Below are 105,019 nucleotides of genomic sequence, written 5' to 3' on the forward strand. Positions count from 1 at the left end.
TTGGTTGTGGTCGGGCAGGATTGTTGACGGGGGGGGGTGGGGTTTGGTTGTGGTCGGGCAGGATTGTTGACGGGGGAGAGGGGGGGGTTTGGTGTGGTCGGGCAGGATTCTTGACAGGGGGGGGGGGGTTTGGTTGTGGTCGGGCAGGATTGTTGACGGGGGGGGGGTGGGGTTTGGTTGTGGTCGGGCAGGATTGTTGGGGGGGGGGGGGGGGGGGCGGCTGCCTATTTAACAAAGTCAGGAAGCTGATAAGTTAGTTACATTCATATTGGTCTTTAAGAAGGTTGTCTCAGCTGTAGGTGAGTCTTCAACCTAAGAACTCTAGTGTTTAGCATTGCAATAGATTGTATTGATGAACATTTCTGTTGCAGGTTATTAAACATGGCGACTTCACTGCATCTCATCGGTGGAGACGGAGGCAGTTCATTTGAGTTCACTGGCCGTGACAATGGTGCCACCCTCAAGAAGATTGGAGTGGCAGTGGGCGGCTGGCAGATCAAAGCTGTGCGGGCAGAACTGACCGACGGGCGTGTGGAGACCTTTGGACAGGCACACACTTTCAGTGAGTTTACCTTCCAACTTGGCGAGCGCATCACCAAGCTGTCCCTGTGGGGGAATGGTGCCGGGACACGTCTGGGTGGCATCAGGTTCTGGACGAGTTCTGGACGCGAGTTCTTCGAGTACATGAATAGCTGGGGGCTGAAGACCGAGTACTCCATCGATGTGGGGTCTGGAGTCTGCCTGGGGTTGGTGGGGAGAGCTGGCGCAGACGTCGACTGTATGGGATTCCTCTTCATCAGTGCCATCAAGTCGTCTGTGCTATGCGACGTGACCTTTCGCAGCCTGGCCATGTACAAACCCCAGGTGAGTGCTGCTAAGTGTGGAAGACCTGAGTCAGAATATGGTAGGATAAGTGGGCCAACACATTTCACTTTACTTCACTTTCACTTAAGTGTTTCTTTATTAACTCTGAAAAGCCTATCACTACAAAAGCATGTTTAATACCTATATTTCATAGGGCAGATTACTCCTCAGATTACAGATTAGAGGTGGACTAGTAACTGTAGGCAGTTGACTGGGTGGGAGCTGAGAGGAGGGGTTGGTGCTGATCTACATTTTGAGTGTCATCATCAGCATAGCAATTGCTCGTTGGCCCACTTTGCGTTCCATAAAGGACAACTTCCTGTCCACCGTATAAACATTAGAATTTGATATGTGGTTGACAGTAATGTCTTGTTTAATTACATTAGTTCAATAAAATAGTGTCAGCACTATCCCCTGGGGATTATGAAGTGTAAATGTATTTATGAAGTATAAATGTTAGACTAAATAAGTTTATATTTTCTGTACAGGTTATTAAGTATTATTTTGTGTGTTGCCTGAACAATATGCATCTTTGTGTTTTTCTGTGTTTAATGTAGGTAAAAAAAGAATATCTAAAATCTGTGTCTTATCGAAACGACACTCCTGTGGATCAAGTGCAGAAATGTACGTACAGCAGATCTGTGACCAAGACTTCCACCTGGAGCACCACCAATAAGATTGAGTCCACCGTCAGCATGTCTGTTAAAGCAGGGATCCCGGACCTGGTGGAGGTGTCTGGTGGGTTTAGCGTGACCACGGGATCGCAGCAGTCCTCCTCAATGACCTCCTCTGAGACCATAACAGAATCAGATGAGATCAATATGACGGTCCCGGCAGGAAAGACCTTGCGCGGTGAGGTGTCAGTGGGACGAGCAGTCATCGACCTGGCCTACTCGGCCACAGTGAAAATCACATGCATGAATGGCAGCAAGCTGGTCTTCCCATCCACCGGCAACTACAATGGTGTGGCTTACAGTGGAGTGGATATAAAAACCACATATTCTTGATAAATGAATGTCGACACAATATGCATCAACATCTTACTGTGCAGTTTTAATATTGATTGCATAACATTGGTTTGATTGCTAATGCAGAGTCATGTGAATTGCTAAATAAATAAATCATCATGAACCTGCTTGTGTTTCAATGTCCATCCTTAGAGTTTGTAAAACAAAATATGTAAATGAGTCTGTCTAGTTCATCCCATTATAATAATAATAATAATAATAATACATTTTATTTAAAGCGCTTTTCTAAATACTCAAAGACACTGTACAATACATGATAAAAGCAGTAAAAACAACATCAAATGGTAAAAAATAAAGAAAACACTAAAAACATATTAGCTAAACATTAAAAGCAATTTTAAAAAGGTGAGTTTTTGTGAGAGATTTGAAATTTGAGAGGTCGGTGCAGTCGCGGATTTGTGTGGGGAGAGAGTTCCAGAGGGAGGGGGCAGCAACAGAGAAGGCTCTGTCGCCCCAGGTTCGGTGCTTGGTCCTAGGTGGTGGAGACAGGAGGTTTGCGTAAGGTGAACGGAGGCTACGGGATGGGTTGTGGCGGTGGAGCAGGTCAGTGAGGTAGGAAGGGGCCTGGTTATGGAGGGCTTTGTGTGTGAGGAGGAGGATTTTGAATTGAATGCGTTGTGGGACCGGGAGCCAGTGGAGGTTCTGGAGGACGGGGGTAATGTGTTCACGGGTGCAGGTGTGGGTGAGCAGATGAGCAGCAGAGTTTTGAATGTACTGGAGTTTATTTAAGGTTTTGGATGGTGTGCCGTAAAGGATGCTGTTGCAGTAGTCGAGTCTGGAGGTGATGAAGGCATGGATGAGGGTTTCTGCAGCGGAGAAAGAGAGTGATGGGCGGAGTCGGGCAATGTTTTTGAGGTGGAAAAAGGCAGTTCTGGTGATTTGTTTTATGTGGTGTTCGAAGGAGAGGTTATTGTCGAAGATGACTCAGGTTGCGACTGTGAAGGGATGGAGACAGGGTGGAGGTGTCGACAGTGAGGGAGAAGCTAGGAGTGGTATTTGTGATGGATTTGGGACCGATGATGATCATGTCAGTTTTGTCGCAGTTCAGTTTGAGGAAGTTGGTGTGCATCCAGGATTTAATGTCAGTGAGGCAGTTGGATAGAGTGGAGGGAGTGGCAGAGGTGATGGATTTGGTGGAGATGTAGAGCTGGACATCATCGGCGTAGCAGTGAAAGTTGAGACCATGGTGGCGGATGACGTTGCCAAGGGGAAGCAGGTAAAGTATGAAGAGGAGAGGACCAAGCACCGAGCCCTGGGGGACGCCTTGGGACAGTGGAGCGGTGGAGGAGGAGCAGTTGTTGATGTGAATGAACTGTTGTCTGTCGGTGAGATATGATTGGAGCCAGGAAAGGGCGGTGCCGGTGATGCTGAGGGACGATTCGAGGCGGGAGAGAAGAATGGTGTGGTTGATAGTGTCAAAAGCTGCAGTGAGGTCCAGGAGGATAAGGATGCTGAGGTGACCAGAGTCTGCGGAGAGGAGGATGTCGTTGGTGACTTTGATGAGGGCTGTTTCAGTACTATGTTGTGAACGGAAGCCGGATTGGAATGGTTCGAACAGGTCATTTGAGCAGAGGTGGGTTTTGAGTTGTTTGGCGACAGTGCATTCCAGTATTTTAGACAGAAAGGGGAGATTGGAAATGGGCCGAAAGTTTGACATAATGTCAGGGTCTAGTCCAGGTTTTTTGAGGATGGGGGTGACAGCAGCCAGTTTGAGTGAAGGGGGGATTGAGCCAGAGCTGAGAGAGGTGTTAATGATTTCTGTGATGAGTGTGGAGATAGCTGGTAGACAGTCCTTGATGAGGTGGGATGGGATGGGGTCCAGGACACATGTTGATGTTTTCATCCCTGTTAGGATTTTTGACAGCTCCCCTGACGACACAGGGAAGAACTGAGACAGGGGCTGAGAGGTGTAGGGGGGAGGAACAGATGGTGGAGTGGGAGTGCAGACAGTGGTGGCAGAAGAAGACAGGTTGTTGTAGATGGTGTCAATTTTGGTCTGAAAGAATGAAAGAAAGGAGTTGCATTTGTCGGTTGTGAATGAGTTGGTGATATTGTCACTGGGTTTGAGGAGTTTATTATCATTATTTAACGTTTCAGTTTAGTAAATGATAGTTTCAGTTCAACTATTCTATATGCTGTTAATTTAGTTGTCCAGTCCAACAGCCTGGAAAGAGAATTGTCGGCACGATGAAAGCGACTGTGTTACAGAGAACATCCCTATTCCAGGGTTGCCAACTTTGGGTTTTTGGCCGGAGTGAGACTCCATAGAATCGTATAATGCTTACATTATAACGGGGTTGTTGACGGGGGGTGGGGGGGGGTGGTAGATTGAGTGTTTGATTGCGGGCGAGATTGTTGGGGGCGGGGGGTAGTGCGGGATTACGAGCTGGCAGAGTTGTTGACGGGGGGGTTGTTTTTTTTGGCGTGACATTTCTTGCGTGTGCGTGAGATTGATGCTGAAAGCGTGAGTGTCACCCCAGATGCATGACAGTTGGCAAGCCTGCTCTCCCATCCCGCGGATCTCCAGCTTTGAGCAGCCCTTGGTTGGAAGCTTGCTCTTAAAGGGGCTGGACCAGTAGCGGCTCATTTCCAGAGCCTCTTGCCGTCGTACACGTCTCTCTCTTCCCCTCCAGCATCCGGGGCTGCAGGCCATTGAATGCCCAATTTAGCTAGACTGGGTAGCCCCACCCCCATCTGCCGGCGGTTGGAATTCGCCCTGCACATGGGGATGGCAAGGAGCATGTTCCATCTTCCTGTTTCCTATCCCGATCCGTTTGGCACCAATCACCAAGCTGGCTTTTTTCACCTGGCGCGCTATTGGCTGGTTAAACACGATGACGACAGAGAAGCGTCGCAAGCAGCTTTGTGTTTACATGTTTGTTTTAAATGATTTCAGGGGCAAGTTTTCTTTTTTTCTAAAAAAACAGCAGCGACGGCTGCATCAACGGGTAGCGGTTGCTCCACTTCGGTGGCCGCCATGTTGGATGTAAATTGTAAACACAAAGCTGCTTTCCACACACACACACACACACACACACACACACACACACACACACACACACACACACACACACACACACACACACACCTAACAGGTGACCTCAACAGTTTATGGAGGGTCAGATGAACCCTCAGACTTAGTGAGGCTATATCGTCACATTATACTAATATCAGGTCTCAAGGCCGCTCAACATATTTTAGTTTACAAATGTGTGATTTATTTTGTGTTTTTGAACGTGTTAATGTGGTAAGGTTTGTACATTTCCTCCATTCCCATTTTGTTGAAGCAGAACCTCGGCCACACAAACAAAATATAAAATATTAATTTACAAGATTGTATTTTATTTCAGTTCAAAACATTACATTTACATTTCTTCTTCCCAACGATCTCGGCAGATTCAAAACCACTCAGTTTCCAGATACATATAAGACCTATTTCTGCAAGCATCTGAAAATACTATCAGATAACTCAAGAGACATTAACAATGTGTTATATATACATTTTTTTGATTCCATGTAATAACTCAGATAATGTAAAAAAGCAACACTAATATGGAAAACGTGATACAGTAATTGTTTTGGCCTTGCATGAACATATTTACATCACATGTGAACATTTGGCCAAAGTGCTGCTTAGCCATCATAAAGCATTGTAAAGAAATACCCTTTTAATCCACAACAGTCATAGTGATCACATTCCATTGAGTCCAACAGGGTGCTGTAGTCCTCCACGGTGGGCCCCTGGGAGCCAGCTCTGGCCTGCTCTCCACAGCTGCCTGCTGGCACTCCCCCCTGGTACAGCCTGGAGATGATGGGCTTACACAGCTTCTCCAACTCCTTCAGCTGGTGTTGGTACTCCTCTTTCTCCGCTAGCTGGTTGCTCTCCAGCCAGAGGATGGCCTGCTCACACTTCTCCTCCACCTTCTTCCTGTCCTCCTCACTCACTCTGTCCTTCAGGTTGTCCTCCCACAGGCTGCTCTTCATGTTGAAGGCGTAAGACTCCAGGGCGTTCTTGGCCGCTATCTTCTCCCTCTGTTGCTCGTCTTCTACTTTGTATCGGTCTGCTTCCTGCACCATCCTCTCCATGTCTTCCTTGCTCAGGCGGCCCTTGTCGTTGGTGATGGTGATCTTGTTCTGTTTTCCCGTGCTCTTGTCCACAGCAGACACGTTCAGAATGCCGTCTGCGTCGACGTCGAAGGTGACCTCGATCTGAGGTACCCCTCTCGGAGAGGACGGGATTCCCGACAGCTTGAACTTGCCCCGCAGGTTGTTGTCCTTGGTCATGGCTCTCTCTCCTTCAAAGACCTGGACCAGGACCCCGGGCTGGTTGTCTGTGTAGGTAGTAGTAGTAGTAATTTATTTGTCCCCGTAGGGAAATTGAGTTGCAGCAGATCACTTGACATTTCATCTAAAAAAAACAACAACAACACAGATAAAAACAGCACAGTACAACTTTCACACAGATTAACACTCATCATCAGTGAGTCAGCTTTATATTTATCACAGCCTTAACCTGGTCAGACCAGCTGAGCAGGCTATGAGCTGACCAACACTAACAGTGACTATCGATTATTATTAAGGGATTTAATGGCCTGGGGCACAAAAGAAAATTTAGCTCTGTTTTTAATAAACAGAGGGGGGCGATATCGTCGCCCGGATGGAAGAGGGTTAAATGAGTGGGCAAGGGGGTGCCTTTGGTCACCTATAATATTCCTTGCCTTTTTCTCTATCCTATCTCTGTAGATGCCTTCCATACATGGCAAAGTAATGCGCAGCAATTTACTAGATATGGTTATAATTCCTCTAACCCTCTTTTTCTGTGCCTCTGTGGCATTGCCAAACCAGCAGGTAATACAAAAAGAAAGAATGCTTTCAATGAAGGAGCAATAGAACATTTGAAGCATTCTCCTTTCAACATTAAAGGACAGGAGTTTCTTTAGGTGGAACATTCTTTGTTGAGACTTGGTGCAGATTTGATCTGTCCACTTGTCCCACTTAAGCTTGCTGTCAAGCACAATCCCTAAATATTTAAACTCACAGACTTGTTGTATTGGCTTTCCATTAATTAAGGTTACTGTGTTGGGGGCTTCCTCTTTTCTAAAATCAACACACATTTCCTTGGTTTTAGATGGATTGAGGAGGAGGTTTGACTTTTCGCACCAGTTAACAAAATATTCAAGTACTGGGCCATGCTCCTTTTCCTCATCATGTAAAAGACTGACCAAGGCAGTATCATCCGCATACTTCATAAAGAATCTATTTTGAAAGATGCTAGAACATGAATTAGTATATAAATTAAATAAAAGAGGGGACAGAACACATCCCTGAGGGGAGCCAATGGAAGTGATCATTTTTTCAGAGAGTGATGTTCCTACTTTGACCTGCTGGATTCTACCACTAAGAAAATCCACAATCCAGGCAATCAGGCCAGCTTCAAGTGCAAATTCCGATGATAATACATTGGCTAAAGTTCTGGGCCTGATTGTATTAAAAGCGGATGAGAAATCCGCAAATAAAATCTTAACATGAGCCTTGGGCTTCTCAAGGTGACTATAAATTATGTGCAAAAGAGTCGCAATGGCGTCATCCACCCCTCTGGATGCTTGATAAGCGAATTGCAGGGGGTCTAAGAGATGCTGTGTGTTAGACAAAATAAATTTCTTTACAAGACGCTCAAAGCACTTCATTATAAGTGATGTCAGAGCAATAGGACGAAAGTCGCTAGGCTGACTAGGATTTGAGGTCTTTGGCACTGGAGTAATGACCGCAGTTTTCCAAAGAGCGGGGACAATTTCAGAGGTGATGGAGGACTTAAAAAGGCCTGTAAACACAGGTGCTAATTGGTCTGCACAATTTTTTAAGACATTACCACTAATATTGTCAGGACCTGGGCTTTTCCGCGTGTTACAGCCTCTGAAAAGCTGACGGACCTGAAATTCCTCAATTTTAATGTTTGATGGAGGAGGTGGGAGGGGGTTAACAGTAAAAACCTCATCTGCAGGCTCTAGACTCTCAAAACGGCAGAAGAAGGCATTTAGCTGGTTTGCCATCTCAATTCCCTCACTCCCATTTAGGGGGAGGGAGGGTTTCCCCCTACCCTTGTGTGGTATACTTGTCATCTTTTTAACTCCCTGCCAAGCCTCTCTGGAGTTACTGGAGGTCAGGGAGGCCTCTAACTTAAGTTTATAGTTGTGTTTGTCCAAGTACACCTGTCTCTTAATTTCTCTTTGTAGTTCCCTTCTTGTGTGCTCATCTTGGTTTCTATAGGCTTTCCTTTTCTGAATAATAAGCTTCTTTAATTTGCTGGTAAACCATGGCTTATCATTTGAATAAACTTTGAATGTCCTATTGGGCAACACAGAGTCCACACAAAAATTTATATAGCCAGACACTGCCTCAACCTGCTCATTAATGTCGGTTGTGTCAAAGACTTCCCATGAAGTACAATCAAAACAGCCCTGCAGTGCCATGGTGCTTTCATTGTCCCACACTTTAACAGTCTTGACCTGGGGCTTCTCCCTCTCAAGCAGCCTTCGGTAGGCAGGGCGGAGATAGACCACATTATGGTCTGATGTTCCAAGTGGAGGAAGTGGAGTTGCAGTGTATGCGTCCTTAACTGTTCCAAAACATAAATCCAGAGTCTTTTTCTTTCTGGTGTGACAGTCAACATATTGGTAATAAGTGCGCAGAGACTTTTTGACAGGGCAGTTATTAAAGTCTCCAAGGATAAACTTGGGCGCATCGGGGGAGAGTGCCTCAAGTTTTTGGGAAATATTAAAAATAATTCCAGTGGCTTTATTAAAATCAGCCTTCGGGTGTATGTACACCAGGGTAAAAAAGATCTGAGGAAACTCTCTTGGCAAATAATAGGGTCGGAGTGAAAGACACAGCAGACACAGCAGTTCAACAGGTGCTGAAGGTCTGAGTCTATAGTAAATAGTGTTGATTAAATGAGGGTCCTCTCTAGAGCCGTTTGTTCGTTCGACAAGACTTTCTCGCACTGATGTGATGTGATGTGGTCGGCTGATATTGAAACAAAAATATTACAGGAAAGGCAAAACTTATTTGAAACATTTTTAATGATCTCTTGGTTAACGTATTTCCATTCGTCCTAGTATTTTGATGTTTGTTTGTATGTATGTATGTATGTATGTATGTATGTATGTATGTATGTATGTATGTATGTATGTATGTATGTATGTATGTATGTATGTATGTATGTGTAACAGGAAGAGCGCTCACTGAAGTGGCACCGGTGGGTTGAATGTCTCTTCCCCGCCCCGCCCACTCCACTCCGTAAGTGGGAAATTAGCAGCGGTGCACCATAAATAGGGTGCAGGCTCCGCGGGAGACATTCACCTCTTCTGTCCGGAACCGCTTCATCGTGGCCTCTCGCCCCTCCTTCAACCTTCTGCACTGTTTGCCATCGGGTTACAGCCACGGTGGCGTGCTGCACTTCCTGGACTGTAATACCCGCCTCGTACTTTCTACCTCATCAATGTTGTAGCGTGCGTGTCTATCTCACATTCAGTATTCGGACGCGGTGGTCCTCTGTCTGGGTTCCGTCTCTCTCTCTCTCTCTCTCTTTCTCCGTCATACGGGTCTGTTGCAACTCATGCTGTTGCTGTTCTGTTCCCTTGTTGCTGTGCGGCCCGATCCCCTCGCTGGCGTGAGGCCGCATCTCCCCCTCTCGGCCGCTCGTCTAGGCTCGGCTGGCTGTCAGGTGGCTACTAGCCACCGCTAGCTGGAGGGCCGCTTGCTTGGGGGTTTCTAACCGGAGTGTCGGCGTGTGTGTGTGTGTGTGTGTGTGTGTTTGCGCGTTGATTGTAAATCAGTGTTGGTGGCTTTGTCGCTTGCTGGCTTCCTCCCCTGCTGGTGGCTGGATTTGTCCCCCTCTAGTGGTGTTAATTCCCTTTTTGCATGTGTGTACTGTGTTATTTTCTTTAGTTTGTTTAAGTTTAGTTTTAAGTTTTCCTTTTGTTTGGTTTGGAGTGAAAAGCATGTTTTGTTATTTCTACAGGGATTTATCATCCAGGAGGTAGGGCATTCATCTGGATAAGCAAAGGTAGCCTGACTCGTCATTTTGTATGTGAAAGTTGGATTGCGGGCGGACGGGATTATTGTGTGTTGGATTGCGGGCGGACGGGATTGTTGTGTTGGATTGTCTGTGCTATGCAACGTGACCTTTCGCAGCCTGGCCATGTACACACCCCAGGTGAGTGCTGCTATGCGTGGAAGACCTGAGTCAGAATATGGTAGGATAAGTGGGCCAACACATTTCACTTAACTTCACTTTCACTTAAGTGTTTCTTTATTAACTCTGAAAAGCAATTTAAATGGGATCATTTTCATGCATGAATAGCACCTTTTTTCTAGTAGGTTGTGTCCAGGACAGAACTTGACACGTATTTTGCCTCTTTCCTATCACTACAAAAGCATGTTTAATACCTATATTTCATAGGGCAGATTACTCTTATATATTATCAATCCAGTCCATGATAACCCCCAGGTTCCGCACTTGTGGTGATGGAGAGGTGGACTAGTAACTGTAGGCAGTTGACTGGGTGGGAGCTGAGAGGAGGGGTTGGTGCTGATGTACATTTGAGTGTCATCATCAGCATAGCAATTGGTCGTTGACCCACTTTGCGTTCCATAAAGGACAACTTCCTGTCCACTGTATAAACATAAACACCCCCCGTCCGTCCGTCGGTCAACAATCCTGCCCGACCGCAACCAAACACTCTCCCCTCCCCCCCCCCCCCCCCCCCCGTCAACAACTCCACCCGCGGTGGAGTTGCCGTTATCATTATCAAAACGACGCTACGCCGTCGTACCGAACACCATCTCCTGATACTCAAATGAGTAACTCACTAAAAAAAGTTATGTGCACCCCTGCTTATAATGGTAGCCTACATGTAAAGGTTTGTTTATGTTTGTTTTTAATACTGCCCATAAAAAATGATGATTAAGTCTTTTGTGAGGGTATAGAACAATTACTCTCTTAATTATCGAATAAATCAAAAACAATCAGAGCCGAATAAGTTGTGTATAATAGGCCTCATAGATTTAGTTGTTTGCTCTTTCCATGGCAAATCCTTGTGATGTCATGATATATGTTTGTTCATAGGATGATGGATCTATATCCGTTTTGGGGAAAGTTGGTCTTTCACTGGTGTTGTGTTGATGTGTTCCTGCCAGTAGTCTTTCACTTGGGACATACAGTACAGACAGCTCAGCCCCTAAAAGCTTGGAACTTAACCCCATGGTTGTCAGTTGACAACCGTTTGTATTTGGTTTGATTCCATAAAGATTTATAATTTAGGTTTAGTTAATTAGTCTGTAAAACTATCTATTGTTCATACCTTATACGTAAGATAGTGTTGATTAAATGAGAGTCCTCTCTAGAGCCGTTTGTTCGTTCTAGGCCAGTGGCTCTCAAACTTTTTATACCGCGTACCACCTCAGAAAATATTTGTCTCCCCAAGTACCATCATTAGGAACAATGTTATAAAATATAACAAACTACAGTAGCGTAGGCCTGCGGCCCGATTCTGCTACACACAGTTCACACCGGAGGCACATTTAGTCTTAAAGTATATATTATTTATTGTCCACTGTGGTCAGCTGTACAAAGTGGTAGCACTAGAACAGACACAGAGACACACACGCACACAAGTGAGAACATTAAGAATAACAACTGTGTACCAACAACCTGTTTGAAAATGTAAGGCTAAATACAGATAATATTGAAAGTTGGCCAGCCCGCTGATAACTGAACTTCCATAAGCCTCATGAGACGGGCGCGCCTGCCTCTGCAAACACAGTCCTGCGATGTCTACATATATGTAGTATACATACATGGAGGTCAGCTTCAGTCTCAGGTGTGGCTCAGCATCAATCCTGCTTCTGTATTTTGTTTTTATGATGGAAAGTGAAGACAAGACTTTCTCGCACTGATGTGATGTGATGTGGTCGGCTGATATTGAAACAAAAATATTACAGGAAAGGCAAAACTTATTTAAAACATTTTTAATGATCTCTTGGTTAACGTATTTCCATTCGTCTTAGTATTTTGATGTTTGTTTGTTTGAATGTATGTATGTATGTATGCAGTGTTTCCCACAGACCAGGTAGCAATGTGGGGGGGGGGGGGGGGAGGAGTTGGATTGCGGGCAGACGGGATTGTTGTGTTGGATTGCGGGTGGACGGGATTCTCACTTGTGTGCGTGTGTGTCTCTGTGTCTGTTCTAGTGCTACCACTTTGTACAGCTGACCACAGTGGACAATAAATAATATATACTTTAAGACTAAATGTGCCTCCGGCGTGAACTGTGTGTAGCAGAATAGGGCCGCAGGCCGCAGCAATTGAACGCTCATCCGAAGCAACGAGAGATCTAACGGGTACTTTTCTTTTTTTGGCGTGACATTTGTTGTGAGAGCGTGAGATATTTAATGTGAAGATAATGAAACCATTTATTTTATGGGACTATGCACTATAAATGTATTTAAACTAGTGGTGGGCCGTTATCGGCGTTAACGTGCTGCGTTAACGCGAGACTCTTATCGGGCGATAAAAAAAATATCACTGTTAATCTATTCTCAAAGTTGAACTAACCAGAAGCTGAGTGTTTAATAAAATATACTGTCCATAATCGCGCCATATGCTGGAGACAATGTAACAATGATAATAGAAACAACTTGGGTGAGCGATGACACGTTTTGGGTTGATCGTGACTGTTGGGAAAAACAGTCTGCCTAGTTACTTGACCAGATAAAAAATGAGACGGAGAGGTAATAAAGTCTATCAGCACGAGGGCCTCGGATTTATTGAGTAAAGTAGTAAACGTAATACTGATTCATAAAGCGTGAGAGATCGAATATTCTACGTCCCCTAACAGCGCTGAGGTCGTCCGGCGCTTCGCCTCCGAAGAGGTTCTGCCTCGGACGAGCTCCCGTGATTTGGTGCATGAGAAACTTATAGTATCTTTCATGGCCAGGTGTGTGTGCTAGACTTTGTGTGTGTTATCGAGGGTTCTCTTGTCCCTGAGCCTCCGAGTTGTTTTGTCTTTCTGTGTGATATGTGTGGCCGCGCCATCTAGCTGAGGCAGCCTAAGATTTCGCTTGGCCGGGTGTATGGGGAACCACGTGGGAGAAACGCTACTCATGCTTCGGACATGAGTATGCCATACACACCCCTCCTAGGGGGTGGCATCCACCCCGGCCTTACATTGCATACATCCCTTTGCCCAATGACACGGAGTGTCCTCCGTAGACTGATGGGGAGAGGGCTCGAGGGTCATCTTCACCCTCTTGAATGTGTGGTATGTTGTGTTTATTAGATTTGGGCCCAGGGTTGACTATATTCATAATGTAATGTCCGTTTAGGTTATTTTTGCCCATCATGACATCAGAGCGTCAAAATAATTGGTGTTGTTGTTGTAATAATCCAAATCGTCCTTCGAGCAGCCCGCCTTGGTACGGCGGTAGGCGGACGCGTACCAGCTCTCACCCGTCAACGCCGCCCCCACCGCCGCCCCGGCTGCCGCTGCTGCCGCGACGCGCACCGTGCCGTGGACCTGTAGCGAGAGCGCGTCCCGGCGCCGTTATATTTTCCCGCGTTTGAGTTTGTGATAGTAAGCGTGTAGTAAGTTATACTAGAGTTTGTGATGCATTTTGGAAACAGGAGATGAGCCCCTGGTCTAATGCGCCACCTGGCTTGAGAAACCCGTTCTCAAAGACTTACTTTTAGTCATTATTTAGGTAGCACACATATTATGAATGCCTTCGGCAGAATTCAAATGAGCCATTTTAATCTAGATTAGTGTGGTTGTGGTCGGGCAGGATTGTTGAGGGGGGGGGGGGGGGTGGGGTTTGGTTGTGGTCGGGCAGGATTCTTGACAGGGGGGGGGGTTTGGTTGTGGTCGGGCAGGATTGTTGACGGGGGGGGGTGGGGTTTGGTTGTGGTCGGGCAGGATTGTTGACGGGGGAGGGGGGGGGGTTTGGTGTGGTCGGGCAGGATTCTTGACAGGGGGGGGGGGGTTTGGTTGTGGTCGGGCAGGATTGTTGACGGGGGGGGGGTGGGGTTTGGTTGTGGTCGGGCAGGATTGTTGGGGGGGGGGGGGGGGGGCGGCTGCCTATTTAACAAAGTCAGGAAGCTGATAAGTTAGTTACATTCATATTGGTCTTTAAGAAGGTTGTCTCAGCTGTAGGTGAGTCTTCAACCTAAGAACTCTAGTGTTTAGCATTGCAATAGATTGTATTGATGAACATTTCTGTTGCAGGTTATTAAACATGGCGACTTCACTGCATCTCATCGGTGGAGACGGAGGCAGTTCATTTGAGTTCACTGGCCGTGACAATGGTGCCACCCTCAAGAAGATTGGAGTGGCAGTGGGCGGCTGGCAGATCAAAGCTGTGCGGGCAGAACTGACCGACGGGCGTGTGCAGACCTTTGGACAGGCACACACTTTCAGTGAGTTTACCTTCCAACTTGGCGAGCGCATCACCAAGCTGTCCCTGTGGGGGAATGGTGCCGGGACACGTCTGGGTGGCATCAGGTTCTGGACGAGTTCTGGACGCGAGTTCTTCGAGTACATGAATAGCTGGGGGCTGAAGACCGAGTACTCCATCGATGTGGGGTCTGGAGTCTGCCTGGGGTTGGTGGGGAGTGCTGGCGGAGACGTCGACTGTATGGGATTCCTCTTCATCAGTGCCATCAAGTCGTCTGTGCTATGCGACGTGACCTTTCGCAGCCTGGCCATGTACAAACCCCAGGTGAGTGCTGCTAAGTGTGGAAGACCTGAGTCAGAATATGGTAGGATAAGTGGGCCAACACATTTCACTTTACTTCACTTTCACTTAAGTGTTTCTTTATTAACTCTGAAAAGCCTATCACTACAAAAGCATGTTTAATACCTATATTTCATAGGGCAGATTACTCCTCAGATTACAGATTAGAGGTGGACTAGTAACTGTAGGCAGTTGACTGGGTGGGAGCTGAGAGGAGGGGTTGGTGCTGATCTACATTTTGAGTGTCATCATCAGCATAGCAATTGCTCGTTGGCCCACTTTGCGTTCCATAAAGGACAACTTCCTGTCCACCGTATAAACATTAGAATTTGATATGTGGTTGACAGTAATGTCTTGTTTAATTACATTAGTTCAATAAAATAGTGTCAGCACTATCCCCTGGGGATTATGAAGTGTAAATGTATTTATGAAGTATAAATGTTAGACTAAATAAGTTTATATTTTCTGTACAGGTTATTAAGTATTATTTTGTGTGTTGCCTGAACAATATGCATCTTTGTGTTTTTCTGTGTTTAATGTAGGTAAAAAAAGAATATCTAAAATCTGTGTCTTATCGAAACGACACTCCTGTGGATCAAGTGCAGAAATGTACGTACAGCAGATCTGTGACCAAGACTTCCACCTGGAGCACCACCAATAAGATTGAGTCCACCGTCAGCATGTCTGTTAAAGCAGGGATCCCGGACCTGGTGGAGGTGTCTGGTGGGTTTAGCGTGACCACGGGATCGCAGCAGTCCTCCTCAATGACCTCCTCTGAGACCATAACAGAATCAGATGAGATCAATATGACGGTCCCGGCAGGAAAGACCTTGCGCGGTGAGGTGTCAGTGGGACGAGCAGTCATCGACCTGGCCTACTCGGCCACAGTGAAAATCACATGCATGAATGGCAGCAAGCTGGTCTTCCCATCCACCGGCAACTACAATGGTGTGGCTTACAGTGGAGTGGATATAAAAACCACATATTCTTGATAAATGAATGTCGACACAATATGCATCAACATCTTACTGTGCAGTTTTAATATTGATTGCATAACATTGGTTTGATTGCTAATGCAGAGTCATGTGAATTGCTAAATAAATAAATCATCATGAACCTGCTTGTGTTTCAATGTCCATCCTTAGAGTTTGTAAAACAAAATATGTAAATGAGTCTGTCTAGTTCATCCCATTATAATAATAATAATAATAATAATACATTTTATTTAAAGCGCTTTTCTAAATACTCAAAGACACTGTACAATACATGATAAAAGCAGTAAAAACAACATCAAATGGTAAAAAATAAAGAAAACACTAAAAACATATTAGCTAAACATTAAAAGCAATTTTAAAAAGGTGAGTTTTTGTGAGAGATTTGAAATTTGAGAGGTCGGTGCAGTCGCGGATTTGTGTGGGGAGAGAGTTCCAGAGGGAGGGGGCAGCAACAGAGAAGGCTCTGTCGCCCCAGGTTCGGTGCTTGGTCCTAGGTGGTGGAGACAGGAGGTTTGCGTAAGGTGAACGGAGGCTACGGGATGGGTTGTGGCGGTGGAGCAGGTCAGTGAGGTAGGAAGGGGCCTGGTTATGGAGGGCTTTGTGTGTGAGGAGGAGGATTTTGAATTGAATGCGTTGTGGGACCGGGAGCCAGTGGAGGTTCTGGAGGACGGGGGTAATGTGTTCACGGGTGCAGGTGTGGGTGAGCAGATGAGCAGCAGAGTTTTGAATGTACTGGAGTTTATTTAAGGTTTTGGATGGTGTGCCGTAAAGGATGCTGTTGCAGTAGTCGAGTCTGGAGGTGATGAAGGCATGGATGAGGGTTTCTGCAGCGGAGAAAGAGAGTGATGGGCGGAGTCGGGCAATGTTTTTGAGGTGGAAAAAGGCAGTTCTGGTGATTTGTTTTATGTGGTGTTCGAAGGAGAGGTTATTGTCGAAGATGACTCAGGTTGCGACTGTGAAGGGATGGAGACAGGGTGGAGGTGTCGACAGTGAGGGAGAAGCTAGGAGTGGTATTTGTGATGGATTTGGGACCGATGATGATCATGTCAGTTTTGTCGCAGTTCAGTTTGAGGAAGTTGGTGTGCATCCAGGATTTAATGTCAGTGAGGCAGTTGGATAGAGTGGAGGGAGTGGCAGAGGTGATGGATTTGGTGGAGATGTAGAGCTGGACATCATCGGCGTAGCAGTGAAAGTTGAGACCATGGTGGCGGATGACGTTGCCAAGGGGAAGCAGGTAAAGTATGAAGAGGAGAGGACCAAGCACCGAGCCCTGGGGGACGCCTTGGGACAGTGGAGCGGTGGAGGAGGAGCAGTTGTTGATGTGAATGAACTGTTGTCTGTCGGTGAGATATGATTGGAGCCAGGAAAGGGCGGTGCCGGTGATGCTGAGGGACGATTCGAGGCGGGAGAGAAGAATGGTGTGGTTGATAGTGTCAAAAGCTGCAGTGAGGTCCAGGAGGATAAGGATGCTGAGGTGACCAGAGTCTGCGGAGAGGAGGATGTCGTTGGTGACTTTGATGAGGGCTGTTTCAGTACTATGTTGTGAACGGAAGCCGGATTGGAATGGTTCGAACAGGTCATTTGAGCAGAGGTGGGTTTTGAGTTGTTTGGCGACAGTGCATTCCAGTATTTTAGACAGAAAGGGGAGATTGGAAATGGGCCGAAAGTTTGACATAATGTCAGGGTCTAGTCCAGGTTTTTTGAGGATGGGGGTGACAGCAGCCAGTTTGAGTGAAGGGGGGATTGAGCCAGAGCTGAGAGAGGTGTTAATGATTTCTGTGATGAGTGTGGAGATAGCTGGTAGACAGTCCTTGATGAGGTGGGATGGGATGGGGTCCAGGACACATGTTGATGTTTTCATCCCTGTTAGGATTTTTGACAGCTCCCCTGACGACACAGGGAAGAACTGAGACAGGGGCTGAGAGGTGTAGGGGGGAGGAACAGATGGTGGAGTGGGAGTGCAGACAGTGGTGGCAGAAGAAGACAGGTTGTTGTAGATGGTGTCAATTTTGGTCTGAAAGAATGAAAGAAAGGAGTTGCATTTGTCGGTTGTGAATGAGTTGGTGATATTGTCACTGGGTTTGAGGAGTTTATTATCATTATTTAACGTTTCAGTTTAGTAAATGATAGTTTCAGTTCAACTATTCTATATGCTGTTAATTTAGTTGTCCAGTCCAACAGCCTGGAAAGAGAATTGTCGGCACGATGAAAGCGACTGTGTTACAGAGAACATCCCTATTCCAGGGTTGCCAACTTTGGGTTTTTGGCCGGAGTGAGACTCCATAGAATCGTATAATGCTTACATTATAACGGGGTTGTTGACGGGGGGTGGGGGGGGGTGGTAGATTGAGTGTTTGATTGCGGGCGAGATTGTTGGGGGCGGGGGGTAGTGCGGGATTACGAGCTGGCAGAGTTGTTGACGGGGGGGTTGTTTTTTTTGGCGTGACATTTCTTGCGTGTGCGTGAGATTGATGCTGAAAGCGTGAGTGTCACCCCAGATGCATGACAGTTGGCAAGCCTGCTCTCCCATCCCGCGGATCTCCAGCTTTGAGCAGCCCTTGGTTGGAAGCTTGCTCTTAAAGGGGCTGGACCAGTAGCGGCTCATTTCCAGAGCCTCTTGCCGTCGTACACGTCTCTCTCTTCCCCTCCAGCATCCGGGGCTGCAGGCCATTGAATGCCCAATTTAGCTAGACTGGGTAGCCCCACCCCCATCTGCCGGCGGTTGGAATTCGCCCTGCACATGGGGATGGCAAGGAGCATGTTCCATCTTCCTGTTTCCTATCCCGATCCGTTTGGCACCAATCACCAAGCTGGCTTTTTTCACCTGGCGCGCTATTGGCTGGTTAAACACGATGACGACAGAGAAGCGTCGCAAGCAGCTTTGTGTTTACATGTTTGTTTTAAATGATTTCAGGGGCAAGTTTTCTTTTTTTCTAAAAAAACAGCAGCGACGGCTGCATCAACGGGTAGCGGTTGCTCCACTTCGGTGGCCGCCATGTTGGATGTAAATTGTAAACACAAAGCTGCTTTCCACACACACACACACACACACACACACACACACACACACACACACACACACACACACACACACACACACACACACACACACACACCTAACAGGTGACCTCAACAGTTTATGGAGGGTCAGATGAACCCTCAGACTTAGTGAGGCTATATCGTCACATTATACTAATATCAGGTCTCAAGGCCGCTCAACATATTTTAGTTTACAAATGTGTGATTTATTTTGTGTTTTTGAACGTGTTAATGTGGTAAGGTTTGTACATTTCCTCCATTCCCATTTTGTTGAAGCAGAACCTCGGCCACACAAACAAAATATAAAATATTAATTTACAAGATTGTATTTTATTTCAGTTCAAAACATTACATTTACATTTCTTCTTCCCAACGATCTCGGCAGATTCAAAACCACTCAGTTTCCAGATACATATAAGACCTATTTCTGCAAGCATCTGAAAATACTATCAGATAACTCAAGAGACATTAACAATGTGTTATATATACATTTTTTTGATTCCATGTAATAACTCAGATAATGTAAAAAAGCAACACTAATATGGAAAACGTGATACAGTAATTGTTTTGGCCTTGCATGAACATATTTACATCACATGTGAACATTTGGCCAAAGTGCTGCTTAGCCATCATAAAGCATTGTAAAGAAATACCCTTTTAATCCACAACAGTCATAGTGATCACATTCCATTGAGTCCAACAGGGTGCTGTAGTCCTCCACGGTGGGCCCCTGGGAGCCAGCTCTGGCCTGCTCTCCACAGCTGCCTGCTGGCACTCCCCCCTGGTACAGCCTGGAGATGATGGGCTTACACAGCTTCTCCAACTCCTTCAGCTGGTGTTGGTACTCCTCTTTCTCCGCTAGCTGGTTGCTCTCCAGCCAGAGGATGGCCTGCTCACACTTCTCCTCCACCTTCTTCCTGTCCTCCTCACTCACTCTGTCCTTCAGGTTGTCCTCCCACAGGCTGCTCTTCATGTTGAAGGCGTAAGACTCCAGGGCGTTCTTGGCCGCTATCTTCTCCCTCTGTTGCTCGTCTTCTACTTTGTATCGGTCTGCTTCCTGCACCATCCTCTCCATGTCTTCCTTGCTCAGGCGGCCCTTGTCGTTGGTGATGGTGATCTTGTTCTGTTTTCCCGTGCTCTTGTCCACAGCAGACACGTTCAGAATGCCGTCTGCGTCGACGTCGAAGGTGACCTCGATCTGAGGTACCCCTCTCGGAGAGGACGGGATTCCCGACAGCTTGAACTTGCCCCGCAGGTTGTTGTCCTTGGTCATGGCTCTCTCTCCTTCAAAGACCTGGACCAGGACCCCGGGCTGGTTGTCTGTGTAGGTAGTAGTAGTAGTAATTTATTTGTCCCCGTAGGGAAATTGAGTTGCAGCAGATCACTTGACATTTCATCTAAAAAAAACAACAACAACACAGATAAAAACAGCACAGTACAACTTTCACACAGATTAACACTCATCATCAGTGAGTCAGCTTTATATTTATCACAGCCTTAACCTGGTCAGACCAGCTGAGCAGGCTATGAGCTGACCAACACTAACAGTGACTATCGATTATTATTAAGGGATTTAATGGCCTGGGGCACAAAAGAAAATTTAGCTCTGTTTTTAATAAACAGAGGGGGGCGATATCGTCGCCCGGATGGAAGAGGGTTAAATGAGTGGGCAAGGGGGTGCCTTTGGTCACCTATAATATTCCTTGCCTTTTTCTCTATCCTATCTCTGTAGATGCCTTCCATACATGGCAAAGTAATGCGCAGCAATTTACTAGATATGGTTATAATTCCTCTAACCCTCTTTTTCTGTGCCTCTGTGGCATTGCCAAACCAGCAGGTAATACAAAAAGAAAGAATGCTTTCAATGAAGGAGCAATAGAACATTTGAAGCATTCTCCTTTCAACATTAAAGGACAGGAGTTTCTTTAGGTGGAACATTCTTTGTTGAGACTTGGTGCAGATTTGATCTGTCCACTTGTCCCACTTAAGCTTGCTGTCAAGCACAATCCCTAAATATTTAAACTCACAGACTTGTTGTATTGGCTTTCCATTAATTAAGGTTACTGTGTTGGGGGCTTCCTCTTTTCTAAAATCAACACACATTTCCTTGGTTTTAGATGGATTGAGGAGGAGGTTTGACTTTTCGCACCAGTTAACAAAATATTCAAGTACTGGGCCATGCTCCTTTTCCTCATCATGTAAAAGACTGACCAAGGCAGTATCATCCGCATACTTCATAAAGAATCTATTTTGAAAGATGCTAGAACATGAATTAGTATATAAATTAAATAAAAGAGGGGACAGAACACATCCCTGAGGGGAGCCAATGGAAGTGATCATTTTTTCAGAGAGTGATGTTCCTACTTTGACCTGCTGGATTCTACCACTAAGAAAATCCACAATCCAGGCAATCAGGCCAGCTTCAAGTGCAAATTCCGATGATAATACATTGGCTAAAGTTCTGGGCCTGATTGTATTAAAAGCGGATGAGAAATCCGCAAATAAAATCTTAACATGAGCCTTGGGCTTCTCAAGGTGACTATAAATTATGTGCAAAAGAGTCGCAATGGCGTCATCCACCCCTCTGGATGCTTGATAAGCGAATTGCAGGGGGTCTAAGAGATGCTGTGTGTTAGACAAAATAAATTTCTTTACAAGACGCTCAAAGCACTTCATTATAAGTGATGTCAGAGCAATAGGACGAAAGTCGCTAGGCTGACTAGGATTTGAGGTCTTTGGCACTGGAGTAATGACCGCAGTTTTCCAAAGAGCGGGGACAATTTCAGAGGTGATGGAGGACTTAAAAAGGCCTGTAAACACAGGTGCTAATTGGTCTGCACAATTTTTTAAGACATTACCACTAATATTGTCAGGACCTGGGCTTTTCCGCGTGTTACAGCCTCTGAAAAGCTGACGGACCTGAAATTCCTCAATTTTAATGTTTGATGGAGGAGGTGGGAGGGGGTTAACAGTAAAAACCTCATCTGCAGGCTCTAGACTCTCAAAACGGCAGAAGAAGGCATTTAGCTGGTTTGCCATCTCAATTCCCTCACTCCCATTTAGGGGGAGGGAGGGTTTCCCCCTACCCTTGTGTGGTATACTTGTCATCTTTTTAACTCCCTGCCAAGCCTCTCTGGAGTTACTGGAGGTCAGGGAGGCCTCTAACTTAAGTTTATAGTTGTGTTTGTCCAAGTACACCTGTCTCTTAATTTCTCTTTGTAGTTCCCTTCTTGTGTGCTCATCTTGGTTTCTATAGGCTTTCCTTTTCTGAATAATAAGCTTCTTTAATTTGCTGGTAAACCATGGCTTATCATTTGAATAAACTTTGAATGTCCTATTGGGCAACACAGAGTCCACACAAAAATTTATATAGCCAGACACTGCCTCAACCTGCTCATTAATGTCGGTTGTGTCAAAGACTTCCCATGAAGTACAATCAAAACAGCCCTGCAGTGCCATGGTGCTTTCATTGTCCCACACTTTAACAGTCTTGACCTGGGGCTTCTCCCTCTCAAGCAGCCTTCGGTAGGCAGGGCGGAGATAGACCACATTATGGTCTGATGTTCCAAGTGGAGGAAGTGGAGTTGCAGTGTATGCGTCCTTAACTGTTCCAAAACATAAATCCAGAGTCTTTTTCTTTCTGGTGTGACAGTCAACATATTGGTAATAAGTGCGCAGAGACTTTTTGACAGGGCAGTTATTAAAGTCTCCAAGGATAAACTTGGGCGCATCGGGGGAGAGTGCCTCAAGTTTTTGGGAAATATTAAAAATAATTCCAGTGGCTTTATTAAAATCAGCCTTCGGGTGTATGTACACCAGGGTAAAAAAGATCTGAGGAAACTCTCTTGGCAAATAATAGGGTCGGAGTGAAAGACACAGCAGACACAGCAGTTCAACAGGTGCTGAAGGTCTGAGTCTATAGTAAATAGTGTTGATTAAATGAGGGTCCTCTCTAGAGCCGTTTGTTCGTTCGACAAGACTTTCTCGCACTGATGTGATGTGATGTGGTCGGCTGATATTGAAACAAAAATATTACAGGAAAGGCAAAACTTATTTGAAACATTTTTAATGATCTCTTGGTTAACGTATTTCCATTCGTCCTAGTATTTTGATGTTTGTTTGTATGTATGTATGTATGTATGTATGTATGTATGTATGTATGTATGTATGTATGTATGTATGTATGTATGTATGTATGTATGTATGTGTAACAGGAAGAGCGCTCACTGAAGTGGCACCGGTGGGTTGAATGTCTCTTCCCCGCCCCGCCCACTCCACTCCGTAAGTGGGAAATTAGCAGCGGTGCACCATAAATAGGGTGCAGGCTCCGCGGGAGACATTCACCTCTTCTGTCCGGAACCGCTTCATCGTGGCCTCTCGCCCCTCCTTCAACCTTCTGCACTGTTTGCCATCGGGTTACAGCCACGGTGGCGTGCTGCACTTCCTGGACTGTAATACCCGCCTCGTACTTTCTACCTCATCAATGTTGTAGCGTGCGTGTCTATCTCACATTCAGTATTCGGACGCGGTGGTCCTCTGTCTGGGTTCCGTCTCTCTCTCTCTCTCTCTCTTTCTCCGTCATACGGGTCTGTTGCAACTCATGCTGTTGCTGTTCTGTTCCCTTGTTGCTGTGCGGCCCGATCCCCTCGCTGGCGTGAGGCCGCATCTCCCCCACTCCGGCCGCTCGTCTAGGCTCGGCTGGCTGTCAGGTGGCTACTAGCCACCGCTAGCTGGAGGGCCGCTTGCTTGGGGGTTTCTAACCGGAGTGTCGGCGTGTGTGTGTGTGTGTGTGTGTTTGCGCGTTCTTGTGGTAGTGTTTGGGTGTTTGTCGTTGTTTTGTCAATTGTTTTGTTATTAACGCTTGATTGTAAATCAGTGTTGGTGGCTTTGTCGCTTGCTGGCTTCCTCCCCTGCTGGTGGCTGGATTTGTCCCCCTCTAGTGGTGTTAATTCCCTTTTTGCATGTGTGTAGGCCTACTGTGTTATTTTCTTTAGTTTGTTTAAGTTTAGTTTTAAGTTTTCCTTTTGTTTGGTTTGGAGTGATTGTTGTGTTGGATTGTCTGTGCTATGCGACGTGACCTTTCGCAGCCTGGCCATGTACACACCCCAGGTGAGTGCTGCTATGCGTGGAAGACCTGAGTCAGAATATGGTAGGATAAGTGGGCCAACACATTTCACTTAACTTCACTTTCACTTAAGTGTTTCTTTATTAACTCTGAAAAGCAATTTAAATGGGATCATTTTCATGCATGAATAGCACCTTTTTTCTAGTAGGTTGTGTCCAGGACAGAACTTGACACGTATTTTGCCTCTTTCCTATCACTACAAAAGCATGTTTAATACCTATATTTCATAGGGCAGATTACTCTTATATATTATCAATCCAGTCCATGATAACCCCCAGGTTCCGCACTTGTGGTGATGGAGAGGTGGACTAGTAACTGTAGGCAGTTGACTGGGTGGGAGCTGAGAGGAGGGGTTGGTGCTGATGTACATTTGAGTGTCATCATCAGCATAGCAATTGGTCGTTGACCCACTTTGCGTTCCATAAAGGACAACTTCCTGTCCACTGTATAAACATAAACACCCCCCGTCCGTCCGTCGGTCAACAATCCTGCCCGACCGCAACCAAACACTCTCCCCTCCCCCCCCCCCCCCCGTCAACAACTCCACCCGCGGTGGAGTCGCCGTTATCATTATCAAAACGACGCTACGCCGTCGTACCGAACACCATCTCCTGATACTCAAATGAGTAACTCACTAAAAAAAGTTATGTGCACCCCTGCTTATAATGGTAGCCTACATGTAAAGGTTTGTTTATGTTTGTTTTTAATACTGCCCATAAAAAATGATGATTAAGTCTTTTGTGAGGGTATAGAACAATTACTCTCTTAATTATCGAATAAATCAAAAACAATCAGAGCCTAATAAGTTGTGTATAATAGGCCTCATAGATTTAGTTGTTTGCTCTTTCCATGGCAAATCCTTGTGATGTCATGATATATGTTTGTTCATAGGATGATGGATCTATATCCGTTTTGGGGAAAGTTGGTCTTTCACTGGTGTTGTATTGATGTGTTCCTGCCAGTAGTCTTTCACTTGGGACATACAGTACAGACAGCTCAGCCCCTAAAAGCTTGGAACTTAACCCCATGGTTGTCAGTTGACAACCGTTTGTATCTGGTTTAATTCCATAAAGATTTATAATTACCTTATACGTAAGATAGTGTTGATTAAATGAGAGTCCTCTCTAGAGCCGTTTGTTCGTTCTAGGCCAGTGGCTCTCAAACTTTTTATACCGCGTACCACCTCAGAAAATATTTGTCTCCCCAAGTACCATCATTAGGAACAATGTTATAAAATATAACAAACTACAGTAGCGTAGGCCTGCGGCCCGATTCTGCTACACACAGTTCACACCGGAGGCACATTTAGTCTTAAAGTATATATTATTTATTGTCCACTGTGGTCAGCTGTACAAAGTGGTAGCACTAGAACAGACACAGAGACACACACGCACACAAGTGAGAACATTAAGAATAACAACTGTGTACCAACAACCTGTTTGAAAATGTAAGGCTAAATACAGATAATATTGAAAGTTGGCCAGCCCGCTGATAACTGAACTTCCATAAGCCTCATGAGACGGGCGCGCCTGCCTCTGCAAACACAGTCCTGCGATGTCTACATATATGTAGTATACATACATTGAGGTCAGCTTCAGTCTCAGGTGTGGCTCAGCATCAATCCTGCTTCTGTATTTTGTTTTTATGATGGAAAGTGAAGACAAGACTTTCTCGCACTGATGTGATGTGATGTGGTCGGCTGATATTGAAACAAAAATATTACAGGAAAGGCAAAACTTATTTAAAACATTTTTAATGATCTCTTGGTTAACGTATTTCCATTCGTCTTAGTATTTTGATGTTTGTTTGTTTGAATGTATGTATGTATGTATGCAGTGTTTCCCACAGACCAGGTAGCAATGTGGGGGGGGGGGGGGGGGGGGGAGGAGTTGGATTGCGGGCAGACGGGATTGTTGTGTTGGATTGCGGGTGGACGGGATTCTCACTTGTGTGCGTGTGTGTCTCTGTGTCTGTTCTAGTGCTACCACTTTGTACAGCTGACCACAGTGGACAATAAATAATATATACTTTAAGACTAAATGTGCCTCCGGTGTGAACTGTGTGTAGCAGAATAGGGCCGCAGGCCGCAGCAATTGAACGCTCATCCGAAGCAACGAGAGATCTAACGGGTACTTTTCTTTTTTTGGCGTGACATTTGTTGTGAGAGCGTGAGATATTTAATGTGAAGATAATGAAACCATTTATTTTATGGGACTATGCACTATAAATGTATTTAAACTAGTGGTGGGCCGTTATCAGCGTTAACGTGCTGCGTTAACACGAGACTCTTATCGGGCGATAAAAAAAATATCACTGTTAATCTATTCTCAAAGTTGAACTAACCAGAAGCTGAGTGTTTAATAAAATATACTGTCCATAATCGCGCCATATGCTGGAGACAATGTAGCAATGATAATAGAAACAACTTGGGTGAGCGATGACACGTTTTGGGTTGATCGTGACTGTTGGGAAAAACAGTCTGCCTAGTTACTTGACCAGATAAAAAATGAGACGGAGAGGTAATAAAGTCTATCAGCACGAGGGCCTCGGATTTATTGAGTAAAGTAGTAAACGTAATACTGATTCATAAAGCGTGAGAGATCGAATATTCTACGTCCCCTAACAGCGCTGAGGTCGTCCGGCGCTTCGCCTCCGAAGAGGTTCTGCCTCGGACGAGCTCCCGTGATTTGGTGCATGAGAAACTTATAGTATCTTTCATGGCCAGGTGTGTGTGCTAGACTTTGTGTGTGTTATCGAGGGTTCTCTTGTCCCTGAGCCTCCGGGTTGTGTTGTCTTTCTGTGTGATATGTGTGGCCGCGCCATCTAGCTGAGGCAGCCTAATATCTCGCTTGGCCGGGTGTATGGGGAACCACGTGGGAGAAACGCTACTCATGCTTCGGACATGAGTATGCCATACACACCCCTCCTAGGGGGTGGCATCCACCCCGGCCTTACATTGCATACATCCCTTTGCCCAATGACACGGAGTGTCCTCCGTAGACTGATGGGGAGAGGGCTCGAGGGTCATCTTCACCCTCTTGAATGTGTGGTATGTTGTGTTTATTAGATTTGGGCCCAGGGTTGACTATATTCATAATGTAATGTCCGTTTAGGTTATTTTTGCCCATCATGACATCAGAGCGTCAAAATAATTGGTGTTGTTGTTGTAATAATCCAAATCGTCCTTCGAGCAGCCCGCCTTGGTACGGCGGTAGGCGGACGCGTACCAGCTCTCACCCGTCAACGCCGCCCCCACCGCCGCCCCGGCTGCCGCTGCTGCCGCGACGCGCACCGTGCCGTGGACCTGTAGCGAGAGCGCGTCCCGGCGCCGTTATATTTTCCCGCGTTTGAGTTTGTGATAGTAAGCGTGTAGTAAGTTATACTAGAGTTTGTGATGCATTTTGGAAACAGGAGATGAGCCCCTGGTCTAATGCGCCACCTGGCTTGAGAAACCCGTTCTCAAAGACTTACTTTTAGTCATTATTTAGGTAGCACACATATTATGAATGCCTTCGGCAGAATTCAAATGAGCCATTTTAATCTAGATTAGTGTGGTTGTGGTCGGGCAGGATTGTTGAGGGGGGGGGGGGGGGTGGGGTTTGGTTGTGGTCGGGCAGGATTCTTGACAGGGGGGGGGGTTTGGTTGTGGTCGGGCAGGATTGTTGACGGGGGGGGGTGGGGTTTGGTTGTGGTCGGGCAGGATTGTTGACGGGGGAGGGGGGGGGGTTTGGTGTGGTCGGGCAGGATTCTTGACAGGGGGGGGGGGTTTGGTTGTGGTCGGGCAGGATTGTTGACGGGGGGGGGGTGGGGTTTGGTTGTGGTCGGGCAGGATTGTTGGGGGGGGGGGGGGGGGGCGGCTGCCTATTTAACAAAGTCAGGAAGCTGATAAGTTAGTTACATTCATATTGGTCTTTAAGAAGGTTGTCTCAGCTGTAGGTGAGTCTTCAACCTAAGAACTCTAGTGTTTAGCATTGCAATAGATTGTATTGATGAACATTTCTGTTGCAGGTTATTAAACATGGCGACTTCACTGCATCTCATCGGTGGAGACGGAGGCAGTTCATTTGAGTTCACTGGCCGTGACAATGGTGCCACCCTCAAGAAGATTGGAGTGGCAGTGGGCGGCTGGCAGATCAAAGCTGTGCGGGCAGAACTGACCGACGGGCGTGTGCAGACCTTTGGACAGGCACACACTTTCAGTGAGTTTACCTTCAAACTTGGCGAGCGCATCACCAAGCTGTCCCTGTGGGGGAATGGTGCCGGGACACGTCTGGGTGGCATCAGGTTCTGGACGAGTTCTGGACGCGAGTTCTTCGAGTACATGAATAGCTGGGGGCTGAAGACCGAGTACTCCATCGATGTGGGGTCTGGAGTCTGCCTGGGGTTGGTGGGGAGAGCTGGCGCAGACGTCGACTGTATGGGATTCCTCTTCATCAGTGCCATCAAGTCGTCTGTGCTATGCGACGTGACCTTTCGCAGCCTGGCCATGTACAAACCCCAGGTGAGTGCTGCTAAGTGTGGAAGACCTGAGTCAGAATATGGTAGGATAAGTGGGCCAACACATTTCACTTTACTTCACTTTCACTTAAGTGTTTCTTTATTAACTCTGAAAAGCCTATCACTACAAAAGCATGTTTAATACCTATATTTCATAGGGCAGATTACTCCTCAGATTACAGATTAGAGGTGGACTAGTAACTGTAGGCAGTTGACTGGGTGGGAGCTGAGAGGAGGGGTTGGTGCTGATCTACATTTTGAGTGTCATCATCAGCATAGCAATTGCTCGTTGGCCCACTTTGCGTTCCATAAAGGACAACTTCCTGTCCACCGTATAAACATTAGAATTTGATATGTGGTTGACAGTAATGTCTTGTTTAATTACATTAGTTCAATAAAATAGTGTCAGCACTATCCCCTGGGGATTATGAAGTGTAAATGTATTTATGAAGTATAAATGTTAGACTAAATAAGTTTATATTTTCTGTACAGGTTATTAAGTATTATTTTGTGTGTTGCCTGAACAATATGCATCTTTGTGTTTTTCTGTGTTTAATGTAGGTAAAAAAAGAATATCTAAAATCTGTGTCTTATCGAAACGACACTCCTGTGGATCAAGTGCAGAAATGTACGTACAGCAGATCTGTGACCAAGACTTCCACCTGGAGCACCACCAATAAGATTGAGTCCACCGTCAGCATGTCTGTTAAAGCAGGGATCCCGGACCTGGTGGAGGTGTCTGGTGGGTTTAGCGTGACCGCGGGATCGGAGCAGTCCTCCTCAATGACCTCCTCTGAGACCATAACAGAATCAGATGAGATCAATATGACGGTCCCGGCAGGAAAGACCTTGCGCGGTGAGGTGTCAGTGGGACGAGCAGTCATCGACCTGGCCTACTCGGCCACAGTGAAAATCACATGCATGAATGGCAGCAAGCTGGTCTTCCCATCCACCGGCAACTACAATGGTGTGGCTTACAGTGGAGTGGATATAAAAACCACATATTCTTGATAAATGAATGTCGACACAATATGCATCAACATCTTACTGTGCAGTTTTAATATTGATTGCATAACATTGGTTTGATTGCTAATGCAGAGTCATGTGAATTGCTAAATAAATAAATCATCATGAACCTGCTTGTGTTTCAATGTCCATCCTTAGAGTTTGTAAAACAAAATATGTAAATGAGTCTGTCTAGTTCATCCCATTATAATAATAATAATAATAATACATTTTATTTAAAGCGCTTTTCTAAATACTCAAAGACACTGTACAATACATGATAAAAGCAGTAAAAACAACATCAAATGGTAAAAAATAAAGAAAACACTAAAAACATATTAGCTAAACATTAAAAGCAATTTTAAAAAGGTGAGTTTTTGTGAGAGATTTGAAATTTGAGAGGTCGGTGCAGTCGCGGATTTGTGTGGGGAGAGAGTTCCAGAGGGAGGGGGCAGCAACAGAGAAGGCTCTGTCGCCCCAGGTTCGGTGCTTGGTCCTAGGTGGTGGAGACAGGAGGTTTGCGTAAGGTGAACGGAGGCTACGGGATGGGTTGTGGCGGTGGAGCAGGTCAGTGAGGTAGGAAGGGGCCTGGTTATGGAGGGCTTTGTGTGTGAGGAGGAGGATTTTGAATTGAATGCGTTGTGGGACCGGGAGCCAGTGGAGGTTCTGGAGGACGGGGGTAATGTGTTCACGGGTGCAGGTGTGGGTGAGCAGACGAGCAGCAGAGTTTTGAATGTACTGGAGTTTATTTAAGGTTTTGGATGGTGTGCCGTAAAGGATGCTGTTGCAGTAGTCGAGTCTGGAGGTGATGAAGGCATGGATGAGGGTTTCTGCAGCGGAGAAAGAGAGTGATGGGCGGAGTCGGGCAATGTTTTTGAGGTGGAAAAAGGCAGTTCTGGTGATTTGTTTTATGTGGTGTTCGAAGGAGAGGTTATTGTCGAAGATGACTCAGAGGTTGCGACTGTGAAGGGATGGAGACAGGGTGGAGGTGTCGACAGTGAGGGAGAAGCTAGGAGTGGTATTTGTGATGGATTTGGGACCGATGATGATCATGTCAGTTTTGTCGCAGTTCAGTTTGAGGAAGTTGGTGTGCATCCAGGATTTAATGTCAGTGAGGCAGTTGGATAGAGTGGAGTGAGTGGCAGAGGTGATGGATTTGGTGGAGATGTAGAGCTGGACATCATCGGCGTAGCAGTGAAAGTTGAGACCATGGTGGCGGATGACGTTGCCAAGGGGAAGCAGGTAAAGTATGAAGTGGAGAGGACCAAGCACCGAGCCCTGGGGGACGCCTTGGGACAGTGGAGCGGTGGAGGAGGAGCAGTTGTTGATGTGAATGAACTGTTGTCTGTCGGTGAGATATGATTGGAGCCAGGAAAGGGCGGTGCCGGTGATGCTGAGGGACGATTCGAGGCGGGAGAGAAGAATGGTGTGGTTGATAGTGTCAAAAGCTGCAGTGAGGTCCAGGAGGATAAGGATGCTGAGGTGACCAGAGTCTGCGGAGAGGAGGATGTCGTTGGTGACTTTGATGAGGGCTGTTTCAGTACTATGTTGTGAACGGAAGCCGGATTGGAATGGTTCGAACAGGTCATTTGAGCAGAGGTGGGTTTTGAGTTGTTTGGCGACAGTGCATTCCAGTATTTTAGACAGAAAGGGGAGATTGGAAATGGGCCGAAAGTTTGACATAATGTCAGGGTCTAGTCCAGGTTTTTTGAGGATGGGGGTGACAGCAGCCAGTTTGAGTGAAGGGGGGATTGAGCCAGAGCTGAGAGAGGTGTTAATGATTTCTGTGATGAGTGTGGAGATAGCTGGTAGACAGTCCTTGATGAGGTGGGATGGGATGGGGTCCAGGACACATGTTGATGTTTTCATCCCTGTTAGGATTTTTGACAGCTCCCCTGACGACACAGGGAAGAACTGAGACAGGGGCTGAGAGGTGTAGGGGGGAGGAACAGATGGTGGAGTGGGAGTGCAGACAGTGGTGGCAGAAGAAGACAGGTTGTTGTAGATGGTGTCAATTTTGGTCTGAAAGAATGAAAGAAAGGAGTTGCATTTGTCGGTTGTGAATGAGTTGGTGATATTGTCACTGGGTTTGAGGAGTTTATTATCATTATTTAACGTTTCAGTTTAGTAAATGATAGTTTCAGTTCAACTATTCTATATGCTGTTAATTTAGTTGTCCAGTCCAACAGCCTGGAAAGAGAAGTGTCGGCACGATGAAAGCGACTGTGTTACAGAGAACATCCCTATTCCAGGGTTGCCAACTTTGGGTTTTTGGCCGGAGTGAGACTCCATAGAATCGTATAATGCTTACATTATAACGGGGTTGTTGACGGGGGGTGGGGGGGGGCGGTAGATTGAGTGTTTGATTGCGGGCGAGATTGTTGGGGGCGGGGGGTAGTGCGGGATTACGAGCTGGCAGAGTTGTTGACGGGGGGGTTGTTTTTTTTGGCGTGACATTTCTTGCGTGTGCGTGAGATTGATGCTGAAAGCGTGAGTGTCACCCCAGATGCATGACAGTTGGCAAGCCTGCTCTCCCATCCCGCGGATCTCCAGCTTTGAGCAGCCCTTGGTTGGAAGCTTGCTCTTAAAGGGGCTGGACCAGTAGTGGCTCATTTCCAGAGCCTCTTCCCGTCGTACACGTCTCTCTCTTCCCCTCCAGCATCCGGGGCTGCAGGCCATTGAATGCCCAATTTAGCTAGACTGGGTAGCCCCACCCCCATCTGCCGGCGGTTGGAATTCGCCCTGCACATGGGGATGGCAAGGAGCATGTTCCATCTTCCTGTTTCCTATCCCGATCCGTTTGGCACCAATCACCAAGCTGGCTTTTTTCACCTGGCGCGCTATTGGCTGGTTAAACACGATGACGACAGAGAAGCGTCGCAAGCAGCTTTGTGTTTACATGTTTGTTTTAAATGATTTCAGGGGCAAGTTTTCTTTTTTTTCTAAAAAAACAGCAGCGACGGCTGCATCAACGGGTAGCGGTTGCTCCGCTTCGGTGGCCGCCATGTTGGATGTAAATTGTAAACCTTGTAAACCTTGTTTACCCTGTAAACCATCCCCATGTGCAGGGCGAATTCCAACCGCCGGCAGATGGGGGTGGGGCTACCCAGTCTACAATTGAGCAACAGCCCGTTGGCACACCTCATACAGGTTACTGTCCACTGGTGGCACAGCGTCAGAGGGGCCAGGGGGTCTGGACTGCTGGACAGGGGAAGTGGACTCGTCTTCCTCGTCCTCCATTCCGTCCATGTCGAGGTCAGGATTGGCATCGCCCTCTGCGTCCTCGTCGCCCGGTTCCATATTGAGGAATTCCTGGAATAGCGGCGGTGCGAGCGGGGATGCCGCCTCCTCCATCACGTCCGCCCGGCTCGTTGTGGCTTGGGACTGACGGGTGTTCGTTGGGGCTTTAGCGGTGGCACCCGCCAGGCAGGGGTCCTGGTTTGTAGCCACTGTCAATCTTAGCCTCCTTTCCAGAATTTTCTCCGGCATTAATGCACAGTGAGCGCATGAATGCGGGTCCGCTAGCGAAACTTGCGTGTGTTTAAAGATGAACTGAACTGAAATAATCAACATTGATAACTTGTTAGTTATGACCGTTATGAAAAAAAAATGACACAAAAAAAATATTTTAAAAGATCAATACATAGCTTTTTTAAGCAACACAAAAAAATGTGTTTATTAGTATTAGAACGCCGCCGTTTTCGGCGACGTCACTGGCATGGTAGGAGCAACTCTATTAGAAGTTCTGTAGGCAGAAGCTGCAGACACGCGAACGTCTTCTACTACCAATGGCGGAAAATAGTGATTTTCACATAGCAGGTTATGCGTTTGAGCCGGTGAGGGACACGGCTATAGTGTCTGACTACCACCAGGTGGAGGTAGTGTTGGGAAAAACAGTCTGTCTAGTTACTTGACCAGATGAAATGAGACGGAGAGGTAATAAAGTCTGTCAGCACGAGGGCCTCGGATTTATTGAGTAAAGTAGCAAAGGTGATACAGATTCATAAAGCGTGAGAGATCAAATATTTCTAAGTCCCTAACAGCGCTGAGGTCGTCTGGAGCTTCGCCTCCGTGGAAGTTCTGCTTCAGAAGAGCATGAGGTGTTCTGTGTGGTACAGTCTTATGCTGTATTTTCCCTCCCAACGAAGTGTGTGCGTTTAGGCTGGTGTGTGTGTTTCTGTATGTTTAGCTTGACCTTGAGCCTCCGGGCTCTGATGTCTTTATGAGTGTCTTCTGTGTTTCTAACCAGGTGCGAGGGCTTCTTGAGGGGTATCTTGACCCAGAGTTGTGGCCGAATATTATCAGCAGACTGACTCCTGTTCTTGCGAATGTGTGGTGCATTGTCTGAGTCTCCAGCATCTCCCCTAGTTGGGACATGCGGCCTCCGGCTCAGGCCTTGACCTGAAGAAATAGCTGACTGTATTCGTAATGTACATGTGATATGTTCGTTAAGTTAGAACAAGAGTTAACTATATTTGTAATGTACATGTCATGTGATGTGCTCGTTAGGCTATTTTGCCCATCATATCCCCTCAAGTCGCCGCCAGGAGACTTCACTTACTAGGGATACGAGGGCTAGGACCTCAGCGCATGTCACACCACTGTAGCACCATTAATAACACCAGAAAGGTGACAAGCTCGATCATAAAAATAAGCAACCATGAGCATGGGATCCTAATATCTCGATAGAGTATGCCATACACACCCCTCCTAGGGGGTGGCATCCACCCCGGCCTTACATTGCGAGCATCCCGTTGCACAATGACACAGAAGGAAAGGCAAAATCAGAATATGCGATTAAGGAAGAAATTGAGATCACGAAATCAAACCAAAATGATTAAGGAAATCAAAACAAACATCAAACAATACCAAAAAAACAACAATCAACATCAAAACTAACTCCAAACAATCTCAAAAAATATCAAACAACATCAAAACAAACAACAAACAATATCAGAAAACAACAAACAACATCAAAACGAACACCAAACAATCCCAAAAAACATCAAACAATATCAAAACAAACAATAAACAATGCACGAGCAGCGGGGACATCCTTCATTAGCCCCTGCCAGGGAGGCACATGGGAGTATGGGCGGTACCACCCCCATACTAGTTTACGACCCCTTTATTCAATGGCCCTGGCAGGGCGCTATCCTGGTGAGCATGAGCAATACAGCGGGAAACATTATTGCAAATCAAATCAATCCCCAACAAAACATCGTCTCTACAGGTGTGTGGCTAAGTGTGGTGCAAGACCAAAACGAACATCAAACAATCCCAAAAGGCACGATCAATACCAAGACAAACATGAAAAATGGCGATCCCCCTCAGCCCGTCGCAAGGCGACCACACTCACTAGGGATATGAGGGGTTACACGGCCGAGGAATAATAATAAGCAAACACACGCATGGGATACCGTACAGGGTAGGCCCGGGGCACGGGAACCTCTAAGAAACCACGGAATAGTCCTGAGTGGCATCACGGGCAGGCGGACGCAATGCGCCGCCTGAGCATTAGACCCTTTTATTCAACTGCGCTCAGGACCTCGTCTGATAAACGGGCAACCAAGGCCCCTGGAATCCCGCCCGCGTGTAACCCCGAGCCTCGTTCAGGGGGACAGCGATATAAACAACAACATTTGAGTTCCCGTCGTACCCGACCGACGCCGGGAAAAAACCCGGACCTATAGTCAGAGGCACAGACACGGGCATAGATATGGGAGCGGCTAAAAACTGTGAAGCGTACAGAAGCAACCAGGGCAGCCAGGGGCCCCCTCAAGCCCTAAGGGAACGGGCCGTAGCCCCTGGTACCGGAACGCAGATCCCTGGTCCGAGCGGCGTGGGTGCATCAGGTGGGAGGAGGGGGCGGTGCTGTAGGCGGGGACGGGAAGCGGGGCCACCCTCCTGGAGAGGTTACTAGCACTTCACAGGCAGGGTGGGGGGGGGGGGGGGTTGGTGGTGGGGCGGCAGCAGCCGGAGGTGGAAACAGGAAGCCGGGGCCGTGTGCCTGGAGAGGCTACTAGCACTTCACAGGAAGATGTCCGGCCCGGCAGGGATGCAGTCGATGGCAGGGGGGGCGTGTGGGTAGGGGAGGTCGTACTCACAGTCAAAGGTTGCAGGCTCTAGGTGTTCTTCCTGGCCGACCTGGGGAAGCTGGTCAGGCAGATCCAGTAGGGGCATGAGGGGGGCTGCTTCGGAGTAGGGGGGGGGCTGTTGTTTCTCCTGCTGTAGGGGATGGTGTGGCGGGCCAACAAAGCCATCGTGTCCGCGCCAGAATGAGATACCCCGAACATAAAATAGGTCAGTGGTCACACCGCACGCCCGAGTCGACCGTGGCGCGGGCTTGCCCCATCCTCGGTACGGGTTTCTGGTAACGTTCCTGAGGGTAAGGGTGATCCCGCCGTTGCCTCCCGAGAGGAAGCCATTAGTCTGTAGTGCGGCCGTCTCGTCAGGCCTGTGGAGAGTCTGAGAGCGGTTAGTCACATAATAGTCCTGGTGCCCCCCTGTCATCCATAGTACATTGTTCCATCCCCGACACCAACCCTGGTTATCCTGGGACACCATTACCCCGTTGCCCTGGACTCCCGTGAAGGAACCCTTCGGGGCATCTCGGATGTATACATTGTACTTCTCCCAGGCTGCGGGCCCGCCAACGCGCGGAACGATGTCGCATAGGAGGAAGGTGTAGGCGGCGCTGGAACCATAAGTATAGGTTAGAGATAGCCCACCGTACATGTCGAGGCAGGGGTCGTCAGGGGACTTGGTGCCCCGCTGGGATGTCTGTCTCCTGCGGTGGTGTGGACCCTGGGTCGGGGGTCCCGGGGAGGGTTGCATCACCGTAGACGGGGGCTCGGTGGTGAAGGCCCTGCCCGGGATGGCCCGATGGAAGTCAATCCCCCACATGATCAGGAAACCCAGGAGGGCCCAGGTTATCCCTACCATGCCGATGATGTAGTGTCTATTGGCCCGGGCCTGTTGTGCCGTCATCGGTAGCTTCATGGTGCTGCCGGGCGAGGTCGCGCTGAGTGGCGGCAAGGGAGCGGTCGTTGGGGTTGTCGGCCTTGCGGGTGGTGGTCAGATGGTGCCAGCGGGCGCCGCTCCTTCCTTCGGGGGAGCAGCTGATGTGGCAGCTGATCTTGCTCAGGACGTCTCTACCTAGGAGGTTGGTGGGGCTGGGTGTAGGGGAAACCAGTGGTAGCTTCTCTTTGCGGCTGGGTTTTTTTTTTTAGAACGAGTTTGATGTCAGCAGGGGGTCATCAAAGTCAGGGGAGAAGTAGTATCGGTGTTGTTCAGCAGGGGGCAGTCAAAGTCAGGGGAGAAGTAGTATCGGTGTTGTCCAGCAGGGGGCAGTCAAAGTCAGGGGAGAAGTAGTATCGGTGTTGTCCAGCAGGGGGCAGTCAAAGTCAGGGGAGAAGTAGTATCGGTGTTGTCCAGCAGGGGGCAGTCAAAGTCAGGGGAGAGGTAGTGTCGGTGTTGTCCAGCAGGGGGCAGTCAAAGTCAGGGGAGAGGTAGTGTCGGTGTTGTCCAGCAGGGGGCAGTCAAAGTCAGGGGAGAGGTAGTGTCGGTGTTGTCCAGCAGGGGGCAGTCAAAGTCAGGGGAGAGGTAGTGTCGGTGTTGTCCAGCAGGGGGCAGTCAAAGTCAGGGGAGAGGTAGTGTCGGTGTTGTCCAGCAGGGGGCAGTCAAAGTCAGGGGAGGGGTAGTCAGATTTCAGGGGAAGTCCAAATATGGCGGACTGGGAGGTACCGCCTGGGACGGAGTGAGAGAACTCAAAAAATGGCGGCCGGGGAACAATAAACTCTTTTGGGCGTCACTCTTGGAGAGGTGAAAAAAGGGGGGGCAAAAAAAAGAAACAACACATCCAAGAGACGTTATTCAACATAGCCAGATATTATATTATATATTATATATACAACACAGCCAAGGGACGTCATTCTCTATTATTGATTAGTCTATTTCATCATTTATTATTATCGATTTATCTATTCCAACAGACCAAGCCGTAAGTCAAAGCAACAAGGCAAAGAGATATTATTTATTATTATCGATTTATCTATTTCTATCTTTACCCGTTTACCGGGTAAAGACAGTGTGTACCACGCACACACACACACACCACTCACACACACGCTCGCTCTCAGTTTCTCCTATACACGCTCACTCACTGTCTCTCTGTCTCTTTCTCTCTCATGCACACTGTTTCTCAGTCTCTATCGCACACATGCACACTGTCTGAGAGGTCTCTGCTATCCCTAGTCTATCCCTAATCTACGTCAGTCCATGGGTTTGTCCATCAGTCCCCACATATGCAATGAATATATGGCCAAAATAAAGATTATTTATCGTGCTTTTCCAGGCACCTCAAATCCACTTATCAAGGTTCTCGAGGGTATTATTCCACCATGCAGTGAGCCTTATCTACCTTGGCCATCGGGAGTATTGTATCACCACACCCGATCATTATAGGCCCTAATTCCTCTGGGTCTCTCTCATAGCCCAGTTATTCCATTCATCTTTACCTTGGCCATCGGGGGTATTGTATCACCACACCGATCATTATAGGCCCTAATCTCTCGAGGGTATTATTTCACCATGCAGCGAGCCTTATTTTCGATGTGTCACGCGTTTTAGGGTCAATCGGGTTTTTACAGGTTAACACTACGTTGCAGTTAGATTCATCCCCGCGGGATGTCCCGTAGAAAACCGTTCTTACAGTCTCATCTCATAATGTGGTTCCTATATAACTATGCAGAGTTCGGATTTTATCAACAGGTTCTGCCTACCTTTTGTTTGGGCACCCGAGGTGAGACTGCAGGAATCGGTCCGGTGCTCCGGGGTCCCGGGGCGTGCCCCTCTCCGTTCTCTGTGGTTTTCCCAGTTGCGGTTCAATTCGGAAAAATCACGTCGGGGTCTGGATATTTAGCTTGACCTTGAGCCTCCGGGCTCTGATGTCTTTATGAGTGTCTTCTGTGTTTCTAACCAGGTGCGAGGGCTTCTCGAGGGGTATCTTGACCCTGAGTTGTGGCCGAATATTATCAGCAGACTGACTCCTGTTCTTGCGAGTCTCCAGCGTCTCCCCTAGTTGGGACATGCGGCCTCGGGCTCAGGCCTTGACCTGAAAAAATAGCTGACTATATTCGTGATGTACATGTGATATGTTCGTTAGTTTAGAACAAGAGTTAACTATATTCGTAATGTACATGTCATGTGATGTGCTCGTTAGGCTATTTTGCCCATCATATCCCCCTCAAATCGCCGCCAGGCGACTTCACTTACTAGGGATACGAGGGGTGTGATGTGCTCGTTAGGCTATTTTGCCCATCACCAGCGGGCTCCGGTGAGTGCATCCAGTGATTCCTCAATCCGAGGGAGAGGGAACACATCTTTTCGAGTTCTGCTGTTAAGCTGCCGGTAGTCTACACACAAGCGCAGACTCCCATCTTTTTTCTTAACCAGCACGATCGGTGAAGCAAACGGACTGCAGCTCTCCCAGATAACCTGCGCATCAAGCAGCTGGCTGATGTGTTCTTTGACCACTTCATATTCCGATGGCGGAATACGCCGGTAGCGCTGACGAATGGGAGTGTCGTCAAGAAGCGGGATTTCATGCGTTATCAGGTTTGTGCAACCCAGGTCGCCGTCGTGAGAAGAAAAGACAGAAGCGTATTTCCAAAGAAGAAGGCGGGCTTCCTCCCACTCTTTGGCTGACAAAGCAGACAGATTAACCTTGTCTATTTGATCTTGCAGCGTAGAAGTCACAGCCTGGGATGTAACAGTGGCCAGGTAAGATGGAACCTCCTTAACCCCAGAAGGTAAGCTCACCACACAAACCTCACGCAAAACACCAACCTCTGTACGGGGGTAAAGCAACACATCAGAAGTGCCCACATTGACAACAGGTATGTACACAGTACCTCCCTCAACTCGAACCAGTGCTGGGGACGCCAGCAGCCCAGCAGGAAGGCCCTGATCCGAGGGCTCAAAGAGCACAGTAGTCCCAGAATGCTGGGTAGAACAGGTGGTTGGAACTAGCTGCATAGTGCCACCAAAGATACGGCAAGCTTTCTTGCCTCGCAGCTTGACCTTGCCAATGACATCAGAAGGGGAAGTCAGAGAAGCTTGATGACATCTCTGCAATGCCTGCACCACAGACTTTGGTGCTTTGGTAACGGTGGGCAGATTGAACAGGGCAGAGCCATGTTGCCCAAACAAGGTGCTATAACATCTTCGTAAGATGTTCATCCCCAAGACACCCGGGGCAGAAGGAGATACATCAGCTGGAGGATCCTTGACGACCAGTAGCCCACACCCTGGCAAAGTCCTACCACAGAGCTCGACTTCGAGCTCCAAGTAGCCAAGGTATGGAATGGGCAATCCATTGGCCGCTTGAAGCTGAAGCCAATGGCAAGACTGAAGTTTCTCTTGGCCCCAAGTCGCAAAGTGTTGCCGGAAAAAGCTTTCCCTGACAGTGGACACCATGGACCCAGTGTCCACCAAGCAAGGAACCTTTACTCCCCCCATAACCACGTCCATGTGTGGACAAGCACTGATTAGCCTAGTCTCTCCCCCATCCCTTAACCTAACTGGTGAGCCTGTGGCACCCCCCCTCGAACTTTGGCTCCGCAGTTCGACGGGTGCTAGTTTCCCGAATGCTGAGCTGGATCCCGCCTAGAAACTGGCAAGGAAGCAGCCACAGAAGGTGGAGGAGGGCGACTGGCTTTTTGGATTGTCGGTGCCGTTAAAATAGCATTTATAATCGTTTACTACTTTATCAGCACTGACAATCCAAAAGGCCAGTCGAAACTAGATGGAAAATGTGTGTAGTTCAAAACGTGATGCAGCTTTTACTTCTTCGCCACCTACATAGTTTGTTATGTATGATCATTCAAAAACCCCATGTAACCTCTATGTTGTAAGTGTATTTAGTCAATACCAGTCTAATGTTGACATAAGCTGAATTGAAATGTTCACATCCTTTCTAGGGTCACCAGGACTAGGCCACACCCTATATGTTGACTGAAATAATCACTTTTTCCATGTCTCTGATGTTTTCACAACTTTCTTATACCTTTCACAATTGATATTATGTGTTTACTCTATCAATACCAGTCTGATGTTGACATGTAAGATGAATTGAACGTTCCCATCCTTTCTTTGGTCACCAGGACAGGCCAGATCTTAGCCTTTGACTGAAATAATCACGTTTTCCCATGCATTTCCTGTTGCACACATTTCTGATACTTTTCACAGTTGTAATTATAAGTGTATTTAGTCAATACCAGTCTAATGTTGACATGTACGCTGACATGAATTTGAATTTCTGGCGAATGTCTAATTTCAAGCTAAATTAACAGCAGTATTTAATAAAGGGTGCAGGCTCTTGATACTGTTTCAATCAATTAACCCACCCGTAACCTGAACAATTCATATTTATTATTTAGTATTGATGCTCTACCACTCTATATATCCTGTGATATGGGATAAGTTGTACTTCAGGGCTTTTTGCCAAACCTAATCAAGTAGTTGTGTTGCTGAAACCTGACCAGAAAATAAAACAATATAACAAATATCCCTGGTCACATGCTTGATCTGTGTTTGATCCATTCATCCACCATGACTCCCTCCTCCATGCTTTGTTGCTCTTTGTTGTTTGTCAGTCAGAATTAAATCGTGCAACCCTATCAAAAAAATGATACCTTATGTGTTTGGTAGCGTATTTGATCTGTAAACCAATATACTCTATCAAACGATGCCCCCACTACGAAATCAGGTATATTCCATCAACCTTAAAAATCACAATTTCCTAAAAAGTTGATTTTGAAATCGTTTTATTTTTGAGGCCCATCAGGTAAGCATATCAGTCATTCTATACAGTATGCTAGTTACACAGGTGTCACTAGTATAGATAACGTTTTGGAGAGAAAGATCATGAACAGAATAAGCAAGACTAAAAAGTGAACCAAATTGCAAAACAGTTGTTCATGTATAGAACAAGCTCATGCTAATGTATTTGATACTATTGATTTTTTGTAACTTGTAATTGCTTCTATTTACTTAATTTTTTCACCTCATTTTGAGGTGTTGCTACTCACTGATTCAATTGTGTATTGCTATTATAATAAAGAAAAATACTTAGGTCCAGGCTACTAAATGCTATGCTTAACTACAAATTAGTTTATCACTTGTCAGGATTTGACCTTTTCACTATAGAGATAACAAGTGATTGATTTACACTTATCCAAACACATGCCCAAATTAAAAAAGTTTGTAAGAATAGAACAACATTTCTTAACACGTTATTAGGAAGTTATTGAGGAATTGCAGTAAAGAATATTCTTAGGAACTTTGTAGAAACTCTTCTTCAGAAATGTAGAAAGGCAGAAACATCCTTAGCCTACTATACCGACAGCGTTATACTATTGTTTCTCTTTCTGCTATCAAATGTAATTATTGTAAGTCGCTTTGGATAAAAGCATCTGCTAAATGCCCTAAATGTAATCTAAATGCAAACGCAGCATATAGTCTCCGGATAATGAACAGGACTTCATTATCTGGAGATACCTTAGCGTATCTGGCCCCAGGTTTCTAGAGTGCATGCAGACCCACAGATCAGATGAAATACAGTGCAGCGGTGGACAACAGCAGGAGGATGAAGCTTGATCTGATGCTATTGCTGGTGTTCCACAAGTTACACAAATCGCCTTCGCAGCAAGCTCCGGCCCCAAAGGCCCCGCCCATGGCCCCGTCCACGGCACACACAGCGCTGGATTGACATCCCTTGTTCAAGGTTTCCCCTGCAAAACAAGATAGTATTATTCTTATTTTTATTTTTTTATTTCAACAACAAGTCTGGCTATTTCAATATCAGTTTGATAATACAGTAATGTTACAACTTATGATCTTAAGAACACAAATCAGATAGAGTGCGTATTGTAAATACTTCCAGAATTATATTTTTTTAAAGAAAAGAAGAAGGGTTACCAGAGCTGGTGTAGCAGCGGTCCATGAGTAAGGGACATTCAACGGTGTTAAGGCAGGAGAGGACGTTTCCAGAGGTACACGAGAAGCATTTTAATCCCCCAACTACACAGAAACACATTGTCAATACATAGCAGTGGTGGCTGCTGGTCTTTCAAAGAGGGGAAGCTCATTTTCGGCCTACATCATATAAATTGTCAATTTATGTATATGTAAATTATCCTCTCTGTTCCTTTCCAAGGAAATGCTCTGTCATACCAACTAGCTGTCTTTTCCAGTGACTTCACCAGTGTCCTCTCAGTGGCCAGCAGAGCTAGGCTGCTTAAACGGCCTTGGGCCATTGTGTTACGGGTGTAGGACTTGAGCCGCTTTAAACAGGAGAAGCTCCTTTCTACACCTGCAGATGTAGCTCCAATTGTTGCCACTGATGAGAACAGTTTGTAAAGCTGAGGCATTGCACTGTCCAACTCCATGTCTTTAAGGAACACCAAGAAATCACACAGCTTTCCCCTGTCACCCTGCAAGTCCTGATCTGAATACAGGACTTGAAGTTCAGACCTCAGGCTCCCTGAATCAAAGTGATGGCCAACTATCAAAACGATATTAAACTTGAACAAGGAAATGTGGGAATTATGTTATACTGAAGCAAGGAATTGTGTGAATAAGTATATGAAATGTACGATGAAAATTGTCAAGCAATTTCGCCAAGCAAATATCAAGAAATACGTTGCAGTTTCTCTTTCGACTCGCTTGCAAAATCTGCGATGGGACTGAGGAATGAAGAGAGCTCCAGCGATTTTTTATAGTTCCAAATCGCTGTCAATCAAACGGCAACTCTGTCTTTCCCAGACCCTCCAATCACCCTGCAGAAGCCCAGCGTCCAGGCCAGCCCACTCCTCCATTCACCCCCAGAGACGCTGAGCGTCCGTGGGAGGAACAGAATCGCAGCATTATCCAATGACCGTCGACTTTCGACGAACTAAAAAAAGCTGTTCTATGCAGCCCCCTTGAAGTGGATGGACGCTGAGCTTCAACAGGAAAATGCACTGTAATGCTACAGGAATGTATGAGAAGGAAATCGAGTCAGTCGACCTGCGATTAGCAGCTGATTCTGAACGGAGTGGACTCGTCTTCGAGATGGACGTGTCCTAACGCATTTTTTGTCAATGAAATGTTAACACAACAGTATATATTTGACCATTTAATTTTTAAATTTTAGGGGAAGCTGAGATTCCCTTGCAGTCTTAGAGAAATCGCCACTAGGCTGGGATAGGCACTAGGCTGGGATGGAAGCATTTTCCCTCCCACAGGACGGATTAAACGAAATAACATAAAAGTGAGTTTGTTTTGTTAAGGTCAAAAAGGTATTCTTACCGGTTGATATTGTCAAAGAAAGAACGAAGAAAATGCCAATGAATCCCATCGTGTTAGCAGATGATAGATGAGAGCACTTGTGGAAGACGTGTGTTCCAGATGCCAGATGCCACCGTGTGGGAGAAAACGCCCAATTCCTATGAAACGAGACTTAAAAAACCGCAGATGATTTGATACTTGAAATGAGACATTCTATTCAGGGTTGACAACGTGTGGTAGAAAACGCCCAATTCCTACAAAAACAAAACTTAAAAACCCTCAGATGAGTTGAAATTTGAAATTAGACATTATATTCCAACAAGAATGTTGCAATAGTGGGGGGAGGTGAAATGGTAGCAACATTCATTCAACTAATAGCCCTTTTTCATGCATTTCTTGTTTTCACAAATTTCTGATACCTTTCACATTTGTAATTATAAGTGTATTTAGTCAATACCAGTCTAATGTTGACATATAAGCTGAATTGAAATGTTCACATCCTTTCTAGGGTCACCAGGACTAGGCCACACCCTGTATGTTGACGTTGATGTTGTGTTTGATGTTTTCACAACTTTCTTATACCTTTCACAATTTATATTATGTGTTTACTGTATCAATACCAGTCTGAAGTTGACATATAAGCTGAATTCAAACGTTCCCATCCTATCCTGGGTCACCAGGACAGGCCAGATCTTAGCCTTTGCCTGAAATAATTGCTTTTTTCATGCATTTCCTGTTGCACACATTTCTGATACTTTTCACGGTTGTAATTATAACTGATATGACTGGTATTTAGTCAATATTCCTCCATTTCGCGGTTCAGTCTATACTTAATATTGACGTGGAAGTGGAAGAACCAGAGGCGTCTGAGAACCAGACACAGTCGTTTGAGATTCATAATATCATCCGGAGGCGCAAACAGCTTTTGACCATGATAATATATATATTATATTATATAGATATCTAAATATAATATGATATTATTTAGATATAGAGCTCCAGGACTCCCGCCGGAGCACCCGGAGTGTTCAGTGTTCCACTGTAAACACTAGCGCATGGTACCGTGGCCGCAAGCTGCTCAGGGCCACACCCCCACCCTCCACCTTGAGTCTGGACAGATGATGACAGATGAGTTCATGAAGCTTTAACCTAGTAGGCCTAAAACACAGTTCATCACGACAGAGCGGGTTCCTCTGGGTTCTGGACGTCCCAGGAGGCGGGAGATAGGTAGGCCTAGTCCATATTATTATATATATCTATGTTATATCATATTCAGGAAGTCGGGATAGGCTTGTGTAGGCAAAACTTGTTTCACTTTCACGTGGAGTGTTTCAGCGATTGAAATCCACTTCTAGAATAGGGTTAGAGTTAGGGAAAGGACCATTATTCTTATTATAGAATAATGGTATAATTATTATATTATTTTTATTATTATAGGTAATTAGCTGGATTTAAGTGGAAACCTTAATGCGGTTAAGGTTAGGCGCGCCCCGCGCTCCCTCTAGCGGCTGCTTTTGGGAGTTCACCACTTTGTCGACGAGTCCGCGAGTCCGTACGCTCCGCCTGTACTGGTTGATTGTTCAATCGCATGGCCGAAGGCGCTCTGCAAGCCAGCTACAGCTGCTTTGGTAGCAGCCACGGTGTTGACTGTGGCTGGCTGCTATGAATGCGATTAATTTGCCTTCAAAAGCGTCGAGACGCTTTTATGGTGGCGACGCTAAGTTTAAGGGCTTAGCACAGTGTCTGATGCCAGCCAGAAGTGATGCCACGGTCACGCTTCAAGCACATAGTTTCGGATCTGAGACACGGCAGTAGGTGCAGTCTTCTTCTGAACAGAGGTGTCTCTGCTACGTGCCTTTCATAGAATAAACTTGCAAGAACTAGTTTCAGTTACAGAATACATGCCTTGAAATGTAATTTGTAATGTAATTTTTCAACCACACAGTTCAAAAGTACACATAAAAACAGACCGAATTTTGAAAAAGAGTACAGAAAAATGGGGGGAAAAAAACATTGTAAATCAGCCGTGTTCATGTGACTGTCCATGTATAGTGTCAGATCGGATCTATCTCAACGAACTCGCCCTTCTTTGGATATCTAGTGCTTTTCCGGTGTGTCGGTCTGTCCGCGCGTACGCTGAGACAAGAATACAGTGGAGCACGACTGGCAGACGCGCCTTAAAAAGGGCGGTGCGACAGCCCAAGCGACGAATCAATAAGTTGGACTATAAGAGTAAAAATAAATCTGACTGTGGAAAGAATCGAAGATGCAACCTCGTGATTTTAGAGCTGGCGTCACTACCACTTTGGCCACTGTGGCATTTGTGTTCTTGCCTGTTACACTTATATCAAACTATATGACGTTAAAACTAAGGACTTTGTAAATAATGTATCTTATTGGGCTTCATGACATTTAACAAATCAAATAGGCTATATATAATATATAAAATACATTATTTGCTGCAAAGTACAACTAATCGATTTTATTGATACTGATAAAGCAACAATTACATCATTTTAAACTGTACTTCAATAGATACATAATTTGAGGCCCTTTCCCAGAAAATGTTGATAATGTGATTAATGTCAATATTTCTTGTAATCATTTGACAGCCCTTGATAAAAACATGTAAGTATTTGATCTAAAATGAGAGAGAGAGAGAGAGAGGTGTTCACTGTCAACTCTTATTCACTCTAGGTGATCCAAAATGGACGACCCTGTAACTGTGCTGGAACCTGAGATTGAGAAATGGACGAAGGAGGAGGTGTGTCAGTGGTTGACAACCTTGGTCAAAGTCAGCCCGACTCTCGCTCACAGGTTCTTTGAGGAGGGGGTCTCAGGAGAGTTTATCAAGTTCTTTGACAAGGGCGACATTTTGGATCTGACCAAAGAACACGGCACTGCTGTTAAAATGACAGCACACCTGGAACTGTTGAAGCAAGGTCGCACCTTTCAGTCTCCGTCTCCAGAGTACGTGGAGCGATGGAGCAGGGAGCAGGTCTACCAATGGATAACAGAGTATGCAAAGATAGATGGCAAACACGCAGACCAGCTCCTACATGGACACGTGTCTGGGGACTGTCTTGTGTTTCCAGAAGCAGGACTTTGAAGACCCAGAGGTCCTGCTGTGAAGATTATGGCATTGCTTCGAGGTTTGAAGGACAATCCTGAACCTGTCCTGAATGGCGTCGTGAACACCAGCCCATCCCAAGACGGGGCTGCTACATCCTCACCGCCCTGCCCAGGAGAGGAACCACATAGAAAGTTCCAGAAGGCCAGCAAGGTGGCGATCCCAACGCTGCAGAAGACAGAGACCCCCAGGACACAGACCCCCAGGACACAGACCCCCAGGACACAGACCCCCAGGACAGAGACCCCCAGGACACAGACCCCCAGGACACAGACCCCCAGGACAGAGACCCCAGGACACAGACCCCCTGGACAGAGACCCCCAGGACACAGACCCCCAGGACACAGACCCCCAGGACACAGACCCCCTGGACACCGATCGTAAGACTTCCTACTTCTTGCATCACTATTTTGATTTAAATGAATCGTTACAAAGGTTTTCATGTTAATAAATTAGTACTGAGCAGCTTGTGATTTGCTACAGTATCAGATACGCTATCGCTCATTATAACACTCACACACAAAGACAAGGATAGCTAAGGAAAATGTAACGCCTAAAACTCATGAACAAAATGGTGGTAACTGTAGCGAAGAATTAACTGTTAGAAAAATCACAAGCGGCCCACAAGGTAGTTGGTACCAGTTTTGTACCAGTTATCGGTTTTTAACTTGATTTTGAAGTCTCATTGTCTGTAGTGATCTAAGTTTTCTTTATTGGTCCGGCCATACAACGTAACCGTACTGCTTCAGTCTCTGAAGGACTAGTGCTGCTTGTCGGAAAATGCCTTGGCGATTTTTACCGCTTATCGCTATCGCCATAGCAAAGAGAACAAACAAGATTACCACTTTAAGTTAATAGATTGTATAATTGTAGTAGATTAGATTTTGTCATCTCCACACGGCACAAGGCAGGGGCGGAGTGGGGCACTAGAAGCCACCGGGAGAATTCTGACCGGCCCAGCCCAGCCCACCACCGGCCCACCACCAGCCCAGTGGTGTAGCGATCGCGATTGTTGACGGGATCGCGGACGAGCGCTGAAGTAGAATAATGATGTATAACGCATAGGCCCGGCTTACACACGTCTCGCGGCAGCTCACATTAAATGTGGGCTGGTCCACCTGACCTCAGTGGCCGACCGGCCGACCGGGAAAACTCCCCATCGTCCCGACGGCCACTCCGCCCCTGGCACAAGGATGGATGATATTTTCATAGTGGACAGTTTATGAAACCACTATTATGCCCCTGTGGAGGGGGGCGGCGTCTGGCCTGTAGGGGGAGTATGGAGCACCGGGTCTGCTGGGGCGATTGGGTCTGATTGCGGACAGGTGTCCGCAATCAGACCCAATCTGGAAGTGTGTATTTATGTGTCTGCTTTGCCTTTCAGTAGAGGAGAAACAGAGAGCGGAGAGACGCTCAAGCGGACAGGAGAGACAGCGGCCAAAGGGGCAGAGAGCCTGGCCGCCGTGTTTTGGACACTACTGATCAATTCCTTTTGCTATATGATTTACTTGTTGTTCGCTTTTGAACATTAAAAGCGAACCGGCTGGATCAATCGCCAACTCTGTCTCCGCCCACTCATTGACCCTGCTACAGCCCCATTGTGCTGCACTGGGGTTACCCAGATGCTTATTGTCACTCATCTCCTCAGGAAGCAGGTTGGTATGTTGACCGTGTGTTTCTGCAGACAGCCCCGTTGCCCCCTAGAGGTCTAGGGCCACCGGGCCCTTTGCTCCTGGGAATCCTGGAAGATCTGGGGAAGGGCGATCTGAAGAAGTTCAGATTCCATCTCAGCGGGCTAAGGATGTCTTCCCATGAGGCCATCCCCAAGAGCTGGCTGGAGGACAAGGACACCACGGACCTGGCTGGAGTCATGCTGCGACACTACGGACCGGACACGGCGCTGCAGGCCATGCTGCAGATTCTACAGATGCTCCCTCTGCGAGATCTTATGACTGACCTGGAACAGAAAATGGGTAAAGAGATCTGATGTGAGAACCTCCCTTGTAAAGGCTGAACATAGAATTCCAGTGATCTGTTGACCTGGGCCATGGTTTCCACTAGCCGGCGTTTACAGACCATTTGCCTAGTGGAATTTTATTTGGCTGGTTAATATAAAGCTTGACAGCCATCTTGTCTAGTAATTCATTAAAACATTTTATTATGATTAATATTTTTAGGCTATTAAAGGTCCCATGACATGCCACCAGGTGTGGTGTGATTAGCCGTTACAAGCCGTTTTGGAAATCTGCCCCTTATGACATATGACAATAAGTTGACTCTACGTTGACTGAAACGTGTCGCCCCGCGACATGTTTCAATGTGCGGTGTGAACACACAGATGGTCAGTTTAGTTGAGATGGTTACTTAAGGTGTTAGGTTAGAGATGGTTAGTTTAGTTGTTGGGTTAGAGATTGTTAGTTTAGGTGTTGGGTTGGGTTAGTTTAGGTGTTGGGTTAGAGATGGTTAGTTTAGGTGTTGGGTTAGAGATGGTTAGTTTAGGTGTTGGGATTCTGAGGGCAGCTGTGCCCCCCAATAACCCTTTGTTAACCAGATGGTAATCTATCGATGAACCTCCTCAGGATGTTATAAAATGGGTTTGCGACCGGCCCTCATCAGTTGGAACACTGTCTGCCTTCCCTTTGGGAGTCAAATACAACCTTCGCCCGAAAACACATCCCCCGAAAGGGGTTCACTGAACACCGGCACATTCCAACAGACACAGAGACACATAATGTGAAACTGATTTTTACCATCACACCAAGCACAAAGATCAACATTTTAAACGACACTGAGGAGAAGCAGGGTGAAACAAAGCTTCATAAAAATATTTTTCCATCACAGGTCACTGGGTGGTTCTTCAAGAGGAACAAGTCCAGGAGCTGAAGCAGCAGCTGACACCTGACCTCACGGCTCTACAGGACAGAAGGAGGAGACACCAGGAGCTGGAGAAGACGTATGAGGCCATGGTTCTTCACCTCAAGGGACAGCGGGTGAAGACCGAGAGGCGGATCAGAGCAGAGTTTGAACAGCTTCAGCGGTTCCTGAGCGAGGAAGAGGAGGCCAGAGTGGCGGCCCTGAGAGAGGAAGAGGAGCAGAAGAGGAAGAGGATCCTCCTGCAGAGGAAGACCCTTGAGGAGCAGATCCGGTCTCTCTCAGAGGGTCTCTCGGCTGTAGAGGCAGACCTGCAGAAGGACGGCGCGGCGTTCCTCAGCACTTCCACGCGCTCCCGGACCCGCACCAGAACCCTGCTCTCCGGTTCTGATCCCCAGCTGCTTCCTGGAGCGCTGCTGGACAAGGCCAAACACCTGGGAAACCTGGCCCACAGAGTCTGGGAGGAGATGGGGCGGAGGACCACCTTCAGCCCCGTTATTCTGGACCCAAACACTGCATCAAGCTGGCTCTCTCTGTCTGGTGATCTGACCAGCGTGAGACATAGAAATGTATTCCAGAAGGTTCATGACAACCCAGAGAGGTTCAGTAGGTACTTTAATGTTCTGGGTTCTGAGGGCTTCAGCTCAGGGAACACTGCTGGGAGGTGGAGGTGGGAGACCTTCCTGACTGGTTAATTGGTGTTGCTAAAGAGTCAGTGGACAGGAGAGGAGAGTGTACTGCTTCACCAGATAATGGAAACTGGTGTTTACTCCATACCAGTGGAAGGTACAGTCAGGGTACTAATAAAACCCTGACATTAAAGAGGACTCCAGAGAGGATCAGAGTCCAGCTGGACTATGATGGAGGGGATGTGTCCTTCTACGACCCTGAAGACATGACTCATCTACACCCATCAACACACTTTCACTGACAACATCTTCCCTTATTTTAGTGTTAGACCAGCAGGTGAAGCCTGGACCAGAGGTGTTACAGTGTGTGGTGTCTCCTCACACACTCAGCTCTAGGTGTGTGTGTGTGTGTGTGTGTGTGTGTGTGTGTGTGTGTGTGTGTGTGTGTGTGTGTGTGTGTGTGTGTGTGTGTGTGTGTGTGTGTGTGTGTGTGTGTGTGTGTGTGTGTGTGTGTGTGTGTGTGTGTGTGTGTGTTACATCTCCTCATGTTATTTTGTAAGTACTGTTTGCCTGCTAGTCTCTAGTATGTTGAAACATAGTATCATATATAAATGTAATCTATATGTGTGTGTGTATATATGAGTATAGTATCATAGACGGTACAGCAGGGTTCCCCAATTAGTTTTGCCAGAGGGCCAAATTTGGTCAAGCATGCCACGCCAAGGGCCGAGATATCGTTACATTTTTTTAATTCGCTATTTTTATGTGCACATTTTGCTTTAATTATCATTACTATAATTATTAGTAGTAGTTGAAAATACCCTGTGTTAGGAGTCACACAATAATGCTCTCTTGAAACAAAATTTGTCCAAAACCTACCATTAATTTATTAAAATGCCGCTGGAACATCAGCAAACAAAAAGTCCAGCAAACAAACACGCACACAGTGCAGCAGCCCCAAACATAAAAACTTAATAGCATCAGCACAGTGTGTCTTCAACAGGGCATTGGGCCTGGTGCCATCCATCCAGATCAGTGTGTGTTCACATCCACTCTCTTCCCCTCTCTATATGTCTCTCCCTCCCTCTCTAAGAGACACAGGAAGATTTTAGTTAGTTAGCTTTAAAATGTGATACCACAATATGTGACATTAGTTTTAAACTTTTTAAATATGTGTAGCAAATAACATCAGTCTGTAAACAAAAACAACCAAAAACTTTTATTTATTTTTTTTACATATGAATGCCACTGGGTCAGCGCGGGCCGGACATTTGGCTCCTGCGGGCCGGATCTGGCCCGCGGGCCGCTAATTGGGGTTCACTGCGGTACAGGATGGTCAGTGAAGGTCTCAGTGCAGCCTGTGGATCATTAACAGTGAAAGATGAAAGTGTTTTCTTGTTAACGGCTATGAATGGATCGTTCCATTCCTGTTAACCAATTAAAAGTTATTTCTTACAATAAACATTGTTCGGCCTGTTCTATGATTCATGTCTTCCATATCTCCTCCAGACGAAGCCTTCCTAACACGTACAACAGGAAGCCTTCTACACACACACACACACACACACACACACACACACACACACACACACACATAATCCATTGGCCGAGGAAGGCATCGGTCTCCATAGCGACTGACTTGTTTCTCTGCTCATCTACCGTTTCATGGCTACTGGCCAGCCCTCCAATATTATTTTATTATTATGCTAAACTCAATCAATAATAAACAAACATCCACCATGCGGCCGTGTTGCCCCCTAGTGGGCGACCCGTGCTACCACAGGGTGACGTCATCACAACGTCATGTGCAAAGTCACAAAGAATGACCACATTGTCAGTGTTCTCACTTTAGCCTTATATATATATACATACATATATATATATACGTATGTATATATATACATGAAACTGGGGCCAGATTTTTACATTTTTTAAAACATTAAAATGACCAATGTGGTACAAATACAAAGAAAATGTTGAGAGCGTCATCACATCGCTTAGTCTACTCTCAGAATTCCGAGGGGGCGCGACCAAAAGGGGGCGTGCCTCCGAGAAATGCCACAAGAAAGCTGGGAGATTTCCCCAGTTGCAACTCGGGACGGGTGGTGTCCGAGGCGTCTGGAACACACCATTATTACCAGGACCGTGGACGCGCCCGCCTTTATTTCGGAAGAAGGGAAGGTTTACGTAAAGACACGTAAGAGCTTCCGAACCTCCGAGTTGTTTTGAAGGCGGCATAACCACCTCTAAACTAAACTAACAATCTCTAACTATAACCTGAACTAACCATCTATAACTTAATAAGTCAATAAGATGACGTTTCAATTTTTCTCTTCCATGAAGAGAAAAGCAAAAGCCTACAGTGAGGACCTTTCTTTTGACAGCCACATATGTAATGATAACCCCACAAGAAATTTGACAACACAAATGAATATTATTTAATGGTTTATTCTAATTCAATACACTCATCATGGACACAGACCAGTGGTACTTACTTTGTAAATGAAGAAAACAACATGGGAAGTTGACATAATATAGCCTATATAATGTCAGGTAGACAGTTCCTAAGCAAACAAAAAAGTGTTCAAGCAGTTTAATGAACAGCATTAGTGTGTTCTTCAGAGGGAAATGTACAGGTAAGGGTTAATGGATGGTTGGATGAATGGATCGTCTGTCAGTGGGTCCGTCGCCTCTGAGCTCACGAATCCGGACGAACCGGAGCACTCCCACCGGAGAGCGAGGCGGCAGTAGAGGCAGAAGTCCAAACAATCGTGAAAATAGAGAGAGTAGCAGCCCTATAATATCTGATGTAGGCTATATATATATTTCATACTTATATTATACTATATACCTGACCTTTTTATTTTATTGTATATACCTCTTCCGCTCTCTCCGCGCCATTTCTGAAACAATCCAAACCACAATGAATCTTCAGATACAGCCGAATCTTGGGATCCTTCGAAGGACGCATTTGAAGACCGCTTGCGTCACAGCGGCGCATCAAGACTGTCCAATAGACCTCTGAAGAATATAGCCGTTTCTCAATACCAAGTACGCGAACTACAGACTCGCGGACTTGGAAGTACGTACTTGGCAAGTCCGGCCTTCCAAGTACAGACTTCCGAGAACGCGAGTAGGCCTACGCACCTGCACCTGCAGCGGACTCGATGACGTCACCACCTCAGCTCTGTTAACTGTGCTTTACGGCCTCATGTAGGCATATAGGCCTACTACTGAACAATATAAACAAATTATATAAAACTAAACCCCAGCCTCTTTCATCTTAAAATAGTATGTTAATATTTTGAATGAATATAAATGAAAAGATATGCTTGTCGTGTGTATTTATATACACACAACTTTTTATATGTTGGGTACAGATGCGCGTGCCTAACTGCCTATGTAGTTGGAAAGTAGGCTATTATAACGAATAATAATAACAACGAATGAGCGAGAAATTACACAGATTAGAATAGAAAAGCACACACACACACACACACACACACACACACACACACACACACACACACGATCGGATGGATCCGACCGGGATTTTCATTGCCGTTGCGATGGGTTTCCTCTATCAGCGACGTATACAATATGAACAAATTATATCAAACAAAACCCCAGCCTCTTTCATTTTAAAATAGTATGTCAATATTTTGAATGAATAGGCCTACATTTTTGTTATATATTTAAAATGTTCCTATATATAGCCTATTATTATAGCTTACATAGGCCTACTAATATTTTAAAACATGGGAATGCATCGAGAACACGACGAGAATACGACTGTACTCGCGTACTTGGAATTAGAACAGTACTTGGGCTACCACTGATGACGTTTCACGAAGAACGCAAGTACAAGAGTACAGACGAGAACGCAAATTGAGAAACGGCCTAAGTCCCGCCTTCGAGGCTTCGGTTCCCTCGGTCAAATGTCTATGGGAAATAACATGGGGTTTTTGAATGATCGTACATAACAAACTATGTAGGTGGCGAAGAAGTAAAAGCTGCATCACGTTTTGAACTACACACTTTTTCCATCTAGTTTCGACTGGCTTTTTAGATTGTCGTGCTGTTAAAATAGCATTTATAATCGTTTACTACTTTAACGGCTGAGTGTGGTTTGTGAGGATTGTATGTGACTGTTGATTGTGTTTATTTTATCTTGGTGCTGCTTTCTTGGCCGGGTCATTCTCGTGAAAGAGATTTTAATCTCAATGAATTTCTACCTGGTTAAATAAAGGATTGATTGATTGATTGACAGAGATGTGTTACCGCAACCAGTTCAGAAACAGGAAGTTACCAGAGTGTCAGTTCTCTTCCTAGAGACAAAGTGGTGGATTTCATGATTCTTTTCCTTGATTCAGTTTACGTCAGTCAGTTCGCCAAGAAGAATCGTTCAGAATCGTTTGTTTGTTCGTTCAGTCGCGTTTCCGGTAGCGGTGAATCATGGAACGCACAGTTCTCAGCTGAGTCGGTCAGACTCAGCTCCTCCCTCGTTCTCAAACGATCTTGCAAACGGTCATCAATCAACACCCAACATTACAACTAAGTTCCTTTCAGCTGAGGAGCGCTTCATGTTCGGAATCGGGATGCTGTTGCCCGGGCCAGTCCCTCTTCACCACTCTGCTGACTTAACACAGTGAACAGCGAGTCAGCGAGTGGGAGTCGAGTCTGGGAGAACGAACGATAGAGACGAACGAGAGAGAACTGAAACGGGAATCAGGTCGGTTCGTTCTTGTTAAAGAGTCGTTCCTTCGAACTGATTCGGTCGCAAACGACCCATCACTATTACATATTCTCTGGTCAGTCATACAAAACTAACTTAGCCTACTTTTGCAAATTCACCTTTTTTTTTCTCTCCATACTTTTTGCTTGTTTTGCAACCAGTATTAAATTGCCTTGTCGAAAACAGAAACAGCATCACATATTCTAAAGTCATTAATTTGAATCGTGCTACACGTACATGCCTTATAGTTTATCAATTGGTATTTATGTTGTGACAAAGGTTAACACAAAACCATCACTGGTAGTATGTGTAAAACGTATATTCCATCAACCTTAAAAATCACAATTTCCTAAAAAGTTGATTTTGAAATCGTTTTATTTTTGAGGCCCATCAGGTAAGCATATCAATCATTCTATACAGTATGCTACTTACACAAAAATACATAGGTCCAGGCTACTAAACACTATGCTTAACTACGAATTAGTTTATCACTTGTCAGGATTTGACCTTTTCACTATAGAGATTACAAGTGATTGATTTACACTTATTCAAACACATGCCCAAATTAAAAAAGTTTGTAAGAATAGAACAACATTTCTTAACACGTTATTAGGAAGTTATTGAGGAATTGCAGTAAAGAATATTCTTAGGAACTTTGTAGAAACTCTTCTTCAGAAATGTAGAAAGGCAGAAACATCCTTAGCCTACTATACCGACAGCGTTATACTATTGTTTCTCTTTCTGCTATCAAATGTAATTATTGTAAGTCGCTTTGGATAAAAGCATCTGCTATATGCCCTAGATGTAATCTAAATGCAAACGCAGCATATAGTCTCCGGATAATGAACAGGACTTCATTATCTGGAGATACCTTAGCGTATCTGGCCCCAGGTTTCTAGAGTGCATGCAGACCCACAGATCAGATGAAATACAGTGCAGCGGTAGACAACAGCAGGAGGATGAAGCTTGATCTGATGCTATTGCTGGTGTTCCACAAGTTACACAAATCGCCTTCGCAGCAAGCTCCGGCCCCCAAGGCCCCGCCGAAGGCCCCATTCAAGGCCCCGCCCACGGCACACACAGCGCTGGATTGACATCCCTTGTTCAAGGTTTCCCCTGCAAAACAAGATAGTATTATTCTTATTTTTTTAAATATTATTTCTTTCAACAACAAGTCTGGCTATTTCAATATCTGTTTGATAATACAGTAATGTTACAACTTATGATCTTAAGAACACAAATCAAAGAGTGCGTATTGTAAATACTTCCAGAATTATTTTTTTTAAAGAAAAGAAGAAGGGTTACCAGAGCTGGTGTAGCAGCGGTCCATGAGTAAGGGACATTCAACGGTGTTAAGGCAGGAGAGGACGTTTCCAGAGGTACACGAGAAGCATCTTAATCCCCCAACTACACAGAAACACATTGTCAATACATAGCAGTGGTGGCTGCTGGTCTTTCAAAGAGGGGAAGCTCATTTTCGGCCTACATTATATAAATTGTCAATTTATGTATATGTAAATTATCCTCTCTGTTCCTTTCCAAGGAAATGCTCTGTCATACCAACTAGCTGTCTTTTCCAGTGACTTGACCAGTGTCCTCTCAGTGGCCAGCAGAGCTAGGCTGCTTAAACAGCGTTGGCCCATTGTGTTACGGGTGTAGGACTTGAGCTGCTTTAAACAGGAGAAGCTCCTTTCTACACCTGCAGATGTAGCTCAAATTGTTGCCACTAATGAGAACAGTTTGTAAAGCTGAGGCATTGCACTGTCCAACTCCATGTCTTTAAGGAACACCAAGAAATCACACAGCTTTCCCCTGTCACCCTGCAAGTACTGATCTGAATACAGGACCTGAAGTTCAGACCTCAGGCTCCCTGAATCAAAGTGATGGCCAACTATCAAAACGATGTTAAACTTGAACAAGGAAATGTGGGAATTATGTTAAACTGAAGCAAGGAATTGTGTGAATAAGTGTATGAAATGTACAATGAAAATTGTCAAGCAATTTCGCCAAGCAAATATCAAGAAATGCGTTGCAGTTTATCTTTCGACTCGCTTGCAAAATCCGCGATGGGACTGAGGCGATTTTTTATAGTTCAAAATCGTTGTCAATCAAACGGCAACTGTCTTTCGCAGACCCTACAAACATCCCGCAGAAGCCCAGCGTCCAGGCCAGCCCACTCCTCCATTCACCCCCAGAGACGCTGAGCGTCCGTGGGAGAAACAGAATCGCAGCATTATCCAATGACCGTCGACTTTCGACGAACTAAAAAAAGCTGTTCTATGCAGCCCCCTTGAAGTGGATGGACGCTGAGCTTCAACAGGAAAATGCACTGTAATGCTACAGGAATGTATGAGAAGGAAATCGAGTCAGTCGACCTGCGATAAGCAGCTGATTCTGAACGGAGTGGACTCGTCTTCGAGATGGACGTGTCCTAACGCATTTTTTGTCAATGAAATGTTAACACAACAGTATATATTTGACAATTTAATTTTTAAATTTTAGGGGAAGCTCAGCTTCCCTTGCAGTCTTAGAGGAATCGCCACTACATAGGCACTAGGCAGGGATGGAAGCATTTTTCCTCCCACAGGACGGATTAAACGAAATAATATAAAAGTGAGTTTGTTTTGTCAAGGTCAAAAAGGTATTCTTACCGGTTGATATTGTCAAAGAAAGAACGAAGAAAATGCCAATGAATCCCATCGTGTTAGCAGATGATAGATGAGAGCACTAGTGGAAGACTTATGGTGTGTTCCAGAAGCCAACATGTGGTAGAAAACGCCCATTTCCTACAAAAACAAAACTTAAAAAACCGCAGATGAATTGAAACTTGAAATGAGACATTCTATTCAGGGTTGACAACGTGTAGTAGAAAACGCCCAATTCCCACAAAAACGAAACTTAAAAACCCTCAGATGAGTTGAAACTTGAAATTAGACATTATATTCCAACAAGAATGTTGCAATAGTGGGGGGAGGTGAAATTGTAGCAACATTCATTCAACTAATAGCCCTTTTTCATGCATTTCCTGTTTTCACAAATGTCTGATACCTTTCACAGTTGTAATTATAAGTGTATTCAGTCAATACCAGGCTAATGTTGACATATAAGCTGAAGTGAAATGTTCACATCCTTTCTAGGGTCACCAGGACTAGGCCACACCCTATATGTTGACTGAAATAATCACTTTTTCCATGTTTTTGATGTTTTCACAACTTTCTTATACCTTTCACAATTGATATTATGTGTTTACTCTATCAATACCAGTCTGATGTTGACATGTAAGATGAATTGAACGTTCCCATCCTTTCCTGGGTCACCAGGACAGGCCAGATCTTAGCCTTTGCCTGAAATAATTGCTTTTTTCATGCATTTCCTGTTGCACACATCTCTGATACCTTTCACAGTTGTAATTATAACTGGTATGACTGGTATTTAGTCAATACCAGTCTAATGTTGACACGTACGCTGACATGAATTTGAATTTCTGGCGAATGTCTAATTTCAAGCTAAATAATCTGCAGTATTTAATAAAGGGACAGTGCAGGTTCTTGATACTGTTTAAATCAATTAACCCACCCGTAACCTGAACAATTCATATTTAGTGTTTAGTATTGATGCGCTACCACTCTCTATACCCTGTGATATGGGATAAGTTGGACTTCAGGGCTTTCTGCCAAACCTAATCAAGTAGTTGTGTTGCTGAAACCTGACCAGAAAATAAAACAATATAACAAATATGTTGTATTGTATATCTTGTCCTGTGTTTGATCCATTCATCCACCACGACTCCCTCCTCCATGCTTTGTTGCTCTTTGATCTTCCTTCATCCTTTCTGCCGGGGTTCTGCCAATGTATGCTCCCTGGTCACATATCCTACGATAGCAGAGTCTCAAATCGTGCTACCCTATCAAAAAAATGCTACCTTTTGTGTTTGGTAGCGTATTTGATCTGTAGACCAATATCCTCTATCAACCGAGGCCCACTACGAAATCAAGTTATTTTACACCACCACTTACTCCATGTAAACTGTAAGAAAAAAAAAGGCGTTTTTCAACTTTTTTTTTTTTTTTTTTTACCGCTTTTTGACGCTTCAACTACTTAAGACATCAAAATAATATTTTAATTTTCAACGTTAACCTTCATTCAGACCATTTAACAAATCAACACACTTGTATCTTCAATAATCTGAAAACAGAATTTCGATTCTCTTCATACTTTTTTCAGAATCACAGTTTAAGTTCCACATCGGCTTGGTTTTCATTTGGTGTCGTTGATTTACGCTGAGGTTAGAGTGCGAGGACGTGCAGGCAGTGTTGCCAGATTGGGTGGTTTTTCCCGCCGAATTTGACTACTTTTTACGATGCTCAGGCAGCGGTGACACTAGCGCTGAAGTTAGCACTGACGTTATGGTGTGTTCCAGATGCCCAGAAGTGGGGAAATCTCCCAGCTTTCTTGTAGCATTTCACGGAGGCACGCCCCCTTTTGGTCGGTCCCCTTCGGAATTCTGAGAGTAGACCGAGTTCAGTGAGGTGACTTGTCAACAAAAATGGCTGCACCCATAAAGCAGAGCTGCCAGCTTCGAAAAAAACAAAAGAAATTCTAGAAGGAACACAAGTACATTGCTATTTTATTCTGTTCACCAATTTATGCATTGCACGGTCTTGCTGTGCATGCCTTTATGGACGACATGACAACCATGACGTCAACCGCTCCATGCACCAGCAGGTTGCTGGATAAGTTAAATAGCAATCTCTGCAATGGGCTAGAATGAAGGTGAAGCCAATTAAGTCTAGGAGTCTCTCAATCATTAAAGGGAAGGTAGTAGATAAGAAGTTTGCTATAAATGAAGAGGTGATGCCTACAGTTCTGGAGAAGCCAGTGAAGAGTCTGGGAAGGTGGTATGATGCAAGCCTTAGTGATAAGTCACAGGTTGAAGAATTAAGACAGGAAACTAGACAAGGTATTGCAAAAATAGACAAGTCAGGGCTGGCAGGTAAGCTTAAGTTGTGGTGTCTGCTGTTTGGTTTATTGCCTTGGCTAATGTGGCCATTGACAGTGTATGAAGTTCCTCTGTCAAAGGTAGAAAGGATGGAAAAAATGATCAACTCTTTTGTCAGAAAGTGGCTCGGAGTCCCACGCTGCCTAAGCAGCATAGCCTTGTATGGGAAGGGCATTGTAGAGTTGCCAATATCTAATCTGACAGAAGAATTTAAATGTGCTCAGGTTAGACTGGAAATGACTCTTACTCAGTCCAAGGACCCAGTGGTGAGGAGGGTTGCACCCACAGTTAACGCAGGGAGGAAATGGAAACCAAAACAAGCGGTTCAGCAAGCTCAATCAGCACTTAGTCATAGGGATATCATGGGCCATGTTCAGCATGGGCGGGAGGGCTTAGGGAGGGACACAGATAAACCCTTGTGGGGTAAGGCTTCTGCAGGAGAAAAGAGGAAAATGGTAGTGGAGGAAATACATAGACAAGAGGAGACTGTAAGATGTACTAAGGCAGTGTCGCAGGCAAAACAAGGGCAGTGGGTGAATTGGGAGGGAGTGGAGAAGAAGAAGATAAAATGGAGAGATCTATGGAGCATGGAGACTAGCAGGATGAGATTCATTCGAGCAAGTGAATGGCTGTGGGTAAGGAGAAAACATACTTCCTGGGGTGCAAGCTAAGGTAAGCCAGCTGACTAATGTGCTAATGTGTATTTAGATGCATTAAATGTGGCAATGTGGTGGAAGCATAGAGGGGGGTGACTCCAGGACGCTGGTTCCATTGTTAAGCCCTCAGGAGGTGTTGTGGGCCTAACTTAACGAAACATCGGTGAAAGAGGGTGCCCACTTGATAACCCCAATGAAATGCTGCATACTGCATACTGCTGTGTTTACTGCTGTTAGTTGGGCCATTTGTCTTGTGTTTTTCACCTTTGGTTGGTAGCTTAGTGGCCAGCGTGCTTATAAGGTTGGTTTGGGCAGGGGCTTCTGAATATGTGTTTTCATTGGATTTTGGCACAAGGGATTATAACATCTGATCCTGTGTATTAATGAAATACAATACAATGTAAAGTTGTGTTGTTCGTTTTTGAGCTGGTTTGCTAAAGAGGCTAATGTAGCTAACAATAACAATGACTAGCAATGACTAGACATGACACAATCACAAAGACGAACGGGAACCATGGACCTATAAAGAATGGACACCAGGCCCCCAGGAGCAGTGCCTACTTCCGCAATCCACCCGTGCTCAGTGGCCAAGCCTGGTATTGTAGTTTTATAGAGGGCTGTGAACGGGTCCCTCAAATCATGGGGCCCGGAAGTAGATATCCCCGTTCACTCCAATACAAGCGGGGAACAGGAATGTGTCTCTGCAAATTTTCTCTGGATATCAATCAAAGGCTCATAATTATCTTTGGACCATGTAAATGTAAGATGTAAGTCTCTTTTCAAAACGCCACCTCAAGCTGAAAAGGAGTCGTAGTGAAACAAATGTTGTTTTGGCCGGGCCTCCGAGATGGCTCAGTGCACGTATAGTATCACATATAGAGAATAATCAGGGGGGTTAGTAACTTATACTTCCATGGTCGGTAAACAATGCGACTGTGCTCACTCAGACCTCTCGCTTATGATGCTACAATGCTAACAATACTAGAGAACGAGAATCTTTCTACATCCGTAACGTCATGCACTAGGGCGTGGCTAGGCTCCCATGATGCGGAAGCAATTCTCTCCCAATTTTCTCCCTGCGCCACTGAGCAGTTTCCATAGGAATGAATGGGTGCCATGTTTCAATCCGGTGTCCATTCTTTAAAGGTCTCATGGCATGAAAATTTCACTTTATGAGGTTTTCTAACATTAAGTTGAGTTCCCCTAGCCTCCCTATGGTCCCCCAGTAGCTAAAATCTCCCTTTAGAGACAGCAGAGAGAGAGGTCGTGTTTCCCGAAGCTCCGCTAGACAGTGGCAAAAAGTACTTCATTCATCGTTCAGGTCTACTTTATTTTACTTTATTTCATGATCATAATACTTAAGAATATATAGTTTGTTTCCGTCAACCTCAATTGCTCGATTCAACAATACTTTTTGGCACTTTGACTACCGGATCAGACCGCAGCAAAAGCCTTGGACTTTCCTATCGCCAACATGCCTCTGTACTCGGATGTCTCAGGCACAGAGACTGGGAAATGCACAGACTGCACCAAACTGCAACAGACAGTGGCTTTATTTGAAACGAGGCTAGCAGCATTAGAAAAATGCAAAGGACTTCTCCAGGATACAGTGCCGATGGGTGAGTTTGCTGAGCTAGCTCAGACAAATCCACAACAGGATGATCACAGCTATACTGTATCCTTCCCGAAGCTGGACAAGAGAGAGACAATTCCAACTGCCTCTCATTGGCACAGAGTCGGCGCTAAGCCCAAACAACATTCCAAAGTGAATCAACAAGTTCACTCAACGCCAAATGCTAAGCTTCCCAAAGCTAAAATCAGCCGGATTAGCCAATCGCTGAAGTTTACCATGCCGATGAAGAACCGGTTCCTGCCACTCCAGGAGTCCACGAACGCGCCTGCCACCCATGCACCCCTAAGCCCCAAGATGCGTCCAAACGGATGGTGTGGACAAAGACCGACCATGACCCTGTCGCCAGAGAGGCCAGCTGCGCATGCATCTGCCACCCGTGCACCCCTGAGCCCCAGGATGCGTCCGGACGGACGGTGGGGACAGAGACGGAACAAGAACCAGTCACCACGGAGTCGAGCTGTGCATGCGTCTGCGACCGCCACTTCAAGCCAACAAGGGCCCATCTCACAGAAAGCAGATGAACCAGACACTCTGATTGTAGGAGACTCAACCATAAAGGATATAACCGGTAAGAAGATCAAAACATGCTACTTCCCAGATGTGATGGTTAGTGATGTCAACCAGAAACTAGCCACAATTATACTGGAAAACCCCAAAATCTCACAGATTATTGTGCATGCAGGACTTAATGATATTCGAAAAGAACAGTCAGAACTTCTGAAGAGGGATTTCACTGAACTATTGGACACACTGGACAAATTACACGTTAGGTCATTCATCAGTGGACCCATACCAGCCGTTGACAGGGGAATAAACAGATTCAGTCGTCTACTTGCACTGAATACATGGCTTTCAAGAGTCTGCAATGAAAGAGGAAGGGGCTTTATTGACAATTTCAACTTGTTCTGGGGGCGCAAATATCTTTTCAGAGCAGATGGCCTACACCCAAACAGGTTAGGCTCAAAACTGTTAAGGGACAATCTTCTCTTCTCACTCTCCCACCATGAGAAGAAGCGAGACTACAGCCTCCCCCACACATCTACTGTCCCACTATCTGACACACAGATAGCAGACAGACCACAGACCTTGAAGAGAGACAACAGCCTGCCCGACACCATCGACACCATGCCTCCCCCCTTTGCTGATGCTGGCTTGGCGAGGAACGGCCACCCCCCTCCTCTGCACTCCCCCATCGACGATGACCTCCAGCACTCACCCATCGATGATGACCTCCAGCTGTCCCCCATTGATGATGACCACCAGCCTCATCTCTCCCATAGCCACAACGACAACTCCAGTTCCACTGTCTCCTCCCTTTATGATTTTCCAGATGAATTTAAGAAACTGAGAAATGTTGGCATCAAACTTGCATCTGCGTCAATGATACCATCCCCATGTCATGACCACAGTCTGATAACAGCCAAGCGGAGGGCGCCCCAGCCCCCCCCCTCCCTGTACTGATAGTAGTCCTGATTATTACTGAGACAAAAAAGGGTTCAGCCGTAGACACAGCACAAAGGAAGTTTTGCATAATCTGTTGAACCCAAGGTTGCCTACATCAAAACATGGCAACTTTTGCATTCCTGCTGTAATCACTAAGAGAGTAAACAAAGGGAAACTTAGATGCACTGCTAACCTCTCAAATCTCATACCTATTCCCTCCAAACCAAAATCAACCTTAAAGCCTATCAATAACACCATCAGGATGGGTCTACTTAATGTTAGGTCTCTTAATAACAAATCTTTTTTAGTTAATGATTTTATTACCACTGCTCAACTGGATTTTATGTTTTTAACTGAAACATGGCTAGAACAAAATAACAGTGCAACCGTTCTGATAGAGACAGCTCCTCCCAACTATAACTTTTTTGATGTATGTAGATCTGGAAAAAGAGGTGGAGGGGTTGCTGCTATATTTAAAAATGTATTTCAGGGGAAACAGATGCTATTTGGTGATTTTCCATCATTCGAATACCTTTGTGCTGTATTGAAATGTTCCCCCAGAGTTCTCCTATTAATTATTTACAGGCCACCCACATACGCTGCAAATTTCTTCGATGACTTTACAGAATTATTGTCTAGCATCTCCACAGACTTTGACTGTCTAGTTATAACTGGTGACTTCAATTTTCATACTGATGATTTTAATGATAAGTGTGCAAAAAAACTTTTTACCATTTTGGACACATTTGAAATGTCTCAACATGTGAAAGAGGCTACTCATTGTAAGGGGCACACTCTAGACCTGGTTATCACAAAGGGTCTCAATGTTTCAGATCTCTCTGTGACTGATCCTTCACTGTCTGACCATTTCTGTGTTTTCTTTAATATATCTTTTATTCCCGACATACAGACAAAATCAAATACTGTCAAAAAACGGTATATCAATGAACATTCTAATGTACTTTTTAAAAAGGCCATCTCCTTGCTACCACCTCTCAACCCATGTTCTGCTGATGATCTTTTAGAAAACTTTAATTTGAAAATTTTGAAAGTCATAGATGTCATTGCACCTTATAAGGTTAAAACGATTTCTGGAAAGCAAAAGGCACCTTGGAGAAAAGCTGCTTTTGTAACAGCCCAGAAAAAAGAATGCAGGAAGGCTGAACGCATATGGCGTAAAACAAAACTTCATATACACCATGACATCTATAAAGAGAGCCTCCGTGCTTACAATTTAGACTTAAAAAGTGCTAGAGAAACATTTTTCTCCAATATCATTAAAACCAATACTAATAATGCCAAAACCCTATTTGCAACTGTTGACAGACTGACCAAGCCCCCAACACAAATTCCACCTGACCTTCATTCCACTCAGAAATGCAATGAGTTTGCAGCATTTTATACTGATAAAATTGAAGGCATCAGACGCGCCATCAATGTCTCCACTTTAAACAAAAATGCTGGACTACCACCATATTCAGGCAAAAGTAACGTGGCAATGACATGCTTTAATGTCACAGACTCTAAAACTCTTGTGGAAACTGTGACACAACTGAAGCCATCCACCTGTTGCCTTGATACTTTACCTACCAACCACTTTAAGAATGTTTTTGACTGCCTAGCAATAGACATATTGCAAATAGTTAACAACTCTCTCCAATCAGGCACTTTCCCAAAAGGCTTAAAAACTGCAGTTATCAAACCCCTTTTAAAAAAGCGGAGCCTAGATGCCTCTGTTATTAACAACTACAGACCAATATCAAATCTACCCTTCATAAGTAAAATCATTGAGAAAATTGTCCTCCAGCAACTTAGTGACTTCCTGGCATCAACTGGTTGCTATGACACCTTCCAATCCGGATTTCGACCCCTTCACAGCACTGAGACCGCCCTTATTAAAGTTGTAAACGACATCCGTCTTAACACAGACTCTGGCAAAATCTCAATACTAATGCTACTAGACCTCAGTGCTGCATTCGACACTGTAGACCATACAATACTTTTGGACAGATTAGAAAACTGGGTGGGGCTTTCAGGCACAGTTTTAAATTGGTTTAGGTCCTACCTACAAAATAGGAACTACTTTGTTTCCATTGGCGACTTTGTTTCAGAATCAACAAACGTGACATGTGGAGTCCCACAAGGTTCGATCTTAGGACCTTGTACATGCCTTCATCACTAGCAAGCTTGATTACTGCAATGGTCTCCTTACAGGTCTCCCAAAAAAAACTCTAAGGCAACTACAGCTTGTTCAGAATGCTGCTGCTAGAGTTCTAACAAAGACCAAAAAATGTGAACATATTACACCAATTCTCAAATCATTACATTGGCTCCCTGTATGTCAGAGAATTGATTTTAAAATCATGTTGCTAACCTACAAATCCCTACATGGTTTAGGGCCAAAATATTTAACTGATATGCTTCTACTACATAAGTCTTCTAGACCACTAAGATCCTCTGAGACCAATCTGTTAATTATCCCCAGAGTCAACACGAAACATGGGGAAGCAGGATTTAGTTACTATGCAACAAATAGCTGGAATAAACTCCCTGAGGATTTAAGACTTGCCCCAACTCTGACAGCTTTTAAAACAAGACTGAAGACTTTTATGTTTGCTTTAGCTTTCTGCTAAATCTTAAATCTACAATGTTTCTATTTTTATTTTTATTTTATTAGTAACTTTGCCTTTCTAAAATGCATTTTTATTAACTCTGCCTTTCTAAAATGTTGTTCTTTAACTTTGCCTTTACTTTCTATCTATTTTACTTTTTACTTATCTATTATTTTATTTTATTGTATGTGTATTATTATTGTATTATATGTGAAGCACTTTGAGTCTGCCTTGTGTATGAAAAGTGCTATATAAATAAAGTTGCCTTGCCTTGCCTTGCCTTGCCTTAGGTATAAACCGAGAAGTAGCTATCTTACTCTGTCTTTGAAAAAAGGATCGCTGAAGCGCTTCGATTTGGCTTCTGGTCCGTTATGACGTCATACGGGACCAGGTTACCTCCCCTTTCTCTGCTTGGCCCGCCCAGAGAATTTGGCCCGACAATGAGACAATGAGCTAGGACCGTGCGAGCTCCACATGTGTGTGTGTGTGAATACACACACTGTAACGCAAGTGTTCTTTGTTATTTGGATAACCGTTCTGTTGTTGTTGTTATGGCGCATTTACACGCAACACAATAATGCAAGCTTGCATAAAGCTGGTGAAAAGACTAGACTGCGTCGGGTTGGTTGAGAAGGAATTGGGAACCGCGACATGGAGGAGAAAAGGATTGTTGCCCAGGATTGTCCGCCGGAGCCCCGCTGTAGCGGGCAGCGGGGCTGGGCGGGCAGCCAGCGGGGCTCTGACGGACCGCTGCCATGGCAGCGGGGCTGGGCGGGCAGCCCCGGGGGTGGCCAGCGTTCAGCGGGCAGCTCCGGGGGCGGCCAGCGGGGCTCTGACGGACCGCTGCCATGGCAGCGGGGCTGGGCGGGCAGCCCCGGGAGCGGCCACCATTCAGTGGGCAGCGGGGCTCAGACGGACAATCCTGGGCAACAATCCTTTTCTCCTCCATGTCGCGGTTCCCAATTCCTTCTCAACCAACCCGACGCAGACAACCCTGGGCAACAATCCCTTTCTCCTCCATTTCGCGGTTCAGTCTATACTTAATATTGACGTGGAAGTGGAAGAACCAGAGGCGTCTGAGAATCCAACGCAGTCGTTTGAGATTCATAATATCATCCGGAGGCGCAAACAGCTTTTGACCATGATAATATATATAATATTATATAGATATCTAAATATAATATGATATTATTTAGATATAGAGCTTCAGGACTCCCGCCGGAGCACCCGGAGTGTTCAGTGTTCCACTGTAAACACTAGCGCATGGTACCGTGGCCACAAGCTGCTCAGGGCCACACCCCCACCCTCCACCTTGACCCGCCTCTAAAAACGGCACATTTGTGGAGCGCTCATTGTGGGACTGGCTGTGACTGTAACTCTGCACCGAGGCTGAATTTCTTGAACGTCTTCAAGTACTGTATTAGGGGCCCACTAACACCTATATTAAAGCATCCATAAAATAGCATGCCATGGGACCTTTAAAGGTCCATGGGCCTGACAGGAACGCTATAAGTGCTACGAGACAGGAAATTATGTCACAAGTGCAACTCAGAAGGCTGGTGTCCGTGGCATCTGGAACACACCATCAGTCTGACAGATGAGTTCATGAAGCTTTAACCTAGTAGGCCTAAAACACAGTTCATCACGACAGAGCGGGTTCCTCGGGGTTCTGGACGTCCCAGGAGGCGGGAGATAGGTAGGCCTAGTCCATATTATTATATATATCTATGTTATATCATATTCAGGAAGTCGGGATAGGCTTGTGTAAAACTTGTTTCACTTTCACGTGGAGTGTTTCAGCAATTGAAATCCACTTCTAGAATAGGGTTAGAGTTAGGGAAAGGACCATTATTCTTATTATAGAATAATGGTATAATTATTATATTATTTTTATTATTATAGGTAATTAGCTGGATTTAAGTGGAAACCTTAATGCGGTTAAGGTTAGGCGCGCCCCGCGCTCCCTCTAGCGGCTGCTTTTGGGAGTTCACCACTTTGTCGAGTCACCACGAGTCCGTACGCCTGTACTGGTCGATTGTTCAATCACATGGCCGAAGGCGCTCTGCAAGCCAGTTACAGCTGCTTTGGTAGCAGCCACGGTGTTGACTGTGGCTGGCTGCTATGAATGCGATTCATTTGCCTTCAAAAGCGTAGAGACGCTTTTATGGTGGCGACGCTAAGTTTCAGCCAGAAACAGACAGACACACAGCCAGAAGTGATGCCACGGTCACGCTTCAAGCACATAGTTTCGGATCTGAGACACGGCAGTAGGTGCAGTCTTCTTCTGAACAGAGGTGTCTCTGCTACGTGCCTTTCATAGAATAAACTTGCAAGAACTAGTTTCAGTTATAGAATACATGCCTTGAAATGTAATTTGTAATGTAATTTTTCAACCACACAGTTCAAAAATACACATAAAAACAGACCAAATTTTGAAAAAGAGTACAGAAAAATGGGGGGAAAAAACATTGTAAATCAGCCGTGTTCATGTGACTGTCCATGTATAGTGTCAGATCGGATCTATCTCAACGAACTCGCCCTTCTTTGGATATCTAGTGCTTTTCCGGTGTGTCGGTCTGTCCGCGCGTACGCCGAGACAAGAATACAGTGGAGCACGACTGGCAGACGCGCCTTAAAAAGGGCGGTGCGACAGCCCAAGCGACGAATCAATAAGTTGGACTATAAGAGTAAAAATAAATCTGACTGTGGAAAGAATCGAAGATGCAACCTCGTGATTTTAGAGCTGGCGTCACTACCACTTTGGCCACTGTGGCATTTGTGTTCTTGCCTGTTACACTTATATCAAACTATATGACGTTAAAACTAAGGACTTTGTAAATAATGTATCTTATTGGGCTTCATGACATTTAACAAATCAAATAGGCTATATATAATATATAAAATACATTATTTGCTGCAAAGTACAACTAATCGATTTTATTGATACTGATCAAGCAACAATTACATCATTTTAAACGGTACTTCAATAGATACATAATTTGAGGCCCTTTCCCAGAAAATGTTGATAATGTGATTAATGTCAATATTTCTTGTAATCATTTGACAGCCCTTGATAAAAACATGTAAGTATTTGATCTAAAATGAGAGAGAGAGAGAGGTGTTCACTGTCAACTCTTATTCACTCTAGGTGATCCAAAATGGACGACCCTGTAACTGTGCTGGAACCTGAGATTGAGAAATGGACGAAGGAGGGGGTGTGTCAGTGGTTGACAACCTTGGTCAAAGTCAGCCCGACTCTTGCTCACAGGTTCTTTGAGGAGGGGGTCTCAGGAGAGTTTATCAAGTTCTTTGACAAGGGCGACATTTTGGATCTGACCAAAGAACACGGCACTGCTGTTAAAATTAAATTATATTAAAATTAAAATTAAAGCACACCTGGAACTGTTGAAGCAAGGCCGCACCTTTCAGTCTCCGTCTCCAGAGTTCGTGGAGCGATGGAGCAGGGAGCAGGTCTACCAATGGATAACAGAGTATGCAAAGATAGATGGCAAACACGCAGACCAGCTCCTACATGGACGCGTGTCTGGGGACTGTCTTGTGTTTCCAGAAGCAGGACTTTGAAGACCCAGAGGTCCTGCTGTGAAGATTATGGCATTGCTTCGAGGTTTGAAGGACAATCCTGAACCTGTCCTGAATGGCGTCGTGAACACCAGCCCATCCCAAGACGGGGCTGCTACATCCTCACCGCCCTGCCCAGGAGAGGAACCACATAGAAAGGTCCAGAAGGCCAGCAAGGTGGCGATCCCAACGCTGCAGAAGACAGAGACCCCCAGGACACAGACCCCCAGGACACAGACCCCCAGGACACAGACCCCCAGGACACAGACCCCCTGGACAGAGACCCCCAGGACACAGACCCCCAGGACACAGACCCCCAGGACAGAGACCCCCAGGACACAGACCCCCAGGACACAGACCCCCAGGACACCGACCGTAAGACTTCCTACTTCTTGCATCACAATTTCGATTTAAATGAATCGTTACAAAGGTTTTCATGTTAATAAATTAGTACTGAGCAGCTTGTGATTTGCTACAGTATCAGATACGCTATCGCTCATTATAACACTCACACACAAAGACAAGGATAGCTAAGGAAAATGTAACGCCTAGAACTCATGAACAAAATGGTGGTAACTGTAGCGAAGAATTAACTGTTAGAAAAATCACAAGCGGCCCACAAGGTAGTTGGTACCAGTTTTGTACCAGTTATCGGTTTTTAACAAGTCTCATTGTCTGTAGTGATCTAAGTTTTCTTTATTGGTCCGGCCATACAACGTAACCGTACTGCTTCAGTCTCTGAAGGACTAGTGCTGCTTGTCGGAAAATGCCTTGGCGATTTTTACCGCTTATCGCTATCGCCATAGCGAAGAGAACAAACAAGATTACCACTTTAAGTTAATAGATTGTATAATTGTAGTAGATTCGATTTTGTCATCTCCACACGGCACAAGGCAGGGGCGGAGTGGGGCACTAGAAGCCACCGGGAGAATTCTGACCGGCCCAGCCCAGCCCACCACCGGCCCACCACCAGCCCAGTGGCGTAGCGATCGCGATTGTTGACGGGGGGGGTCGCGGACCAGTGCTGAAGTAGAATAATGATGTATAACGCATAGGCCCGGCTTACACACGTCTCGCGGCAGCTCACATTAAATGTGGGCTGGTCCACCTGACCTCGGTGGCCGACCGGCCGACCGGGAAAACTCCCCATCGTCCCGACGGCCACTCCGCCCCTGGCACAAGGATGGATGATATTTTCATAGTGGACAGTTTATGAAACCACTATTATGCCCCTGTGGAGGGGGGCGGCGTCTGGCCTGTAGGGGGAGTATGGAGCACCGGGTCTGCTGGGGCGATTGGGTCTGATTGCGGACAGGTGTCCGCAATCAGACCCAATCAGGAAGTGTGTATTTATGTGTCTGCTTTGCCTTTCAGTAGAGGAGAAACAGAGAAAACAGCGGAGAGACGCTCAAGCGGACAGGAGAGACAGCGGCCAAAGGGGCAGAGAGCCTGGCCGCCGTGTTTTGGACACTACTGATCAATTCCTTTTGCTATATGATTTACTTGTTGTTCGCTTTTGAACATTAAAAGCGAACCGGCTGGATCAATCGCCAACTCTGTCTCCGCCCACTCATTGACCCTGCTACAGCCCCATTGTGCTGCACTGGGGTTACCCAGATGCTTATTGTCACTCATCTCCTCAGGAAGCAGGTTGGTATGTTGACCGTTCAGATTCCATCTCAGCGGGCTAAGGATGTCTTCCCATGATGCCATCCCCAACAGCCGGCTGGAGGACAAGGACACCACGGACCTGGCTGGAGTCATGCTGCAACACTACGGACCGGATGCGGCGCTGCAGGCCATGCTGCAGATTCTACAGATGCTCCCTCGGCAAGATTGACTGACCTGGAACAGAAAATGGGTAAAGAGATCTGATATGAGAACCTCCCTTGTAAAGGCTGAACATAGAATTCCAGTGATCTGTTGACCTGGGCCAGGGTTTCCACTAGCCGGCGTTTACAGACCATTTGCCTAGTGGAATTTTATTTGGCTGGTTAATATAAAGCTTGACAGCCATCTTGTCTAGTAATTCATTAAAATATTTTATTATGATTAATATTTTTAGGCTATTAAAGGTCCCATGACATGCCACCAGGTGTGGTGTGATTAGCCGTTACAAGCCGTTTTGGAAATCTGCCCCTTATGACATATGACATAAGTTGACTCTACGTTGACTGAAACGTGTCGCCCTGCGACATGTTTCAATGTGCGGTGTGAACACACAGATGGTCAGTTTAGGTGAGATGGTTATTAAGGTGTTAGGTTAGAGATGGTTAGTTTACTTGTTGGGTTAGAGATTGTTAGTTTAGGTGTTGGGTTAGAGAGGCTTAGTTTAGGTGTTGGGTTAGAGATGGTTAGTTTAGGTGTTGGGTTAGAGATGGTTAGTTTAGGTGTTGGGTTAGAGAGGGTTAGTTTAGGTGTTGGGTTAGAGATTGTTAATTTAGGTGTTGGGTTAGAGATGGTTAGTTTAGGTGTTGGGTTAGAGATGGTTAGTTTAGGTGTTGGGTTAGAGATGGTTAGTTTAGGTGTTGGGATTCTGAGGGCAGCTGTGCCCCCCAATAACCCTTTGTTAACCAGATGGTAATCTATCGATGAACCTCCTCAGGATGTTATAAAATGGGTTTGCGACCGGCCCTTATCAGTTGGAACACTGTCTGCCTTCCCTTTGGGAGTCAAATACAGCCTTCGCCCGAAAACACATCCCCCGAAAGGGGTTCACTGAACACCGGCACATTCCAACAGACACAGAGACACATAATGTGAAACTGATTTTTACCATCACACCAAGCACAAAGATCAACATTTTAAACGACACTGAGGAGAAGCAGGGTGAAACAAAGCTTCATAAAAATATTTTTCCATCACAGGTCACTGGGTGGTTCTTCAAGAGGAACAAGTCCAGGAGCTGAAGCAGCAGCTGACACCTGACCTCACGGCTCTACAGGACAGAAGGAGGAGACACCAGGAGCTGGAGAAGACGTATGAGGCCATGGTTCTTCACCTCAAGGGACAGCGGGTGAAGACCGAGAGGCGGATCAGAGCAGAGTTTGAACAGCTTCAGCGGTTCCTGAGAGAGGAAGAGGAGGCCAGAGTGGTGGCCCTGAGAGAGGAAGAGGAGCAGAAGAGGAAGAGGATCCTCCTGCAGAGGAAGACCCTTGAGGAGCAGATCCGGTCTCTCTCAGAGGGTCTCTCGGCTGTAGAGGCAGACCCGCAGAAGGACGGCGCGGCGTTCCTCAGTGCTTCCACGCGCTCCCGGACCCGCGCCAGAACCCTGCTCTCCGGTTCTGATCCCCAGCTGTTTCCTGGAGCGCTGATGGACGAGGCCAAACACCTGGGAAACCTGGCCCACAGAGTCTGGGAGGAGATGGGGCGGAGGACCACCTTCAGCCCCGTTATTCTGGACCCAAACACTGCATCAAGCTGGCTCTCTCTGTCTGGTGATCTGACCAGCGTGAGACATAGAAATGTATTCCAGAAGGTTCCTGACAACCCAGAGAGGTTCAGTAGGTACTTTAATGTTCTGGGTTCTGAGGGCTTCAGCTCAGGGGAACACTGCTGGGAGGTGGAGGTGGGAGACCTTCCTGACTGGTTAATTGGTGTTGCTAAAGAGTCAGTGGACAGGAGAGGAGAGTGTACTGCTTCACCAGATAATGGAAACTGGTGTTTACTCCATACCAGTGGAAGGTACAGTCAGGGTACTAATAAAACCCTGACATTAAAGAGGACTCCAGAGAGGATCAGAGTCCAGCTGGACTATGATGGAGGGGATGTGTCCTTCTACGACCCTGAAGACATGACTCATCTACACCCATCAACACACTTTCACTGACAACATCTTCCCTTATTTTAGTGTTAGACCAGCAGGTGAAGCCTGGACCAGAGGTGTTACAGTGTGTGGTGTCTCCTCACACACTCAGCTCTAGGTGTGTGTGTGTGTGTGTGTGTGTGTGTGTGTGTGTGTGTGTGTGTGTGTGTGTGTGTGTGTGTGTGTGTGTGTGTGTGTGTGTGTGTGTGTGTGTGTGTGTGTGTGTGTGTGTGTGTGTGTGTGTGTGTGTGTGTGTGTTACATCTCCTCATGTTATTTTGTAAGTACTGTTTGCCTGCTAGTCTCTAGTATGTTGAAACATAGTATCATATATAAATGTAATCTATATGTGTGTGTGTATATAGGAGTATAGTATCATAGACGGTACAGCAGGGTTCCCCAATTAGTTTTGCCAGAGGGCCAAATTTGGTCAAGCATGCCACGCCAAGGGCCGAGATATCGTTACATTTTTTTAATTCGCTATTTTTATGTGCACATTTTGCTTTAATTATCATTACTATAATTATTAGTAGTAGTTGAAAATACCCTGTGTTAGGAGTCACACAATAATGCTCTCTTGAAACAAAATTTGTCCAAAACCTACCATTAATTTATTAAAATGCCGCTGGAACATCAGCAAACAAAAAGTCCAGCAAACAAACACGCACACAGTGCAGCAGCCCCAAACATAAAAACTTAATAGCATCAGCACAGTGTGTCTTCAACAGGGCATTGGGCCTGGTGCCATCCATCCAGATCAGTGTGTGTTCACATCCACTCTCTTCCCCTCTCTATATGTCTCTCCCTCCCTCTCTAAGAGACACAGGAAGATTTTAGTTAGTTAGCTTTAAAATGTGATACCACAATATGTGACATTAGTTTTAAACTTTTTAAATATGTGTAGCAAATAACATCAGTCTGTAAACAAAAACAACCAAAAACTTTTATTTATTTTTTTTACATATGAATGCCACTGGGTCAGCGCGGGCCGGACATTTGGCTCCTGCGGGCCGGATCTGGCCCGCGGGCCGCTAATTGGGGTTCACTGCGGTACAGGATGGTCAGTGAAGGTCTCAGTGCAGCCTGTGGATCATTAACAGTGAAAGATGAAAGTGTTTTCTTGTTAACGGCTATGAATGGATCGTTCCATTCCTGTTAACCAATTAAAAGTTATTTCTTACAATAAACATTGTTCGGCCTGTTCTATGATTCATGTCTTCCATATCTCCTCCAGACGAAGCCTTCCTAACACGTACAACAGGAAGCCTTCTACACACACACACACACACACACACACACACACACACACACATAATCCATTGGCCGAGGAAGGCATCGGTCTCCATAGCGACTGACTTGTTTCTCTGCTCATCTACCGTTTCATGGCTACTGGCCAGCCCTCCAATATTATTTTATTATTATGCTAAACTCAATCAATAATAAACAAACATCCACCATGCGGCCGTGTTGCCCCCTAGTGGGCGACCCGTGCTACCACAGGGTGACGTCATCACAACGTCATGTGCAAAGTCACAAAGAATGACCACATTGTCAGTGTTCTCACTTTAGCCTTATATATATATACATACATATATATATATACGTATGTATATATATACATGAAACTGGGGCCAGATTTTTACATTTTTTAAAACATTAAAATGACCAATGTGGTACAAATACAAAGAAAATGTTGAGAGCGTCATCACATCGCTTAGTCTACTCTCAGAATTCCGAGGGGGCGCGACCAAAAGGGGGCGTGCCTCCGAGAAATGCCACAAGAAAGCTGGGAGATTTCCCCAGTTGCAACTCGGGACGGGTGGTGTCCGAGGCGTCTGGAACACACCATTATTACCAGGACCGTGGACGCGCCCGCCTTTATTTCGGAAGAAGGGAAGGTTTACGTAAAGACACGTAAGAGCTTCCGAACCTCCGAGTTGTTTTGAAGGCGGCATAACCACCTCTAAACTAAACTAACAATCTCTAACTATAACCTGAACTAACCATCTATAACTTAATAAGTCAATAAGATGACGTTTCAATTTTTCTCTTCCATGAAGAGAAAAGCAAAAGCCTACAGTGAGGACCTTTCTTTTGACAGCCACATATGTAATGATAACCCCACAAGAAATTTGACAACACAAATGAATATTATTTAATGGTTTATTCTAATTCAATACACTCATCATGGACACAGACCAGTGGTACTTACTTTGTAAATGAAGAAAACAACATGGGAAGTTGACATAATATAGCCTATATAATGTCAGGTAGACAGTTCCTAAGCAAACAAAAAAGTGTTCAAGCAGTTTAATGAACAGCATTAGTGTGTTCTTCAGAGGGAAATGTACAGGTAAGGGTTAATGGATGGTTGGATGAATGGATCGTCTGTCAGTGGGTCCGTCGCCTCTGAGCTCACGAATCCGGACGAACCGGAGCACTCCCACCGGAGAGCGAGGCGGCAGTAGAGGCAGAAGTCCAAACAATCGTGAAAATAGAGAGAGTAGCAGCCCTATAATATCTGATGTAGGCTATATATATATTTCATACTTATATTATACTATATACCTGACCTTTTTATTTTATTGTATATACCTCTTCCGCTCTCTCCGCGCCATTTCTGAAACAATCCAAACCACAATGAATCTTCAGATACAGCCGAATCTTGGGATCCTTCGAAGGACGCATTTGAAGACCGCTTGCGTCACAGCGGCGCATCAAGACTGTCCAATAGACCTCTGAAGAATATAGCCGTTTCTCAATACCAAGTACGCGAACTACAGACTCGCGGACTTGGAAGTACGTACTTGGCAAGTCCGGCCTTCCAAGTACAGACTTCCGAGAACGCGAGTAGGCCTACGCACCTGCACCTGCAGCGGACTCGATGACGTCACCACCTCAGCTCTGTTAACTGTGCTTTACGGCCTCATGTAGGCATATAGGCCTACTACTGAACAATATAAACAAATTATATAAAACTAAACCCCAGCCTCTTTCATCTTAAAATAGTATGTTAATATTTTGAATGAATATAAATGAAAAGATATGCTTGTCGTGTGTATTTATATACACACAACTTTTTATATGTTGGGTACAGATGCGCGTGCCTAACTGCCTATGTAGTTGGAAAGTAGGCTATTATAACGAATAATAATAACAACGAATGAGCGAGAAATTACACAGATTAGAATAGAAAAGCACACACACACACACACACACACACACACACACACACACACACACACACGATCGGATGGATCCGACCGGGATTTTCATTGCCGTTGCGATGGGTTTCCTCTATCAGCGACGTATACAATATGAACAAATTATATCAAACAAAACCCCAGCCTCTTTCATTTTAAAATAGTATGTCAATATTTTGAATGAATAGGCCTACATTTTTGTTATATATTTAAAATGTTCCTATATATAGCCTATTATTATAGCTTACATAGGCCTACTAATATTTTAAAACATGGGAATGCATCGAGAACACGACGAGAATACGACTGTACTCGCGTACTTGGAATTAGAACAGTACTTGGGCTACCACTGATGACGTTTCACGAAGAACGCAAGTACAAGAGTACAGACGAGAACGCAAATTGAGAAACGGCCTAAGTCCCGCCTTCGAGGCTTCGGTTCCCTCGGTCAAATGTCTATGGGAAATAACATGGGGTTTTTGAATGATCGTACATAACAAACTATGTAGGTGGCGAAGAAGTAAAAGCTGCATCACGTTTTGAACTACACACTTTTTCCATCTAGTTTCGACTGGCTTTTTAGATTGTCGTGCTGTTAAAATAGCATTTATAATCGTTTACTACTTTAACGGCTGAGTGTGGTTTGTGAGGATTGTATGTGACTGTTGATTGTGTTTATTTTATCTTGGTGCTGCTTTCTTGGCCGGGTCATTCTCGTGAAAGAGATTTTAATCTCAATGAATTTCTACCTGGTTAAATAAAGGATTGATTGATTGATTGACAGAGATGTGTTACCGCAACCAGTTCAGAAACAGGAAGTTACCAGAGTGTCAGTTCTCTTCCTAGAGACAAAGTGGTGGATTTCATGATTCTTTTCCTTGATTCAGTTTACGTCAGTCAGTTCGCCAAGAAGAATCGTTCAGAATCGTTTGTTTGTTCGTTCAGTCGCGTTTCCGGTAGCGGTGAATCATGGAACGCACAGTTCTCAGCTGAGTCGGTCAGACTCAGCTCCTCCCTCGTTCTCAAACGATCTTGCAAACGGTCATCAATCAACACCCAACATTACAACTAAGTTCCTTTCAGCTGAGGAGCGCTTCATGTTCGGAATCGGGATGCTGTTGCCCGGGCCAGTCCCTCTTCACCACTCTGCTGACTTAACACAGTGAACAGCGAGTCAGCGAGTGGGAGTCGAGTCTGGGAGAACGAACGATAGAGACGAACGAGAGAGAACTGAAACGGGAATCAGGTCGGTTCGTTCTTGTTAAAGAGTCGTTCCTTCGAACTGATTCGGTCGCAAACGACCCATCACTATTACATATTCTCTGGTCAGTCATACAAAACTAACTTAGCCTACTTTTGCAAATTCACCTTTTTTTTTCTCTCCATACTTTTTGCTTGTTTTGCAACCAGTATTAAATTGCCTTGTCGAAAACAGAAACAGCATCACATATTCTAAAGTCATTAATTTGAATCGTGCTACACGTATATGCCTTATAGTTTATCAATTGGTATTTATGTTGTGACAAAGGTTAACACAAAACCATCACTGGTAGTATGTGTAAAACGTATATTCCATCAACCTTAAAAATCACAATTTCCTAAAAAGTTGATTTTGAAATCGTTTTATTTTTGAGGCCCATCAGGTAAGCATATCAATCATTCTATACAGTATGCTACTTACACAAAAATACATAGGTCCAGGCTACTAAACACTATGCTTAACTACGAATTAGTTTATCACTTGTCAGGATTTGACCTTTTCACTATAGAGATTACAAGTGATTGATTTACACTTATTCAAACACATGCCCAAATTAAAAAAGTTTGTAAGAATAGAACAACATTTCTTAACACGTTATTAGGAAGTTATTGAGGAATTGCAGTAAAGAATATTCTTAGGAACTTTGTAGAAACTCTTCTTCAGAAATGTAGAAAGGCAGAAACATCCTTAGCCTACTATACCGACAGCGTTATACTATTGTTTCTCTTTCTGCTATCAAATGTAATTATTGTAAGTCGCTTTGGATAAAAGCATCTGCTATATGCCCTAGATGTAATCTAAATGCAAACGCAGCATATAGTCTCCGGATAATGAACAGGACTTCATTATCTGGAGATACCTTAGCGTATCTGGCCCCAGGTTTCTAGAGTGCATGCAGACCCACAGATCAGATGAAATACAGTGCAGCGGTAGACAACAGCAGGAGGATGAAGCTTGATCTGATGCTATTGCTGGTGTTCCACAAGTTACACAAATCGCCTTCGCAGCAAGCTCCGGCCCCCAAGGCCCCGCCGAAGGCCCCATTCAAGGCCCCGCCCACGGCACACACAGCGCTGGATTGACATCCCTTGTTCAAGGTTTCCCCTGCAAAACAAGATAGTATTATTCTTATTTTTTTAAATATTATTTCTTTCAACAACAAGTCTGGCTATTTCAATATCTGTTTGATAATACAGTAATGTTACAACTTATGATCTTAAGAACACAAATCAAAGAGTGCGTATTGTAAATACTTCCAGAATTATTTTTTTTAAAGAAAAGAAGAAGGGTTACCAGAGCTGGTGTAGCAGCGGTCCATGAGTAAGGGACATTCAACGGTGTTAAGGCAGGAGAGGACGTTTCCAGAGGTACACGAGAAGCATCTTAATCCCCCAACTACACAGAAACACATTGTCAATACATAGCAGTGGTGGCTGCTGGTCTTTCAAAGAGGGGAAGCTCATTTTCGGCCTACATTATATAAATTGTCAATTTATGTATATGTAAATTATCCTCTCTGTTCCTTTCCAAGGAAATGCTCTGTCATACCAACTAGCTGTCTTTTCCAGTGACTTGACCAGTGTCCTCTCAGTGGCCAGCAGAGCTAGGCTGCTTAAACAGCGTTGGCCCATTGTGTTACGGGTGTAGGACTTGAGCTGCTTTAAACAGGAGAAGCTCCTTTCTACACCTGCAGATGTAGCTCAAATTGTTGCCACTAATGAGAACAGTTTGTAAAGCTGAGGCATTGCACTGTCCAACTCCATGTCTTTAAGGAACACCAAGAAATCACACAGCTTTCCCCTGTCACCCTGCAAGTACTGATCTGAATACAGGACCTGAAGTTCAGACCTCAGGCTCCCTGAATCAAAGTGATGGCCAACTATCAAAACGATGTTAAACTTGAACAAGGAAATGTGGGAATTATGTTAAACTGAAGCAAGGAATTGTGTGAATAAGTGTATGAAATGTACAATGAAAATTGTCAAGCAATTTCGCCAAGCAAATATCAAGAAATGCGTTGCAGTTTATCTTTCGACTCGCTTGCAAAATCCGCGATGGGACTGAGGCGATTTTTTATAGTTCAAAATCGTTGTCAATCAAACGGCAACTGTCTTTCGCAGACCCTACAAACATCCCGCAGAAGCCCAGCGTCCAGGCCAGCCCACTCCTCCATTCACCCCCAGAGACGCTGAGCGTCCGTGGGAGAAACAGAATCGCAGCATTATCCAATGACCGTCGACTTTCGACGAACTAAAAAAAGCTGTTCTATGCAGCCCCCTTGAAGTGGATGGACGCTGAGCTTCAACAGGAAAATGCACTGTAATGCTACAGGAATGTATGAGAAGGAAATCGAGTCAGTCGACCTGCGATAAGCAGCTGATTCTGAACGGAGTGGACTCGTCTTCGAGATGGACGTGTCCTAACGCATTTTTTGTCAATGAAATGTTAACACAACAGTATATATTTGACAATTTAATTTTTAAATTTTAGGGGAAGCTCAGCTTCCCTTGCAGTCTTAGAGGAATCGCCACTACATAGGCACTAGGCAGGGATGGAAGCATTTTTCCTCCCACAGGACGGATTAAACGAAATAATATAAAAGTGAGTTTGTTTTGTCAAGGTCTAAAAGGTATTCTTACCGGTTGATATTGTCAAAGAAAGAACGAAGAAAATGCCAATGAATCCCATCGTGTTAGCAGATGATAGATGAGAGCACTAGTGGAAGACTTATGGTGTGTTCCAGAAGCCAACATGTGATAGAAAACGCCCATTTCCTACAAAAACAAAACTTAAAAAACCGCAGATGAGATGAGACATTCTATTCAGGGTTGACAACGTGTAGTAGAAAACGCCCAATTCCTCCAAAAACAATGTTACAATAGTGGGGGAAGGTGAAATTGTAGCAACATTCATTCAACTAATAGCCCTTTTTCATGCATTTCCTGTTTTCACAAATGTCTGATACCTTTCACAGTTGTAATTCTAAGTGTATTTAGTCAATACCAGTCTAATGTTGACATATAAGCTGAATTGAAATGTTCACATCCTTTCTAGGGTCACCAGGCCACACCCTGTATGTTGACGTTGATGTTGTGTTTGATGTTTTCACAACTTTCTTATACCTTTCACAATTGATATTATGTGTTTACTCTATCAATACCAGTCTGATGTTGACATGTAAGATGAATTGAACGTTCCCATCCTTTCTTTGGTCACCAGGACAGGCCAGATCTTAGCCTTTGACTGAAATAATCACGTTTTCCCGTGCATTTCCTGTTTTAACACATCTCTGGTACCTTTCACAGTTTATGAGTGTATATAGTGGATACCAGTCTGAGGTTGACATATTAACTGAATTCAAATGTTCACATCCTATCCCGGGTCACCAGGACAGGCCAGATCTTAGCCTTTGCCTGAAATAATTGCTTTTTTCATGCATTTCCTGTTGCACAAATCTCTGATACCTTTCACAGTTGTAATTATAACTGGTATGACTGGTATTTAGTCAATACCAGTCTAATGTTGACATATAAGCTGACATGAATTTGAATTTCTGGTGAATGTCTAATTTCAAGCTAAATTAACCGCGGTATTCAATAAAGGGACAGTGCAGGCTCTTGATACTGTTTCTATCAATTAACCCACCCATAACCTGAACAATTCATATTTATTATTTTGTATTGATGCTCTACCACTCTATATATCCTGTGATATGGGATAAGTTGGACTTCAGGGCTTTTTGCCAAACCTAATCAAGTAGTTGTGTTGCTGAAACCTGACCAGAAAATAAAACAATTTAACAAATATCCCCGGTCACATGCTTGTCCTGTGTTTGATCCATTCATCCACCACGACTCCCTCCTCCATGCTTTGTTGATCTTTGTTCTTCCTTCATCCTTTCTGCCGGGGTTCTGCCAATGCATACACTGGCACTCCCTGGTCACATATCCTACCATAGTGCAAATAATAGCAGAGTCTCAAATCGTGCTACCCTATCAAAAAAATGCTACCTTTTGTGTTTGGTAGCGTATTTGATCTGTAGACCAATATCCTCTATCAACCGAGGCCCCCACTACGAAATCACGTTATTTTACACCACCACTCACTCCATGTAAACTGTAAGAAAAAAAAAAGGCGTTTTTCAACTCTTTTTTTTAAATTATTTTTACCGCTTTTTGACGCTTCAACTACTTAAGACATCATAATAATATTTTAATTTTCAACGTTAACCTTCATTCAGACCATTTAACAAATCAACCCACTTGTATCTTCAATAATCTGAAAACAGAATTTCGATTCTCTTCATACTTTTTTCAGAATCACAGTTTAAGTTCCACATCGGCTTGGTTTTCATTTGGTGTCGTTGATTTACGCTGAGGTTAGAGCGCGAGGACGTGCAGGCAGTGTTGCCAGATTGGGCGGTTTTTCCCTCCGAATTTGACTACTTTTTACGATGCTCAGGCAGCGGTGACACTAGCGCTGAAGTTAGCGCTGACGTTATGATGTGTTCCAGATGCCTCGGACACCAGCCTTCCGAGGTCCAAGTGGGGAAATCTCCCAGCTTTCTTGCAGCATTTCACAAGCCTCAGTGATAAGTCACAGGTTGAAGAATTAAGACAGGAAACTAGACAAGGTATTGCAAAAATAGACAAGTCAGGGCTGGCAGGTAAGCTTAAGTTGTGGTGTCTGCTGTTTGGTTTATTGCCTTGGCTAATGTGGCCATTGACAGTGTATTAAGCTCTGTCAAAGGTAGAAAGGATGGAAAAAATGATCAACTCTTTTGTCAGAAAGTGAGTCCCACGCTGCCTAAGCAGCATAGCCTTGTATGGGAAGGGCATTGTAGAGTTGCCAATATCTAATCTGACAGAAGAATTTAAATGTGCTCAGGTTAGACTGGAAATGACTCTTACTCAGTCCAAGGACCCAGTGGTGAGGAGGGTTGCACCCACAGTTAACGCAGGGAGGAAATGGAAACCAAAACAAGCGGTTCAGCAAGCTCAATCAGCACTTAGGCATAGGGATATCATGGGCCATGTTCAGCATGGGCGGGAGGGCTTAGGGAGGGACACAGATAAACCCTTGTGGGGTAAGGCTTCTGCAGGAGAAAAGAGGAAAATGGTAGTGGAGGAAGTACATAGACAGGAGGAGATTGTAAGATGTACTAAGGCAGTGTCACAGGCAAAACAAGGGCAGTGGGTGAATTGGGAGGGAGTGGAGAAGAAGAAGATAAAATGGAGAGATCTATGGAGCATGGAGACTAGCAGGATGAGATTCATTCGAGCAAGTGAATGGCTGTGGGTAAGGAGAAAACATACTTCCTGGGGTGCAAGCTAAGGTAAGCCAGCTGACTAATGTACTAATGTGTATTTAGATGCATTAAATGTGGCAATGTGGTGGAAGCATAGAGGGGGGTGACTCCAGGACGCTTGTTCAATTGTTAAGCCCTCAGTAGGTGTTGTGGGCCTAACTTAACGAAACATCGGTGAAAGAGGGTGCCCACTTGATAACCCCAATGAAATGCTGCATACTGCATACTGCTGTGTTTACTGCTGTTAGTTGGGCCATTTGTCTTGTGTTTTTCACCTTTGGTTGGTAGCTTAGTGGCCAGCGTGCTTATAAGGTTGGTTTGGGCAGGGGCTTCTGAATATGTGTTTTCATTGGATTTTGGCACAAGGGATTATAACATCTGATCCTGTGTATTAATGAAATACAATACAATGTAAAGTTGTGTTGTTCGTTTTTGAGCTGGTTTGCTAAAGAGGCTAATGTAGCTAACAATAACAATGACTAGCAATGACTAGACATGACACGATCACAAAGACGAACGGGAACCATGGACCTATAAAGAATGGACACCAGGCCCCCAGGAGCAGTGCCTACTTCCGCAATCCACCCGTGCTCAGTGGCCAAGCCTGGTATTGTAGTTTTTTAGAGGGCTGTGAACGGGTCCCTCAAATCATGGGGCCCGGAAGTAGATATCCCCGTTCACTCCAATACAAGCGGGGAACAGGAATGTGTCTCTGCAAATTTTCTCTGGATATCAATCAAAGGCTCATAATTATCTTTGGACCATGTAAATGTAAGATGTAAGTCTCTTTTCAAAACGCCACCTCAAGCTGAAAAGGAGTCGTAGTGAAACAAATGTTGTTTTGGCCGGGCCTCCGAGATGGCTCAGTGCACGTATAGTATCACATATAGAGAATAATCAGGGGGGTTAGTAACTTATACTTCCATGGTCGGTAAACAATGCGACTGTGCTCGCTCAGACCTCTCGCTTATGATGCTACAATGCTAACAATACTAGAGAACGAGAATCTTTCTACATCCGTAACGTCATGCACTAGGGCGTGGCTAGGCTCCCATGATGCGGAAGCAATTCTCTCCCAATTTTCTCCCTGCGCCACTGAGCAGTTTCCATAGGAATGAATGGGTGCCATGTTTCAATCCGGTGTCCATTCTTTAAAGGTCTCATGGCATGAAAATTTCACTTCATGAAGTTTTCTAACATTAAGTTGAGTTTGTACATTTTGAAAGAGCAGTGCAACAGACTAATTGGGCGGATATTCTAAATAGGAACAGTGTGGAAGATGACTGTAGACTGTTTGTAACCAAGTTAGGCAATTTAGTCAATGAGTTCACTCGAAAAATCAGAAACAAGGGAAAAAATAAGAACAATACACTTGCCTGGCTAAATAATGATATATTTAAATTGATGAAAGAAAGAGACCTCTCACTGAAAAGAGCTCTGAAAACAAAATCAACCACTGATAGGCACAGGTTCACTTCGCTACGCAACAAAGCTACAAAAGCCATAAGAAATGCCAAGGCCAACTTTTTTATAACAATTATTAATGAGGCAAAAGGTAATACCAAACTGATTTGGGAACAAATAAAAAATCTAATGGGAATTAACCACAAGGCTAAGAAACAATTAGAGTTGAAAATAAATGATAAGCTAACACAAAATCCAGCACAAATTGCCTCAGCTTTTAATAATTATTTCATTGACTCTGTGGCTGAGATCGCGCAAACTTTTCCCTCAGTAACAGAAACTGTCGTTAAAACTGATAACAGTAAGGCCTCCTTTTGTATTCAACCCATCTCTGAACTAAAAACTAAGGCGATAATTAACTCTCTTAAAACTTCAACGGCCAAGGATATATACAGGATGGATTCAGCAATGCTCAAATCTTTAAAAGACCATCTAGCCTGTCCTATCTCACAAATTGTAAATTTATCAATATTGCAGGGAGTATTTCCAAACACCTGGAAGACTGCAATTGTCTCCCCTATCTTTAAATCAGGTGACCCTCAAAACATCAGCAATTATCGCCCAATTAGCATCCTACCTGTAGCATCCAAGGTTGCTGAAAAGTGGATATCCGAGCAGCTTGTCTCCTTCTTGAACAACAGTCAATTTAATCTTCATCCTATGCAGTTCGGCTTTAGGGCAAACTACTCCACTGAAACAGCCAACTGCCTTTTCATAGACAAGGTTCGAGCTATGGTTGACAAAGAAGGTGTTGTTGGGGCAGTGTTTTTAGACCTGCGCAAAGCCTTCGACACAGTCAACCATAAGGTGCTCCTGAGCAAACTGTCTTCCTTCAATTTTTCCCCATTAGCACTTAGGTGGTTTGAATCCTACCTGACTGGTAGATGTCAACATGTTGTTGTTAACAACCAACTCTCTCCAGCTCTTGAGTTGTACACTGGAGTACCACAAGGGTCAATCCTCGGTCCACTGCTGTTTTCTTTATATATTAATGACCTGCCATCAGTCTGTCCTGATGTGGAAACCTTGTTATATGCGGACGACACTGTAATGTATGTGCATGCTAAAACAAAGCAGTTGGCAGCTGCTAAACTTACGTCAGCGTTAGAGCAGATCTCGAAGTGGTTAAACTGTTCCTGCCTCCAACTTAATTTAAATAAAACAGTGGGAATGTTCTTTACTAAAAGGCAGTGCAACATTGTGCCGAACATAACTATATCGAGTCATAATATTGATATTGTGTCAGAGGTAAAATATCTGGGAATCACTATTGATTCCAATTTAACATTCAAAACACATATAAAAAAAGTGAGTCAAAGAATTAGATTTAGTTTAGCAAATTTTAAATATATTCGAAATACCATGACCTTTAATGCTGCCAAATTATATGTGAATGCCATGATCATGTCGCACATAACATACTGCCTCACAAGCTGGGGACAAAACAACAGCTCAACACTGAAGCCTTTGGAAACGCTGTACAAGCAAACCCTTAAAGTTTTGGACCAGAAACCGAACAGCTCACATCATTGCACCATCTTACACAAACATAAGCTTCTGAGCTGGGAGGATATCATAAAATATAGGAACATCTGTCTGGTCTTTAAAATCCTGCATAGCTTAGCTCCTCCACCATTGAACTCATTCATAAACCAACGCAGTAACACTAGTCAGATCACTAGAAGCGCCACTCGTGGTGACTTAACAGTCCCATTCAGGAAAAGTAAATTTGGCCAGCTATCATTTTCTGTTAAAGCATTACAACATTGGAATTCACTTCCTACGCATATTAAAGAAATACATACATACTGTACTTTTACATCCAAACTAAAAACATGGCTCGCTCATAATTATACCTGTACCCACTAAGATATTGTGTTACTTGCGTCATGATCATGCTGCCTGTCTGTGTTTTTATTTGTCTATGTGATGTCTGCATGCACCCCTGTCTGTCTGCATCCCAGAGTGTACAGTATGTGCTGATGTAGCCTATTGTGTGTGATTACTGGTATATTGCATGTGCTGCTCTTGTATGTTTCTATGTGCTGTCCTTGCATGATTGTACCGATGCCTACCTGTTCTATCCTATCCCTATTGATTCTTTTTAATCATTGTGTTGTAATATATTGTTGTTGTTGTTTGTTTTTAGGATGCCCATTTTCATCTGGCCGGGGACTACAGCAGGATATTAGCCATGCTGGCTAAAGCTGCCCTTTTTACTGTATTTAATGCAGTTGATCAATTGGGACTGTCCACGTACAATAAAACAATAAACTAAACTAAACTAAGTTCCCCTAGCCTCCCTATGGTCCCCCAGTAGCTAAAAATTGCATTAGGTATAAACCGAGAAGTAGCTATCTTACTCTGTCTTTGAAAAAAGGATCGCTGAAGCGCTTCGATTTGGCTTCTGGTCCGTTATGACGTCATACGGGACCAGGTTACCGCCCCTTTCTCTGCTTGGCCCGCCCAGAGAATTTGGCCCGACAATGAGACAATGAGCTAGGACCGTGCGAGCTCCACATGTGTGTGTGTGTGTGTGAATACTCACACTGTAACGCAAGTGTTCTTTGTTATTTGGATAACCGTTCTGTTGTTGGTGTTATGGCGCATTTACACGCAACACAATAATGCAAGCTTGCATAAAGCTGGTGAAAAGACTAGACTGCGTCGGGTTGGTTGAGAAGGAATTGGGAACCGCGACATGGAGGAAAAAAGGATTGTTGCCCAGGATTGTCCGCCGGAGCCCCGCTGTAGCGGGCAGCGGGGCTGGGCGGGCAGCCCCGGGGGTGGCCAGCGTTCAGCGGGCAGCCCCGGGGGCGGCCAGCGGGGCTCTGACGGACCGCTGCCATGGCAGCGGGGCTGGGTGGGCAGCCCCGGGAGCGGCCAGCATTCAGTGGGCAGCGGGGCTCAGACGGACAATCCTGGGCAACAATCCTTTTCTCCTCCATGTCGCGGTTCCCAATTCCTTCTCAACCAACCCGACGCAGACAACCCCGGGCAACAATCCCTTTCTCCTCCATTTCGCGGTTCAGTCTATACTTAATATTGACGTGGAAGTGGAAGAACCAGAGGCGTCTGAGAATCCAACGCAGTCGTTTGAGAGTCATAATATCATCCGGAGGCGCAAACAGCTTTTGACCATGATAATATATATATTATATTATATAGATATCTAAATATAATATGATATTATTTAGATATAGAGCTCCAGGACTCCCGCCGGAGCACCCGGAGTGTTCAGTGTTCCACTGTAAACACTAGCGCATGGTACCGTGGCCACAAGCTGCTCAGGGCCACACCCCCACCCTCCACTTTGACCCGCCTCTAAAAACTGCACATTTGTGGAGAGCTCATTGTGGGACTGGCTGTGACTGTAACTCTGCACCAAGGCTGAATTTCTTGAACGTCTTCAAGTACTGTATTAGGGGCCCACTAACACCTATATTAAAGCATCCATAAAATAGCATGCCATGGGACCTTTAAAGGTCCATGGGCCTGACAGGAACGCTATAAGTGCTACGAGACAGGAAATTATGTCACAAGTGCAACTCAGAAGGCTGGTGTCCGTGGCATCTGGAACACACCATCAGTCTGACAGATGAGTTCATGAAGCTTTAACCTAGTAGGCCTAAAACACAGTTCATCACGACAGAGCGGGTTCCTCAGGGTTCTGGACGTCCCAGGAGGCGGGAGATAGGTAGGCCTAGTCCATATTATTATATATATCTATGTTATATCATATTCAGGAAGTCGGGATAGGCTTGTGTAGGCAAAACTTGTTTCACTTTCACGTGGAGTGTTTCAGCGATTGAAATCCACTTCTAGAATAGGGTTAGAGTTAGGGAAAGGACCATTATTCTTATTATAGAATAATGGTATAATTATTATATTATTTTTATTATTATAGGTAATTAGCTGGATTTAAGTGGAAACCTTAATGCGGTTAAGGTTAGGCGCGCCCCGCGCTCCCTCTAGCGGCTGCTTTTGGGAGTTCACCACTTTGTCGAGTCACCACGAGTCCGTACGCTCCGCCGGTACTGGTCGATTGTTCAATCGCATGGCCGAAGGCGCTCTGCAAGCCAGCTACAGCTGCTTTGGTAGCAGCCACGGTGTTGACTGTGGCTGGCTGCTATGAATGCGATTAATTTGCCTTCAAAAGGTTTATGGTGACGACGCTAAGTTTAAGGGCTTAGCACAGTGTCTGATGCCAGCCAGACGTGTTGCCACGGTCACGCTTCAAGCACATAGTTTCGGATCTGAGACACGGCAGTAGGTGCAGTCTTCTTCTGAACAGAGGTGTCTCTGCTACGTGCCTTTCATAGAATAAACTTGCAAGAACTAGTTTCAGTTACAGAATACATGCCTTGAAATGTAATTTGTAATGTAATTTTTCAACCACACAGTTCAAAAGTACACATAAAAACAGACCGAATTTTGAAAAAGAGTACAGAAAAATGGGGGGAAAAAACATTGTAAATCAGCCGTGTTCATGTGACTGTCCATGTATAGTGTCAGATCGGATCTATCTCAACGAACTCGCCCTTCTTTGGATATCTAGTGCTTTTCCGGTGTGTCGGTCTGTCCGCGCGTACGCTGAGACAAGAATACAGTGGAGCACGACTGGCAGACGCGCCTTAAAAAGGGCGGTGCGACAGCCCAAGCGACGAATCAATAAGTTGGACTATAAGAGTAAAAATAAATCTGACTGTGGAAAGAATCGAAGATGCAACCTCGTGATTTTAGAGCTGGCGTCACTACCACTTTGGCCACTGTGGCATTTGTGTTCTTGCCTGTTACACTTATATCAAACTATATGACGTTAAAACTAAGGACTTTGTAAATAATGTATCTTATTGGGCTTCATGACATTTAACAAATCAAATAGGCTATATATAATATATAAAATACATTATTTGCTGCAAAGTACAACTAATCGATTTTATTGATACTGATAAAGCAACAATTACATCATTTTAAACTGTACTTCAATAGATACATAATTTGAGGCCCTTTCCCAGAAAATGTTGATAATGTGATTAATGTCAATATTTCTTGTAATCATTTGACAGCCCTTGATAAAAACATGTAAGTATTTGATCTAAAATGAGAGAGAGAGAGAGAGAGGTGTTCACTGTCAACTCTTATTCACTCTAGGTGATCCAAAATGGACGACCCTGTAACTGTGCTGGAACCTGAGATTGAGAAATGGACGAAGGAGGAGGTGTGTCAGTGGTTGACAACCTTGGTCAAAGTCAGCCCGACTCTCGCTCACAGGTTCTTTGAGGAGGGGGTCTCAGGAGAGTTTATCAAGTTCTTTGACAAGGGCGACATTTTGGATCTGACCAAAGAACACGGCACTGCTGTTAAAATGACAGCACACCTGGAACTGTTGAAGCAAGGCCGCACCTTTCAGTCTCCGTCTCCAGAGTACGTGGAGCGATGGAGCAGGGAGCAGGTCTACCAATGGATAACAGAGTATGCAAAGATAGATGGCAAACACGCAGACCAGCTCCTACATGGACACGTGTCTGGGGACTGTCTTGTGTTTCCAGAAGCAGGACTTTGAAGACCCAGAGGTCCTGCTGTGAAGATTATGGCATTGCTTCGAGGTTTGAAGGACAATCCTGAACCTGTCCTGAATGGCGTCGTGAACACCAGCCCATCCCAAGACGGGGCTGCTACATCCTCACCGCCCTGCCCAGGAGAGGAACCACATAGAAAGTTCCAGAAGGCCAGCAAGGTGGCGATCCCAACGCTGCAGAAGACAGAGACCCCCTGGACAGAGACCCCCAGGACACAGACCCCCTGGACACAGACCCCCAGGACACAGACCCCCAGGACACAGACCCCCTGGACACCGACCGTAAGACTTCCTACTTCTTGCATCACAATTTCGATTTAAATGAATCGTTACAAAGGTTTTCATGTTAATAAATTAGTACTGAGCAGCTTGTGATTTGCTACAGTATCAGATACGCTATCGCTCATTATAACACTCACACACAAAGACAAGGATAGCTAAGGAAAATGTAACGCCTAAAACTCATGAACAAAATGGTGGTAACTGTAGCGAAGAATTAGAAAAATTAGAAAAATCACAAGCGGCCCACAAGGTAGTTGGTACCAGTTTTGTACCAGTTATCGGTTTTTAACTTGATTTTGAAGTCTCATTGTCTGTAGTGATCTAAGTTTTCTTTATTGGTCCGGCCATACAACGTAACCGTACTGCTTCAGTCTCTGAAGGACTAGTGCTGCTTGTCGGAAAATGCCTTGGCGATTTTTACCGCTTATCGCTATCGCCATAGCAAAGAGAACAAACAAGATTACCACTTTAAGTTAATAGATTGTATAATTGTAGTAGATTAGATTTTGTCATCTCCACACGGCACAAGGCAGGGGCGGAGTGGGGCACTAGAAGCCACCGGGAGAATTCTGACCGGCCCAGCCCAGCCCACCACCGGCCCACCACCAGCCCAGTGGTGTAGCGATCGCGATTGTTGACGGGATCGCGGACGAGCGCTGAAGTAGAATAATGATGTATAACGCATAGGCCCGGCTTACACACGTCTCGCGGCAGCTCACATTAAATGTGGGCTGGTCCACCTGACCTCGGTGGCCGACCGGCCGACCGGGAAAACTCCCCATCGTCCCGACGGCCACTCCGCCCCTGGCACAAGGATGGATGATATTTTCATAGTGGACAGTTTATGAAACCACTATTATGCCCCTGTGGAGGGGGGCGGCGTCTGGCCTGTAGGGGGAGTATGGAGCACCGGGTCTGCTGGGGCGATTGGGTCTGATTGCGGACAGGTGTCCGCAATCAGACCCAATCTGGAAGTGTGTATTTATGTGTCTGCTTTGCGTTTCAGTAGAGGAGAAACAGAGAGCGGAGAGACGCTCAAGCGGACAGGAGAGACGCTCAAGCGGACAGGAGAGACAGCGGCCAAAGGGGCAGAGAGCCTGGCCGCCGTGTTTTGGACACTACTGATCAATTCCTTTTGCTATATGATTTACTTGTTGTTCGCTTTTGAACATTAAAAGCGAACCGGCTGGATCAATCGCCAACTCTGTCTCCGCCCACTCATTGACCCTGCTACAGCCCCATTGTGCTGCACTGGGGTTACCCAGATGCTTATTGTCACTCATCTCCTCAGGAAGCAGGTTGGTATGTTGACCGTGTGTTTCTGCAGACAGCCCCGTTGCCCCCTAGAGGTCTAGGGCCACCGGGCCCTTTGCTCCTGGGAATCCTGGAAGATCTGGGGAAGGGCGATCTGAAGAAGTTCAGATTCCATCTCAGCGGGCTAAGGATGTCTTCCCATGAGGCCATCCCCAAGAGCTGGCTGGAGGACAAGGACACCACGGACCTGGCTGGAGTCATGCTGCGACACTACGGACCGGACACGGCGCTGCAGGCCATGCTGCAGATTCTACAGATGCTCCCTCTGCGAGATCTTATGACTGACCTGGAACAGAAAATGGGTAAAGAGATCTGATGTGAGAACCTCCCTTGTAAAGGCTGAACATAGAATTCCAGTGATCTGTTGACCTGGGCCATGGTTTCCACTAGCTGGCGTTTACAGACCATTTGCCTAGTGGAATTTTATTTGGCTGGTTAATATAAAGCTTGACAGCCATCTTGTCTAGTAATTCATTAAAACATTTTATTATGATTAATATTTTTAGGCTATTAAAGGTCCCATGACATGCCACCAGGTGTGGTGTGATTAGCCGTTACAAGCCGTTTTGGAAATCTGCCCCTTATGACATATGACAATAAGTTGACTCTACGTTGACTGAAACGTGTCGCCCCGCGACATGTTTCAATGTGCGGTGTGAACACACAGATGGTCAGTTTAGTTGAGATGGTTACTTAAGGTGTTAGGTTAGAGATGGTTAGTTTAGTTGTTGGGTTAGAGATTGTTAGTTTAGGTGTTGGGTTGGGTTAGTTTAGGTGTTGGGTTAGAGATGGTTAGTTTAGGTGTTGGGTTAGAGATGGTTAGTTTAGGTGTTGGGATTCTGAGGGCAGCTGTGCCCCCCAATAACCCTTTGTTAACCAGATGGTAATCTATCGATGAACCTCCTCAGGATGTTATAAAATGGGTTTGCGACCGGCCCTTATCAGTTGGAACACTGTCTGCCTTCCCTTTGGGAGTCAAATACAACCTTCGCCCGAAAACACATCCCCCGAAAGGGGTTCACTGAACACCGGCACATTCCAACAGACACAGAGACACATAATGTGAAAACTGATTTTTACCATCACACCAAGCACAAAGATCAACATTTTAAACGACACTGAGGAGAAGCAGGGTGAAACAAAGCTTCATAAAAATATTTTTCCATCACAGGTCACTGGGTGGTTCTTCAAGAGGAACAAGTCCAGGAGCTGAAGCAGCAGCTGACACCTGACCTCACGGCTCTACAGGACAGAAGGAGGAGACACCAGGAGCTGGAGAAGACGTATGAGGCCATGGTTCTTCACCTCAAGGGACAGCGGGTGAAGACCGAGAGGCGGATCAGAGCAGAGTTTGAACAGCTTCAGCGGTTCCTGAGCGAGGAAGAGGAGGCCAGAGTGGCGGCCCTGAGAGAGGAAGAGGAGCAGAAGAGGAAGAGGATCCTCCTGCAGAGGAAGACCCTTGAGGAGCAGATCCGGTCTCTCTCAGAGGGTCTCTCGGCTGTAGAGGCAGACCTGCAGAAGGACGGCGCGGCGTTCCTCAGCACTTCCACGCGCTCCCGGACCCGCACCAGAACCCTGCTCTCCGGTTCTGATCCCCAGCTGCTTCCTGGAGCGCTGCTGGACGAGGCCAAACACCTGGGAAACCTGGCCCACAGAGTCTGGGAGGAGATGGGGCGGAGGACCACCTTCAGCCCCGTTATTCTGGACCCAAACACTGCATCAAGCTGGCTCTCTCTGTCTGGTGATCTGACCAGCGTGAGACATAGAAATGTATTCCAGAAGGTTCATGACAACCCAGAGAGGTTCAGTAGGTACTTTAATGTTCTGGGTTCTGAGGGCTTCAGCTCAGGGAACACTGCTGGGAGGTGGAGGTGGGAGACCTTCCTGACTGGTTAATTGGTGTTGCTAAAGAGTCAGTGGACAGGAGAGGAGAGTGTACTGCTTCACCAGATAATGGAAACTGGTGTTTACTCCATACCAGTGGAAGGTACAGTCAGGGTACTAATAAAACCCTGACATTAAAGAGGACTCCAGAGAGGATCAGAGTCCAGCTGGACTATGATGGAGGGGATGTGTCCTTCTACGACCCTGAAGACATGACTCATCTACACCCATCAACACACTTTCACTGACAACATCTTCCCTTATTTTAGTGTTAGACCAGCAGGTGAAGCCTGGACCAGAGGTGTTACAGTGTGTGGTGTCTCCTCACACACTCAGCTCTAGGTGTGTGTGTGTGTGTGTGTGTGTGTGTGTGTGTGTGTGTGTGTGTGTGTGTGTGTGTGTGTGTGTGTGTGTGTGTGTGTGTGTGTGTGTGTGTGTGTGTGTGTGTGTGTGTGTGTGTGTGTGTGTGTGTGTGTGTGTGTGTGTTACATCTCCTCATGTTATTTTGTAAGTACTGTTTGCCTGCTAGTCTCTAGTATGTTGAAACATAGTATCATATATAAATGTAATCTATATGTGTGTGTGTATATATGAGTATAGTATCATAGACGGTACAGCAGGGTTCCCCAATTAGTTTTGCCAGAGGGCCAAATTTGGTCAAGCATGCCACGCCAAGGGCCGAGATATCGTTACATTTTTTTAATTCGCTATTTTTATGTGCACATTTTGCTTTAATTATCATTACTATAATTATTAGTAGTAGTTGAAAATACCCTGTGTTAGGAGTCACACAATAATGCTCTCTTGAAACAAAATTTGTCCAAAACCTACCATTAATTTATTAAAATGCCGCTGGAACATCAGCAAACAAAAAGTCCAGCAAACAAACACGCACACAGTGCAGCAGCCCCAAACATAAAAACTTAATAGCATCAGCACAGTGTGTCTTCAACAGGGCATTGGGCCTGGTGCCATCCATCCAGATCAGTGTGTGTTCACATCCACTCTCTTCCCCTCTCTATATGTCTCTCCCTCCCTCTCTAAGAGACACAGGAAGATTTTAGTTAGTTAGCTTTAAAATGTGATACCACAATATGTGACATTAGTTTTAAACTTTTTAAATATGTGTAGCAAATAACATCAGTCTGTAAACAAAAACAACCAAAAACTTTTATTTATTTTTTTTACATATGAATGCCACTGGGTCAGCGCGGGCCGGACATTTGGCTCCTGCGGGCCGGATCTGGCCCGCGGGCCGCTAATTGGGGTTCACTGCGGTACAGGATGGTCAGTGAAGGTCTCAGTGCAGCCTGTGGATCATTAACAGTGAAAGATGAAAGTGTTTTCTTGTTAACGGCTATGAATGTATCGTTCCATTCCTGTTAACCAATTAAAAGTTATTTCTTACAATAAACATTGTTCGGCCTGTTCTATGATTCATGTCTTCCATATCTCCTCCAGACGAAGCCTTCCTAACACGTACAACAGGAAGCCTTCTACACACACACACACACACACACACACACACACACACACATAATCCATTGGCCGAGGAAGGCATCGGTCTCCATAGCGACTGACTTGTTTCTCTGCTCATCTACCGTTTCATGGCTACTGGCCAGCCCTCCAATATTATTTTATTATTATGCTAAACTCAATCAATAATAAACAAACATCCACCATGCGGCCGTGTTGCCCCCTAGTGGGCGACCCGTGCTACCACAGGGTGACGTCATCACAACGTCATGTGCAAAGTCACAAAGAATGACCACATTGTCAGTGTTCTCACTTTAGCCTTATATATATATACATACATATATATATACGTATGTATATATATACATGAAACTGGGGCCAGATTTTTACATTTTTTAAAACATTAAAATGACCAATGTGGTACAAATACAAAGAAAATGTTGAGAGCGTCATCACATCGCTTAGTCTACTCTCAGAATTCCGAGGGGGCGCGACCAAAAGGGGGCGTGCCTCCGAGAAATGCCACAAGAAAGCTGGGAGATTTCCCCAGTTGCAACTCGGGACGGGTGGTGTCCGAGGCGTCTGGAACACACCATTATTACCAGGACCGTGGACGCGCCCGCCTTTATTTCGGAAGAAGGGAAGGTTTACGTAAAGACACGTAAGAGCTTCCGAACCTCCGAGTTGTTTTGAAGGCGGCATAACCACCTCTAAACTAAACTAACAATCTCTAACTATAACCTGAACTAACCATCTATAACTTAATAAGTCAATAAGATGACGTTTCAATTTTTCTCTTCCATGAAGAGAAAAGCAAAAGCCTACAGTGAGGACCTTTCTTTTGACAGCCACATATGTAATGATAACCCCACAAGAAATTTGACAACACAAATGAATATTATTTAATGGTTTATTCTAATTCAATACACTCATCATGGACACAGACCAGTGGTACTTACTTTGTAAATGAAGAAAACAACATGGGAAGTTGACATAATATAGCCTATATAATGTCAGGTAGACAGTTCCTAAGCAAACAAAAAAGTGTTCAAGCAGTTTAATGAACAGCATTAGTGTGTTCTTCAGAGGGAAATGTACAGGTAAGGGTTAATGGATGGTTGGATGAATGGATCGTCTGTCAGTGGGTCCGTCGCCTCTGAGCTCACGAATCCGGACGAACCGGAGCACTCCCACCGGAGAGCGAGGCGGCAGTAGAGGCAGAAGTCCAAACAATCGTGAAAATAGAGAGAGTAGCAGCCCTATAATATCTGATGTAGGCTATATATATATTTCATACTTATATTATACTATATACCTGACCTTTTTATTTTATTGTATATACCTCTTCCGCTCTCTCCGCGCCATTTCTGAAACAATCCAAACCACAATGAATCTTCAGATACAGCCGAATCTTGGGATCCTTCGAAGGACGCATTTGAAGACCGCTTGCGTCACAGCGGCGCATCAAGACTGTCCAATAGACCTCTGAAGAATATAGCCGTTTCTCAATACCAAGTACGCGAACTACAGACTCGCGGACTTGGAAGTACGTACTTGGCAAGTCCGGCCTTCCAAGTACAGACTTCCGAGAACGCGAGTAGGCCTACGCACCTGCACCTGCAGCGGACTCGATGACGTCACCACCTCAGCTCTGTTAACTGTGCTTTACGGCCTCATGTAGGCATATAGGCCTACTACTGAACAATATAAACAAATTATATAAAACTAAACCCCAGCCTCTTTCATCTTAAAATAGTATGTTAATATTTTGAATGAATATAAATGAAAAGATATGCTTGTCGTGTGTATTTATATACACACAACTTTTTATATGTTGGGTACAGATGCGCGTGCCTAACTGCCTATGTAGTTGGAAAGTAGGCTATTATAACGAATAATAATAACAACGAATGAGCGAGAAATTACACAGATTAGAATAGAAAAGCACACACACACACACACACACACACACACACACACACACACACACACACACACACACACACACGATCGGATGGATCCGACCGGGATTTTCATTGCCGTTGCGATGGGTTTCCTCTATCAGCGACGTATACAATATGAACAAATTATATCAAACAAAACCCCAGCCTCTTTCATTTTAAAATAGTATGTCAATATTTTGAATGAATAGGCCTACATTTTTGTTATATATTTAAAATGTTCCTATATATAGCCTATTATTATAGCTTACATAGGCCTACTAATATTTTAAAACATGGGAATGCATCGAGAACACGACGAGAATACGACTGTACTCGCGTACTTGGAATTAGAACAGTACTTGGGCTACCACTGATGACGTTTCACGAAGAACGCAAGTACAAGAGTACAGACGAGAACGCAAATTGAGAAACGGCCTAAGTCCCGCCTTCGAGGCTTCGGTTCCCTCGGTCAAATGTCTATGGGAAATAACATGGGGTTTTTGAATGATCGTACATAACAAACTATGTAGGTGGCGAAGAAGTAAAAGCTGCATCACGTTTTGAACTACACACTTTTTCCATCTAGTTTCGACTGGCTTTTTAGATTGTCGTGCTGTTAAAATAGCATTTATAATCGTTTACTACTTTAACGGCTGAGTGTGGTTTGTGAGGATTGTATGTGACTGTTGATTGTGTTTATTTTATCTTGGTGCTGCTTTCTTGGCCGGGTCATTCTCGTGAAAGAGATTTTAATCTCAATGAATTTCTACCTGGTTAAATAAAGGATTGATTGATTGATTGACAGAGATGTGTTACCGCAACCAGTTCAGAAACAGGAAGTTACCAGAGTGTCAGTTCTCTTCCTAGAGACAAAGTGGTGGATTTCATGATTCTTTTCCTTGATTCAGTTTACGTCAGTCAGTTCGCCAAGAAGAATCGTTCAGAATCGTTTGTTTGTTCGTTCAGTCGCGTTTCCGGTAGCGGTGAATCATGGAACGCACAGTTCTCAGCTGAGTCGGTCAGACTCAGCTCCTCCCTCGTTCTCAAACGATCTTGCAAACGGTCATCAATCAACACCCAACATTACAACTAAGTTCCTTTCAGCTGAGGAGCGCTTCATGTTCGGAATCGGGATGCTGTTGCCCGGGCCAGTCCCTCTTCACCACTCTGCTGACTTAACACAGTGAACAGCGAGTCAGCGAGTGGGAGTCGAGTCTGGGAGAACGAACGATAGAGACGAACGAGAGAGAACTGAAACGGGAATCAGGTCGGTTCGTTCTTGTTAAAGAGTCGTTCCTTCGAACTGATTCGGTCGCAAACGACCCATCACTATTACATATTCTCTGGTCAGTCATACAAAACTAACTTAGCCTACTTTTGCAAATTCACCTTTTTTTTTCTCTCCATACTTTTTGCTTGTTTTGCAACCAGTATTAAATTGCCTTGTCGAAAACAGAAACAGCATCACATATTCTAAAGTCATTAATTTGAATCGTGCTACACGTATATGCCTTATAGTTTATCAATTGGTATTTATGTTGTGACAAAGGTTAACACAAAACCATCACTGGTAGTATGTGTAAAACGTATATTCCATCAACCTTAAAAATCACAATTTCCTAAAAAGTTGATTTTGAAATCGTTTTATTTTTGAGGCCCATCAGGTAAGCATATCAATCATTCTATACAGTATGCTACTTACACAAAAATACATAGGTCCAGGCTACTAAACACTATGCTTAACTACGAATTAGTTTATCACTTGTCAGGATTTGACCTTTTCACTATAGAGATTACAAGTGATTGATTTACACTTATTCAAACACATGCCCAAATTAAAAAAGTTTGTAAGAATAGAACAACATTTCTTAACACGTTATTAGGAAGTTATTGAGGAATTGCAGTAAAGAATATTCTTAGGAACTTTGTAGAAACTCTTCTTCAGAAATGTAGAAAGGCAGAAACATCCTTAGCCTACTATACCGACAGCGTTATACTATTGTTTCTCTTTCTGCTATCAAATGTAATTATTGTAAGTCGCTTTGGATAAAAGCATCTGCTATATGCCCTAAATGTAATCTAAATGCAAACGCAGCATATAGTCTCCGGATAATGAACAGGACTTCATTATCTGGAGATACCTTAGCGTATCTGGCCCCAGGTTTCTAGAGTGCATGCAGACCCACAGATCAGATGAAATACAGTGCAGCGGTAGACAACAGCAGGAGGATGAAGCTTGATCTGATGCTATTGCTGGTGTTCCACAAGTTACACAAATCGCCTTCGCAGCAAGCTCCGGCCCCCAAGGCCCCGCCGAAGGCCCCATTCAAGGCCCCGCCCACGGCACACACAGCGCTGGATTGACATCCCTTGTTCAAGGTTTCCCCTGCAAAACAAGATAGTATTATTCTTATTTTTTTAAATATTATTTCTTTCAACAACAAGTCTGGCTATTTCAATATCTGTTTGATAATACAGTAATGTTACAACTTATGATCTTAAGAACACAAATCAAAGAGTGCGTATTGTAAATACTTCCAGAATTATTTTTTTTAAAGAAAAGAAGAAGGGTTACCAGAGCTGGTGTAGCAGCGGTCCATGAGTAAGGGACATTCAACGGTGTTAAGGCAGGAGAGGACGTTTCCAGAGGTACACGAGAAGCATCTTAATCCCCCAACTACACAGAAACACATTGTCAATACATAGCAGTGGTGGCTGCTGGTCTTTCAAAGAGGGGAAGCTCATTTTCGGCCTACATCATATAAATTGTCAATTTATGTATATGTAAATTATCCTCTCTGTTCCTTTCCAAGGAAATGCTCTGTCATACCAACTAGCTGTCTTTTCCAGTGACTTGACCAGTGTCCTCTCAGTGGCCAGCAGAGCTAGGCTGCTTAAACAGCGTTGGCCCATTGTGTTACGGGTGTAGGACTTGAGCTGCTTTAAACAGGAGAAGCTCCTTTCTACACCTGCAGATGTAGCTCCAATTGTTGCCACTGATGAGAACAGTTTGTAAAGCTGAGGCATTGCACTGTCCAACTCCATGTCTTTAAGGAACACCAAGAAATCACACAGCTTTCCCCTGTCACCCTGCAAGTACTGATCTGAATACAGGACCTGAAGTTCAGACCTCAGGCTCCCTGAATCAAAGTGATGGCCAACTATCAAAACGATGTTAAACTTGAACAAGGAAATGTGGGAATTATGTTAAACTGAAGCAAGGAATTGTGTGAATAAGTGTATGAAATGTACAATGAAAATTGTCAAGCAATTTCGCCAAGCAAATATCAAGAAATGCGTTGCAGTTTATCTTTCGACTCGCTTGCAAAATCCGCGATGGGACTGAGGCGATTTTTTATAGTTCAAAATCGTTGTCAATCAAACGGCAACTGTCTTTCGCAGACCCTACAAACATCCCGCAGAAGCCCAGCGTCCAGGCCAGCCCACTCCTCCATTCACCCCCAGAGACGCTGAGCGTCCGTGGGAGAAACAGAATCGCAGCATTATCCAATGACCGTCGACTTTCGACGAACTAAAAAAAGCTGTTCTATGCAGCCCCCTTGAAGTGGATGGACGCTGAGCTTCAACAGGAAAATGCACTGTAATGCTACAGGAATGTATGAGAAGGAAATCGAGTCAGTCGACCTGCGATAAGCAGCTGATTCTGAACGGAGTGGACTCGTCTTCGAGATGGACGTGTCCTAACGCATTTTTTGTCAATGAAATGTTAACACAACAGTATATATTTGACAATTTAATTTTTAAATTTTAGGGGAAGCTCAGCTTCCCTTGCAGTCTTAGAGGAATCGCCACTACATAGGCACTAGGCAGGGATGGAAGCATTTTTCCTCCCACAGGACGGATTAAACGAAATAATATAAAAGTGAGTTTGTTTTGTCAAGGTCAAAAAGGTATTCTTACCGGTTGATATTGTCAAAGAAAGAACGAAGAAAATGCCAATGAATCCCATCGTGTTAGCAGATGATAGATGAGAGCACTAGTGGAAGACTTATGGTGTGTTCCAGAAGCCAACATGTGGTAGAAAACGCCCATTTCCTACAAAAACAAAACTTAAAAAACCGCAGATGAATTGAAACTTGAAATGAGACATTCTATTCAGGGTTGACAACGTGTAGTAGAAAACGCCCAATTCCCACAAAAACGAAACTTAAAAACCCTCAGATGAGTTGAAACTTGAAATTAGACATTATATTCCAACAAGAATGTTGCAATAGTGGGGGGAGGTGAAATTGTAGCAACATTCATTCAACTAATAGCCCTTTTTCATGCATTTCCTGTTTTCACAAATGTCTGATACCTTTCACAGTTGTAATTATAAGTGTATTCAGTCAATACCAGGCTAATGTTGACATATAAGCTGAAGTGAAATGTTCACATCCTTTCTAGGGTCACCAGGACTAGGCCACACCCTATATGTTGACTGAAATAATCACTTTTTCCATGTTTTTGATGTTTTCACAACTTTCTTATACCTTTCACAATTGATATTATGTGTTTACTCTATCAATACCAGTCTGATGTTGACATGTAAGATGAATTGAACGTTCCCATCCTTTCCTGGGTCACCAGGACAGGCCAGATCTTAGCCTTTGCCTGAAATAATTGCTTTTTTCATGCATTTCCTGTTGCACACATCTCTGATACCTTTCACAGTTGTAATTATAACTGGTATGACTGGTATTTAGTCAATACCAGTCTAATGTTGACACGTACGCTGACATGAATTTGAATTTCTGGCGAATGTCTAATTTCAAGCTAAATAATCTGCAGTATTTAATAAAGGGACAGTGCAGGTTCTTGATACTGTTTAAATCAATTAACCCACCCGTAACCTGAACAATTCATATTTAGTATTTAGTATTGATGCGCTACCACTCTCTATACCCTGTGATATGGGATAAGTTGGACTTCAGGGCTTTCTGCCAAACCTAATCAAGTAGTTGTGTTGCTGAAACCTGACCAGAAAATAAAACAATATAACAAATATGTTGTATTGTATATCTTGTCCTGTGTTTGATCCATTCATCCACCACGACTCCCTCCTCCATGCTTTGTTGCTCTTTGATCTTCCTTCATCCTTTCTGCCGGGGTTCTGCCAATGTATGCTCCCTGGTCACATATCCTACGATAGCAGAGTCTCAAATCGTGCTACCCTATCAAAAAAATGCTACCTTTTGTGTTTGGTAGCGTATTTGATCTGTAGACCAATATCCTCTATCAACCGAGGCCCACTACGAAATCAAGTTATTTTACACCACCACTTACTCCATGTAAACTGTAAGAAAAAAAAAGGCGTTTTTCAACTTTTTTTTTTTTTTTTTTTTACACCGCTTTTTGACGCTTCAACTACTTAAGACATCAAAATAATATTTTAATTTTCAACGTTAACCTTCATTCAGACCATTTAACAAATCAACACACTTGTATCTTCAATAATCTGAAAACAGAATTTCGATTCTCTTCATACTTTTTTCAGAATCACAGTTTAAGTTCCACATCGGCTTGGTTTTCATTTGGTGTCGTTGATTTACGCTGAGGTTAGAGTGCGAGGACGTGCAGGCAGTGTTGCCAGATTGGGTGGTTTTTCCCGCCGAATTTGACTACTTTTTACGATGCTCAGGCAGCGGTGACACTAGCGCTGAAGTTAGCACTGACGTTATGGTGTGTTCCAGATGCCCAGAAGTGGGGAAATCTCCCAGCTTTCTTGTAGCATTTCACGGAGGCACGCCCCCTTTTGGTCGGTCCCCTTCGGAATTCTGAGAGTAGACCGAGTTCAGTGAGGTGACTTGTCAACAAAAATGGCTGCACCCATAAAGCAGAGCTGCCAGCTTCGAAAAAAACAAAAGAAATTCTAGAAGGAACACAAGTACATTGCTATTTTATTCTGTTCACCAATTTATGCATTGCACGGTCTTGCTGTGCATGCCTTTATGGACGACATGACAACCATGACGTCAACCGCTCCATGCACCAGCAGGTTGCTGGATAAGTTAAATAGCAATCTCTGCAATGGGCTAGAATGAAGGTGAAGCCAATTAAGTCTAGGAGTCTCTCAATCATTAAAGGGAAGGTAGTAGATAAGAAGTTTGCTATAAATGAAGAGGTGATGCCTACAGTTCTGGAGAAGCCAGTGAAGAGTCTGGGAAGGTGGTATGATGCAAGCCTTAGTGATAAGTCACAGGTTGAAGAATTAAGACAGGAAACTAGACAAGGTATTGCAAAAATAGACAAGTCAGGGCTGGCAGGTAAGCTTAAGTTGTGGTGTCTGCTGTTTGGTTTATTGCCTTGGCTAATGTGGCCATTGACAGTGTATGAAGTTCCTCTGTCAAAGGTAGAAAGGATGGAAAAAATGATCAACTCTTTTGTCAGAAAGTGGCTCGGAGTCCCACGCTGCCTAAGCAGCATAGCCTTGTATGGGAAGGGCATTGTAGAGTTGCCAATATCTAATCTGACAGAAGAATTTAAATGTGCTCAGGTTAGACTGGAAATGACTCTTACTCAGTCCAAGGACCCAGTGGTGAGGAGGGTTGCACCCACAGTTAACGCAGGGAGGAAATGGAAACCAAAACAAGCGGTTCAGCAAGCTCAATCAGCACTTAGTCATAGGGATATCATGGGCCATGTTCAGCATGGGCGGGAGGGCTTAGGGAGGGACACAGATAAACCCTTGTGGGGTAAGGCTTCTGCAGGAGAAAAGAGGAAAATGGTAGTGGAGGAAATACATAGACAAGAGGAGACTGTAAGATGTACTAAGGCAGTGTCGCAGGCAAAACAAGGGCAGTGGGTGAATTGGGAGGGAGTGGAGAAGAAGAAGATAAAATGGAGAGATCTATGGAGCATGGAGACTAGCAGGATGAGATTCATTCGAGCAAGTGAATGGCTGTGGGTAAGGAGAAAACATACTTCCTGGGGTGCAAGCTAAGGTAAGCCAGCTGACTAATGTGCTAATGTGTATTTAGATGCATTAAATGTGGCAATGTGGTGGAAGCATAGAGGGGGGTGACTCCAGGACGCTGGTTCCATTGTTAAGCCCTCAGGAGGTGTTGTGGGCCTAACTTAACGAAACATCGGTGAAAGAGGGTGCCCACTTGATAACCCCAATGAAATGCTGCATACTGCATACTGCTGTGTTTACTGCTGTTAGTTGGGCCATTTGTCTTGTGTTTTTCACCTTTGGTTGGTAGCTTAGTGGCCAGCGTGCTTATAAGGTTGGTTTGGGCAGGGGCTTCTGAATATGTGTTTTCATTGGATTTTGGCACAAGGGATTATAACATCTGATCCTGTGTATTAATGAAATACAATACAATGTAAAGTTGTGTTGTTCGTTTTTGAGCTGGTTTGCTAAAGAGGCTAATGTAGCTAACAATAACAATGACTAGCAATGACTAGACATGACACAATCACAAAGACGAACGGGAACCATGGACCTATAAAGAATGGACACCAGGCCCCCAGGAGCAGTGCCTACTTCCGCAATCCACCCGTGCTCAGTGGCCAAGCCTGGTATTGTAGTTTTTT

At 45.0% G+C, this 105,019-nt stretch overlaps 1 protein-coding gene, 4 long non-coding RNA genes and 6 pseudogenes across 11 annotated transcripts; 6 read left to right on the forward strand and 5 right to left on the reverse strand.

The window, feature by feature from the left end:
* Positions 1–378: 378 nt before the first annotated feature.
* LOC311360722 (aerolysin-like protein pseudogene) lies at positions 379–1,871 on the forward strand (annotated as a pseudogene). The gene is made up of 2 exons: positions 379–864; positions 1,422–1,871. The product of its transcript is annotated as an aerolysin-like protein pseudogene (transcript).
* Positions 1,872–14,180: 12,309 nt separating this feature from the next.
* Positions 14,181–15,673, forward strand: LOC311360723 (aerolysin-like protein pseudogene; annotated as a pseudogene). Its single transcript has 2 exons — positions 14,181–14,666; positions 15,224–15,673. The product of its transcript is annotated as an aerolysin-like protein pseudogene (transcript).
* Positions 15,674–27,855: 12,182 nt separating this feature from the next.
* Positions 27,856–29,348, forward strand: LOC311360724 (aerolysin-like protein pseudogene; annotated as a pseudogene). The gene is made up of 2 exons: positions 27,856–28,341; positions 28,899–29,348. The product of its transcript is annotated as an aerolysin-like protein pseudogene (transcript).
* Positions 29,349–35,467: 6,119 nt separating this feature from the next.
* Positions 35,468–39,875, reverse strand: LOC311360725 (annotated as a pseudogene). Its single transcript has 4 exons — positions 39,810–39,875; positions 38,841–38,912; positions 38,126–38,205; positions 35,468–36,366 (listed from the first exon to the last, which is right to left on the reverse strand). The product of its transcript is annotated as an uncharacterized misc_RNA (transcript).
* A 2,120-nt stretch (positions 39,876–41,995) lies between these two features.
* Positions 41,996–43,834, reverse strand: LOC311360867. The gene is made up of 3 exons (XR_014638501.1): positions 43,695–43,834; positions 42,324–42,425; positions 41,996–42,136 (listed from the first exon to the last, which is right to left on the reverse strand). It is a non-coding gene; the product is annotated as an uncharacterized lncRNA (long non-coding RNA).
* A 961-nt stretch (positions 43,835–44,795) lies between these two features.
* Positions 44,796–51,714, forward strand: LOC311360868 (annotated as a pseudogene). Its single transcript has 4 exons — positions 44,796–44,900; positions 46,371–47,183; positions 48,488–48,776; positions 49,645–51,714. The product of its transcript is annotated as an uncharacterized misc_RNA (transcript).
* Positions 51,715–55,395: 3,681 nt separating this feature from the next.
* Positions 55,396–57,837, reverse strand: LOC311360514. Its single transcript, XR_014638439.1, has 3 exons — positions 57,690–57,837; positions 56,344–56,445; positions 55,396–56,154 (listed from the first exon to the last, which is right to left on the reverse strand). It is a non-coding gene; the product is annotated as an uncharacterized lncRNA (long non-coding RNA).
* Positions 57,838–67,948: 10,111 nt separating this feature from the next.
* Positions 67,949–73,887, forward strand: LOC311360869 (E3 ubiquitin-protein ligase TRIM35-like). Its single transcript, XM_084480968.1, has 3 exons — positions 67,949–68,077; positions 69,530–71,821; positions 72,828–73,887. The coding sequence occupies exons 2-3, from the start codon at positions 71,818–71,820 to the stop codon at positions 73,787–73,789; spliced, it is 966 nt and encodes a 321-aa protein (XP_084337094.1). The 5' UTR covers positions 67,949–68,077; positions 69,530–71,817; the 3' UTR covers positions 73,790–73,887.
* Positions 73,888–78,573: 4,686 nt separating this feature from the next.
* On the reverse strand, positions 78,574–80,984 carry LOC311360937. Its single transcript, XR_014638516.1, has 3 exons — positions 80,868–80,984; positions 79,522–79,623; positions 78,574–79,332 (listed from the first exon to the last, which is right to left on the reverse strand). It is a non-coding gene; the product is annotated as an uncharacterized lncRNA (long non-coding RNA).
* Positions 80,985–88,558: 7,574 nt separating this feature from the next.
* On the forward strand, positions 88,559–95,358 carry LOC311360726 (annotated as a pseudogene). The gene is made up of 5 exons: positions 88,559–88,697; positions 90,155–90,863; positions 91,393–91,403; positions 92,100–92,479; positions 93,349–95,358. The product of its transcript is annotated as an uncharacterized misc_RNA (transcript).
* A 3,749-nt stretch (positions 95,359–99,107) lies between these two features.
* On the reverse strand, positions 99,108–101,549 carry LOC311360838. The gene is made up of 3 exons (XR_014638495.1): positions 101,402–101,549; positions 100,056–100,157; positions 99,108–99,866 (listed from the first exon to the last, which is right to left on the reverse strand). It is a non-coding gene; the product is annotated as an uncharacterized lncRNA (long non-coding RNA).
* Positions 101,550–105,019: the final 3,470 nt, after the last annotated feature.

This window comes from Micromesistius poutassou (genome assembly GCF_964030765.1).
Source record: "Micromesistius poutassou genome assembly, chromosome: 16".
In the NCBI taxonomy this organism is placed as follows: domain Eukaryota; kingdom Metazoa; phylum Chordata; class Actinopteri; order Gadiformes; family Gadidae; genus Micromesistius; species Micromesistius poutassou.